The sequence below is a fragment of the Diadema antillarum genome, unplaced genomic scaffold (assembly GCF_040938485.1).
Source record: "Diadema antillarum isolate AM-2024a unplaced genomic scaffold, OU_Dant_1.0 seq00000076_RagTag, whole genome shotgun sequence".
Taxonomy (NCBI): domain Eukaryota; kingdom Metazoa; phylum Echinodermata; class Echinoidea; order Diadematoida; family Diadematidae; genus Diadema; species Diadema antillarum.
The window spans coordinates 264,801-386,696 of NW_027271170.1; the positions used below are offsets into that span (position 1 = coordinate 264,801).

General features: G+C 37.5%; 4 protein-coding genes across 5 annotated transcripts; 2 read left to right on the plus strand and 2 right to left on the minus strand.

Moving 5' to 3' along the window:
• The first annotated feature begins 13,442 nt into the window (after positions 1 to 13,442).
• LOC139726062 (uncharacterized) lies at positions 13,443 to 44,969 on the plus strand. Its single transcript, XM_071637145.1, has 10 exons — positions 13,443 to 13,578; positions 24,228 to 24,463; positions 30,315 to 30,501; positions 32,160 to 32,396; positions 33,363 to 33,676; positions 38,254 to 38,392; positions 39,371 to 39,693; positions 40,659 to 40,800; positions 42,385 to 42,524; positions 44,842 to 44,969. The coding sequence occupies exons 1-10, from the start codon at positions 13,506 to 13,508 to the stop codon at positions 44,929 to 44,931; spliced, it is 1,881 nt and encodes a 626-aa protein (XP_071493246.1). The 5' UTR covers positions 13,443 to 13,505; the 3' UTR covers positions 44,932 to 44,969.
• Positions 44,970 to 57,585: 12,616 nt separating this feature from the next.
• Positions 57,586 to 91,887, minus strand: LOC139726027 (uncharacterized). The gene is made up of 26 exons (XM_071637108.1): positions 91,758 to 91,887; positions 90,802 to 90,904; positions 90,011 to 90,074; positions 89,553 to 89,663; positions 88,672 to 88,788; positions 85,782 to 85,922; positions 85,122 to 85,331; positions 84,332 to 84,421; positions 83,163 to 83,289; positions 81,231 to 81,310; positions 79,542 to 79,782; positions 79,018 to 79,094; positions 78,440 to 78,489; positions 77,239 to 77,434; positions 76,529 to 76,639; positions 76,059 to 76,112; positions 74,945 to 74,968; positions 73,509 to 73,608; positions 72,802 to 72,922; positions 71,848 to 72,001; positions 70,416 to 70,535; positions 69,089 to 69,390; positions 67,742 to 67,819; positions 60,264 to 60,427; positions 59,093 to 59,209; positions 57,586 to 57,851 (listed from the first exon to the last, which is right to left on the minus strand). Exons 1-26 carry the CDS (start codon positions 91,885 to 91,887, stop codon positions 57,586 to 57,588), a joined length of 3,348 nt encoding a protein of 1,115 aa, XP_071493209.1.
• Positions 91,888 to 94,354: 2,467 nt separating this feature from the next.
• Positions 94,355 to 98,954, plus strand: LOC139726028 (uncharacterized). The gene is made up of 6 exons (XM_071637110.1): positions 94,355 to 94,496; positions 95,020 to 95,186; positions 95,851 to 95,925; positions 96,584 to 96,809; positions 97,706 to 97,896; positions 98,844 to 98,954. Exons 1-6 carry the CDS (start codon positions 94,355 to 94,357, stop codon positions 98,952 to 98,954), a joined length of 912 nt encoding a protein of 303 aa, XP_071493211.1.
• Positions 98,955 to 112,772: 13,818 nt separating this feature from the next.
• Positions 112,773 to 119,805, minus strand: LOC139726048 (uncharacterized). 2 transcript variants are annotated; one of them, XM_071637131.1, is made up of 4 exons: positions 119,700 to 119,805; positions 116,366 to 116,538; positions 116,001 to 116,143; positions 112,773 to 113,620 (listed from the first exon to the last, which is right to left on the minus strand). In XM_071637131.1, the coding sequence occupies exons 1-4, from the start codon at positions 119,787 to 119,789 to the stop codon at positions 113,598 to 113,600; spliced, it is 429 nt and encodes a 142-aa protein (XP_071493232.1). In that variant the 5' UTR covers positions 119,790 to 119,805; the 3' UTR covers positions 112,773 to 113,597. The 2 variants fall into 2 exon arrangements, with proteins under 2 accessions (XP_071493232.1, XP_071493231.1); XM_071637130.1 differs by lacking the exon at positions 112,773 to 113,620 and having other exon boundaries at positions 115,730 to 116,143.
• Positions 119,806 to 121,896: the final 2,091 nt, after the last annotated feature.

Below are 121,896 nucleotides of genomic sequence, written 5' to 3' on the forward strand. Positions count from 1 at the left end.
TGCAGAAATAATCATACTTTGCTCATTAAATTGGCAACACCAAATTTAACTGCGCATCATACAATGTATTTTGAGAAAATATTTCATATAGCTCATTGAATCTGGACAAGAAATAGATCGGCAATATGAGACGGAAACATTTTACTTCGATCTCCTGAAATGAGTTGCCAATTTGATCTTCGGTGGTAGATTTAGTGATTTAGATGCTTTTATAATTCTGCAACAGTACTGTGGCTATTGACTGCAATTAGGCTCAAGTGGTGTACGAGCAAGAAGGAGCACTCTCTTCTGATTGGCTAGTCAGTATTTCCCCGCCCACTCAGCAAGTATTGCTTCGACTTTCATGAATGCCAAAGTGTAATCCCTGTGACGTCCATGTTTTATATCTTAGCATTGCTATAGTCAATATGCATATAAGACCAAATATCAGAAAGTTTGCCTGTATGTAGAATGTGAAACATGTATATTGTTCCCATAGTGGATGCAGGCCATATTCAGTAGATTTCTGCATGTATTGTATGACTTGTGTATGCATGCATTTGATTTGCAAATATTTATCTAAGTTTTCAAATGTTTGTCTAGTTTGCAATGAATACAGCACTCAGTTTGTTTCTGATTCAAGGAGTGCACAAAAAGAAGCTCAAATCATTTTACCACGTGTAGCTGCTCTGTGAAATGGTCTATTAAAAGCTTTTCCCAGTTTGACCTCTTGGTGTACTGCTACCAGCAGGCATTAGCCTTATGAAACTTTAACACCTTACACATCACATCTATAATCAATCCATGGAGCAATTCAAGTACTTATACGCTGTACCAGTATACAAATGATTCACAGGTTTTTAATAGTTCCTGCAGTTCATGGAAGTGGGTCGGTAAAGAATTATAGACACACAGTTTTAACCCACTAGGCATGGATGAGTGGGATTGCATATTGTGCGAGGTACTGCATATATGCAATTATTCTGACAGACAAAAGAGAAAAAAATGTGAGTCATCTGTTTTATAAAACGGGTCAAAAATTCCCCCAAAATATGGCTAAAATGTGTGCTGACTTGTGAATTGGATGCAGGGAAAAACCTTGCATGTGGTAGTTACTGAATGTATTGTGACAAAATGACTGGAAGAAAAATGTGCATGCAGTGAGTGAGAAATCATTGCACAGATAATTGACCAATGAGATTGCAAGTATGACATTGCTTGTTCCATGCACATTTATCTTTGCCCGCTTCTGATGCCACATATACTTCACTTTGGTTACTATGGCATCATATTCCATTGGCTGAGAAGCAGAAAAGTGCTAACGGGTTCTAAGATTTCACCGTAAACAAAAATAAAAAGATCCATTTTCATAAAATATGTTTGTTTAATCAAAAGTGGGTAAATCTATAAGCATTGTTCTTAATATCTGATATCTGATATCTGATATCTGATAAAATAGGATAAAAACCCTTATGGTTTTGATTTTTAATGTGGTACTGAAAATAGTAATAGAATTTGACACCACAATGTAGAGGAGATTGAACTCTACAATGTCATACCAATAATTTAATACTCACCAAAATTTACAAGAACTGCCTTCTGATTCTCAGCTGAAGGCCATCTGATTTATAGGAAGGTTTCTTTTAAAATGTGGGGAAAAGGTTAGGGGTGGGGTTGATGATGGGAATTACAAAATTGAATGATGCACATACTTTCAAAGAACTGAATACCAAAATGAGCAAGTTCTGATAAAAAAGCAGGCAAAAGCTAGAAGAACAAAGTTTCTTTTTCAAAAAGGATGTTATAGCATCTTCAATGCAAATATATACCCTTCAGACATCTCATTAAAAAAATGGATGTTTGTCCACCAGCAAAAATGCTGCTTTAAAACCCATTTCCTTTTATTAACAGGCTTCGTGTTTATTGGTCAGATTTATTACCTGTGCAGAATGACTGTGCATGTGTGACTGCATATTATTGTACCTCTCTTTCTCTCCCTCTCTGTCCATTTCTCTCTATATTTATCTCTATCTTCATCTCTCTGTATATCTTATCTTTCTTCTGTCTGTTTGTCTGTCTCTCTACCTGTATCTCTGTATATATATTTCTCTCTATATATACATATATCTCCCTGCATATATCTCTGTATGTCTCTCTGTCTCTCTATATGTATCTCTGTATATATCTCTATATTATATCTCTCTCCATCTCTCTCTATATCCATCTCAATCTGTCTCACTCTTTATATCTCTCCCTATATATCTCTCTGTATATCTCTCTGTATATCTCTCTATACCTCTCTCTCTTTATATCTCCTTCTATCTATCTATATCTCTCTCTTCTCTCTCTTTCTCTCTTTTTTCTTCATATCACATGATGAATATCTCCAGGTCATTGCTACCACTCTCCCTGCCTGACAGAGAAAGTCTGCATACAGTGTTTCTATCAACAGCCTTGACTAGCAATGCTTCAGTCTGCCCAAGTTTATCTACACCCTGGAATACCTATACTGTAACCCACCCAGGTCTATCCACAGCCTTGAGTAGCAATGCTTCAGTCCACTTAAGTCACCATTGGACACCCAGGTATCGGTCACTTTAACCTAGGTTTCACACCTACCGAGATCGCTTAATTTGAAACATGATCATAATGAAGCATTACTAGAATCGTGTTTCAAGTGAAGCATTCTTGCTGTGCGAGTGCAAACTGGAATCGCGGAGGGTAAGTTAAGATGTAATTCCAGTCATGTTTCAAATGACAGTCTGGAGGTGTTTCCCAATTACATTTCACCAGAATTAAGCAACAAAATGATTGTGTGAACATTACTGATCTCCCATTGTGTTCTGAGGGCAGAGACTATGGTGATCTTCCAACCACTCTGGCAGAAAGTCGGCTCAAGAGTGATTGATGGGAACTTGTAAGAAGCCAAACCTCTCCTCCTTGCTCTGAAATTCAAAATCACAGAATCCGTAAAGCCTTCCTCGGTTGTGTGAACAAACGATGATTTGAATCATAAGTGCAATTGTGTTTGTAATTCAGCATTCAAATTTAGCACTCTCAGTACGTGTAAAAGCATGGTGAGACTCTCTATCACTCTCATTACTGCAATATGCATCTTGTTCTAGTGTGCTCATTGTTAGTTGCAGTGGAAAATAAGAAAAAGTTCTTTCGCTGACAAGTACACACTGCCACATGGCCAGAGTGCGAAAGAAGGTTGTGAGGATAATAAGCTTAAACAGCTTGGTTGTACTTACGATGTAGAACTTTGTTCAACTAAACTCTGACTGTCCATCTTCAATGTGATGTTTCAGCATCTTTGAAAGTTCTTTTTTGTGTGTGAATTATTGAAAGAATACAAACACACAAACAAACTTGCATGAGGGTATGAAAAAGGATGATGTGTAAATTCAGTGTTCTTCAACAGGTTGTAATAAGTGCAATGATCCTCAAATTTGTCAAATGATCAAACCTCCATCCTAAAGTGCATACATGTAGTGTTACCATAATCAGAATGAGATACAAGAGACATATAGTCTGTGTTCATCTTTATTGGTACATTTGTATATTTTGTGAGTTAAATGATTCTATAGTGTTATCAGTACTTACGTATTAGTCATGTCTTCAGTTATTTTTTTTTCACCCACTTAACACCATCCGAAAATGTTGCCATGTGTATATACTAGCAATTTTATCAATTTGATTACCAAGTATGTCAAGGGCTTTGCATCATTCAACATTGTATACTTGTCTAGTACATTAAGACAATAATGTCTCAAACGGATAGTAGTACGATGCCCTAATTTGGGGGCATCTTATGTTTCTTTTGCATATTTTAATGATGATGTCTTATGCAATATGTTTCAGAGCATTGATTCAAAAAGTGTGCTGACCGAGATAGATTAAGAAGGTGATGTTATGTTACAAATTTCTTTTCGGCAAAGATACATGGCATTATTTTTATGTATTTCTAACTATCTTATAGTGGATGAAAAGATAACAGTAACAATAAGAAATCTATTATATCTTATTTTCTTAAGCTGTACAAAGATTGAATCATAATATTACTCAAACATAGTTATATTATATAGTTCTATTTCTCTCAGAGACAAATATTCAAGATATTTTTATATAGGAAATAGATTGCGCATCAATTTGACTGTAACCTGGGTATGTCGAATGTATTTCAAAGTATTCATCAATATTTGTGTATAACTGTGTTCATGAAGTATTGTTTGTAAGTACTGTAATGGCATTGATAATGTATGCAATAATGCCTGTAAATTCCAGTTTCGTGGTTGACCTACTTACAAAACAAGTTCAGTGTACTGCACTAGAAAGTGTTGGTTGCAAGGAGTTGCGGCAAAGCACATTTATTGCAAAGTTATGCAAAACTTAATTAACAAATATTGCCTTCTAAAGTGTGCGTTTACTAGGCAGGGGTGAAAGTGGAAGAATATTTGAAGGTGTCAAGAGACACTCTTGTGCAAGAATTCTCAAATTATTCACCCTTTTTTGTTGTTTTTTTTGTGTTTTTTTTTTTGTTTTGCAAGATCAATATAGTCCACTCCTGTTATAACCAATATGGTCAAATTTCTTGGGGACAAATTATATTCATGTCCGAAATTTATTATCTACATATTTTTTTATACTTTTTTTGTTCAGCTATAATAATAATAATAATAATAATAATACATACAATTTCTATAGCGCCGTTCTCCACTTTGATTAAATGCTCAAGGCGCTTTACAATTGTACATCAAAGCAAACAGACTGAAGATACAAGTACATCACCGTAATAGAAGAAGATGAAGAAGCAGAAAAAAAAAATATATATATAAACAAGTTTAGATATAAAGAAAGTAAACTGTTGGTCCCAAGGACTTCATCTTAACTGGTTCCTAATGAAGGTGAGCTTTATGAGACCACCATAAGCTTTTCATTATAATATGAAAGAATATACGTTAGACTCTTGATTTACAAATAAGTGATTATTATAAGTAAGTGCTTTAATCAAATAAGAGCACAAACAGAACAATTCAGAAACTCATTCTTCCCGTCTACCGTCATCGAGTGGGACCACCTGAGTGACGCCACCATCAACTCGCCATCAATCGCCTCATTCAAAAAGGCCATCGATAGAACCTTCTAATTACCCCTGCGCCCTCTCTCATCCGATGCGTTATGCCCAGTAGGGCCCTGCATCGTAAACATCCAGATCCAGAGCCAGAAGTGATTAAACAGACTCCCATTATCACAGAGGATTTTTTATCACCCCAAAGTTTAAATTGTCTACTTAATAAGCATTGCAAACCATGATATAGCAAAAATCAAATACAACAGACAACTAACTAACCTCATAGATTTTGTAGTAATGAGAGATGACTGCACCATGTAAAGAGTGTGCCAAGTAGATTTATATACATATGAATAGTTGTCTTTTGATTGCTGAGAAAAATTCATTCAAAAAACAAAAATGAGTACCTTGCATATCCTCAAAAATTCTTGTAACAGTTCCATGTGTTTATGGTTGTGTGGGCAAAGTGTTCCACAGAGACTTAAAGGCTCAAATTCACGAAGGTGGTACAATCTTTGTCTATGGTTTAAACCAACCATGGACAAAGGCCGTAGTTGTGTATGGGGCTCCAAGTGTCGCATGGCCTATTTCCTTACAAAATTACTAGTAATCACTTCATCGAGTCCGACGAAATGTTCATTTCATTACAAAATATTGTCATTTCATTACAAAATAATCATTTCGTCAACGAAATGACTGATTTTGTAATGAAATATTCCATGTGACACTTGGCACCCCATGATTTTGTCCATGGTTTAAACCATGGTAAAAGATTGTACCACCTTCATGAATTTGGGCCATAGTGTCGTTCACCAGATCTACGATGAAACATCCTACCATTTTATGGCCAAGAAATAACACTGTCTGTGGTGCACTTTTGTCAAAATAAACATGGTTTCAATGAAAGTGTGTGACAATATACATAGTGAATATTCAGATCCCAAATTTGATGTCTATATACAGTATTATGGCTATAGTGAAATTTTGATAAAAGAAAACTGCTGGTCCAAGGACTTTACTCTCAAGTGGAAATCGCCTGTTGTGAGGTTTTGTCACTTAACCCGTTCCATACTGAATTCTGAAATGTCCATAGACTTAATACGCAGGTCACCAGGTTCCTGTACGGAAGATGTCAATGATTTTTTTTTCTGCCTGCTAAAATGTCTTCTAATGAGAGACCACGGTGTGAGAGTTCCAGATCGGAAAAAAAAAGTATGTGATGGAATATACATGTAGTATTGAAACGCCCAAAATTTTTATCTGAAGTAGCCTTGTAGATTGTGACCATGCTCCCTGTGCCTATCCCTGCATGCTACCCAATGTGTCTTTATTTTGTTTAGTTGTTGTTGTTGTTTTTTTTCTTTGCCACCATTTTGTGCCATTTAAATCAGTGCTTTTAACTGTTTTCAGTGATGTAATTTTACTTAATGCTTTCAGTAGGATTTCACGTTGTTCAGTACATGTACATTGTTTAGCATTGAGACATGAAATCTGTGTGTGATCATGAATGAATGGGGACCTTTAGATTTGCGCGACGGGGACGTTCAGGGGGAAAAAAAAAACTGGTCTGAGCGTGCGCAGAATCGCGTATCAAGGTTGATGTATCTATAGCTCGCGTCGCCTGAGTTTTCACTACGCGTGGCTGTGCTATTTTTACGTCCGCTCAATTTACGACGTAGAGAGCTACTTCATGCACCCATTATCTGGGGGCGCCATTTTGTTTTTTATAGGTTGCGTCTCCACGTAATCTAAAGCTACTTTTCAACACGACGCAGGGAGTTACGTCCAACACGCTCGTCGTCTCAAACGTCCGCGCCGCAAATTTAAAGCTCCCTAATATATTATATATTTTTTGGCCAACAGCTAGATTTCGTACAGCTGTAATATGTCGGAGGTGTGATACTTTGAAGTCCGTCTTTATGTGCTCTGGTTTGCCCAATGTGGCTATATCAATAGTTAGGAAAGAGTATCAACCAGGCACATTGTGCCATAGGCTCAAATGAATAAATGAAGCTGATACTAGATGCTACATTCCACAGAAATTGCTTTGCTAGACTCTCACATATTGTAGTGTAGTTGTAAGTGGAATCATATCCAAATATTTAGTTTTTCACTCTGTTCATGGTGTGCAAATCACAAGCAACTCGACAGAAAATTGTCATAGGTGATAAGAGATTGAAAACTGTTGTATGCTGTAAAAACATCGGTGTTAGATTTAACACGACGGGTGTTAAATCTAACACCGATCAAACTTCAATAGAGGACCACACCCACAGGTGTAGAAAATGCACTGTGATTGTGTTGAAAAGTGTTCACCTGACACTTCGTGGTGTTAATTTGACACTGTACTGGTGTTAATTCAAAAATGACACCACATGGTGTTGATTTGATATTTGTTGGTGTTAATATCAATGGTTTAACACCCATCCAGCTTCAATAAGTGACCACACCAGCTGGTGTTACTGTGGTGTAAATTTATTTTCACATTTTTTCAAAAATCTAGTATTTTAATGTAAAATTCTTGATCGTCTTGTTTAAATTAAAAATCAACAAATAGTGCAGTCACTAAGAAACTCTTCAAAAAACAGTTTAAAATTTGGAAATGACACCCGGAGGTGTTAATTTAACACCATAAATGAGCACCAAAAATTTAACACCAGCTCAGTGTTCATTATTTAACACCGGACTTTTTGCAGTGTACATTATACATGAATAGCAACAAGATATTGTGCAATATCACCGGTCACTGCCAATGCTACCTTATGTATCTGCCTAAATTCTAGCTTTTTTCACTGGAGTTAGATATCAGTGATGTACTCCTGATTATAGCAATTTGTTGTATTTATGAAGAATATGTGTTCTATTGAAGTTACAACATTTCAGTACATTTTTCTTTTCAGTGTGCGTGAAATCATATTCCATCCCACCATGGACATAATTATGTAGTATAAGTAGAGAGAAAGTAAAAGCCTTAACTTGAAATGTTTCAAAATAATTCTGTCTCTTGCAATTTCGTTGAGTACATAGTCTGTTAAAATCTTTCAAAGTTTTATTTTTCGTGGAGCAGAAGGCTTAGCTAACAGCAAATGTTGTTAGAACATGATGTACTTAGTAATGGTATTTTGTTAAGAGATCTTAAGGATTAGTAGCCAGTACATTCTTTAAAAAAGGATAAAAAGGAAAACTACCTTTTAAATGACAAAATAAACTGACAGTGATTATAAGATGTTTAACTTTCTAGTAGATTGCCTTCGTAGCAAAGGATAGATACATCCCAAAGCCTTTTGTATCAATGTATGTGTTTAAATGTATTAGTGTTCCTTGATAGGCTAATTGGCGATGATTGAGCAGTTGATCTGTTTTTCTTCCTTACTCATACAATATTTTGTGAAAGACAGTTTTAATTCTCAAAGAATCATAAAAAAGTAGTTGTTTTGCATTACGATGTACTACTTTCTGATTGTTGAATTGATCTTCGATGTTATGTAATATTCTAACGAAAAATGCTTATTTCCGTATAACAAATAGCCCATTATGCACCGTATTAGAAGATATTCTATTTTCATAGCATTGCAATTAAATTGGAACATCCAAAGTACACAAATCTATGTGTGAAATGTGCCACTCATTTGTGTGTAGATTCAATTCAATTCATTTACAAGTATTTTCATTCTCATTTTTCTTCCAACAAAACATAACACAGATTCGTCTCCAATAGAAAGAAAAACTCTCTCTCTCTCTCCCTCTCTCTCATTATTTCATATTGTTGCTTTAGTTTGATAGGTTTTCTTTCATTACAAATGGGAAATTTAAATGTAGGTTTCCCTGATGGACCGATATTTTGGGGGGTGTTTTGCAACTTTTTTCTCAAAGTTACATTTTACATGACAATCTCTGTTATTTCTGTATACTGAGGCGAGAAAATGAACTGCATGTACATGTAAATACAAGTGTATCTCAATCCAAATGTCCATTGTTGCTTTCTCTCAATCCATAATCTCAACCTCCCTCTCTTTCTTTCTCTCCCTCTGTCTCTTCCCCCCCTTACACACACACACACACACACATACACACACACACACACACACACATACACACACGCAACACACACACACACGCACACACACACACGCAACACACACACGCACACACACGCACACACACGCACACATACACACACGCAACGCACACACACACACGCACGCACACACACACACACGCACACATACACACACGTACACACACATACACACACGCGCACACACACACACACGCACACACACACACTGTGACACACGATAGAATGATAAACAGAAATGTAATTACCAACATGGCACAAATAAAAGTTCTTCAGTTCTCTCAGATTTGTTTCCAAAATATCTATTTAAAAAAAAAACAGAATTCCATATCAATACAGTCACTGATTGTCCACAACAAACAATCAATGCCGATTATGCCCATTTGCACTGTTTTCCGTGCTGATTGACAGAAAACGCCAAAGCATTGCACAAACTCTCTTGTAAGCCCCACTGGCACAGAAAGCGTATCCGGGCAATTACCCCCAGAGGGCAATTACCCCCCGGCTAAATACTGGTTAGGGGTAAGGTTAGAGTTAAGATTAGGGTTAGGTTTAGGGTTAGGAGTTTGGGTTAGGGTTAGGATTAGGTTCAGGATTAGGACTAGGATTAGGCTCAGGGGAAGGGTCCGGGGTAATTGCCCAGGGGGGTAATTGCCCTATAGACACTACAGAAAGATATGACGGTTAAAGGAGACCTCAGGATGATTTTGAGTACAGAGTTTCAGAATTTATAGTGATTGGGATGAGGGATAAGAATGTTTTCAAAATCTATGACAAATTGCAATGAACAAGAATGATGACTAGGACCCCGTTTACAGTGCTAGGCTCGGCCGCGGCCGAGCCCGCCTTCATTTCAATGTAAACGCGCAAAAGGCCAAATGCGGGGCCAAAATTGGCCGCGCATTTGGCCACGTTCTGGAGGTGGTCTCGGCCGCGGCCTGGCCTTTTCTCAGTGTAAACGCAAACTGGGCCAAATGCGCGGCCAATTTTAGTCTGGCTGCCAAACCCTCTGCCGTACTATTTCGTTATTCAGGATATTAACTCCCTCAACGTCAAAAACTAGTATAGTTTAAGGTGCATGGTTTTGTCCTGCAAAGGATTTTTCCTTCGGCAAAGGCCTTTGCCCGAACGGCGACTTCGTCGCCACGGAATCCAGTTGGCAAAGCTATTGTCTGAAAACCATACTATACCAAATTGCGTTTGTTTACAAGCAGAGCGCCATTACGACAAAATATTGAAAGGTTTGAATTAAAAGCGCGGCCGAGCCCGGCAGTGTAAACGGGGTCAGCAGCCTCACCATAAGAATGCATGAGTTGGGGCTCAAGGAAGCAGAACAAAAGAAGAAGGCATGCACAGACTCCACACTTGAACTTGTTAAGCAAGCAGTATTGTAATGAATTACAACGTTACATTTCTGAAATAGGTGAGGCTACAATGTCATCAACACTGTTCAGTGTAATTTGTTTAAGATTAGAGTATTGGTTTCGCTGCTCAAAGACCACAATATAAGTACACAAATCTATACATGGATCTGTCGATTTATGTACTACAAGATGTCACAGTATGAAAATCGTCTGGAATGCCCCTTTGTGCCGCTACAACATTACACCTTGATCAGAACTTAAGCAAATAGGGATTATCCCTTTTAAAGGTACTGTTTGCCATTGGAGCAGTGATTGAAAGAAAAATGTTCCAGCTATCACATGCATATGTGTAGGTCGGTTGTATCGCAAAAAAAGAATAAAACAAAACAAAACAAACAAACCTACGACCATATAAACATTTCGCAATAAAGCCTGAAATAAAGGGAGATATTATTGTTTTTCTCAGTAACCATGCATAACTGTAGACGATTTATTCCAGAAATGATTTCATTACAACTATTGTTCACATTTTGTATAAATCAAGAATGGATGATCCTATTTTCACCAAACTCGTAGGATGTGTTTGCAATGAAGTAGGAACTAATTTTTATTCGGGGGTCAGGACATGAGGTAAAAGGTCACAGGGATCACAAAGTACAAAATAAGTGTAATCTCCCAATAACTTAACAATGAATGATCAGATTTTCATCAAATGTATTGTGTATACATGTTTCTATTACCTCTGTTTGTTTTGAAGATTTATACTGTCTATGAAATGACGATAGCATAATCATAGCTGCTTTGCGGAGGTTTGTTCTCTCAGAGTGTTCCTCTAGTAATGTATTATTTTGGTGATTTATGCTTGCAAATGTGTATATATTTCGAACTCGACATACTACTTAGATGATAATGTTTAGAACAAATCAATTGGTCTAAAAACGTTTTCATTGAACTCACGGTTTGGTGATTTTCATATGCATTTTAATTTTTCCTTTTACATTTTATGTCCTCTTAAACCCCTGTGCAAGCCCTTTGTTATTTACCCTCAGTGCCTTCAGATTCAATCGTTCCTTTCTAGCTTCATTATAATCATACCCTGCAAGTTTGGTGAAAATCCGATTATCTGTTCTTGAGTCATAGAAGATTAAGCTCATTTTATACCCTGCGCATGACCCCATGACCTTTGACCTATGACCTCCTGACCCTGAAATTTAAATGTTTCAATGTTGCCTCATTAGAACACTGCATTTGTTTTAAATTCGTTCATTGGTCCTCAAGTTATCTTGTATACAAACAGACGGACAGACAGACAGACATATGTAACCAAAAACATAATGAAAAGCAGATGAAAATAGTGGACTGTGAGCCATCACGGTACCAGTTTGTTTGTTTGTTTGTTTGTTTGTTTTAAGTACACTTTGATCATAACTCAGTTCCATCCAGCATAAACAGAAAACAGCTAGCATACAAAGCATGCATTCACTATTCACAATTGTTTAAACCGTTAAAAAAAATAGTGTCTGAGCATAAGTGAATCATATGGAAGATACGGTATGTGCAAATGCGTTGTATGATAAAGAGGAAATACATACTTTTCACGGTTGACCTTAAAGTAAATATGATGGAAAATAGTTATCGACTGAAAGGTACAGTGCTCGCAAATCTTGAATCGCTCAATGAATAATGGGCAAATATTGTTAGCCTCAAAAACCTATTTATACACGAGTATAGAGTATATAGAGAGTATACCCTCGCAAAAGTAGAATTTGAAACGCTGTTATGTTTTAAATACCTGCCCTGTTCTGTGCATTTAAACGTGTTCCCATGACACGCACCTGCCCTAGGAAGGGGTGCTTATAGAGAGGGATATAGAAAAGAAAAGCATTTTTCTGTTTGTTTTTCCAGGGAGGTGAGACGAACTTTTAGTCTCACCTCCCTGGGTTTTCTATATAGCATAAAGAAATTGTGTGTAGTCATATATTGCATGAAGTTTCGTACAAATTTTTTGCTTTGTTTTGATATACACTTGAACAAAACTAAACTGACTCGAACTGAATGTAGCATGGTTATAATTACACGGGCACCTAGGGGGATTTGTCATAAAATTCGATAATGTTTGTTTGTTTGTTGTTGTTGTTGTTGTTGCTGCTACTGCTGCTGTTTTCTTGACGCATCCCACTGCAGGTGACGGATTAGATACACAATCAGAAATCGTGCTATTGCAACGTACTCCCGTTATAACGAACACGGTTATAACGAAATTCCGGTTTCAACGAACTAAAAATTCGGGCCGCAATTTTATCCACTCTGTGCTTTTTTGCTGTTTATTTATTCGGTTATAGCGAAATTTCGATATAACGAAAGAAAACTGCCGGTCCCGAGGATTTCATTACGGGAATCCACTGTATTGTCCACAATCCGTGCCGTTCGAGGTAAAAGCCTTACCAATATTGTTTTAGAGGATTACGTGTCAATTATTGCATCATTTAACTTTAATAAGAAACACGACAGGTCACGTGATTTATACAGTAACTTGCTTTACTCTAACACACACGTAGAGATAAGAACACGAATATCTCTATGAACACACATAATAAACGGACACGCATCAGAAGTGCCTGTCTATACATGTTTACGTATGTCCTCAGGTCCGCAACATATAGTGGGAAAGTATAAAGTTTAATCGTATTGACTTTTTATGCTCTCCTTTGCTGCAGACGACACTCACATTTTTAGCGGTAAGCTTCTTTTTTTATGCAGGTATCGGGCGAAGTTTGGACCTTCCCTGTTTTCAGGTTAAATAGATCAAGACTGTTTCTTCTGTAGTCAGAACAGTGTCCATCGCCGCGTCGGAATTGTCCGTTTCGTCTGGTTATGATTGACACACTGTCTGATAGGAATCGAAGAGCACGTCTGTCTAGAGTTAAACTTTGTGAAAAAGCAATAATTTACCTCACAAAAAGAAAGGACAGATTAAGCGTGCAAGCAGTCCTAGGCCTGGAGAATCAAGATGAATCTCGTGAATATGCGCAGATTTGTGATAGTCTGCCTTATGCTGCACGTTTACACGGACTTGTCAGAGGGTGAGTACACTGTTCATGAAGATCATTTATTTTCTTTTAAGGGTAAAAGAGTGCAAAAAATATGTTTGACCCTATCAGCCGATTCCTTTGCCTTAGCGAGATTATAACAGATTTGTATTAAGACAGCCGTGCCCTAAGTGGAGCAAAAGTTCGTTTACCTTAGACAGAACTTATGAAATGCAGTTGCTTATTGTATCAGACTGTCAGAGATTGAGTTCTTTGTCAATAGCACCACGCTATCAAAGGTAATCTTAAAGGCATAATTTACCATTTTTAGATGGAACAAAAACCCAGCATTAGTGGTTTGAGATAGTTCTAAAATGTGAGTTAGGGATAGAAACAACCACTGTAAAGTTTGAATCCGTGTAATCGATGTTAAGTATTGTTAAATACACAAAATGTGAACAATAGTTATAATGAAAAAATATTTCCAGATTAAACCATCTACAGTTATGGTGTATTGAGAAAAATACTGATTTCTCCTTATATTTTAGGCTTTATTGCCAAAATTCAATATGGTAAGATGTTTTGTGGTATACAACAGACCGATATACACATATGCATCAAATGTGATATCTTGAACATTATTTTTAAATCACTGTTCCCAAAGGTAAACAGAACCTTTAAAACTACGATTGCTCTGTAATTATCAATGTTCATGTATCTTTCTTTGATAATCCCTCACAGAGAGTTTTTTTTTTTTCAAATAAAGTGTCGGGTGATTAATTGAAGTCATTTATCGCAAAACGAACTGACCGTATAGCGATTATCGCTGAAGGTTTTTTTTTTTTTTTTTTTACCCTCTGTCTCATGGCAGACCTAATTAAAAATGTTTAAAAAATAGCAGTTGGCCTGCATGTTTTGCGATGAAAGTCTTCAATTAATCTGATGATTATCATAAAAAAGAAACACAATACGTTTGACTGAATAAAGGTTCTGATATGCTACTGCAAGTAAATACTGCCATCGTACCGAGAGAGACAGCCGAATATACGGGATGATCTCCGATGGATTCAATGATTAAAATAATTGCATACTTTGGTTAAAGGGATTGTATAGTTCTGGTTGAGGTCTTACATCAGGTTTCTAACATTTTTGGTGAGATAATGAGAAACCTCTTATGAAATATGAAAGGGCATGTAATTCCATAAAGAATTCAACATCTATTTGATGAAAATTGGTTTTGAAACGGCTGAGATATCCAAAACAGAGCGATTCTAATAAAAAGGTGGGACTCGCCTTTTATTACGATCGCTTTGTTTTACTTTGTTTTTGGATGTTTCAGCCATTCCAAAACTGATTTTCATCAAATAAACTTTGAATTCCTCTTACAATGGTATGCTCTGTATACTATTTCATAAGTGTTTTCTTGGTATCTCGCAAAAAGCTAAAAGCCTAATTCTCATCTCCACCACTACTGTACCATCCCTTTAGCATCATGATGTAGACGGAATATTCCTTTTGAATGGTAGAACTCGCTTAAAGGACAAGTTCACCTTCATAAACATAAGGATTGAGAGAATGTAGCAATATTAGTGAAACACATCATTGAAATTTTGAGGAAAATCAGACAATCCGTTCAAAAGTTATGAATTTTTGAAGTTTTTGTGCAGTACCCGCTGGATGAGAAGACTACTGCAGTGTATGAATAGCTTAGATGTCACATGCGTACAACAATATAAGGAAAATATAAAGAGAATTTCACAAAATTCCATCTTTTGAAAAAAGTACACATTCCCATGCCTCGTTACCGACAAATGTTATGGGTAATATTATCCCCCCTGCCTTTTGAAAGAGGCAAGTCAAGTGCTCTTTTATTATGCGAAAAAAAGTGAAAATATGTTGAATTTTCTTTTACATTTTCTTTATACTGTTGTACGCATATGACTCACAAGCTGTAGTAGTCTCCTCATCCAGCGGTTCCAACACAAAAATTTAAAAAATTCATAACTTTTGCATCGATTGTCCAATTTTCCTCAAACTTTCACTGATGTGCTCTACTAATATTGTTGCATTTTCTCAATCCTTATGTTTATGACGGTGAACTTGTCCTTTAAGGTCATTTCATTCACGGTTAGCTTGAAGCCTTTCCAGTTTCCGTGGAACAGTCTACGCCAAGCGCAGATACCAGCTGCCACCATTTCGGCAATTCCTCGAGGTTCAGGTCGCAGTACTTAACTGCTGGGTTTAGAAATGAAATCAAAACGCCAGATGTTTTCCAGTATACACTTCCGTTCAGTAACCGAGAGTGTCCTTTGGTCAGTTGAACGGGAAATATTGCTCGATGTTTGTTTGTTTGTGGACAACAATGGTCGTTCGTTTATCCTTGTAAATGCGGTTGTAGAGTCAGCAATGACACTCTTTCCCAGTCAAATAAACTTTCAAACTTTTTCCTGTGGTCATATTGGCCACCGTTAGGTAAAGTTCGTTATCTCAAAGGTTTTGCAATAAAAAAAAAACTGAAATAGGGTTCATTATTAAAACCATTTTGTTATTTCGATACACTTGAATTTTCGGTGTCTGTACATGTCCGTTAACTCTAAAATGAAGGGGGGTTGTTAACTGAATATTTGTGGTGTTTGGGTGGTTCGTTAGTCCGAAATTGCTGAAATATAGGGTTCGTTAATCCTCAAGTTCCAAGCTATGAGATCGTTAGTACCAAAATTAGATAAGGTTCGTTATCTTTATATTTCGTTATTTATATAATAGTTCATTCATACGAAATAAAAAGGTTCGCCGTACTGAAAATTTGTTAATCTGAATTTTCCGAAAGACACAAATTCCCTTCACCTACATCAGGGCTCGACACTATCATTTTCTCTGGTTGTCCGCGTGGGCAAGTAAAATCTTTGGGGTTTTTTAATCTATTTTGGTTCCCCGAAAAGAAATGCAATGGCCCCAAATAAAAGGTAATATAATATAGCATTTCATTTTCAAATCTTAGCTGCCCGATTGGACTACCGATCAGGCAGCTGAAAGAAAAAAAAAACTTTATGATTATCATTATTATGATTATGTTACTGCAACAGCCGAGACAGTGCTTGTCAATTTTAGATTTACTTTGTTCATTAGAGACAGTAAATTCTGGATTCTCTCTCCTGATTCAAGAGACCCGGGTTCGATTCCCAAGTCGGCGCGCTCTTTTTTTCTCTCTTGTGCAATCTTAGCTGCCCGATTGGACTACCGATCAGGCAGCTGAAAGAAAAAAAAAAAAACTTTATGATTATCATTATTATGATTATGTTACTGCAACAGCCGAAACAGTGCTTGTCAAGTTTAGATTTACTTTGTTCACTAGAGACAGTAAATTCTGGATTCTCTCTCTAGATTCAAGAGACCCGGGTTCGATTCCCAAGTCGGCGCGCTCCTTTTTTCTCTCTTGTGCAATCTTAGCTGCCCGATTGGACTACCGATCAGGCAGCTGAAAGAAAAAAAAATCTTTATGATTATTATAACGATTATGTTACTGCAACAGCCGAGACAGTGCTTGTCAAGTTTAGATTTACTTTGTTCACTAGAGACAGTAAATTCTGGATTCTCTCTCCTGATTCAAGAGACCCGGGTTCGATTCCCAAGTCGGCGCGCTCTTTTTTTCTCTCTTGTGCAATCTTAGCTGCCCGATTGGACTACCGATCAGGCAGCTGAAAGAAAAAAAAAACTTTATGATTATCATTATTATGATTATGTTACTGCAACAGCCGAAACAGTGCTTGTCAAGTTTAGATTTACTTTGTTCACTAGAGACAGTAAATTCTGGATTCTCTCTCTAGATTCAAGAGACCCGGGTTCGATTCCCAAGTCGTCGCGCTCCTTTTTCTCTCTTGCGCACGTGCACTATATAATGATCTAAACTTCTCGATCCAAAGATCGAGAATTTGGCTGTTAGTGTGAACGGAAGAACAAAGACAGCGAAGATTTCGCGATGTTAACCCGTTCGATACTGCATTCTGAAATCTCCATAGACTTAATACACAGGCAACTGGGTTCCCGTATGGAACGGGTTAAACTTCTCGATCATTTTTTCGCCAGTATGCCCGCGGCTACAGACATATTTTCAATCATACCGGATACTGACACATGCGACTTTTTGGTGGTTTTGTAATGCAAGGTGACAATAAGCCAGTTCGTAATAAGCTTTATGCACTTTTTTTTTATTGGTTAGTCACTTCATCCAAAGCGACCTGAGACATATAACCTTTCTGTGATTGTGGAATTCAAAGATAGAATGGTCTTGCCGAGATCAGATGACTAGAATGGCCTCTCAATTGCCATCTTTGCATTCCCTTCCTATCTCAATTTGCCTCATCTACTCCCTCCACTTTCCCTTCATTAAAAAAAAATGATACCAGTCAGCTGTCAGTTTTACAGTTTTATGGTTGTTACGTTGTTTACTGTACGGGCAGGTCACATATTCCCATTTCATCGATTAATACATTTTTGTTAAACAGCCACTGTGTGAATGAGAACATGTTTGTTATCTCTTTCCCCGAGGTATTTTTACTACCAAGCCCACAACTGGCCCGTCACTGTGGATAGAAATCCTATAGTTGATGTGATATTCCCCTGTCCTTAAAGGGACATCAGACGATTTGTATAATTTCACGTTAGTCTATTTGTTCGTTCATTTTCCATCTGAGAAGATGGCTGGATAGCCCATATTCAGCTAATAAGCTGGTCTTCCATGGGGTCCAGTTGGATTTGAGGTGAGACCACTTCACCGGGTTAAACATTCTGCTCTTTACGATGAATGAATGAAGCGGGATCTTTTACGTGCATGAGTTGTGACTCTCTCACACACGGGACCTCCATTTTATGTCCTATCCGAGGGACAGAGTGTTTTGCCTCTTGTTAGAGGGAGCGGTATGCTTACACACAACATTGCTCAGTCCAGACTCGGGTTCGAACCCGGGCCGCGTGATCGTGAGGCAGACGCGCTACCGACTGAGTCAACCCACCGCCCTAGTTCATAAATAGTTCCATGCACAGATTTGCGGAATTTATCATAGTGTTATATATTATTATATATCTTAGATAAATAAATGCGCTGATGATACAGGAGGCTCACATATTGCAGAAATGTAGCGCTTTGTTTTCAATACAACACAACTTGCTTTAATAGCAAGTTTCCCTATGTGGATCTGTGCATGCCTTTCATGCCGGCGGAACCGGGGAGGGGGGGGGGGGGGGGGGGGGGGGAGGGCAGGGGTGCTCGGGCCCCTTTTCCCCCACTTTTTGTGCACCATACAAAGGAATACATATTATAAAGTGTCATCACTTTGGGCTCCCCCCCCCCCCCCACACACCTTTTTTTGAACTCGGAAGTACGTAAGTGGCACTAAAACGAAATGGATGGAGATCTTAAAGTGTGAGCGCGGTAAGGTTATGTTTTTCCGGTGACGACTCTTTTTGTTTTTGTTTTTTTTTGTTTTTCTTGTCAGCTGAAGAAACCCGGAAATGGAAGGGGAGAGATGAGCTGAGGACCTTTTTTTTTTCTTTTCTTTTCTTTCTTTCTTTTTTTTTTTGGGGGGGGGGGGGGGCTTGTTAACTCATGAAACCCGGAAGTCCCTCCCCCCCCCCCCGCCCCCACTTTTGAAAACGCTCCACCGGCCCTGCCTTTTTTCTCGTCTGCTGCCCTGAGCACCTTATCGTGCATATTCATGTAAAGTTCCTAAGTCATGATCCTTGTTCAATTTGATTTGTTATGAATTTCATAAGTATTCTTATTGATCATCATAATCACCATAAATTCTGAAACTCTGTACCCAGTATAACCAATTTATAGGTGTACAATTCAAAAGTCTGAAAATTATCTGAAGGTCTTCTTTTATAGATAATGTTTTCTACTTATAGCTGGTCACGTCAGCTTGGTTTATGATCTAGCAATATTTGCTAAAGCAAAATGTGCGACAATGAATCATAACTGAATAGTTCAAACAACTTTTAAATAGAGTCATAATACCTTCCAACGTCATATTGACTCTTTTCAACATGTGATCGACCTTTTCTAAAAGGGCCTTATCAGTTTTGGTGAAGGAAACGTACTCAGAAAATTAAGTCAAGATATGAGCATAAATGCCACTAAAGTGATAACGTTTACATGTTAAATTTATTGTTAGATGTTAAATTTTACACTTAAAATGATTAATTGTGATTTCGGAAATGGTAAATCCAACATTTTGATTGTTGAATTTGACATTGACCTAAAGGTTGGACGAGTGACTGCATTTAAAATGTTGATTTACCATTTCAGAGAATGTGTATTCCATGTGGCCTTTGATCAGCATCAGTCAAGCTTTAAAGGAATTGTATAGTGTTGGTGGAGATGAGAATTGGGCTTTTAACTTGTTATGAGATACCAAGAATCACTTGTCAAATAGTACAGAGCATGCCATTTTAAAAGGATCTCCAAGTTTTTATTAGATGAAAACCGGTTTTTCGAATTGCTGAGACATCCAAGAACAAGGTAAAACAAAGCGATCCTAGTGAAAGGTGGGTCCGCTCTTTATTAGGAATACTCTCCTTTTTTTTAATATCTCAGCCATTTCAATACCGCTTTTCATCAAATAATCGTTGAATCCCTCTTGGAATTACACGCTCTTTCACAATCATTTCGTGAGAGGTTTCTCATTATCTCACCAAAAAAATATTAGAAACCTGAAGTTTGGTCTCAACCAAAAATATACACTCCCTTTAATACGTTATTGAACCAACCAGCAACCAACAAGCTGGTCATACTGTCAATAAGAAGTGTTTAACATTAATATGTAAGGTTCATCAACAGAGGTCCTTGAGTTGTCATTGAGGTATTAAGATTGTGTTGATGTTTTGAAGAAAGACATTGCATTGCATATATCATTCGTATAGAGATCAAAGTTTCACATACCTAGTATCAGCCATGTGATGAGAGATAAAAGAATAATTGACTAGTAAGCATTACACCAGGGTGGTGGAAGAAACATCGCCCTGATTACACCATGATTATTTGACCGCAATTTCCTCCTAGATTTGTAGAGGTTAAGCACGTCCCTGCGCAATGACACGTTAGCTGGATGGTGTAAATATCCAAGCAGTGTGCGGCATACTATAAAATCATTGATATACATACATAATTTATATATATATATATATATATATATATATATATATATATATATATATATGTGTGTATATATATGTATATTGAATCATGTATGTATATCAATGATTATATATATATATATATACATATATATACATATGTATATAAGTGTGTGTGTATGTGATTGTGTGTGTGTGATTATGTAATACACTGTATGAATATAATTATTATCTTGCAATGCTTGAAAAATTGCGCTCAAAATCAACATTCATGTATGGCGGAAGCACAAAAACCAGATTATTCTTGTGGCGACCAACAGGTGTGTATAAAGGGACTGCTGTTTGAGACACGTTTTCATCTCTTTTTTTAAACAACTGAATATGAATCAAGTAATTTGAAATTTCATTCTTATTTTAGTTGAACGTTTTTACGCAATAAATGAAGAGGATTTTTTTCTGTATAGATTATATAGGACTTTCTACCTCCTGTTTGATTGGGGTTTTTTACGTCCATGTTATTTGAATTAACACAGTAAATTGTCATAAATTGTTGTATACCTTATACGTTATGGTATAAAGTCCTTGACCATTTTTTTCAACTGTCAATGTTCAAATAATGTAAGTTCATGTTTTGATCCCTTTTGTAGTAATTCGGAGATGTGTTCATGTGTATGTATGTGCGTGTATGCGTATTATATATGTATTTTTGCTCGGCAGTATGTGAACAAATTTAAAGAGTAGTTTAGGACTGATTGATATTTTGCTCTCTTTTTTTGTTCAGTAACTCCTTCTGTTTAGATTCAGTATATTATTCTAATTTTACTTTTCTTCCTGAGTCAAAGTTTGCATTTATGGTGGCCTAGGATTTCTATTCAGTCCGTGTCATTATTAAGATTAAATCATTGAAGTGTTGTGAACACATATGATACGCACATACTGCGGATAATGACAAGCGTGACAAGTAGCAATAAAGTGGGGATCAACAAGCTCTGAGCAGTTTTCAAAAGTTCTCAAAATTGGGGGGGGGGGGGACACTTTCGGGTTCAGCGCAAAAACATAACCCTTACCGCGCTCACACATCAAGGTCTCTATCTATTTCTTTCTAGTGCCACTTACGCACTAAAATAGTGGGGGCCCACAGTGGTGACACCTTATGTATTCCTTCGTATGGTGCAAAAAAAGGGGGTGCCCGAGCCCCTACCCACCCCCCCCCCCCCCCCCCCGTTCCGCCGGCCATGCTGGGTTACATCTAGACTTTGAGTATAGCATGACGTGTGTGCGCACGTGCGTGCGTACACGCCCTGCATTCATCCCCGTTTCCTGTTTAAAGGCCTCCGTTACACCGGAGCCGAATCAGCTGCGAATCCACCCGAATACACGTATTCGGGTGGATTCGGGAGCATTCTGTTCTCCTTCCCCAAATGGTCGAAAATTCGGGAGGGATTCTGGAACATTCGTGAAGGGATTCGGCCCGTTTTGAAATGTTCAAAACCAGCCGAATACCCTCCAAAATACTCCCGAATGTAAAGTGGTCCCGACAAATTTCACTCGGGCCACATTCGGGGTGTATTCGGATGGAATTCGGTTGGATTCGGGGAGGCATTTGGGGCAATTAGGGCAGATTCGGGCCTATTCGTATCATTAGGGGAGTAACGGCGTGAATCATCAAGCCGAATTGACCCGAATATCACGAATAGAGCCGAATCTGCCCAGAATGTCCGAATATCTCCCCGAATCCACCCGAATTGTTATCCGAATACAGAACAGAATACAGGCGAGTGAGTCGCCAGAATACGGCCGAATAGCAGCCGAATAGGTCGATTGAGCGGCCAAAATGGCCCGAATAGCCTCGCGAATATAGCCAGATCGGCGATTCTGCTCTGATTCGGGACCTATTCGGATCCTATTCGTCTCTGATTCTGGGATCTCCTCGAATCAGACACGAATAGATTCCTAATCCACCGAATCCGTCCGATTCAGGCCATATTCGGGCAGAATCGGTCCAAATTCATTCGGGAGAACTCGGCTTTGGTGTAACCCTGGCTTAAGTGAAGGTATGCCTGTGTTATCAGCTTGAAGTATGGTTCGCCCGGCAGGACGTGCTGCATGTGCCAAATGTGTTTACTGAGTGTATGTGTCTGTGTATTTATTTGTCTGTGTTGGGGGCAAGTGCACGCGTGTTTTGCACGTGTGAAAGGCCTACGTGACTATGTGTTGTGCAAACTTTTCGGTGATGAATTTCAGTTGCATGTAATCACACGCCCATGCGTCATACCTGTTGTAGATAAGATCCATTCATATCCAAAAGCTTTTCTATTATTTCAGTCCAGCTCAATGACATTTATTTTCATCAAATATATCAAAATGTATAAAGACACAGAACATGCGATCAAATTGAAAATGCTGATGGTGCATATCTCGAGAAGAAGAATATCTAGAATTCATCATATCTTGTGTAATGCTGAAGATCTTATACTTAATGAATTGTAAACACTTTTTACAGATCCAAATTTAAAAGTCAATGTGAAATAGTGAAGAATTTACCAATAATTCAAGCCCACTTCTATTCAATATCTATTTGTTCATAACGTTTGATGAATATTGTTGTATATATTCAGTTATTTTGCAATGCAAATTATCCAATCACAAAAGTGCTGGTTATGTCATCATCAAAGGTGTCTGTCACATTTTGTAATTGAAATAAAATCCTGTAATTTTTATGATATATATATATATATTACGTTATATGAAATATATTTTTCAATTCAATTCAATTCCATTCAATTTTATTGTCCGTTTCTCGAAATTTGTTTTGTTTGCATGCATATCCGGTTACATCGATACATTTTACATATACAAAGCACACGTATACATTGTAACATAGATACATAGACATGATAGACATACAAAATACATATTTATATGAAATGATATATATGTATATATATATATATATATATATATATCATATATCATATATCATAATTATACATCATATATCATAATGAAAACAGTAAAAATAGTACAGCATCACACTACACACACACACACACACACACACACACACACACACACACACACACAAAAGCGGACGGGCGATTTCGGACGGTTCAGTTGCTAATGGGATAACGATAAGTCATATTGTCACTTCTCCGAGACTCTGGTATTTGTGGTGATCCTAAAGAATAGGCCCCTTTTTATTAGCAATACGTATAAATTCTTCGATTTTATATTTAGTACAAATATTGAGAGAGAAAAAAACCTTTACCTTTCATTGGTATTTATGTTTGGGCGACAACGTCTATTAAGCACGATGGCACTTTGTTCCTTTAAACATTCCACCAATACGCCATTACTATATATCACAGTTCAATATCAATGTGAGGTGATTGTCACGTGTGCTTTAACATCGGAGTCCGGAGGACTTCATGAAATTTTATGAATGTTTGTCTAAGCCCGAAAACTACATTTTACAACACTTTTCTTCCATGTTTTTCTTCACCTAATCTGCTCTAATCGTAAATGTATAAATTCAAACATGTAAACTTGACTATTAATTGCGATCACTTTAGGTCACTGGCTGATAAATGACCTGGACCACCCCTGTGTGCGGGACTGTGATACCAGCCCTGGACCGATGACCTGCCGGTACGACTGGACCATCGAGAGTTACTTCTCCGTGTCTCGCGCCTGCTACCAGTGCCCGTTTAACACGTACGACTGCCACCGAACGGACTGCGTGCCACTGGCAGGCTACGCCCGACCAGTACTATCGGTCAATAGGAAAGTGCCCGGGCCTACAATCCAGGTACATATAGGACCTATTATTGGTGTGGAACATTAACTTATCGCAGTTCATGTCTCTATACGATGAAAACAGACAGAAAAGATCTCGATATTATGACACGATGACTATGACCACAAGAAGACCTTCGCAAAACGCGTGAAGCGCAATTTTTACGCATTTTAAAATAAGTCCATCATCAGATTAAGTGCAATTAAATGAAGGTTTTCCAGTGATACCTTACTTGTAACGAATATTCTTTCATTTTCGATTAAAAGTATCCCTTATTTGCTTATCATTTTCTCTTTTTTTTCAGCAGGTTAAATGGCAAATATCTCAAATTATTAACAAGACTTGAGTTGACACGTTATGTGATCATAGTCTTCATAATTATGGAAAGGAGGTGGAGTCAGGCTGTTGAGTCGGAGGGAGGGGGGCAGGGGGTGGTTGGAGAGGGGATGGAATTACTCAAAATGTTTATCTCGCAGAAAATGCCACTTTTTCAAAGTAAAGTATATGAGCTGTTTTTATTGTTCGTTCACACAAAAAAAACCCCAGCAAAACAAAAACAAAGGCCCACAATGCCGACATTATCACGGGGCTTCATGTATAATAATAATATGTCGGCCTCGTGGAACTTTTATGCCTAGTGTCGGACTCATGGGTCTTATCTGCCTATTGTCGAGCTCACGGGCTGCGTATGACTCGTGGACCTTTCCTTTTATGACTTGTGGATGTCGCGCTGATTGAAATAGCCACAGTTTACCAGTGATTGAATCTTTGTGAAACATGCAAAGGAGCTTGTTACCTACGAAATCATCTGAACATGACCTCGAATGCACTTTTGATGTACAAATATTGATATAACCCCTCTCTGACCTAATCATTTCAAAAGCACTCGTTCTTAAAACACAGTCATCCTAGTCTTAGCAATCTTTGCAGAAACAAATTGTGCGAGTTCTCTTGGTCATCTATATAGTCTTGTCACAATATAACTCATATGTTATACATCCATTCATAATCTTATCTGTTTTATATGCTTTTTTCTAGTTTTTTTTTTTTCATAGTGTTGAGTTTCTCCATCGCACTCTTATCTATCAATTTATTTATAACTATATAGATTGTTGTTCCTTTTCTTTTAACCAATGATTCGTGATATAAACTAGTCATGCATCACGTGGTTTTGTTGTTGTGGGTGTGGTTTGTTTTCTGGCTTACCAATAATTCACATTTACGTTGCATTTTGCAAGCTCTTTTTGTGAGCTTTGATTTTTTGCTGATCCCATCACATCCGTCCATTGTGTCATGTGATCGCATGATTTTCGGTTTGATGTGTTGTTTTCCTTATAGTCGCTGTTTGTGACTTTCTCTTTGTTGGTGGATATGAAAGTAGATTATATCGAATATAAAATGTCAAAAAATAAGTAGTGCCACCAAGCGAGTGGAAGCCTATAGTGCGTCTCAGAAACACTGGTGCATCCGTGTAGTTCGTGACATGATATCAATCACTATATGATATCATTTACAATGGATATGTATATAGAGAGACTTTGACACTAAGCTACCCCCACCACCCCATCTCCCATCCCCCATCCCCCCCTCTCCTAAGCTCGGATGTTTTTGTTTGTCGAAATGACTTTCGACACATTCCTCTCATGAAATACCACAAATGACAAAGAGTTGTATAGAAACGTAACACATAAAACATTTCACACATCTGCGTTAATACATGCATGATCTTACAGACGATGCTGTTTCATAACAACTCTTCAACAACAATATTATGTTTCATCGTTCATGTAAAACACGCATAAATTTTGTTCATCATGCTTCATAATGATCTTCTTTTAAACGTTTTGAATTATACGACACTTAAAACAACATTTTACACTCAATATACCATCATTTTTCTTAGTATTTTGACTTATTGCACTTGCTTGTTATTTATCTCCTTTAATCCGTGCTTTATTTATTCATTTATTAGGGCCTATGTGTTCTCTATACAGGGTAGTTTCTCCGGTAGACCCTAAATGAGAACTGTTTTACTTTTACAAGATAGAATTGATTTCTAGCTGGCAATAATTAATGTTTTGAGAAATGAATAAAAGATATGCCGCCTAGATCACTGTATTAGACCGGTGTATAGCAAACCATATCGCGCAGTTGCATCGTGACGAATGAAAGCCATGCAGTAGTGGACGCAGGCTTAAAGAAAACAGGTCACATCCTTTAAGGAAACACACATGCCTCCACGCGTTATTTGATCTGCCCAACTAGACTACAAAAACTAAGAGAGGTCAACAGGAATGGCCTCTTATTTAACACAGACAAGAATTCGTTTAGCTTCAATGCATCATGACTGTATATATGAGGTACAATAAAGACCTTCGCTCATTTCCCCTTTCCAGTTTCACCCTCATTTATGATCTAAAAAAAAGAAAAAAAAATAGTCAGATTAAGATCATTTCAGTTTTCAAGATAACGAACATTATATCTCATTCTGGTATTAACGAACCTTGGGGGAAATGAGCCTTATTTCGTTTTCGAATCAACGAACCTTCTGAATAACGAATCTTTGGAACAACGAACCTTATTTCATTTTGGGTTTAAAGAAACTGCGGAATAACGAATCCATTTTCGTTTTCGGATTAACGAACCTTCCATGTCATTTTCGGATTAACAAACCGTATCAGAATAACAAATCCTCGGGATAATGATCCTAATTACATTTTTGAATTTAGGAACATTCGGAATAACGGACATCGCGCCAATATTCCAGCAAATGATTAAGACATTTTGTTCCCTTGAACATTGTTTGCCGGTACCTTCCATTCTACAACTACTTTTTGGACGATAAAGTGCTGATGTCAATTGCTTTCCTTTTGACTTTCAGTCAGCAGGCGCGATTGGGGAGAGTTTGTGTTCAGACTTTAAACATTAAAGGAAAACAAATGGCAACAGTTTAAATGATAAACCATAAGGCAATGTAAAGGAAAGTAAAGGAAGGGACATCGACTCTTTTCAGTCTGTTGGTTTGGAGATCAGTCTTGACGTCACAAAGCGTTTGAGATTAGTAAAAACTGAACGACATCGTCCGTGTTACCTGTACTGTCCAATAGGAAGGCCATGATGACAGAGTTAGCTTAGGGTATATTCTGTTGCTGCGAAGTAACTTGCTTTGTTAACCTTCCATGAAGGAAATGCTTTTATTTGTCCTGTGAAGTTAAAGTTGCATTGGTACGGTCAGTCGTGGCCAATCCGATATTTTACGTCATCGATACCGACAAAGGCATATTAACCACTGACTTATTTTTATTTGTTTATTTCATTTCCGGCCAAAGCATATAATATGACATTGCATATACACAAAGTCAGTACAAAGTAACTTTTACATGTCCAAATGAAATTTAAATACACGTCATTTGTTTACATGAAACAAAAAACATATTTTGGTAGAAGAAGTACAAGTACAAAATGTGACTGAATCAAAGCAAAGAAAAGGTCGGAAATGGAGGGGACTGCTAAAAAGCCAAGCTTGTAGAATGCAGTCCGCTCGGAGTCGCAATGTAATAGCAATACACGAGACATTTTAACATAATCCACGGGAACCAGAACACAAAACGAGTACACACTCAAACGCACACACATACAGTAACAAAGCAGCTCTCTTACATACACGTGGAAAGGATAAAAAGAAGATAGAAAGGGACAGAGAGACAGAGGGAAGGGCAAAGGAGGAGAGTATTGGGGGTCGATGCCAGGACACATGAGACCTTGGTACGTTGGTCTTACCGAGAAGTTGTCTTCATATGAATGATATAACATAATGGTTATGAAATAAAGTAAACAAAATAAAGGCGTTAGCAACAAGAAAAATCAGTTAGGAGCTTTGAAAATGCAAATCCCCAGTAATATAAGAATTAATAAGCATTTTCTTTAATTTCAAAGTAAAAGTGTTGAAACTTAGAGATTCTTTTATACTGCTGTCAAGGGAATTCCAGAGTTTAGGTCCAGCGAAGGAGAATATAGACTTTGCAAAAATTGTGCTAAACAGTGGTAAATGGAATTCATTGGTTTGTCTAGTGGGGTATGAATGTACAGTTTTATTTTTGATAAACATAGAGTCAAACACCAAAGGAAGGGAGTGATTTATTAATTTGTACATAAACTGACCTAAATTCAAACTTATCTTAAGAGTGGAACTTCTGTTTGTTTGTTTTTAAGGGGGTCGTTTTGGTTGTTTGTTTTGTTTGTATGTTTGTGTGTGTGTGTGTGTATGTTTGTTTATTTGTTCCTTCGTTTTTGTTTGTTTGTTTGTTTGTTTCGGTGTCGCAAGAAGGTTAAGAAGTCTATTCAAATGTTATGCACTGCCTGGTAACATAACATTTTCCTCAGCAAAATAGCGTACCTGTGCAAAAGCTTATCCACCCAATCAGCATTTATCCTAAACGCCAATTGGATCAGACTTATGATTAAACAAAGAAAGATTCATGACCCCGGAAGCAAACATGATGCAGGTTAAGAGACTAAAAATTTATCCGTGTCCCTAAGAAAAGTACCTTGCAAAAAGTACCTTTACAAAATGCCCATACATTCAAGTTTTATTACCTCAATAAGAAAAATCTGTTCCTACAAGCAGAAAGCTTGCTGAAGCGTGTCCGACATAGCCTAGTCAAAAAATCAATAAATGAAATAATACTGAGAAATTTCATTTCAACTTTTGAAGTGCACCGGCTATGCTCAGGTGATAAGAACTGCTTTTTGCTGTAGTGGTACTGCGTCGGAGTAAAAAAAAAAAGAAAAAAAATCCCTCTTAATATGAATACATTATAGCAACCTGAATCGCTGTGATTAAGGACTACGAAATAACAGAAGAAGTGTTGAGAAATGCAATATCATATGACCTAGATATGAGCTCAAAGACGCCAGGGAGGTGATCGAGTGTCTCACACCTCCATGGTGAAATCAAAGTCCTTCATTATTGACGTACATGTAATCAAATTCTTCAATGCATGTTGACTACGTGATATTTGTCCCATAGTAGAATTTAATCTTCAGCCGATTGGAAAACATGATAAGCATTCAAAGAAACCGAAATATGAATGGAACACCAGTCTGAGCCTTTGGATGCTTCTTAAACAGATATAAAGTGTATGGCGCTTTACAAGTGCCGTGAATCATCATCGTCATGTCACATTAATAATGTTGCACCTGCGGCTGTTTGGAAGTGTTTCGCAATGCCCATAAAAATAACATCTTTCCACACCTACGTGCGAAGAGGATGTGATCTAGGCGCCTGTCGAGGGTAAGATGGCAACAAGATGCCTAGGAAAGATTAAGTGATTTGTCTACTACCCTTCTCGTCTCGAAAAGACATTTTGGAAAGCAAAGTTCGTTATTCCAAAGGTTCGTTGATCCGTTGATTCTAAACTAGTAACGGTTGTTTATACCAGGGGTTTCTGTATCTAAAAAATGGAGGAAAAGATTCGTTAAACCGAAAGTTTGTTAATCCGAATATGATTCGGAATCACATCAGTTATGTTAAACCATATCTCGCAGAGGCCACGCTAGTATAGTGTGCGTGTGTGTGTGTGTATTTCTGTGGAACGTGTGTGTGTGTGTGTGTCTGTGGTTATTGGTGTGTGCGTGTGTTTGTTTGTGTGTGTGTGTGTGTGTGTGTGTGTGTGCGTGTGTGTGTATGTGTGTGTGTGCGCGTGCGAGCCACCTCCCTGGTTTATCAAAACTGTTTCAAATTGAATTCAGATAACTAAACGAGTAATATGCCCAATATCGAGTTTCAATAATGTCCTATGATCAGTAACACTGTTATTATCAAAATCTCGATATCACTCTTTTTATTACGTAATACTTCAAGGTTTGCGAAAATGACATCATCGAAGTGCGCGTGCGCAATGCCATGCAGAACGAAGAAGGGACGTCTATACATTGGCACGGGTTTCACCAGCGAGACACGCCCTACATGGACGGGGTGGCAAAGGTCACTCAGTGTTCAATTCCGGCTGGTCAAGAGTTCACTTATCGTTATCCCGCCGTCAATGCAGGTAAGCGACCTTTTATTATGCATAATCTAATCAACCTTGGTATACCATTTCCAAACTAAACTCTCTGAATTTTGTTATCGACATGTAGAGCAAAATCAATTTGGGCTTAAAAACTTACTTTTCCATTAAAAAAAAAAAAGTTTTATTTTTTGGGGGTGTGACTCGCGTGACAGGCTACGTAGGTTTTATTTGTTTGTTTGTTTGTTTGTTTGTTGTTGTTGTTGTTTTTAACTTGTAGGATGCACTTTGTTCGATCTGGTGGAATTGTATTGGGCTCTATTAGGGTTTTTTTCTGTTGGTCCCAACATTGCCAACGGAAAGCAATAGATTACCAATAGAAACCAACAGAAATGCTGTCTAAGCTTTTCTCTTATTTTTGTTGGATTTTCGACCCGGGTCAGAGCTGGGATCGAGGCATGCCATATATAGCTAATGCAACACAATCTTGAGACTTGAAGGTATAACCAAGGAGCTATTACTCCTTGGTATAACCCCGATAGCAGGTTGTCCATGAGGTTAATCCGTGATGATATTCGTGACAGTACCCTGGCAGTATACCAGCATCTCTCTACTCCCTTAGGAGTCATACAGATGGAATGGTGCCTGAGAAGCACCCATGTAAACGTCCCATCCTTTATTTTCAACATTACAGTTTGACATGTCGTGTGGTTATGGTTTTGCAGGGTTTTTTTTTATTCATTTATGTAACAGATATCATTACCTCTTTTTGTGGGGTCAAGCTCTTCAATATTTGTGTATTTGTTCATTGTTGTTATTTTATTATTTTTGGACAATTACTCTTGTTTTATGCGGTTTTATTTGTTTATGATTTTTTACTTGGAGCTATCAGTTTGTTCTTTCTGTTTCTGATTCTTCATTGACTTTGTAAAAACACTACAAATCAACGTATACATGTATTCACTGCGAAGGGTTCTCATTGAAATATGAAATATATCCCTGGAATACAGTCATAATTATAGACATTGGAATAAAAGTATTATCTAAATGACCATAGTTTCAACCTGGCATAAAATGGATGCTGTTTTTATTTGATGCATCGCTCGAAAGTGAATGTGTGACTCGCGTGAGATTGTTATAACCAGATGACCTTCAAAGCAAATAAACATCAATATTTCTTTGTGACGTGGAGCACCACTCCTTCGTAAACAATCATGTATCGTTAATTTTGTTGAATAATTGTTCACTTTAATGTTTACAGACGATTCAATTTGCGTGCGTGTGTGCATGTGTTTGTTTGTGTGTGTGTGTGTGTGTGTGTGTGTGTGTGTGTTGTGTGACATGCGTTACATCAACGATACCTGTTTTCAGAATGATAAATCGGAAAATCGGTTTAAAAATGATATGCATTGATAAATTAGATAACCTCAAGGGACATAAATGGCAGATAGTTTCCATCATAAAGCCTGTATTCGTTTACCCTAAAACTTAATGCAAAGTCATGGGGCTGCACCTTTTCAGAAAAACTGGAGTAAATGTGATTTGAGCCATTTTAATATCACTTTAAGAAAAGCACCGTTTTTTTCGGTTTGCTGTCGACCCTCACTTGTAATGACTGAGATAATCTGTATGTATGTGATAGTGAATGTGCTTTTTAGGATCATTATTTCCCTGTGGTAATCAATGAATGTCTCCCAAAGGTACCCACTGGTGGCATTCTCATAGCGGCCTTCAGCGGGCAGACGGTATCTACGGCTCCGTCATCGTCCGACAGACTTCGTCCGCCGAGCCTCATCGAGATCTCTACGACGTCGATGATCCTCATCATGTCCTCGTGATCGCTGAATGGTCGAAGGAGACAGCTCTAAAGATTGCCACGGCAAAGCTTCATGGCGTGGAAACGGCCGACGTCGACGGCCTTCTCATCAACGGCCGTGGTCAGTTAAAACTCGTCTTACACATTTCGTCATATATACGTCATTCTAACATTGTCTTTGATTGAAAGTTTAAGACCCGGCCTGCTCGGGTGTGAGATTTGAGATATTATCGGTTGCCAAAGGGTCAAGCTTATAGCTTATTATTAGCGACCGTTCCGTATACAATTCATAACACATGTACTGTAATTATGTCACAGATGTATATGAAATGAAAATTGCTGAAATTTTAGAAACTAGCTATGAGTATCATATTTGCATATATTATGTTGATTATATTACTTAAAAAAAGAATTGTAAGTGATGCCGTACATATAAATAAATAAATCAAATCAAATCAAATAAAATCAAAACAAATATAACGATTTGTATACAGCTGTATCACTTATCGGTAATTAAAGTCCACACACAGCGGAAGAATCTACACCGGATTCTGCCGTTAGTGACTGATGAGAATACGCTTCGATGTATCACATTCGCTGACCGAAGCTATTTGTGATTTCCAACTGTACCCCTGTGGGAAGCGAATGACTCGGGCCACACACCAATCCCCCACGCTACCGAATATCTAAAATTCGGAATTCAACCTCTTTAAAGCTAGGACTGTGAGATGAGGTGTTATTTGTTTTCATTTGTCTGTTTGTGTTGAGGCGGGGGGGGGGGGGGAGTGAAAAGAAACATCATGCAGACGTGTGCATATTATAGTGTAAACACTCTTTACGTTTAATTTGAATTTTATGAATTTGTCAAGACAACCAAAATAATATCAATATCAGATAGATCCTTTTCCTGTATTTGACTGGTGATGAAACGAGCAAATCAAGCTTCATTGAAACCAGATTTCGTTAATATTGTTGATGAAGAGCAGGGCAGTTTTCAGTAAGGACGACAAATTGGATATTGTTGGAAAAATACTCAGATATTGTGATATTATGAAGAGAGAAATCACTTATAGGTTCATTTCTACAGGGACGAACCAGGTGTTTCACAGCGAAGACCAAGGGAACGTGACGGTAGATCATCACGTAGTGTACGTCAAATCCGGTCTTCGACATCGCTTCAGGGTCATCGGCGCGATGGGTGACGTTTGCGCCGTGACCATCTCGGTGGACCACCACAAACTGACCATCATCGCCGCTGATGGTGCACCGATCGACCCCGTGGTCGTTGACCGCTTCACCATCTTCTCTGGAGAACGTTACGACTTTGTGCTTCACGCGAACCAAGAGAAGGATAGTTATTGGATTCGCGCAGCGGGGGAAATAACATGTGGCCTATTTCAGGTTCGTCCATCGGTTCAGACTAATGCTTTCTACTCTCAGGTTCACGCGCTGTAAACCTATTCGGTTTGGGTGTTGTATAGGACTGCAGTGATAACAATAACAACAATCATGATGATGATAATGATTATAATAGTAATAGTAATAATAATAATAATAATAATAATAATAATAATAATAATAATAATAATAATGATAATAATAATAATAATCATAATAATAATAATCATAACAATAACTGAAAGAGTAGGGAAGGAAGGGTCAAGGGTAATACATCATAGGGATAGTACAGTATTGGTGGAGATGAGAATTGGGCTTTTAACTTTTTGCGAGATAACAAGAAAACACTTATGATATAGTACAGAGCACACCATTTTAGGAGGAATTCAAAGTTTGTTTGATGAAAATCGGGTTTGGAATGACTGAAACATCCAAAAACAAAGTAAAACTAGAGAGGGGCCGTCAAAGGCGGCAGACCCACGCCTAAGTACAAAGTCGGGGTAAACATAATGTGCATTCGGTCATCTACCAGAATTCGGCCACTTAATTGCCAGTGTGCTTTATCACCAGCCAGTGAGTTCTACCAAAGATCGTACGCTGAAGTGTACGATCTTTGGTTCTACAGTCACATCACACGCAAATCACATCATTACACATACGGTATTAACACTCATTCACGTACAGGAAAGTCCTTAAGTCTCCTCCAAAAATCCATCGAAAATCCCAAATTCCACCGTCAAAAGTGCAGAATCGGAACTTTTCCAAGCGCGCGCGAATTAAGTCCAGTTTTAAGAGTATTGTCTGCGACGGGTCGCGGAAAAAAGCGCTAAAAATCGAGAAATACGCCGTTTTCTTGCGGGATATTTTGATTACCGGTATAGCAAGCCGAGAGTGTGATGATATCAAAGGTCATATGAGTGTACGATCTTTGATGGTATCCACAAAAGCGCAAAAGAAAAACAAAATTTACGTACCCCCTAGGCAATTACCCTTATATAATTAGTGTCTACGGGAATTATTCAATGCAAGGGTTGAATGCAAATGTCTACTGCACCAGTATTCGGCCACCAACGAGCGCCGCAACGTCCCCGGTGCAATTTTTGTACCAACAGTGTAGAGCGCGATGCATTTTCAGCGGCCTTGCACACGCATTGACATTGAGCACGCATATCGTGCAGTGTGACTGCGACCGAGCAAAATGCTCCTCCAACGAAAAAAACAATCAATGTTAATTTGAAAAATCATCAAAATACGGGCCAGTTTGTGATGACGGAGAACGAACTTTCATAAATCTAGAAGGACATAGTCCCTCAAATAGGCCTAAACGTAAATTTCGGAATTCTTACGAACATTTGAGCAGCGAAGTCGGATCGTTGGGGAGTTTATGTTTTCGTATGGTAGCGGAAAATCGCAAAGTGAGAAACGGGAAATTTTCGGAATGGTCACTATACCATGGGGTCAAAACTTCAAGGTCACACAGAATTTGCAAGGGTCAACCGATTATCACCAAAATCTAATCGATTCTTTCCTGCCATTATCCAAACATCCCCATAACATTTCGTGCAAATCCGTTTACCCGTTCTCTTGTTATCTTGTAAACAAACAAACAAACAAACAAACAAACAAACAAACAAACAAACAAACTAGCCACTGCACTGGGCAGCCCTGCGTAACTTATCACCAGCCTGTGAGTTCTACCAAAGATCGTACACTTTTAGTGTACGATCTTTTGTTCTAAAGTCACATCACACGCAAATCACATCATTTCACATACCGTACTAGAACACTCATTCACAACACGAAAGTCCTTTAGTCTATTCCAAAAATCCATCGAAAACCCCAAATTCCACTGTCAAAAGTGCAGAATCGGAACTTTTCCAAGCGCGCGTTTTAAGAGTAACATGTTAGGGTCTACGGGACGCTGAAATAACGCTAAAAATCGAGAAATACGCCGTTTTCTTGCGGGTTATATAGCAAGCCGAGAGTGTGATGGTATCAAACGTCGTATGAGTGTACGATCTTTGATGGCATCCACAAAAGCGAAAAAGAAAAACAAAATTTACGTACCCCCTGGGCAATTACCCCCTTACGGCAATTATTCAATGCAAGGGTTGAATGCAAATATCTACTGCACCAGTATTCGGTCACCAACGAGCGCCGCAACGTCCGCGATGCAATTTTGCGCCAACAGGGTAGAGCGCGATGCATTTTCACCGGCCTTGAACACGCATTGACAATGAGTGCGCATATCGTGCAGTGTGACTGGGACCGAGCAAAATTATTTCATGATTGAGGAATGCTCCTCCAACAAACAAACAAAAAAAGAATCAATGTTAATTTGAAAAATCACCAAATACGGGACAGTTTGTGACGACGGAGAGCGAACCCCGAACTTTCATAAATCAAGAAGGACATAGTTCCTCAAATAAACGTAAATTTCGAAATTCTTACGAATGGTGTTGAGCAGCGAAGTTGGATCGTCTTACGAACAGAGTTGCATGCAGCGAAGTCGGATCGTTTGGGAGATACGCTTTTGTATATTTATATTTTTTTGTTTTAAAGAATATTTTATTCTTCATCAATGGAAACATGATATACAAATAAATTGATACAGAAATCTCCGGACCAATTTTATAGTCCTTTTCATCAATGGATGCAAAACTGATATCAAAACTTAACATTGATTTAGCATGTTTTGATACACTCTGGTACATTTTTTTCACAATCCATATACACAATCCATATATAAACATCTCTTCTTTTCTAATTTTACATTATTAATTCCTCAATCTCTTAACAATTTTTTTCTTTCATTACATAATAAATTCTATTAACTGAATCACTTACCCCAAAAATAATTTCTTTTCAGCTTTCATACAATCCAACCTAAAATATCAATATCCATTGATTGAAGTTTTTTGTTAAAAAAACAAAACAAAACAACCCCCTCGCCATCCCCCCCCCACTACTCAATACCCCCGTCCATTCTCCCTCTTACTACCCCACCCCATCCCCCCTCCCCCTTCCAAAACCCCCATCACAACAAAACCTCAAAAGCAACTGAAACCTGTGTGTCCTGACTTACATTATAACACTTAATACGAGTGCGTGGAAAAGGCATTTCCTGGTGGATGTACGGCAGACCATACTCTGTTAAATAAACGCAAAGCAAATTCTCAATTCTTTTTCCAGTTTTCCCGCGCCGATCGACCAACAACACTGTTTATCGGCGATAAACACTGTTTATCGAGCGATAAACACTGTTTATCGAGCGATAAACTCTGTTTATCAAGATGAAGCTCTGTTTATCACACTTTTATCAACTGATAAACAGAATTTTTCTCGATAAACACCGTTTATCGGCGGTCGATAAACAGTGTTTATCACAAAAAAACTCTGTTTATCGGTCGATCGATAAACATAGTTTTTCGTCGATAAACACTGTTTATCACTTGGTCGATAAACATAGTTTTTCTCGATAAACACTTTATCACTTGGTCGATAAACATAGTTTTTCTCTGTTGATAAACAGTGTTTTTCGTTCGATAAACACTGTTTATCGCCTATAAACAGTGTTTTTTCAGTGTTTATCGCCGATAAACAGTGTTTTTCGGCGATGAACAGTTAATCGGCATTATTGATCAAATGGCGCGCCATATTTGTATGGTAGCGGAAAATCGCAAAGAAACGGAAAATGTTCGGAGTGGTCACTATACCATGGGGTCAAAACTTCAAGGTCACACAGAATTTGCAAGGGTCAACCGATTATCACCAAAATCTAATCGATTCTTTCCTGTCATTATCCAAACATTCCCTGAACATTTCGTGCAAATCCGTTTACCCGATCTCTTGTTATCTTGTACACAAACAAACAAACAAACAAACAAACAAACATACAAACAAACAAACAAACAAAAAACAAACAAACAAACAAACAAACATACGGAACCCTTTACATAACCCCCTGCCGATTACATCGGCGTGGGTAACAAAGCGATCGTAATAAAGTGTGGGTCCCACACTTTATTAGAATCGCTCTTTTTTGTGTGTGGATATCTCAGCCATTTCAAAACCAATTTTCATCAAATAAACGTTAAATTCCTCATAGAATTATGTGCTCTTTCATATTTCATAAGAGGTTTCTTATTATCTCACCAAAAATGTTAGAAACCTGAAATTAGGTCTCAACCAAAACTGTACGACCCCTTTAAATTATGCTCATATTTGCTAGTGTCTCTCAAATAATGCGTTTCCATTGCTTCGATTTACTATGAAGGTTGATATACAAAACAAAAAAGGCATTAAAGTCTTTTTACAACGAATCAAAAAGAACTGAATCCTAGTGAAACATCTTAGTTCTATTTGATCATGCGAAAAGTGCATGCTTTTGTTTTATCACTTTTCCTTGACAAACTGGAATTTGTCTCCCCAGCCAATAAGAAATGACACCCTTCCACTATATACCATCTTCCAGAGTACACGTATAGCAATGATGTGTTAGGAAGAGCATCCATGACATCGGCAGCGGAATGTGATTACAATGATTTGAATGAGTTTTTTATGATTATAAATTCCTGAAGGAGTTTGCGATCCTCCGGTATGACATGACTCCACGTGGTGTTGATCCTGACGAAGACAAATCCTTCAGACGAGGAGGTGTGACGTTAAACCCCCTTTCAGGCACTGACGGTATACTCATCTCAGACTTGAGAGATAAAGGTATAGTATGATATAGATTAGCCATCACCTCAGCCACTACTGGAAAGAAAATAATATACATGGATTTACATCTTAAAATGTTGGTATTGTCTTATTCGATTTAGTTACTGTGCTTGCCTCCCTTACAAATACCTCGGAAGACACTAGATGTTATTCTGCAGTTGCTAACAAATTTTGAAATAGAACATATCTGTTTAACCATTCGGTATAATTATATCAAGTTGTTTAGGAAAATTCAACTAGACAGTGATCTGTCCTTCTTGTTTATTAAATGTAGTGTAAATACTAAATGTGATAAATTTTCTCCTTCACTCAAAACGGTCATTAAAAATGACTTTAAGTTGTCTTAAATTATATGCGTTTGGCGGAAATCAGTGATTCTTGCCATTCAAGTAGTTTTTGACTGCATTTTCATAATCTGATTTATACGATGGCTGCCCTCTGACGCTTCCGAAAACAATCATTTCTGAAAACATCATCCAGTGCATTGTTCCATAGTTAATCATTCTTGTCATACCAAACGATGTATAAAAGATGATGATGAAGGATCAGCGGACAACAATGTTTCTGTAATATCAGCTGCAATATCTGTCAGATCAATTTCTGGGTATGTGTACATGGGTTACAGTTTGTTATTCCGAAGATTCATTATTCCGAACATTGCCGAAGGTTCATTAATGCGAAAATGAAGGTTCGTTATTCCCAAGGTTCGTTAATCCGAAAGTGAAATAAAGTTCGTCATTTCGAAGATTCGTTATTACGCATCGTCTTTACCTTCTCGGATTAACGAACCTTCGGAATAACGAACCTATTTTCATTTTCTGATAAACGACTCTTGGGAATAACAAACCTTATTTGATTTTCTACTAAACGAGCCTTCGGAATAACGAACATCACTCTTTGTAGATGTTATCTATTTGCAAAAATTCGCCTTCAGCAGCCTTCAGCCTTTTCCTACTTGTGTCTTTTGGCTCCCAGAAGAGACTAAGGATGACCTGAGCCAAGTTGACGTCACCCGCTACCTGGAGATCGATGTTGTAGGGCGCAACAAGGCCAAGGCGGTTCACGATCCCATCTTTTACCCGGTCGAGAATGCCGGTAGGGATGACACGTACATAGCAACCAATCTGAATGTGTTAAACAACATCACCCTGACATTACCCGGTATTCCGCTCCTGACACACGCACAACATCTGGATAACTCGCTCTTCTGCAACCGCGAAACTTTCCTGGATGATGGGCGAGACTGTTCGACACAAGACTGCGAGTGCATACATACCCTGAGTTTTAACCAGAATCAGGTGGGATTTCCTCCTTTGTTTGTTTGTCTGTCTGTCTGTCTGTATGTCTGTTTTTTGTTTTGTTTTGTTTTGTTTTTGATGGCCGAATTAGAGGTAGACTAGACATATTTTATATCAGTGGTGAAATATGAATGATAGTAAGAGTTTGATGTTTGATTTAAAGAATATTAAAGCAAGTTTAGAAATGAAGGAATTTCGGGTTTTAAATGTGAAGGATCATGAGCGTCTGTATTCAGTCATCAACAGAAACAGTCAGAAACAGTCGATCATGAGGTGTGGTATGTCTGCGGCTTCCCTGGACATCCGGGATTTTCTTATTAAACGGAAAGCATCTGGTCAGGAAGAGGAATAAGAGATAATAAAGCCGAAGAGAAATTACATCGTAGGATAAGAGAAAGAAGTGCATTGAGAGTCGGGAAAATGAGCGAACAAAAGATCAAGAGATCTCGTATTAAAAAATATATATATAATAATAATTAAAATATATGAGACTGTGGTGCTTGACGTTTCGGACAAATTTACTGTCCTTCGTCAGAAGTGTCAACCCCCGGTGTCCAACAGTGTCGGAACTTCCAAGCAATAAAAAAGTCAATTCAATTCAATTCAAATGAACTTATTGGGAATTTTATACTGTCATTTATTTTTTATTTTCACGATAATAAAACATAACCACAGTGTGTACATCCGAACAAAGCTGAGAAATACGTGTACAGACTGAAGAAAAGAATAAGAGAACACGTCAATTGGGAACCACTCGGGATAAAGCGAATCAAATGATCTGACTGAATTATGGCGCATGTACCGTATTGGGAATGTGAATGCTGAAGACTGTCGTCAAATAAGCACATAGCTTGAAGATCCGACAGCCTTAAAGTCTCAGTATTATTTTGGCAATTATGTTTTGGGTCTTCGTCGTTGTTTATCCTCGTTTTCTGTTGTTCTCGCATCTCTTTGTTTTGATCAAGGTTGTTGAGTTAGTGTTTATCAACAAAGGAACAGGTGTGGCACATCCTCTTCATCTCCATGGATATTACTTCAGCGTTCTAGGGATGCACTCATTCTCCCTACCATTCACCACGGAAGACTTTCAGAATCTTGACCAAGAAGGTTGGATTATCATTTACTCTTTTGTTTCTGCTCTGAAATCTATCAATTCTATCAGTCTATAAGTCTTTGATCGCGTTGGGTATATTGTTCTTCTGTTGATTTGGTGCTTTCCTTCCGTGCAAAGTATCTTTGAATATATTTGTAATCCTCATTACTATTAAATGCATATATATATATATATATATATATATATATATATATTATGTATATATATATATATATATATAGATTATATATATATATATATATATAGATTATATATATATAGATTATATATATATATTTCATTCATTTCATTTTATTTCATTCTCCTTTTTCCAACAAAACACAACACAGTATGAATTAGGTTATTATCACAATCGTATACACACAACTTACAAAATGATATCAAATGATACAATAATAAAGTAACATTTTATGTATACGCAAAATAATACGAGTCTTTGTTTCAGTTGAAAAAAAAGGAGAACTGAGAGGTCCACTAAAAAGCAAGCTTGTAGATTGTGAACCACTCAAAAAACTCTAACTAAATACTTATTTGTATATGCTGGACACAAGTATGATTTACACAAGACGGAAACAAACGGGAGACACACAATAACATGACACGACTAGACAGAAAGGTGGAAAATGAAATAAAGGAAGGAAGAAAGAAAGACAATGCCTACACGCTGATCAAAGAAACGAAAGAGGGAATTGAAGAAATTCTTTAAACAGCCGGTGGTTGCATACAGCTGTGTAGAAATTATAATGGCTATTTCATGAATTAATGAATTCAGAAATCAATTGATTGATTATATATATATATATATATATATATATATATATATATATAAATTATATATATATATATATATATATATATAGTGTGAAAAGAAGAGCCAGGTGGACGTCCACCTGGCTCTTCTTTTCACACTGAATGCAAATAATGAAGGCCATACACTGGTACTGTAAAAGGTCGATACCCCTTCTCACAGTCTATATATATATATAATCTATATAATCTTATAAAACTATTTGTACCACAATCCTCTCACTGACGTCACTGGATGCCGTTGGGGAACACGACGTTCAGTTGCAGTTACACAGACGTAATGATGTGATACAACAACCGTTTTTGCAAGTTATATTGCTTGCATAAGTGAGATAACCAAGTGAGGAAGTTTACCATATAGCGTTAAAATACAGTGCATAAGATACAAATCGATGAAGGAATATTTAGCCGAGTTAATGCTTGAGACGGTTAACTCATGAAAACACGCAAACACACGCCGCCTGAATCTCTGTTACATGAATTGAACGCATATATCTTATATACATTGTTAGGGAAAACGTGAAAATGGCCATGATACTTCGACAATATACTGTTTTTAACTGATTTGAAAATATCAAAAACATTACTTCTGAGAAATTTTGGATGCCAATTGGATTTTCCTTCATCAAGACACTTCCAAATTAAGTACCATAGGCCTGTACAGAGTGCTTAATATCAAACGAACTATTGTTACGTAGGGCAAACAATTCACTTTGTCGGCGGGCATTCCTTTACACGTGTCTGACTCAATCGGTCCATGAATACTGCAGGAAATATACGTCGCAACTTTAACAATCCACCGCGGAAGGATACGGTGATGATACCTCCAGGGGGCTATGCGGTGATGAGGTTTCGCGCCAATAATCCAGGATGGTGGCTCATGCATTGTCACTTCGACACACATTTATTGGTGAGAGTAATTTACACTTCCTTTACCCATTATTAGCATTTGAACTATACATTTACAACACTGATAAATTCTGGTGTCAATGCATTTCGATTTGCTCTTCTAGAGGGCTTTTTACACTTGTAAATTTTTGCTTAGCCCCGGACCAACGGTGGGGCTAAGGGGGGGGGGGGGGGGGGGGGGCCTTAGCCCCACCGTTGGTACGGGACTATCCTTAGCCCACTTTCTGTTTACACTCGTTTTTGCCAAAGTGGGCTAGCCCCACCGATAGTACGGTACTATCTGGCCCTGCAAAATAGCAGGGGTTAGCACCGCAATTGCGGTGCCAAGCAAGTGAGTGTAAACAGAACGAAAAAATAATCCTGGGCTAAGCGACGGAGACGAAGTCCGACCCTCACTGACCAATCAGAAACGAGGTAATCAAGTGCTGCCGGTGCGTGCGTGTACGTGTACAGTACACAGCGTAATTATGAATATTCATGTGGTTTGGAAAGTCCGGGGCTAAGAAATACGAGTGTAAAAAGGTCAGTTTTCTCCTTAGCTCCGGACAAGAGATAGTACGGGACTAATTGGCGAGTGTAAAAAGCTGAAAAAATTGGTACGGGACTAACGATAGTCCTGGGTCAGAGAAAGTCTGGGGTTAAGAAACACAAGTGTAAAAAGCCCTTAGGATAGTCTCATGGAGAAAGGTTATAGTTCGATATTCCGAACATTTGTTGTTCTGAAAATGAAGTGAGGTTCATAATTCCGAAGGTTCGTTCACCCTGAAAGAAAAGGAGAAAGGTAATAATAAAAGGGTAACATTTTGAATGTTGTCATCCTTCAAACTTTTGTTGAGTGCAACTGTTAAATTTAACCTTCAAAATATTGAACAACCGTTTCAGAAAGAGTAAATCTAACCTTTTTGCGAACCTTCGGAATAACAGACCTTATTTCTTTTTTGAATTAGCGAACTCCCGGAATAACGAACATCATACAGAGAAAATTGTTGTAGGTATTTTCTTTTGAAAGGTTTTCAGCCTTTGTCTTCATTGATACCGTATGATAAAAGTCGAGTCAATATAATAGATTGATTTTTCTGATTCCAATTTAGAATATTCGCATTTTCAAGTGTGCATTTTTTCTCTCTTATAATCCAACTCATAAATATATCTTTCATGGAATTTATGATGGCTTTAACAGAAAAGACCTTACTACTGTGGATACTGTGACACAGTATCACACTCCCCTCTGTGATTTGATGAAAAACGCTGAGGAATTTTGCCTTTTTAGATTATTAGTAGAATTTAATACCTAAATATGTTTAATCATGGGCGACAACTAGATGTGTTATAGAGATTTGGACCAGTAAGACGAATGGACATTTTATGTGCCCCTCGTTGGTTGGTCAATAGCACCACTGTTATTTCAACATTTCAATTTCAATTTCAATTTCTATTCTATTTTCGTAATTCTCGATGGAAAATACATGATATATAACACAATATAATAATACAGAATGTCTAGCTTGGATATATCTATACATAAAGAAATATATAGGAATACAAACATAATACATAGCGGTCGATATGTCATTTTCAATCAAAGTAAAGGATGCAAAGAGAAATACAATGGAACCTACTAAAAAGCAAAGCTTGTTGAGTGTGGGGAACAGGATGAGAATCACGGGTACAATTAAAGACCAAAAGTAAGGATAAACACAAGATAATGACTATTAATACTCGGGGATACAGAAAATTCTTCTGACATAATGAGTGTGATAAAATGAGAACAAGTAACCACATGCTGCACACTATATATCAGTTGCTCTATAAATAGCCATTTTGACATGGGAGTGATAATATTATGAATACGACAAAATTTTAGGGTTTAAACATTCCGGCTTCCACAGACACGGGGAAAGATTCGAAAAATGGAAAACATGAATCAATTGCAATTCCTTTATGTGATATACCAGCCAGCTGCAATGCCGCATTAAAAAAAAAGGAAAGAAAGAAAGAAGGGGAAACTATGACGCTATGCGACACGACCGAATGTCTTACTAGAAGTGGAAGGAAAAACACCAATGAGCACACCAATGAGCAGGAATTTGAGAGAGCATGCAAATAAATGTATATTTATATGCATTAAGTCTGTTCACATGCCAACACCCGTGTAGTATAACAGAACAATCATTAGCATGATAAAAGGAATGTTAGTGCACTTGTGTGTTGTAGCTGTTCAACATTTATTGATTTATTCCTCAGAATATCGTAGTCATATCTTGTATCATAACTATCATGACTATAATATATTCATACTGTCGTTAATTTGTTAACAGCTTGGTATGGGACTGGTAGTTCACGTCGACGGTCCACTGTCTTCGCCACCCGATGATTTACCCATATGCACTAACCGGCCTCCGCTCTGAGAAGGACGGGGAAAAAACCAAAGGACTCTTCTTTAAAGAACAAAATCACTGAAATGTACTGGTTAATTATTGAGTGAATGCAGCAATAACAAGTATATATACACATCAGTGAAAGTTTGAGGAAAATTGGACAATTTTGTTCAAAAGGTATGCATTTTTACACTTTAGTGCCGCCAATGCTGTGTGAGAAGACTTCAGCAGTTTGTGACGTCACTGCAGGAAAGCGAATATAACGAAGATATAAAAAATCAACATATTTTCATATCTATCTATTATATGTGAGATAAATGAGATCACGACAGTGCTTTGCACTGTCATCCCTGATGAAGAGGAAGGATCGTCGAAAATTCGGATTTTTCATCAAAATCAAGATTGGCATTCAATGCATTCCTCTGTTGTGACATTATTATTGATATACACACACACACACACACACACACACACATATATATATATATATATATATATATATACATATATATATATATATATATATATATACATATATATATCAATACATATATATATATATATATCAAAATAAAAGGGGCAATAAACTTACTTCTTTCAGGAAGCAGAGGGAACAATATTACCCATAACATATGTCAGTAACAAGTCGAGGGAATGTGTAATTTTCGTGAGAAAACGAGATTTGTGGAATTTCCTTTGTATCTACTTTATATAATCTGTCTTAGAGTGATATCACATACTGTTGAAGTCTTCTCATCCAGTGATGGTGCCATTGAAACTGTAAAAATTCATAACTTTTGATTGGATTGTTTCATTTTCCCCAAACTTCACTGATGTGTTCTATAGTATCATTGCTGCATTCATTTAATCCGCACGTGTATTGTGTGGTGAACTTGCTCTTCAATATCTAAGGATTTGTGAAAATGATGTGATACACTTTCGAGTGTAGAAAATGACAATTTTCTTTAGAAGCGTTTATCAACCATCAGTCACTGTGATGGCACAATTTCATATATTGTCAGATTTTGCTGACAGATAATGTTTATATACGGTCATATGATGTTCATAAGCGTTTAAAAAATCGACTTTAGAAGAGCTTGCTGTCATTGTGAAGAGCTCTAGATTTAGATTGATGTGCTTCATTATTTCAAAAAGGACTTTATTTCTGCGCTGTTAATAGATAAGTACAGTAATTGATATTTCACAACATAGAGTTCATTATACTGCTGAAAGAGATTGATAAATTGAGTTACAGAAGTAATAAACTGTAACTTGAAATAAAGATATATAAGTAGACTTAAGCTAATATTGCAGTTTGAGGGAACACAGGTATCGGTAACAACAGCTATAGAATTGCAGTATATAGCTTAAAGGAGTGTCGGTCTTAGCTCTTTGAACAATTCATCACAATGCTGATGAACCGATTGACTAAATTTTCTACGGTAGCAATGCTATGCTGTATTATACTGTGTAGACCTGATAGCTTTAAGATTTCCACTTTTTTAGGCTTTCACGTTTTATTTTCCACTCCGATATACAGTAAATAGCCTCATGTTACAGTGGTATTACACAGTACATCGTGCCGGAGAGTCTGGTAACATTTACTACCACACAGGTCGCATCTTTAAACTGGAAACGCTGTTAAACAGTGCATTAAAGACATTGCATTTTTAACCATTTCAGAGTCGAATCGATCCTGGAAGAGGCGCCTTCACGTGAAGTTGTTTGTAAAATGATCTCATTTATCGGTTACAAGTCTTTATTCCGAAGGTTCGTTATTCCGAAAATTAGATCTGGTTTGTTAATATAAAGGTTAATTCATACGAAAATGAATTAAGTTCAGATATTCAAAGGTTCGCTGATCGAAAAAAAAAACGAGGTGAAGTTTGTAATTCAGAATATTGTCTTCATTTTTAGATTAACCACCTTGATTTCGTTTTCGATTTACAAACTTTCGGAGGAACATTTTGTCTTGTTTGTTTATTTGTTTTTGTTTTGTTTTGTTTTGTTTTCAATTTCAGATTAACTAATCTTCGGAATAATGAATTATTCATTTCGTTTTCCAAATTACGAGCCTTTGATTACGAACTCTTCGGAATGAAGAATATCACCCTTGGTATTATATCACGAGATTCCTGGATTTCAACTCAAATACATGTGTGAGAAACACGTAAATTTAGAATCCTGTCGCGACAGGGAGATGAAAAAAAAAAACATCAACAACAACAACAAAAACATGTTCACAGAAAACGATGCGTATCTGTACTCCAGCCCACTACGGTGTAAATAAATCACTTTATCTCCATAGATGTGCAATATTTATGGAGATAAGATGTTATGTTCAGACTACAATGTCATTTATTATTCAAAGGAAACACATAAAACACGTGTACACAGATAAACAGTACTCCTCCAATGTTTGCTCATGTCGACTCTATAATCCTGATACTATGGGAATTCCATCTGCGATTTTTGAATTGACTGGTTTGAAATAATTTCTATACACTAAACGGATAATCGTATATTGTCCTCCTCGGTTCCGTTAAGATTATTATACTTCTTCTTCAACAAAATTACGAGGCATTGCCGGATATTATTTCAACAGTTACTATACCAAGGCGGTGTTGACTTGCTAATCTCAATAATTGTGTAACATTCTCCTGGGAATTAGCCATGCGATTACACATCTTTAATCTTTGAAGAATATGGGCAAGATTAAACGTTTCTGTTTGTGTGTTCTGAACAGATTTTATGTACTTTTCGTAAGACATGTAAGACATGTTGATCATGAGATTTGTATATTTGGTAAGCTGTGGCATATAGCTTGAAGCGTTATTAAAGCTTAAATGCACGTTTTATAGTTTGCAGAGCTCTATTGCAGGAACATGCTGACGTGTGATTTGTTTTTTTTTTTCTGTTGTAATATGGTTTTATGACATGACACAGTGCATATGGCTGAAAGTGCGAGATACACACATCATGTCCGATGAGAAATATGACACCTATACAGTTGGGGGATAAAATGGTGCTAAAACTCTGTCTAGAAGCAATTGATTAGCAAAACTAACAACAACAACACCAACAACAACAACAACAACAACAACAGCAAGAAAATAAACAGAAACGATCACCCGGAACACTAAGAGAGCAATTTATAATAAGAGCTTCTATTTATCATAAAGATTAAGAATTCACTGAGGTATTTTTCCAAGACGAATTCTGATGTACCTTCAGGGTTTTAACAACACAATCAACAGGTGATCCAAGGATTCACTGTATCCTTGCGTATTTATCTCAAGGCTTGCCAACGACATTATGACATAGATACATTTCCCTCGCGTCATGTGTGATGTGATATTTCACGCAATTTCACAATGTTTAAATATTATGCTTTATCATATTTTGACACAACCGGAATGAACAAACTCCTATAATTGAGTATATGAATATAAGAACGACCCAAGTCCAATTTTTGGCCAAATTTAGTTTGACATGGGAAATTGTAGCTTTTGCATGGACTCATCTTGTGTGTAAATGATAAATCCTAATTACCCCCGGAAGTGCCTGAAATGAATGAGTTAAATCTTATATTAATGTAAGAATGAAGGACTTGGGTCATTCTTACATTCATATAATAGCGCCCTCTCTCATCCTTCTCCCATCTCTATAGCAGAATATCATGTATATGAATCAAAGAACGACCCAAGTCCATATGAATTAAAGAACGTCCCAAGTCCACCACACAAAATGGCCTCTCCACAATTAATGTAAATGTTAATATAATTGTCATAATAATATATGTTCTAATTTGTATGTACAATGTTGCCTTCCCATCACAGTTAAATAGAATATTATTGGACAAATAAAAAAGATATGAAGTTTTTTTTTAGTTTACTCGAAATGATCTTCAATGGACTTGGGTCGTTCTTATATTCATATACTCAATTGTTGTGTGTGGTACAACAACGCTTGGACATGCCATTGATTGAAGTTGATTAGTTTCCATATAACAATTATTACTTCAGGGTCCCGTTTCATCAAAAGATGTTATCGATTATAAACTTCCGTAACACTCAGGCTGCCATAGACTTGTGATAGAAATCAACTATCAATTATAACTCTTCATAAAACAGGGCCCGGGACGACTAAAATCTTCTGCCAATTAGCATAATAGCTGCTTAATATGATGCACTGTAAATCAGGGTGACAAGACCTCGTGAAATTGCTGTTGATTATTCGGGTCACTGGAATAAACTTCCTGAGAAGGCGGAGTGATTGTTGTGTCCCCGGGTTGTGTCAAGGATTTAGTTGATCAATTTAAAGTGACGTATAACAATGCATTGATAAGACAAATTATATTGGTAGTATGGGAGGGAACAGTCGTCAAAACAACGGAGGATGTTCGTTTTCCTAATACTGTGTATTCGTTAATCCGATCATTACATTCGGGTCCAAAATTAAATAAAGTTACTTAATGCGGACGTGCATTAATCCAAAAGTGAGAAGAAGCTTCACCCTAACGAACATTCTGAATTACTAACCTTATGACGTACTAACCTTCGGAATTACGAACCAGTTTTCTTTTTCTCATTTTCGAATTAACGAACCGTCCGCCAAAATAACAAACCTATCTTTTCTGATTAAAAATAACGAACCTTCGAATCAACCAACCTCTTTTTATTTTCGGATTAATAAACTTTTGGAACATATTTTCGGATTATCGAACCTTCAAAATAACGAACTATAATCAGAATTAATCAAGACAACTTACCAGATGCAAAGAATGCTTAGGAAGGTGTTGTTACCCCAGTGTCATGCCATGAATACATTATAATGCATGACCTATGTGACGAAATATTTGTAGCTCATACGTCATGTGCGTGTGCATGCGCGAATGTGTTAACGCTTTATCATCATTGCTGTTATTTTCATTAAAGAAGAGTTGTAAGGTGGTGGCATCAGCACAACTAAACTTCATTTGTGGTTGCTGTCGATATCACTGTCTGTGAAAACAGAAGAAACTAATTCACACTTCTATAAATGAATTATTTTAACAGTAAGTTTGTTTAAGGCTGTTTGATTGATTTTACCCTTTTCATAAAAATCGATACTTTTCTTCTCTCTCTAAAGGGTGAGGTGGGATATGTGCTCAATATGACTTGTGCATGGACGTATAGTGTAGTCAACTTTCTCTCGTGGAAATTGCCGGATGGTGATTGATCATAGGTTTTTATGTTCACTTTAACGTTTAGGGGACCAAAGGAAATGAATACAACTTTTCTCACGTGTAACAAAAACATTCAAGTCACGCGCTCATAAACACCACTTCTTTGGAAAAACTCAATCATTATTCATTGTCATCAAATGAGAGCTTTTTAGTGCTTTCCCTTGGAGATAATGAAAACAACATCTGCAGGAACTTTTTTATCACTCACGCACTTCTCAAATTTGTGTTTGAAATGACCCAGTGTGAGGTCACACCGGAAGAGATCTCATCACCTAACGGACTTCCCAGACAGCTGATTTGTCACGAACATCATGGATTGACAATCAGACCTTCAACTCTCGACACGCTAACGTGATGGAGAAAAACCCGCCGCACAAGACATGACCCGACCGGTCGTACGACTTTACAGGCCTCACACCTGTAAATATAACGGAATATCCCTGACCGCTTCACAAGATCGATACCAAAGATGCTGAAATAAATGAAGAAAATATTAGTTAAAAATCTGAAATGCAGTTTGGCAAAAAACTGAATAGCTGCAGATATTGAGTATGAATTCCTCTATATACAAGCTGCATTTTGGTTGGAAGATGAAAGCTTTTCTCATGGAATTTGAAGGGACTGTATAGATTGGGTGCATGTACAGAAATTATGTGATGTTTTAAGTAAACAGAAATCGTAGACTGGCTTTGCAAACCCTTGGACAGAGTTTGAGCTGAAGAACCCCCCTTGGAAATTTGATGGATGAAAGGGTGTACAATGTATCTCTCTTTTTTTTTCAGGTTTATAGTGAAAATGAAACACCTCATTTCTCCCAGCTATTTTACAATTTTTTTTTCTTTTAATTTTGAATTTTAACACACGTCTCTATGGGGAAATATTTACCCGTGTGAGCCCTATAATGGCGAGCCTCGTCGCACGACCAGTCGCGCCACTCGACACCGAACACATGGGTTCAGCTGACCACTCAGCTATTTGTACGACTGCACTGGCATCGGTAGGCCTACATACTGCAGCGTGATTGGCTGAAAGTCCACGGGACCGGTCGTGAAAATCCGACATGTCAGATCTTCTCGACTGGCATTTCCGACCTTCTCGCACAAGCGGAAACTGGCGAGGCTGGTGATGTCGAATTTCCGGTCGCTAGGTCGTACGACTGGTTAATCGTGACAAAGTCGTGTAGTGTGAGGTGGAGTTACGTGCACGCATTAAATGGCGGAAGTAAGCACTATAGGTCAATGCTATGTTACACTCTTCCACAATCGTGTTTTTAAGTTTATACCGCAACACACCACATACCGGAATCGAGCGACGGTCGTTTTGGAAAGCACCTTCAGACTTAAGACACATTCGCTCGACAAAATGAACAGAAAAGGAAAAGTTTTTATCAATATATATTTCATTAGTAAAGTTAAAATTATCGCCCTATCATGAGGCTACATTAGTGGAACTGGATTAATGTTCGCAGGGAGCAGAACGATCGGGTGGGTGTACAGTGCACTTGCTCTCATCCCCCCCCCCCCCCCATCCTAACACATGGCGCACCCTATCAAAACTGCGTCTACTTTCAGAACCCCCCTCCCCCATCCTAGCACATGGCGCACCCTATCAAACTTGCGTCTACTTTCAGAACAAGACCACTTTTCATAGAAGTCATCTTTTGAATCACTTTTATCAATTTTCACATTTTCTTTCAGTGTGCTTGGCGTCATACGACTACAGCATGAGCGATCAGAAGAGACAGGTGTAATTACAATGAATGTTGGTTGCTAGAGCAAGCTGCACAGTGTTAGAAACCAATACTGTAACGTACGAATTCATTGTACTTGCGACCTTCCAAAAGAAGAGTTTGTTCGCAAGAACCGATAAGTCCATATTTGCCAAATGGAGATATTTGCGATTAAAGGTCAAGAAAAATAAAGAGAATAATAAGAAAATATTTGCTTCTTTTGACCATAACTTCAAAAATGTACCTTTATATGTAGGGACCAATATGTCATTTAAAAGATATTATTTTGTACTTTCTGACCAAGACCGTACAACCAAGACCAAGACCGTACAAAAATGGACTTATCGGTTTTTGCGAACAAACTCTTCATATATAATTTAAAGAACATTAACTGCAATGATGTATTTGCTAATGAGAACAACAGCTGTAAGATTTTATGTCGTTGTGTAGCTGTTGTCAGGAATTGAATCTGAAAAAGAAAGTAATATGGCTATGACAGTATTAATGACAGAAAGAAACATCGAAATGAAGCTATATAGTCTGAGTGGCAGAGGCTGGATCTTGCTGTACCGTCCACGTTTTTTTTTTTTCAGGGTTTGATCCCTATTTCGAGGAGTGGTGAATCCGAATCTGAATGGACGATGCAACTCTTGTATCCCCGAGGGTTGTATGATATTCAAAAGATATTTCCCTATAAACGATGAAAATTCATAAAAACAATATTGATGCTTTGACCCTATTCCTCGTGTGATGAATCGGAATCTGGTCGACGATGCAGCTCTTTTATCCGTGAGAGTTTTGAGATAGGCCTATCTAAAATGGCCAAAATAGCAAAGTCATAACTCCTGAGTCGTGGTGCTGGTAGTGATAAGCGAGGCCTACATTTGAGTTTTATTAATCAAAAATAATAACTGTTACGAGTCGTGGTCGTGGTATAACGATAAGTGGGTTTTATTAGTGAGTTGGATCGAGAAGAGTTGGAGTCTGCTGTCCTTGGGTTGGCCTTCAGATATGACCTATTCTATGGTTTTGAGGGATGGTGGTGGTGAAGGTTGCTGGGCGTGGATGGGTTGTGGCAGTGGTGGTGATTGTTGTGGTGGTGCACTCATATTCGCTGCATCGTAATTTTGGTTTTGTTCGGGATCCCAGTGGTAGTGGTGGGGCATGTGTGGTTGCTGGGCGCGTTGTGGTGGTGCACTAGCTCATATGGGCTTCTGCAGTTTCGCTGCATCGTCATTTTTTTTTTTAATCCCAGTGGTGGTGGTGGGGGGCATGTGTGGTTGTTGGGCGCGATCCGGAGTGTATGGGTGGTGATGGGGCATGTGTGTGGGGGCGGGGCATGTGTGGTTGTCGGGCGCGAGTGTATGGGTGGTGATGGGGAATGTGTGGTTGTTGGGCGTGAGTGTGGATGGTGGTCGTGGTGTGTGCGTGTGGTGGTGGGGGTTGCTGGGCGTGGATGGGTTTGCCGCGGTCACGTGGGGGGCTTGTGCTACGCGTCCGTTCATGTCGGCTGTCAGGGAAAATTCCACCCGACCATCTATTCTATTCTATTGTTTTATTTAAATGGGGATCTATCCATGGACAATTTTCCCCACAATGTACATGTTCTTTATATAAAGTTATGCGTTGTTAATGAGGATGGGTGGATTGCAACCCCCATCCGGGGGTTGCATCTCTTTTATTGACTCTTGGCGTTCTGCATGAATGATTCCCGAGTAGCCTAGTCTTCTCCTGCCAGACGCTTTATCTAAAATCTAAAAAAATCTAAAAAAACAAACAAAACAAAAAACAACAAAAAAACAGTGTCCAACAGCCTCAGTAGCCTAGTCTTAATTACCAGCAGCTTTCTCTAAAATCTTAAGAGGACAGTGTCCAACAGCACAATGACATTCTGTGATGTCAAAAAGACTTGCGTGTGAAGACTATGAGCCCTTATTGTCCTGATCAAGTGCTAATGCTGTATACCTACAAAATAAGGAATAAACCCCTCGAAACCAGAATCCATTGTTCCAGTGATCAGTATAGAAATTGTGAATAGTGAGGGCAGTTTTAACCCATTTAATACTGAATTCTGAAATCCCCATGGACTTAATACACAGCGTGGCCACCAAGTTCACGCACGGAACAGGTTAATACACCTCTTTGCAGACCTATAAGTACGCGTCTTTGAAAAAAAAAAGGGGGGAACTTTGGACGCCAAGTATTAAGGCTCTATTCCTTAACCCTTTATGTGCGGATGAGTGAAATACAAACAAAGTTCAAACACAAACCAATGGACAGGAAATAGATACAGCACACAAAGAGTTAGGCATAGTTGAAGACTTCCGTCAGTAGACTGGAGAGAACAAGGGATAATGCAAGCTGGGTATTGTATACTGATTACGTCACAATACCATGGTTTATAGCCCAGTCTTTAATCTGCCGGTATTCATCAACGCAAAATGCAAGAATACAAGATTCACGCCCCATAAAACATACAAAGGAAGGCTCAAAATTGCGCCTCTCTTAAATTCAGTAGATGTACTGGAAATTTGGTATCTAAATGTACACCTCACACAAACACTGTTGACACGATAGGCACACATTTGCTCATTATCATACCGTTCATGCCTGAATATCAGCTTTGAGACAATTTTCCTTTTTCTATAGCATTGGCTCGCCTCATTCTCCCATGTATTCTTTGTAACATTTTTGCTCAAAAATCACATTACTAATAAAAGAATACAGACAATTAGAAGAATGTAACTTAGTTCAGTCAATTCAAGCATTTATTTACAACTACGTAGGCTATGGAAATGCCCTTGTAGATTCCACCGCAGCTGTGAAAAGAGTTTTTATTTTTTGTTTTATTCGGAATCCCATTGTCATTGCCCATTTTTCCACTATTTCATATTTGAGTGATTTGGGCATGTATTACTTTAGGAATGTTTTACCATCACAGCTGGAGGAGAATGTGTAACGATATAAATATGCGGAACATTATTATTTTCTTGTCATCCTGCATTGGTTTTTGTCAAGGAAAATGGAGGTCGTGGTAGTGATAGATATGGTGTACATGTATAGGCATGCTTTACTATTGCAGCTGGCTGTGCAGAGTGAACTCCAGTTCTAACCTGAATCTTAACTTTGCTGTAATGAAATTTTGTTTTTACCATGTTCGTTGTAACAGGAGTGCACTGTACATGTACTCACAGTGGGTGTTAGTAGTAGTTCTTGCGAATAAAATTTAGCAGGTTCCGAACTTTATTACAGAGAGGTAAAGTGCAACTAAGTAACAAAAATGTTAGTATGTGCAAATATACACACATACACACACACACACACACAAACGACAAAACAACAAACAAACAAAACGATAAGAACTTCAGTTGCTGAAAATTTAATCTCTATACAATGGGGTGAAATATAAAATCTCTTCAACATCAACCCATGATATTTGTTACAATGAAAGAAACAGCCAAGCAAGATTCTGTGTGATACAGCAACATTTGCTACTGGGAGCAGAGAAAGTTTAACTCAGACAGTACCATGATCTGGACAGAGAAATTTAACAACCTCAACAATCTGATGTCCTGAAAGACAGTATGGTAATCATTACACATTCCTTTTTACATTGAAAACCACAACCACAATTGATTTAGTGAATACACAGCCTCATAGCCAACATCCTCATTCATAAACCTACCAGTAGAGAAGAGAAAACTGTTAATGTATCTAGCAGATATCTAGCTGTTACAGCAATGTCAATTTGTGACCATTATGCATACTTCAAAACTGCAATTTCTTTCTTTCACTTGTTGTGTTTACATAAGAAAGTTAATGTAAATCATGATTTAGTCGACCTCAATTTGGTCAAATACATATTTTAAAACTACTGGGATTGTATGCAACTTTCATAGTTTGCCTGGGAAATTTTTCATGTCATTTCATTTGCAGACTGTTTCCCTCCGTCTGAAGCCATCCAAAATATGTTAAGATAGTTTATTTCAAGCCGATAGGTGGCATTTATCTGATTATGATGGTATGATATGGGGAAAAAAGGAAAAGAAAAAGAGGCTTAAGCCAATTTACTTGAAGTTAAGAAGCTGCATTTGAATGAGTTTGAAGGCACAATAATTGTAAAATTAATGAGAAACTGATTACTGTAAAAATGGATATTTTCGCGCGACTAATTTTTCACGCTTGGCCGGATGAGAAGAGTTTTGCGTGTTTTTAATTCCGCAAAATCAAGACATCATGCAAAGGAACATATGACAAGCAAAAATATTTGCATGTTTTTATTTTTGCGATATTTCTGATTGCGCGAAATGCACGAAAATTTCAACACCGCGAAAATTTCCACTTTTACAGTAGCTTTCAAGATAATGTGGCAACAATTGACATGTCATATTTTAAAAACATACAGGGTAATATATGCAATGACATTGTGGTCACATGATCAAGAGAATTGATTTGTGAATTTTACCAAAGGCCATTTTAACTGACACTGTTTGATTCCATTGGCTGTTACTGTTCTTATGATTTCAAAATACAACTCAAGTTTCTCTGATTTACTTTTTGTATTCTTGTTGAAAAAAAAAAATATAAGTATTTACTTGTCTGATGATATGCAATGACAAGGCAATAAGACTTGATATTCTTTGATTTAATATGATCTCCGGCTCAGATGAGTACAGAGAACTCAAAAGTGGGTAGAATGTTTCTTTATGATGATTATTGTGAGACCAGCACTTATGTCCTAGAACAAAGGGTATTTCATGGAGCAAACTGTAATATGGTTGAAACTCCTGGGTGAAAAGCATACATTCTACAATGTAGATTTGTTCTTGAATATACAATTTGTACGTAGGCAGCATTAAACATTATCTTACAAGTTATCACAACTCTGAATGGTCACCAAGAAATTTGACAAATATGTAGCCTCCAGTCAGTGGAATAAAATCTATTGCACACAGAAGTGAAAAACACTGAAAGGTTCTTTTGACATATCACTAGGTAGTCAAACCTGTCTACAGCAGCCACCATAGGGAGATAAAAAAAGTGCCATTATAAGACAGGTTTCTGCTATAGAGAGGGTCTGTAACATCATATCTTCTCTCGGGGAATTGTTTTTAGCGGCCATATATGGCAGGTGGCTGCTACAGACAGGTGGCTGCTATAGACAGGTAGCCTCTAAGGCAGGTGTGACTATACGTTGGTATCATATGTCACTCATATAAAAAATGGAATGCATTTTCAGATAACAAAGGTTAAGAAGACAAGACAACTTCAATCAGCATCTTACCAAGCTTTTTCCCCTAAGAAATAAAATTCATAAAGTGTGTGTAGATAATTGACAACATTAATGATAGGACACAACTTTAACAAACTTTCTGGGTTTTTGAATGTCACAAGTCACACAAGTTTATCATATCTTACAAATTGCAAGACTGCTTTCTAAAAGCCTCTTATTTGTTACCATGGTAACATCAGCTTAATGCTTGTCTTCCTTTTATAAATACACTGTAACAACGGTGATAAATTATATTTATATAACACTTAATACATAGGTTCCTTTTTCTTTAATGAGAGCAGAAAAAACACACTTCTTGTTATTTAGTCATCAAATCTTGCTTGTACATCTTGTTTCTATTTCCTACAATCCAGCTGAGCACATCCTATCAAAGAAGCAATATGAGTCCAGAGATGTTACTGATCTTGTCATCTCCAAGATGCTGTACTTACAGCCTTATTGCATCAAGAAGTTTCTAGGCTTGAGGGGAGGGAGAGGGACCCTGCCCTGCCCCAGTCTGGGGTGGCTGTTATTCAAATTCCCACCCCCTGCCAGGGATCGCTGGTTGGGCAGGGAGGCAGAGAGGGGAGGGTGCTGGGCGACCGCCCCTTTCTCTCGGTTGGCCCTGAGGGCAGCCTGGGCAAAGAGCCCCTTACGATGGGTGCCTCGTACCTTCTGGGTGATGGCTCGCACCAAGTCTCTAGCATGTTTCAAGCTGTGAGCTGCAAGGTGTATCCAAAGACAGAAAGACATTCAACAAAGTTTAAAGGGATGGTACAGTATTGGTGGAGATATGAGGATTTGGGCTTGTAACTTTTTTGAGAGATACCAAGAAACCACTCAGAAATAATACAGAGCATACCATTCTAAGAGGAATTCAAAATTCATCAGATGAAAAATCAGTTTTGGAATGGTTGAGACATTCAAAAACAAAGTAAAACAAAGCGATCCTAATAATAGGTGGGTCCCACCTTTTATTACGATTGGTCTGTTTTGGCTATCTCAGCCATTTCAAATGCAATTTTCATCAAATAAACATTGAATCCCTCTTGAAATGACACGTTCTTTCATATCTCACTTGAGGTTTCTCATGATCTCATTAAAAAAATGTTAGAAACCCTACGTTAGGTCTCAACCAAAACTATTCGATCCCTTAACTCCAATCCTTCCCTTTTATATCATCCTCATCCACCCAAAGTACACTGCACAAACATACATGAGTGAAGCAGGTGTATTAACCCATAAAAGACGAGTCCTGAGAATACTCAGGCAGGTGTCTATGTGAAATGTGTGTTGTAGCAAAATCAGTCCATCCTCAACAGGTTAAATTAAAGCTTTCTTTTATGTATCTATGAAAGAGGTTAACAGCCATACACTTCAGCCTGATTCTGAGTCTACTTATATTCAAAACACTGCTTCATTTGTCATGTAACCTTGTCTGATGCAAGCCTGAGGATGCTAAGATCTTGTTAGAGTCAAAGCCTTCGGGAGATTATACCAACACATCACAGAGAGGTTAAATTTTTCAAGAATCAATCAATCAATCAATCAATCAACTAATCAATGCAAAGTCCTCATTCTCATGCATTCAATTAGGTTTGGGTTGATTTATTTCAAATAATCAACAGTTTGATAAAATTCATATCAATCTTTAAATATTAGCTTTGATGAGATGAATACAGAATTCCTAAATAAGATAATGATTCTGGTCTTTTATCTAACTTCTGGTAATTAATTTATTTTCATTCTTTCTATTCGACATCATCTTTTTTTACTCTCAAGGTGCTAGTACAAAGCAGAACTTCTTACACCCAAATCATTCAAATACAATGAGAAAACACTAAGCAAAGTATTCTAAACACATAATAAAATGATAACTTTATACATGGGGGAAATGTGAAGTCATTACTTCTGACTGGCTCCAGCATCACCATAGCAACACATTGTTTCCATGGTAACATACCTTTTAATCTGGCCTTCACCTCATCAGTAAAGAAGCCACATTCCAGCCACTCATCAAAGTCAATGATACAGTCAAAGGCAGTCAGACCCTGGATGTTCTTGTGACGGACGTTGGCACCTGTAGGATGACGGTAGGAGAATCAATGATCCATAAATAAGATGTGGTCTTATGTACCCAGGATAGCCTCTTCAGTTCTGGTATTGTTCTACCAGAAAGCCCTGCCGTTATCATTACCCCAGCATTGCCAAGAATCCCAATACCTGTGGTGAAAGGGACTTCTTGTGTAAAAAATCTTGTCTATAAGGATGCAATCTGTCTTCTCTAAGTGAGTTTAAGAGCTCACTTAAAACCTGGTTATTTAGACAAGCTTTTTTGTAACATTTCCTCTATTCTTTTTCTCATACATTTTTTCACTGGTATTTTCTCTCTGCCTCTCTTTCTTGCCCCATGAGCATCTATTCATGATGGATACCGGCGCATTACAAGTGTTCATATTATTATTATTATTATCATTAAGCACTTAATAGGACATGGACTCAGGACCTCTGTTCCAAAGACAAAAGTCTCATCTACTATTACAGTGCACCATCCCAATTTTGCAATCCTTCAACACATTTCCAATTCAGTTACTTGAAAAAAAAAAAAAACATATTGTCACCACTCTAAGTGTTTTAATAGTCTGTTGCAAAATTATCAGCATTCATAAAACCATTTAAATTATCACAGATGTTATTCTCTTTCATATCTATAGTAAAGATTCTCATGTGATCGGATATTATCATGTCTATTACCAACATCAGACACATCAGTGGATCACAGGAAAGGTACATGTGGGATCTTTGCACTATTACAGTATGTTTTGGATATGAAAATAAAAATATGGTAAAGGATTGATGCTATACATTTTACAAAATGGGACAATTTTGCAAGTGGTTTATTTCATGATCGAAAACGAAATGATGTACTGAAAAATAGGTATCATCCCTTTTCAGGTGAAAATTTGGTGATATTCAACCAGGAAGATAATACACAGAGCATTTGTATTATGGGAAGGAGGGGGGGGGGGGGGGGGAGGCAATATGTTCACGAGATATTAATTTCACAAATGTCAGTTAACTCACTAAATTTGTGAAATGCATGGAGTATCAAGAAAGGGAATCATTTTAAAGACCTGCATTGAGGAGGACACTGGCAGCGTAGTAGTTGTTGGACTGTGTGGAAAAGAAGAGGGGTGTGCAGTTATCTTCGTTGGTTGAGTCAATGTCAGCACCGTATTCCAAAAGGAGCTCCAAGATATCTGTTGGTCCTGTCATCCCCGCTGCATAATGGACTGGTCTGAGGGGTCAAAGGTCACAGTGCTGCAAGTTATAATAGGCACTACATGCATGAAACAATGCAAAGTGATCTCATTTAAGCCTTTGCATGATTTCAACATTGATCACACAAGGACATTTACTTGGAAATTCAACTTTGGTTCAAGATTTTCCCTTTACAAAGACGATGTCTAGAGGAAAGTTTGGATGATGATGAAAACTCTTCTACATCACTTGAAATTCTTACAACCATATAAGCACCTCTCAGGATGAGGAAGACTCTCATTCTTGGATCTTAAGATTCTTCATTCATTCAATGTGGCTGCAAGACTTTTGACTGGATAACAAAAGTAACATTTTGCTATTTTTTTTGTGGCTGTAATAACCTCCCCATTAAAAACACATTACAATCAGATCATAACTATATTTGATATATATCATTTCAGTATATATGTGGTACTTTAAATTAAAAAAAAAAAAACTTTTACTGATAAAGCCACCTTCAATTCATTAACCTCACCACCAAGAAATTCTGTGTCTTTCCATACCATAAAATCATACATGAACAATCAACCCACACCTGCAAGCCACCACCATACCCAAACCCTACCAAACACGCACCATAACACAGTACTCACCATCCGTCCCAGTAAACTTGATTTACATGATTCCCCCTCATCCCACCACAGAGAACAACACAACACAACCCAAGCAACAAACACATCTGCCAAGCAGGTAACTATACTCAATTGTAGGCCTATTACAATCATCTTCATTTCTGCTTACCAATACTTAATTCTTCAACTGTGTGATATATTAAATATTATACACATATCATATTCGTGTCTATACTTCACTGTCTTATGCTTTCAAATCCCTATATACATTCTAAAATTGTTATATTGAAATCATATCCAGTCCATTGTGTTCATTCTGTCAAATTATTCCATAGCTTATCATTTCATTTCATGCTCAATGTTTCTACAGTATCTGATGCATGCACCTCAGTTTATTGCATTCTTTTTTTTTTATCACATCATGTTTGTGTACAGACTATAAAGCTAAAGAAGACCAAATATCACAAGCCTCAACTAATGCAGCTTACATACTGCTCCATTCCTTGTCATGATAGTGAAATTATATTAAACAAAGTCCATACACATATGGACTAAATCATGGGTATGCAATTGTACCAAAGTATTAAATATTCAGATGAGTCCTCACACCTACAATCTGTCTCACTATCAAAGTTATTTTCATTTTGACTGTTAATGATTTCACACCAGGTGGATTAGAATGGATGACGGGAAAACCAGTTAATAGCCAAGGTCATACCATGAAATTTCTTTTTTGTTATCATACACACTTAGAACAACAGAAGTCTGTCAAAAATTTGGTTCAGATGAGTTAAAATGGGGGTGGGGGTGGGGAAGAAGGGTAGTTATGGGAGTTAAATGGAAGATTGCAGAGCCTAGAACTAACAAAACATCTACTTTTCAAGAGTTAAAAATTCACAAGCCAAGGCAAATATTAATGTTGTTGGAAGTTATAACCCAATGGGAGGTTAGATGGGGTTTAGATGGGGTTTAGACGGTGAGTACATTAGATTATCATTCGGATTTCATGGAAATTATTCACCAGTTAGAGTCTAGTTATGAATGTATGACATATGGTTAAAGACCCAGCAGCATGGGGACAGAAGGCAGGCCCAATTAAATATTGATCTTCATCCCAAACCCACCGGGGAACGGTACATGAAAAAACAACTCCTAACAAAGGCCTGCTAAAACAGAATTGCCTGTCAGCCAATATTTGCATAGAAGCATGTATTATGTTTATGTGAAAGGTTCAACTTCAGTGTCAAGTCTTTGGCTGTGTGCATACTTGCACAGTGAGCAGTGATAAAGCTGTACATACTTTGTTACAGGGATTGAATCGGGCCAGCCTTCCCCCCTATGGTATCCCCACGTTATCAGGGGGGCATTTCATGAAGGAACTTGTCGGATAAAACGTCCAACAAGTCAATTATATCCGACAAGTTCAGAGAAATCAGCCAATCAGACTAAAGAATTTCTCAAAACTTGTCGGATATAATCGACTTGTCGGATAAAATGTCCAACAAGTCAATTATATCCGACAAGTTCAGAGAAATCAGCCAATCAGACTGAAGAATTTCTCAAAACTTGTCGGATATAATTGACTCGTCGGACATTTCATCCGACAAGTTCCTTCATGAAATGCCCCCCAGGTCTTTGAGCAAATCTGACACCACCATGATACCGAAACATGACAAGATGAGACAAACTTTGGGAGAAAACACAAAAATGTGATGATGATGATGAGAAAAATCATGCAAATTCAAGAGGAAGAGGACGGAAACCAGTCCATGCCAAGTGCCTGCAAAAGACCGTAACTTCATTTAATGGGTTTTTTTAAAGTATTTTTTTTTTCTTGAAAGAGATCAGAAGTAGAGAAGGAGGAGCCAAGATTTATCCGCATGCAAGCAAGTCTTACGCATTCATCCTGACTACTTGAGTCATCATTCCAGCTGCATAATGCAAAGGGCTTTAAAATGAAGAGATATCAGACAGGGAGACATCAAACGCACTGATTATCACATAAAGCAGGAGAGGATAAAAAGTGCGATGAACTTGGTTTATGACTACCAGGAAGGATCAATGAGTTTGCATCCATTCACAAAGGGAATTGAGTCTAAATGTTTGTAAGTTTCAGTGCAATGTATTGATATGATATGAAAGGTTCAGTAACTTGATTTAAAACAATAACAAAACAAATTTAATCTTAAGAGGAGTAATATAAAACCCCTGGGCCCTGACAAGATGTTAATATCAATATGAAGTTTATGACCCCAAAACCAAGATATTACAAATGGAAATAAATCATTGCCATTGTTGGTAAAAACAAAGCCTTCCACATTGGCAAAACTGTACAAGATTTACAAATAAAATGAGTATGGAGAAAATTGAAATCTTGGAGTCTCCTCTTCTTCATGAAAACTTTGTCAACATTCTTGTTACATACAGAGCCTTTCAGTATGTTGCACTGAGGTAAGATACTAGGAAGCGTTCACAGTGGCGACATGGACATTAGATTGTACGCGTCATTCGCAATTTTCTATTCATTTAACTCTGATCTATAAAGTGGGGGATGTAGATTTGTAAATGTGATCAATTTGATTTGCACTGAAAACTAATCAGCAAAAATTCTGCAAAACTTCAGAAAAACTGCCACCATCACATACAGCTTAAGCACAGCTGGAAAAGGAAACAATACACAATATATCTATGCAGTATGACAATAAGACGGGAGAACAAAAGAAAACATATGCATGTACAGACAAAATAAAATTGTTAAGTGGACAGAAACAGATATATAAGCAGGGCATATCACAAAGCAAACTAATACATTCCAATAAGTTGATTGCACAGACATCAATAAACACTTCAAGAATTAAATAACTGTTTCGGGGGGGGGGGGGGGGGGCATGGAAATTAACAATTTAAATACAATTCAGTAACACTGACAGCACAAAGATCTGCAAACACTCATACATTATAAACAAAAGTTTAATGCTTTGGGGAAATTGTAAAGAAAGCATAAAATTGCTGTTTTTATAAATGTTCCACTAAAGATGTCATACAGGGTTTACCATGGGCAGTCTCTAGGTGTTTAAATGGCAGGGATTAAAAGAAAATATTGTTTCTATAAAAACTTAGGTGAGCATATGCAGGCAAGCTTGTGAATACCAGATGCAGTGCTTAGCCGTAGGAGTGCTGTTACTGTACACTAGACAGCAACTTACTGATCCAGAAAGACAAAAGAAGATATCTTACGATTAAGTTCGAATCTACTACAGCATCGATATCCCTTGTGACAGCTAGGGTTAGGGAACAAAACTTCTACAAGATATTACTACGGATTAATACTGGTATGTTTTAACTAAAAAATTTGGCAACTAAACGAAAAAACTATTTTAAGATTTTTAATTAATCGATCCATACAAGACTAGAAATGTCGCTATGGCGACTGGTATGCCTCCGCCATAATGCACGATTCTCCTAATAGGTCTATAGTACATGTGGACAATGTGTGATTACATTTTCACAAAATTGGCAAAATATTAAAATGACATGTTTGTCACAAATGCATCGAATGTTTACCTTCCTTGACCTATGTTTAATTGGATGAATAGGAGAGCATGTACTTTAACTTCGACTTTGACCCTTTCATAAGTTTACGCACTTGAGTAATTTTCAAGGTATGGAGAAAAAGTGCAATTTCTGTATTGAACAGTAAATTGTTATCATTTTCATCTGGCCTTTGATTCCTAAGAGAATCACTGTCAGGCAGAACATACATAAATATGTACTAAGTTTAAAGATTACTTGAGCCGCTTCCGAGATATGGAAAAAGTAGTAAGTCCAGCACTTTCACTTGATCTTTGACCTTTTGACCTTTGACCTTCTTGGCAAAAAAAAAAAATCCCAGAGAATCTCTAGTGGGTAATATACATGCATACATTAAGTTTTAAAAAAATAATCCTGCTGGCATTGCATAAATATAAGGAAAATAGTAAAATTTCGAAGTATTGCCCTTGACCTTTGACCCCTGACCTTTGACCCCATGAACCTCAAATTCCCTAGCTAACTACTGACAGTCAGTACATGCATGTATGGCTTGTTCCATAAAGATACTTTGAACAATTTCCAAGATACAGAGAAAAAAGTGAAATTTTAACATTTTACTTGACCTTTTGACCTTTGACCTTTTGACCTCATGACCCCAAACTTTCACCAAAGAATCTTAATTGGGTAATACATGTATACACTAATTTTCAAGAAAATATCTTCAGGCATTGCATAGATATGGGGGAAATAGTGCAATTTCAAGCATTTGACCTTGACCTTTTGACCTTTGACCTTGAGCATGTGCACCCAAAAGTTGATAGGCACAACTTCACCCCCTAATACACATACATGCCAAGTTTCATTAGTCTACCTCAAAAGGTTTTGATAGTTACCCTGTCCACAAAATTCATTACGGACGGACGGAAGGACGGACGGACGGACGGACGGACAACCCGAAAACATAATGCCTCCGGCACCACTTCGTGGCGGAGGCATAAAAATATCAGGTAAAGTAAATGGAGGTAATGCGGATTTACAAAAATAGCTTGAAGACCGAAAGTTTGAGAATCAAATTACACAAAAAGTTACATTTAAAACAATGATTTCTACCAGTCCCACAGATTTGTTTCATGGTCTTCATTAGCAGACTGTTGTAAAAGATAGTTAATATATTACTTAATAATACTTGCCACTATCTAGACTTTAGAGGATTTCTTTCTCATTGTCTATTTACAGCAAACATTCTGTCAGCTTCTTTTAACACATTTTAAACAAAATTCTGAAATTCCCACAGACTTTATACAACGCTGGAGGTTTCTTTATACAATGGGCTATGAAACATCAGTTTATTTATCAAAAGTACACTCTCGATTCAATTCACTTTTCTTCCATGTTTTCACATTCTTCCTGCACTCTAGGGTGAGAGAGTTAGATCGTTGCTGTTGTGCTTATATAAAAAAGTGGGATCCTATTTAAAAAAAAAGAATAAAAATGCCCCAGACAAATCAAATCAGACCATAATAAATTTTAATCAAATCAAACACTGTTATAAAATATTCAGTGTTATGCTAATATAATGTCTCCACGAGGGAGCTCATAATGGATGTCTCCACAAGGGAGCTAATAAAAATGTTGATTATTACCATAACAATCAGTAATTACAATAATAATCAGAGTTAGATTGACTATCATTCATTAGTTTCACTCTTCAGCCTTTGGATGTCAAATATAAATCATGTAAAGCTGATTAAATAGTTTTAAATTAGTGATTTTCCTCTGCTGCACTGCACTTTGCCAATGATATAGCATGAAGTTACAATACTCTGTTGATTAGAAATGAATATACTTCATATAAATACACACACAAACACACCAATATTATGCAATATGGATTTTCATCACTATTTCCAAAATTGCATGAAATGTTTCAAACAAGCTTTTACACAGCAAATACTACAAAGTTGTTGGTCATTATACTACAGCTTCTTCAATGGGCAAAATAATGTAATATTTCATAGTAAAACATTTCACATCATTCTCAGCACTAGCTACACCTACATGTAATCTAATCATTATCACAAATTGTGCCCATAATACAAGTTGGTAAACCGTGAAAGGGATATGTGGACATTAGTCAGAGCAAAGGGTGGGGTAAGGTTGATTTAGGAGTAAATCTGATGCCATACAATTACTTTGATTTCTTTTGAATTTGTGTCAGTTTCTATTAACAGTAACATAATTGATATATTAACCCTAACTAGGCCAGGCTATTTTGGTAGATGATAGAGCTAGAAAGAAAAAAGTCATGAAACGTCGCGGCAATAGCTTTTCGCTATAGCAATATATCGCGCAGAACGTTGGGGAGAGGGGCGGCCTCGGCCTAGTTAGGATTAAATTGTAATTTTATCGGGACCATTTTGTTTTTGGAATGTCAAGTTGAATCTTGTCTTAGAAGTACTTTCCATGCATTTCTCATAAATGGATGAATAAAAGAATCTAATTTAATCTTAAATGAATCAAAACTGAACTCTAACTCCATTGGTAAATTAAGATTCATCTACATGAGAAGATACTGATTAATCACCACTCATTAAGTATGCATCTATACAAAATAGTTATGTTATAGGAATTTATCAATATGTTGCTAAAAGCATCACAATCAAATGACCTGCTTACATTACAAAAAGTCATCAGTGAGTGGAAATAGATACATAACCAAGAACATACTAACCACTAACCTCTCTTATCTTCTTGGTCCAACAAATATGCAACTATGTGGGTCTAAGGAGTAATTTCCTGGCACGCAGAGGTGACAGCATTAGTTCTTGGAACTAATATTTGTGTGAAATGTATTACTTGTATCAGGTTTTTCTATATCCTAAATTCATGTCTTCATAAACCATGGTATGCATTTATAAAATATCAAGTTATGTGAGTTGATGATGAACGCGTGCTAAGTACCACTTGAGCAATACACCAATGAATCACAATTTTCTGTGAAGATTTTTGAATACATAAATACCAGTATACCGGTAAATGTCAGCAATGTATATGGACACTCATGATTGGGTATGGATATAAATTCTATGAGGGTATTAAGGTGGGATATATCTGTCTTGTTAAAGGGTGAAGAAACCTGGGGTATATGAGGAGTAATGTAAGGTGAGATGTAAAGAAGGCCGACTTACGTATTTCCTCCTGCGTATCGCTGGTCCAGGTCTGCTCCATGTTTGAACAGGAAGCGCATGATGTCCAGTCTCTGTTTGCTACATGATAATACACACAAATACAAGGAATAAGACTTAACCCTTTATGTGCTTGGAGTGCTGATTGGCTCAGAAAACCCCATGACATTGTATGGTTGGGGCACCACCGATCGGCAGGGCACCTTCCCATCGGCACCCTGCGTATCATGGCTGTTTGCGTATAGAACGAAAAGGTACGCGCGGGATTAAGTGTCATTAGCTATAAAGACAATAAAAACGAAGAAACGAAAATCAAACTCAAACAAACCAAGCTAAAAATTACACATCTGCTCAGTAACGACGCATGGATGTGAAATTCACGTGTATTACCTATGGCCTGTGAAATTCATGTGTATTACCTATGCTGTGAAATTCATGTGTATACCTATGGAGGGGAGGGGGTGCCGATCGCAAGGTTCCCTTTTTAGCTGCGCGAAGAAAACAAAACGCACGCACTAAAATTGCGCTATTTTAAAACGGAGATTCATAATCAACGAGACGGTCACGACATTCAAAACTAAAGTATTTATGGCATATTTGAGGTAAGAATTAGGCAGATTTGTGTTATATTTTTAAAATAAACAAGCTACAGATCCTTAGGGCGACGATACGTGGTACCCCCAACCCTACACATTGTCTACAGTCTCTTAGGGTGACGACACGTGGTACCCCCAACCCTACACATTGTCTACAGTCTCTGGCACAGATAGTGTTAACCCATTGAGGATGGACTGATTTTACTACAACACGCATTTCCAATAGACACCTGCCCGAGTACATGTATACTCAGGACTCATCTTCAACAGGTTAACCTGACCTTGCTCAACTGGTTGATCCATAATTGCCAAATTTATGAATGACATGCTTATTTTTTCCACTTGTAGCGATTTATAAGACAAGAAAGATAAAGATAGATTACAATAGATATAATAAGTAGACACATTTTTTGGGAATTCAACCACATGCCACATGCACCAAAGTGTTTCCCTGCCACAAAAAAAAAATGCTTTGTGGATTGAGATCACTACAGGCTGTCATTCACACATTCTGAATGATTTACATTCTGTAAGAGCAAAAAAGTGTGTTGACCTACACAAAAGTGCACTGACCTGTGACCTTTTCACCTTGCACTATGCTCCATAAGTACCTTTGGTACCAAGATGTCCTGCTAATGTGTCCTGCTAATATGTCCCATTACGGTGATATCTTTGCTCTGTTAGTGACAGGATATATTCGTTGACGAGTTCAACCTTTGACCTCTAAAAGTGCAGTGACCTTTCAATTTCTCACCTCTTGATCTGTTCTGTGAGTAGCCGATGTACCAGGATGTCCTGTTCATGTTCCTTGAATGTGAATCCCTGCTCTATCAGCCATTCTCCACACTCCAGAAAGTCATTGGCCAGGGCCAGATGGGGCAGGGAGGGGGGCGACTTGGGGTCCTCTTTCTCCAGGCTGGTACGAATGGCGCCCTCTTTGGCCGTATCCAGCTCCAACAGGACCTGGATGGCGTCGATGCGGCCCTGCATGGCACAGCAGTGGATGGCCATCAGCTCCTTGTGGTTCCGATGTGTGAGCTTGATGTTCTCTGACAGCTGCCAGGATAGAAAACATCATAAATCATAAATTGATGGTTCATTTTTTTTTTCTTGATGTGCCTATGTACCCTGTTGTAAGTTGCCAATCTATTTCTAGAGCATTCAGTTCATTCCCACAAAACTTGTCTGTAAATTTCACTAGAAAATCCACTTACTGACAGCGGCTTACTTTTGTCACTAAGACTATCCCCTGACTTGGTGGGCAAAAAGTCACCATTGCTTTCCCTCGCATCAGCTATGACCTCATCACAGAATCATTAATTGACTACAATGTCAAACTTTGGCCTTTGAACCATGACTCATAACTACAATGTACTTCACTATAAATCTCCAGTCATTCTCATTTTAGCATGGTTGCAAGATGAAAGTGATCACAGCCATCTTTAGAGCTAATGAGTAATGATGACTGCAAGTGGATGTGGCAAAAAACATCCTAAAATCTTGCTGCCTATTGCTACTAAACAGTAGTATTGCAATCACAAGTCCATGTTTGTGGCCTGAATGGATTGATGACTAAGATTTTAAGCAGGTACTTAAAACTCCACCTCTTCACAATGCCACCTCATCACAATACCACCTCACCACATACCGCACTACCACACTTCCACAACAAATAATTACCACCATACCTCAGAGTCACCACACCACCTCACCATCACACTACCACATACCACCATGATCACCACACACCCCATTACATCACCTCATTGTCAACACCACACAACCACATTACCACCACACCAGCCTACCACACCACCACACCTCACCACATCATCTCATCACTTCACCACTACACTGCCATACCACCCCACCATTTCAACAACACACCACCACAACATCATCTCACCAGCAAAAACAAAACACTGTCTTGCCACCACAGTACACCACCATACTATCTCACAACCACATCACCACCACAATACAACACCATCAAATCACCACAACACCAGGTCACCTCACCACACCACCTCACCACACCACCTCACAACCGCCACACCCTTACACACCACCCCACCACTCACAAGTTCTTGTATGCATTCCATCTGAGTGGGTCTGCCTGCCTCCCCGAAGCACTTGACATGTAGCGGTGTGTTTCCCTCGGAGTCTATGGCATTCAGCATGGCTCCATTCTCAAGCAGCAGCTGTCATTTAAAATGAGGAAGAAAATTAGACAGGGGTTAAACCTGTACATAAAATCACTACATGGAACAGATAAAACATTGACAATCTTCATGCCAAACCAGTCCGTTTACACAGGTCTACCATTAAGCAAAGTGCTTGAAAGAGAATGAACCTTTAAGGACAAATGGTCTTTGTGGACAAGTTGCCCCTGTGGGCAGGTGGTTTATCTTGATACATAGTAGCTGTCCCTTGTGGACAATTAGTCCTTATAACTCTTTGTGTGCCGTGGTACAAATCCCATCTGCCACATATCCATTCTGAGACAACAAGCGTTTTGTGAGAACAGTTTTTTTTTCGAAACCATAGTAACTTTTTAGATGGGAAGTGGTCATGCTAGAAATGCAGTGCATCAGAGTTGTACAGAAGATTGCAAACTTTGCTGTGATGTGAATTTTTATGTGGCTATGTTGCTCTGAATGTACAGATACAGTGCACTCCCGTTATAACGAAATGCTCGGGACCGGCAGTTTTCTTTCATTATGACGAAATTTCGTTATAACTTGAACAAATACAATATATAACGAAAACAAGGAAACCAAGTATATTTGTATATCGTATTCTGTTTACTGAATACTCATCATACACTGGAAAGCTATGTGAAATGTGATGGGATAACTGTATCACAATAATAAACGCAAGTTCCCCTCAAAAACTGTGTGTGACACAAGGAGCGAACACACAGTGGTGTGACGCGTTCACCCATGCACAGATGCTATAAATGCTTGTTCCGCTAGGTATTTTCGAAAGCAATTCGCATTTCGTTATAACGGAGCACATTTCTTTTGTTTTTCTCTGTCTGTGGCACTCGGAAAAGACTTCGTTATAACGGAAATTTCACTATAACCGTGTTCGTTATAAGCGAATTTTTTACCACAGACTTTAATGCTGATAATCTTGGGACCAGAAGATTTACTTCGTTATAACGAAATTTCGTTATAACCGTGTTCGTTATAACGGGAGTGCACTGTATTGCTATTCATTTGTTAGTTTGTGTGCAGCTGTGCACCGTAATAAAACATGTGTAGTTGGCTAGCCATAGACTGAGTCGGTCGCGTAAACGTGGCTCACAAAGTTGATAACATACGGTGTCCCTTGTAAACAGGTGGTCATTCCGGCAAGTCCAGTTTAAATCACCTTACAGACAAGAGAATCAACTCTGGAAATCTTCATCAACTAATTGTTGCCATGAAAGGATGGAATGGACTTCTAGGTGAAAGAGAGATATTTCTGGTATAGCAACTGAGTTTGATTGGACGTTTGCTTGGCACTGACCCGTATGGTGGGCTTGTCCTTGGCTCTGTGTAGTGGAGTGGCCCCTTTGTAGTCACGCAGGTTGACATCCACACGCTCCTTGAGGAGAACCTTCAGTACTGGAATTACTCCAAAGTAAGCTGCCGTGTGGATCAGTGTACTGCCATTGATACATCTAACAAGTAAAACAATTTTTTTCAGAGATAATTTCTCAACATACAGCTGTATAAGCCACATTTTACTTCCCTGTCAACAAATACAAAATGGAAGTCAAAATCTATTGCATAGCAGGGAATATCTCATTTACAGAGTAGGCAACATTTCAGTTGAATACTAGGTTTCCTTAAGCAACATTATTCAACATTCAATACTATTATGTTACTTGTCACAATTTCTCATAAAGACATTGTAAATGTACGGGTGGGGCTTTTTTTAATCAGTTAATCTTGATACAGACTTTTATATGCAAACAGAATCATTACGAAAAGGAATGAAAGGGAGCAAAATAACAATTTCATAATCATAATAATCAAGTAACAAATTCCACCAATAACATAGTACTACAGAAAGGATATTAAATCCCGCAATGATATACTGTATATGCCGAATATTTTGCGAGGGTTTTATTTTCGCGAATTTCGCGAGTCAGGTGCTATTTGCGAAATTAAAGACACGGGAAAATACATGTATTAACTCTGATCCCGATGTGAATGTGATGTACGCGTGTACACTTCTCCCTTCAATACAGGCCTCCACGATCGCCAAATTTAACTACTCGCGAAATTGTTGGGAAGTCCCGATTCGCAAAAATTTAGACTCGCGAAAAATATGGCGTATACAGTATTACAATTTGTACTGTAGCATCATATTGATAATCTTTTCTGGTGATTCCAGTAGCATTCAGCAGAAGAATCAAAACATGTAAGAATAGCATCGCAGAATTACTCCATATTGTAGAAAGCTAGATACACAAACCTGCTACGAAGACTGGCAAACTTTTTGATGCCAGCAAAGTGATCTTCCACCATCCGCCTCAAGAGGGCGATATCACCCCTCATCAACCTGGGAATAGCAGCCTGTAGATGTTCATAGTAACCTGATTGGAGAAAATGGAAGGAACATATAAGATACCATCAGATCAAATGTAGGATATGACTGAAAAGTATTGCATTGATTAGGTTTTGGTCATCCAAGTCCAGATTCAGACCATCACACGTAACTCTCATAAAAGTATAGGCCTACATAGTTTTTTTAGTGTAAAAAAAAAAAATTGCAAGAGGAACAATCTGCCATATCTTAACCAATTGAAGACGAGTCCTGAGTATACTCGCGCTAGTGTCTATGGGAAATGCATATTATAGCAAATTCAGCTCATCTTAAACAGGTAATCAAACTCCAACAACATGCTTATAATACAGTTCCCATTCTTAAAAATTTAGATCAGTTAACATAATCCATTACTTCACACATCAAATATTGACTGTCAACATTATCCTCATCTCATGATTTTTATTACAATCTCTTGATATATACTATTCTACCTCATGACTACCTTTACCTTTAGTATTATACGTTACATAATAGTATTATATTTTGCTACGATCCTTCAGATTATGGAAACTTTGCAGCTTGTGTACATCACAAAAAGAAGTAAATGGACAAATAAAGCACTAAATACTCACCTATGAGTTCTGTCCTTTGCTCATCATTCTTTGCCACATCAAAAGCTGACTTGCCCAGTTTATTCTTGGCCCAAATGTTAGCACTCCATTCCACAAGAAGCTGAAATCAAAGAATGCACCATCAAGCAACCTTTATTCTATTAGTTGTATTAATTCTACATCTATTTCCAATCTAAATAAGTTTCATATTCTTAACTTTCATACAGATTTTCACAGTATACATATTAGATATTCCCTACTTTTAATGGCTTCAACTACTAGCAGTATGTACCATGTCTATTTTTAAATCTTAGGTCATCATGAATACAAGAACACTTTCCTTCTAATATTTTTTCACCTTCTTATGAGTCATCCATATTCCTTGATGAGAAGCTAGAAACAAAAAGGCAGGTATATTAGGAATTCATCATTTGCTACACATTTTGTGTGTTTGCAAATACATCATTTCTTTGCAACGTCCACTACAATCTACACATTTCATACATCCTATCCATCACTACATCGGTATTGATATTAATGGTGTGTACATTGTACTTCATATTACTCTTGATAACAGGGGGTTATTATGAGATCTCTGTCAACATAAGATGTTTTCTGAATATTCATGAATACATTGTTACACTGCAGATCTAAACATTTAGTAGGTATAACTTTATCATTTAAGTATAATATTGCAGAAGAGATTATAATAAATACAAGATGAATTCTAAATGTAATGTCAAGAAAGAAGAGCAAAATCTGCATTGTATGTACAGAACCCGAGCTGGGTCTTACACTATTGCAGGACTGCACAGTAACCCAAATTTTTTTCTACTGGTCCGACTTGTCAGTCAGACCAGAAGGTACCCAGTTATTCCATGTTTTACTGGTTCATTCCTGAAAAAGTTACTGGTTGGACAGTGATTTTTACTGGACAGGGACCATTGGACCAGTGCCAGTGTGCAGTGTTGACTATTGTACCTGAGCAAAGCGCACATGGTGATAAGCCTACTAAAGAATGCTTTGTTGTTGTTTTTGTTTGTGTGTGTGCGTGTGTGTGTGTGTGTGTGTGTGTGTGTGTGTGTGTGTGTGCGTATTTCTTATCTATTTATTTATTTTTTTTTTTGCTGATCCATACTAATATCCTGCAGGTTACAGTCAATGAGGGAGAGTTACTTGAACCCCTGTCTCTTCTGTAGAAATCAGTGATATTGTTACACCTGAGACTTGTTTTGTTTGTTTGTTTATTTTTACCAATTGCCTTCTCCTTTTCAACACTCTCCCCAGTATCATGCATGGTATACCAGACACTATTCATAATATGAGTCGGGTTTGTTGTGTTGCATTCATATTGTCTATGTAATGCCTTGTTTGTATTTTCAGAAATAATCATCAGGACCAAGGATATGTTGTAACTTGTGATGATATAAACTCTAATAGGTATTAATAATGATTACCTGAGCGCAGTTGCCATGAAGACCCTATAAGATGAATAAGGAAAAGAAATTTGCATTTGGAAGCAGTATAAAAGTTTGTTAACACATACCAGAGTTTAGAGCCTAAATATCAATATTTGCTGGGGTTTCTTGTACAACTGAACAAGTCACATAAATTTAGGTGCATATAAAGACATATAACATGCATAAATGAGCGTTTTTATGGGAATAATTATCCATTCTGTGATTGAAAAATGTGGAGAATATATGATGATCATTTACCATGGATGTCTTAGTTCTCCTCACATGAAACAAAAGTGATTGCTAGTATAAATTCATTATGAGGTTGGTAGAATAATTAAAAATAAATACAAACGAAATTACTAAAACAAATTCTTCGTAACTAAAAAAGTCTACTCTGTCCATTGTAAATTAGCTATAGTCTTTGAATTGATATATTGTAAAGCAAGATATTTTCGTAGCATGAAATTTTCACGAAATGGAGCCGACAGCCTTTTTCGCTGCATGAAATTTTTGTGAATTGCCACTGGCATTCAGTGCATAGAGTGTAGATATTAAGAACTTTTGTGTGCCTTTTTAATTTTGCAAATCTTGGCTCTCGAAAATTTTGTGGAATCAAAATGCACGCAAACATTTCTGGTTTTACAGTACATGGGTGTCACATGCTTTGTGGCTTCAAACATAATCTGAGCTGGTTTAAAGGGTGTGTACATTTCTGGTCGAGGTGAGGATTTAGCTTTTAGCGTTTTGCGAGATATTCAGAAACCACTCTATGAGATGTCAAAGAGCATGCAGTTCTAAGGGGTATCAAAAGTTCATTCGATGAAAATCGGTTTTGAAATGGCTGAGATATCCAAAAACAAGATGAAACAAAGAGATCCTAATAAAGTTGTGTCATGTCGCTTTTTATTATTATCACTTTTTTTGGATATCTCAGCCATTTGAAAACCAATTCTCATCAAATAAACGTTGAATCCGTCTTAAAATTACATGTTCTTTCATATTTCATAAGAGGCTTTTCATTATCTCACTTAGGAATGTTTAAAACATGAATCTCCACTTCAACCAGTACTGTACAGTCCCTTTAAGTCTAGATCACTAGTCAGAGTCTCACCTTGTTATCCTTGGCAAATGAACTGGTTCCAGAAACATCACTGATACGGAACATCTGCAGGTATGAAAAAAAGAATGTGGGAAATTCTGTAAGTACTTCATGACAACAAAGTAAAATATCTGTCATAAAACACGGAATTGCTCATTTAAGGAAACGTAATCCCAAACAATCACAAGAAGCCACAGAAATCAACAAAGAGCAGTTACATCTCTACAATATACATGTACACTAACAAACCTTGAATCAAAGATATAAAATGTTATTACATCTAACAAGTAGAAAATTCACACAATTTCATTTTTGCACCAACTTCATTTTATGTGATATGTCCAGAAAATTTCCACCTTTACAGTATTGGTTTATCACTTTAAAAAAACACCAAAACAAAACAAAACAAAACAAAACAAAACAAACAGTTAGCCAGCTGGACGGTTGATCAAAGTGTCTCCAGACCCCAGTAAGTGACCCACCTGACTGATCCCCTTGTGGAGACCTTCTACCGCACTGAAGAAAGGCGTGGCACCTGAAACATTCTTGGCATCCATCTTGGCTCCATTCTCCAGCAAGAAGAGGGCAATGTGCTGGAGAAGGAAAGGATGATGACATGAAGACACAGACACAGTATTACTTTCAGAAGCTGGAAACTGTTGGAGCATAGCAAAAATGTTTGCTAAATAATGCAGAACTCCATAACAAGACCTCATATCTCATGTGTCATACATTACAAAACCTCCTCACTCAAATTTGAACATCTCAAATATGAATTACAGCTTTAAAACAGAAAAATATCAGTAAATATTAAAACTGATAATAATTGTTATACTTTACAGAACAACCGTTATCTCTTGACTTTTGAATTCTTAAAATGAACATTTCCATAGGCAAGAGAGCAAAAAATCTTGTAAAGAAATCTCACATCAGATTCACAAGTATCAACTTGAAATGGTTTATTTTGGCCTACTCCAAACAAAATGAAGTTAAGTCTTTTTCAGCAACTTTGTGAATAATGTATGGTACAGTGTGAGAGCCAGCCATGTCTTAATACTGTTTACAGACAAATGGCACTTCATAAATGCTGTTTGTCATTGCCATAAAGTGTGTAGATCTATCATTTCCCTACTGTAGACATGACAACAGTAAAGAACAAAGTGTTAGTGATATGTCAAGGGTAGATACTCACATAGTGGCCGTTCCTAACAGCCATGTGGAGACCGATATTCCCCGTTTTCTTCTCCTTGGCGTTAATGAAGCCAGGTTTCTTGTCCTGGAAGAAGACCACCAGTTTCTGGACAGTGTCCATCTCACCCACCTTACAGGCCTTAAAGAAGAGGGCCTCCCACTGGAGAGAGTTACCAGGGAAGACTTGGTAGAGGAAGCTGGTGGAACAGGGGAAGAGATTTGAAGATTACTGTAAAAGTGAACATTTTTGTGGTGTGAAATTTTTAAGCATTTCGCGCAATTAGAAGCTAGTGCGAAAATAAAAGCATGCTAATATTTATGCTTGCCATACATCACAGTGGTTGATGTATTGATTCTGCAGAACTTAAAACTCATCTTACATGGCTGAGCGCAAAAATATCCACTTTTACATTATTGTTAGAAGTTCATACAAGCCGTGGCCACACTGCCACATCATCTCAAAGTTTGATGTTGAGAACTCTTTCTGAAGTTTGCTCGTCTGGTCACGATAGCAGCCAAATTTATCGAAGTTTCAGTTCTCAAAGTTTGAGTCACTGGTACTTAATATGTACAATACATTTAATGATTGTGACATTAAACAATGCACACTTATACATCCCAAATGAGCATGCGCTTCAGAGGCACTGCAGACAAGAAGTGGACTGGTCATGTGAAAAACTTTGCAAGTTTTAGTTGTGTGTGTTCAGACTGCACAAACTTTAAGAAAATTTCCTTAGATTTAGTGGGAAGCTATGGAGAAATTTGAGGCCACACTGGCAAAACTTGCAGAACTTTGTGAAGTTTTGCCAGTGTGACTGCAGCTAATGAACTGGTATTACATGAGACATTGTACAACAACCTCACCACAAGGCCCCTACACAAAAGTTACAGGTCCTAAAACACAACATAGAAATTTAGTACTGCTCAGGAAGTATCTCAAGCCTGGACACATTATGCTTCAGTAATATTGACAGGTTTTGGCGAAATTACAAAATATAATGATTGGAACTAGAGCAATTAAAATCTTCCGACATAGAAAAGTAAAAAATCCTCCAATTATTATGAGTGCTATTACAGATTGTCTGAAAGTTACGATCATCTGCTATTGTCCTGCACCCAATTAATAATTATTCCATATAAAATTAGATATTGGGACATATTGCTGTCATGATGAACATGACATCACACCACTGCATACTTACATACTACCCGACTTCAACAACTTGTTCTTGGATGGACTCTCAACAAAAATCTAGAGGAGAAAATTGAAGAATAAGAACATAGTCAGACATTCCAGAAAGGAATGCATTTATAGGTTCAAAGAAAGAATGCATTCATAGATACAAGAATGTATTTATAGATTCCACAATACAATGCATTCATAGATTCCAGAACACAATGCATTCATTAATTCCAGATTCTAAGAATCATTTTTTTTTTTTAATACAATAACTCACATATAATTGAGCACACCAATACTTACAATCCCTGGGAAGTAAAATTCAAAAATCAAGTTACATGACGGGTAGTATCGTTAAATATCAATAACATTCAAAGGAAACACTGAGATACATCTACATGTATAAGCATTCAATATGCCTGTATTTCAAAATTTGCTAACATTTCCATTAACTTTAATTTTACCTAAATCTACAAGTGTTAATAGCATGACTGTTCTGATATGAATATCCAAACCTGACCAAAGTTTCAAAGCATGTGAGTGAATGATGAGTCTGACAAAACATTTCAAACTGTGATAACACCTGTGTTTGATACTAACCTGATACTGAGGATAATTGGATGGATTCAGCTCAAAAGTTTCATAAAGTGAGACTCCTAGGATCCTCCTCACATTCACTGAGTAAAAACAAAATAAAGTTGATACAAACAAATTACACACATTTCATGTAATAAGCATCATCCTTGCGATTTCTTACACCTCACGATACACTGACAACATGCCTCAAAAATGAAACAGATTTGTTGATTTCATAGCAATTTAGAGAAGAAATACAACCCAACATCAGATAAGATTTAATGGGTTTAGTTGCAATTCAAAGTCATGTTCTAATCTGTATCAATATTACTATCATCATCAAAACAGTTTTTGTTTACAATACCTTTGACATAGTCTCTCCATATTTCAAGGAAAAACAAGCAATTGAGAAATGCAGCTCAAATTTTAACTTCCTTTTGTATTACTATTTCTTTACTGGCTTGTTCTGGGTTTATGATGACATTCTGACTCTCTGCCATGAATACGAAAGAAGATAGAGAGTCCAAAAGCCTGGAAAGGAGGCTAACCTTTGCTAGGCCCCTTGCCATGTGTGAAGTCATCAATAAACTCTCCTGTCTCCGCATCCTTGAGGACAATCCTACGGTCAATGGTCACACCCTCTCGAGCCTTGCACAGGTAGAAGCCTGAGCCGTTGGTCAGGTTGAGATTGATGGCCAGAGAGTGGCAAAGGTCATTGAGGCTGACCGAGCGAGGAACGGTCAGCATGTCAAACCGGTCCTTCATTTTCTTTGAGATGACTTCTCGGGTCTGTGTGAGAGAAGAGAAACCATGACTTGCCAAGGACTTCATATTGCTCACTTCTCCTCGGAATTAAGAACGCTTCTTTCTTCAATTCAAACTTGCAAAGACTTAGGTCTTTTCATCTAACCAAAGAATAGCTACAGAACAAATTGACAAAACACTGAAGACAAGAGTACAAAATGTTGTATATCAGCAGGAAAATGTTATTGTTAGTATTTTTCTTCCCTCTCCCTACCAACCTCTTTATCTCATCGCCTTACTCTTACCCTGTCTACAGTTGTACATAATGTTTCTACCCCTGAAACTTGATCTCTCTATTTAAATATACACTTATTTCGATATATTTATGAATATATATCATCTATAGTTTCTTCCTATCTCTCTCTATACATGCATATACTTATATCTACCAATCTCTGTCTCTGTATGCCTGTCTGTCTGTCTCATTCTATAGTCCCCACACACCTCCTCCTGTAGTGTTGATGTGTTTCCACCACAATCTGTTCATCTCTCTCTTTATCTATCCATCTATCTATCTATCTATCCATCTATCTATCTATCTATCTATCTATCTATCTATCTATCTATCTATCTACCTATCTATCTATCTATCTATCTATCTATATCTTCTCCACTCACCTCCTACTGTACAGTGTTGATATGTTTCCACCAAAATCTGTCAATCTATCTATCCATTTATTTATCATCAATCTCTCTATCCATCTACACCTTTCTGTATACCAGTCTATTGTATCTATTTAAACAATCAATCTATCTGTCTACCTATCCATCTATCTATCTATCTATCTATCTATCTCATCTATCTATCTTATCTATCTATCTATCTATCCATCTATCTATCTATCTATCTGTCTACCTATCTATCTATCTATCCATCTATCTATCTCTCTGTCTATCTATCTCTCTGTCTATCTATCTATCTATCTTTCTATCTATCTATCTATCTATCCATCCATCCATCTATCTATCTATATCTTCTCTACTCACCTCCTACTGTACAGTGTTGATATGTTTCCACCAAAATCTGTCAATCTATCTATCCATTTATTTATCATCAATCTCTCTATCCATCTACACCTTTCTGTATACCAGTCTATTGTATCTATTCAAACAATCAATCGATCTGTCTACCTATCCATCTATCTATCTATCTATCTATCTATCTATCTCATCTATCTATCTTATCTATCTATCTATCTATCCATCTATCTATCTATCTATCTACCTATCTATCTATCTATCTATCTATCTATCCATCTATCTATCTATCTATCTATCTCTCTGTCTATCTATCTATCTATCTACATTGTATCTATCCATCCATCCATCCATCCATCCATCCATCCATCCATCCATCCATCCATCCATCTATCTATCTATCTATCTATCTATCTATCTATCTATCTATCTATCTATCTATCATCTCCACTCACCTCCTCCTGTACAGTGTCGATATGTTTCCACCACAGCCTGCAGGATTCCACATCAAACTTGGTCTCAATCAGTACCCTCTCTGTAAGCCACAGTATTAAAGACTGGTAATATCCATAGCAATAATGACAAATAAAACTTTTTAGGATTGGCTAATTAAAGACCAGTGATATCCTTGCAACAATGACAACAAATTCTTTGCATGATTGACTAAACAAGGAGATAGATCTCTCTTGAGTATGGTCATTTATCCATCCTCATCATCTTTACATACTCTAAAGCTTGACAATTTTTTTTATTTTCAAAAACCCACATACTGCCCATCAAGAACTTATCAGTGGTATATTCTGAAGTACTTGGTGCAATAAAAACCTGCAACTCCAAAGGAAATATAAAATGTAATTAGAATTCCAAGTACAGGTGAAAAGATGGAATTATACAGGTGACTAATATCACAAGCTTTAAACAAAATGAATACATGAATGAATAAGTGATTCTTATCATGCAAGAGTTTTAGAAATAAAATGACAATAGATAGACAGAAAAGTGTGAGAAGGTCACGTGGTTTGATATTTGCATTATTCGCACACTTTATGAAGGTAAAGAATTCAATCTTTACAAAGTATTACACTATGAATCAATGATTTAGTCCATATGCCAATGATACCTACGAGCTTTAATATGAAACATCCAAATATCTTTGTGTCCTAACAAGGAGACGGTGGGGGCATTTAAGAAGTGTTTTGTCAGATATGTTTTCTGACAAACTGTGAAAAGCTACTGAAATCCTTGCATCTGATTGGCTGAGAGCAAATTTGTCGGAAAAAACAAAAAGAGACCCGGGGGTCTCGCGCTCACCTGAGTAACGCAAGTTCACCTTCCATGCACTCTTGCAGACTCTTACCTGAGAACATTGGAAACTTGTGGTGGGGGGTAGCTACAGTGTATGAGGTCAAGTTTGGTGGATATTCATCAAGGGGTTTCCAATGATTATGAGCATGTACAATTTACAGATGTATATCACCATTTGGACCCAACCCACCCCACATCCTTGGGTCTTGGGTCCCAAGGGGGTGGGGAGGGGGGGGGGGAGTGCCCATTTGATGGAATTGAGATTCTATCCCCCAAGGGATGCTACCTGCCAAGTTTGGTGAAAATTCATCATGGGGTTCTCAAGGAAAAGATGAAAATTCACAATTTTGGGCCCAATTTAGGCCCCTGGGGCCCCCAGGTGCAGCATGGTGCCCATTTGATGGGAATGAGATTCTATCCCCTAGGGATGATACCTGCCAAGTTTGGTGAAAATTCATCATGGCATTTTCAAGAAAAAGATGAAAATGTACAATTTGGGCCTCATTAGGACCCCTCACCACCCCCTCCCCTGGGTCCAAAGGGGGGCACCCCTGATTCCGCCATGAACAAACTTGAAACTACAGTCATCAATGCACTAATTCATAGTTACAGTATTAACTTAGCTCTATCACTTCTGGTTCTAGAGAAGAAGATTTCTTAAGATTCCTTAATTTGGGGGGGGGGGGGGTTGGGCCCCTCTGGGGGCTCCCAAGGTGGGGTATGGTGCTCACTTGAAAATAAAAATTGAGATCCTATCCCCCTAGGGATACTACCTGCCAAGTTTGGTGAAAATAGGTCAAGGGGTTCTCAAGAAGAAGATGAAAATGTAAAAAGTTTACGCACGACGCACGACCGACGCCGGACGAAGAGCGATCGCAATAGCTCACTTGAGCCTTCGGCTAAGGTGAGCTAAAAATATATATATAATATCTGATCAAACCCTTCGTAAAATGTCCCCCAGATGAAAGTGTGAAGATGGTGAGTGCCTTAGCACAAAAACTCTAAAATACATTGTACAGATTGAACTATGAAATGATGTGAAAATGGGTAGAGGAGAGAGAGCTCATAGAATGAGAAATCACCTTGGGTACACTCCTCCACAGTCTCTCTCAGCTCTTTCCGTCTCTTGATCAGCTCCACGTCCTCTAAGATCTCTGGCAGCTGGTCCAGGTCATGTGATGCAGCCCGTAATAAATGCTCCAGCTCTTTCTACAAACCCCAAGGGGAGAGAACACAGTGGGAGAGATAGACTTTGTGAGTTCAGAGCTGTGATATGATGCAATATTTGGTACCTTGGGGTACCAAATGAAAATTTGCCATTTAGTTGAATTAATTATTATTTTCTAGCCCTGTACCCTGGGTTACCCAAAATGTGTAAAGATAATTCTTGGTATTACTATGCACAAATTAATGGACGCAGATAATTACTTTTTTTCTCATTCACATGCTCTATTGTATTCTTCGCTGTTTAAAAGTTGACATGGAAAGAAAATCGGCATTGCGATTGTTATCGCCACGCTGATTTATGTCGGCGCTGATGATGAGAAAATAGCCGCCATAACAACATTGTACAACTGTATGATAATGGACATGAGATGGCGCTACATAACACCGTACCCTGGGTTACGACAGTACCCTGGTGAATCATATACCAATTATAAAAGTAATAAATCTGTCATAACACATGCAAGAAGCCATGTTAGATCAAGATGGCAGATCTGCATCATGGACTACATTAATAAATGTGTCATATGAAATCTGCAGACACAGACAAGTATAAGTAGTAAATGTACATGGTAGGTGGATATTGCTTATAAAATGGCAAAGTAGTATGATGTTATAAAACATGCAGCAAAATGCATTGTACTGTGTACACACACGAGACTGGAAAATGATATATGAACAAGCTAAGCTATACTAACTATTTTGGAGATTGACTCTTCAATGGAATGATTTTCATCATTTCATTGTCTACTTGTCATGACCCTACAAGCATACAAAGCCTTCAATGTGCTGCAATTCATTTCAAACAGGCATCATTTGGGGTTGTAGCAATCATGTATCAAAGGGTTGGATAGAGTTACTTGCTGTATATTCACCTAGTGAGAGTTTTGTGATGTCATGATTTCTGGTGACTACACTCTAGAATATCTAGGAGTCTATTGGTTCACATTCCAGTCATTGTAATTCAGACTTTCAGTGACATAAAGACATAGCAGGAAAAAGAAGGAATTGATTTATCTGGACTCACCAGCCTATTTAGGACACCTTTTGCCTGGCGGAGTTTGAAGCCACACATAAAATACACACACATTGCACAGCACACAGACTCAGGGTCAGCCTAGAGTGAACAATAAAATGAAAGAGAAGACGATATATAATATACATCAGTATTCATGACAAAGGATAGAAGTATGCCATTATCTGTCGTCCGTAACTCTAGTAACCATTTTCTTCTCTATTTAATCTATTAAAAGCTTAACAATCTTTTACCAGTGACAATGTATAGCACAGTCTATGACACTTTTTATTATGATCTTGTACCAATGGACAACCAGATGGAAAGATGAGCAAATGGACATACATGTAATGATGAATAAATTGACATTTGCTTTAAAGTTTAATCAAAAATTTATCTCGTGATGGCTTAGGAAGGTAAATAAAGCAAAAGTCTGAATGATAGCACTACATAGAGAATGATGTAAGTTTAAATTGTCCTGAAGGAAAAAACGACTGCCAAGGAGAAACATGGATTGTACACATTACTACATCTTTAGGTGATCACCCATGAGAGGTCATTATTTATCTGATACCTCATCTCTTCATCATAATCATTCAGAGGGAATAATTTTTCTGGCATCGCATTCCAATTTCCTATGCATTTCTACACCACAGCTACACAAACTATCTGTTGTGTTACAGTTTTCTTCCATATAAGTGTACAGGATATCATATAAAATGTTGTTCATCAGCTGAAATTCCTAATCAAATCTGAGTTACAAAATTATCCCCTGAATTTAGGAGGACTTTTCATCGCTCACCTCAAGTAGGTCTGAGGAATCGACTGGGGTGCCCAGGCGGATCATCTTCTCAAAAGTCTTGAGGGCAAGGTTGGTGGTCCAGCGGTCATTGAGGAGGACTTCGGTGGTGAAGGTCCCGGGACAGAAAGCGTTGACCAGCTCACAGAGCACCCTGGAGTCTACCAGGTCATCCAGTACCTCCACATTCAGCTTTTGACCTTCTCTGGTGCTCTGAGGAAGAGGAGAAGAGGAAACAGAACATTAAAAAGATGGATAGAGAGGAAGAGAAAGAAAGGAGGAGCAGCAAATTAAAAAGAGATTGTGGAAAAAAGAGGAAAACAAAGAAGGAAGAAAAAAGACAAAAGGGAAAGGGAAAAGGAGCACAAAAAAAAGTATGAAATGCAAGCAATTGTACAGAATAGCAATTTGAAACCCTCCCCCACAAAAGAAAAAATGTTTCTGGTTTTTTGTTTTTGTTTTTGTTTTTGTTTGTTTGTTTTTTTTTTTGGGGGGGGGATACAAAATTTCTCATTATTTCAAGACCATGATTAACATTTACAAGACTATGGCGGCACACAATCAACTTTCTTCATATCGTAAAAAGATGCATTAAAGAACCTCTGTTGGTTAAACCAAAGTTTGGCATGCATATGTAGGTTTGAGAAAAGGGGAGGGACTCACATTCAGCATGACTGAAACCATTTCCAGGATGCAGTCTTCAGGGCGTGGCCGGTGGTGAGGTTTCTTCTTGAACTTCTTGCAGAAGTCTTCGCCTGGGTAACGGATGTGCTTAGGCTCCGGTGGCTCGGGGCTTTCTGATTCCTGGAAGAGGGTAAGGTCAAAGTGATGTGAATGATTTCAATCAGGAGACAAGTCTGTGTTAGTTATCAAGCGGAAATATGGATTCCTGAAATAATGCAACAAACATCATATACAGGGAAAAATATATACAACAACATATATTTATTCATATATATTATTATCTATATATATTATTTTATCATATTTATTATATAATTCAAAATATATTCCTGACTTTGAAATACAAACCAATAAAGAAGACAAGATCTGTGATCAGTAAGATATCAAAATACATCATATGCCTACAGAGAAAATAGAAGTGTACTACACTCTTGTACAGTTGTAGTCAAGATTTGTCTAACTATCAATCCACAGCTACAAGTAGGGATTGTAAGTAAAAAATGAAGAACATAAATATCACACACAATGAAATAATTGGTGCACACATCACAAAACATCTCAAATCAAATTGGTTTCACTTCAAAATCAAACAAATAAGGACAAATCAAGAAAAAACCTGCATTTTGCAATTCTGTCATGTGGCTAACACGAAGTTTAGCATTTATGTCTGAAGATAAAGATTAACAAATCACTAAAATGACACAGATTTAGATGGCCCACAACACTACAGTTTAAATAAACTTTCTTTGCATATTCATCATCTCACTTTTTGCTTTGTTATACAGAACAAAGTTCTGTACTTTCTAGCAGAGTTCTGTATGGCTATGTGATAAAATAATACTTAAATAACTTAGTCCATGATATTCATTGTATAGTTACATGTTTTATTGGACTAAAAACAGTTTTTGCGGCCATCAATTTATGATGTAACTTTATCAAAACATCAAGCACATATTTGATTTTTCATGAGTAGCTTATACTGCATTTACAATATAGGTAACTTATATAGTGACAGCATTTGTAATGCAGGGCTACATTATAGTGAATTACAGTTGTAACACTATGCAGATTACTACACATGCATTGCTTTAAACACTACACAGGTAGCAAATAACATGTTCAGCGTTTGCAAAAAAAAAAAGAAGAGAAAAAAAAGAGTATGGACATGCCCTGTACACTGAACGTTACTGCATCACACCTGAAACAACTTGCCTGCAACTCGCTGCGTGAGCTGGCGGAGAAAGACGCCAGACGGGTGGAAGATGAAGGGGTGACGGGGGACATGGGGTCAAGGTTAGAGGTCAAATCAAATTCAGGGGACTCTGGGATTGGTTCCTGCTCGTAGTGGTGGGTGAGTGTGGTGTAAGACAAACATAACAGCAAGCGTGACACACAGACTTATGCTCAACAATGACAAAAAAGGCAAATGTGCATTTCAAGCTATGTGATGTTTGTCTGCTAAAAACAAGAAGCAAAATTAGTAGGTGTGAATATCATACATGTATCATACTCTACGCGGCTACAATGCAATAGCATTTGATGAATTTCAGTCCATCAAACAGCATGATTTTACAAGGAATCACATTTCTATGTGCATTAAACACTTCAGAAATATTTCCATGCATCATTGTGGCAGCTAGAAAATACATGATGTGCTCAAGCAGATTGTGATAGGGAAGCAGATGGACAAAATATAATCCAAGGCTCATGACATCATGCGTGCCCTCTACATTGTAGAAAGAAAAAGAAAAAAAAAATCAAAATTGTTCATCTCTTGATTATAACTCTCTACACAGAGTTGCTCCTTGTTATTAAGTGGGCTCTTTGTCACACAAAACTTTAGAATCAAACCTTTCAAGTCCTCAATGATAGGTTAAATATTGTAAAATCTTTTTTGATAGATGTTTATCTCATATTTTACTCATTTTAGGAGCCTGTTCTTCGAGGGACAAGTTGGGTTTTTTTTTCACACTGATCTCTGGAGCTTCTGAATGGCTGATGGTACAACATGTCATTCACAACACAGCAAGTCAAGCAAAGTGCAAGCTGAAAAAAACACATTTTATGGTATAAATCAAAATTTCTTAAAACTGCATATACACTTAAAATGTAAATGTTTGATCATTTCTTTACGAAAGAAGCACACAGTACATAAACTAGGAACACAGGGAACATCACTTCAGATTAAAAAGTGCAATAATCAAGGTGCAAGACTCAAGGCATGTACAACTTTCTTCTTCTTAGCAGAAATAAGATATGGAAGCTGCTGCATGTGATATGCAAGTGAAAAATTTGAGCTGAATACAATGTAACTACTGGTAAGAAATTTCTATTCATGCCAGGATGTACGTGGTTTGATTAACATGCTGGTAAAATTTGATGGGATCAGGTGTGGGTTTATGAGGTTATCGAATTCAAAACTTCAGCTCTAATTAATAATAGTCTATACAAATGATGAGAAATGCTGCATGAAGCAATGTTCACTAACCCAAAGAATGATATTTTTTCAAAGGCATTCAAAGATCTCTGCACAAAAAGAAAAAAAAAAAACATTTTGTTTCCTTTGAATCCAGGCATTTACAAATAACAAACTCTACTTTGTTATTTCCTCTTTGGTATTACCTGGTATCTCTTTTTTTTTTTAAGCTTTAAGCTCATCTATATATGCATCTAGCACAAAAATATGGTATTACTTCTTATCAGAGTAGAATACATTGTATGTGCTGTCTGAGTACACTGATGATGCACAAAGCCATGCAAAAATCAGCAGATTATTTTGGAAGGCTGTTTGCAACTGGGTTATGGTAGTGTCACACATCAAAAAAACTAAGCAAAAAGCAGAACAGCAAAGAATTGTTGGCTGACTTACCGGGCTTGATGGGATAGCTTCAGCAATCAAGGATCCTCCTCCAAAACCAGAGAGTAGAGATTTGTTGTATTTCACCTTCTTCTTTTTCTTCTTCTCAGGAGGCGGCTTTGGAGTCCACTACACAACAGATATATAGGATACAAAGAGTTCAAACCCTAACAAATTCACCAAGAGCGTACAGGTACATGACTGTATGAAGACTTCCAATGGTCGATATAAACTTGAAATGATATATATCAACATTCATGCAAACTTCATCTTGCCTTAACTAAACTGGTTAAAACTATTCCACAGTAGAAAATTCTTAATGAACATAGAGATTTTACTTGTCCTGTACAGTGTGATCAAGTGCCTAGAGTGATGAATGCTCAAAGAAGGACAAATTTCTTGCTGCAGCACAACTTGCATTCATGGCTATCTTGTCAAGGATATGTTTTAACTAGGAAAATCATTTGGTGTCTGAAAAGATTTTGCAAGCATAAAAGCTTTTCTTTGGCTTCACTTTACAATTCTACACAATTGATATGCAGATGGTAAGGGAATGTAATGAGGGCCATCACTGATAGTGGATGAAATTACCTCACTGTGAAGTGTTTTATCAATCTTTACACAAGACTCTTTGGTGAAAACAGGGGCAGACTTCCACAGACACAATATTCAGTTTACATTATTAGAATACCAAAGTTTGAACTTACCACAGAGCTGAGCATAAGACTGAAAAGGGAGGTCATCATACTCCAGGTCAATATGATGTGATATAATTGGAGTGTTTTACTTGACTGCTATCAGCTTATCTCTAACAATCGGCAAGAGGGCTATCTGACATCAGATATTTGAAGAGTGAGGAATTCTAAGACTCAGTTTGGTACAGCAAAACTCACCTCAAAGGGCACTTCACATAGGATCTTATCATCACTGTGTGTGAGGTACTCCAGTCTGTCCCAAGTGAACCAGATATCATGGCTGACTAACCTCCACAGCAAATCAAACACCTAGAAATACAAAGGAGACAATTAAAAAAAAAACACACAAAGGTTTACTTTATAAACTAAGTTTTTACTAAGATAGGAATATGAGGTAGTATCTCTTGCTACCCCAGAAGTTAAACTGGGAAGAACTATTAAGGAGGTACAAAGCCTAGTACGTCTTTGGATAAACTACAAAGTAAAGTGCAAATAGCATGATAGAGGATACTTGATTCAAAAATATGAAATACATAATGACAGCAGCAGAAAGAAGGAAAACAACTTGAGATAAATAAAAAAAGGGGGAAAAAAAAGCTTGAAGAGACCAGAAAACTATTCTCCCTTGACCATGCATATTACACAGTGATACTCACATGATCAGCGTGGCGCATTGCAAACAGCCGGAAGTCAACAAATATATCCCCAGGTATCACTTCACTGTAAATGAAATCAAAATAGAATAATTAAGTATTTGGCGGACTGGTTATTACTAAAATATTCACCTGCTCACTCAATAAAGAAATTCTGCATCTGGCCAGCTGAAGGTAAAGATACCTCTTGGTAAGAAATCAGTCCGCAAACAGAGATAAGAATACACAAGCAGGGAGTGATAACGATTCATATACAAGTGTGCTGTGTCAGTGGTGTTTCCTAATATACATCAGAGAAGACTATTCTCCATAATGTGCTTATATCAAAATTTAGACAGAAAAATTAGTCTGTCTGGAGGAGTCTTTTATGTTTTTTGACTTTATCAGCTCTCCTCCGTAGACATTCCTTGAAGACAGATGCAGTCTCCGCTGAACATATCCACGACGAGAAGATACAGACCGATCTTTCAGTCAAAAGTTTGTTATGTTGATTCATTCACTTAAACTTAAAGCTTGATATCAAAATAAAATCATCTATGGTGTATAGAGAACAAATTCTTCTGGCAAACTAATTACAATATGTATTTGGAAGTCATCTGCCTGCAAATGTGAATCTGGCTACAGATACACAGTTTTGAGTTGTTTTTGTCATGATTTCATTACCCGAGTTCCTTCTCAAAACAAGAAACACCAGTCTTTGTCACATGCTGCATATCCAACATTTTAAAGATTTTTTTTTTAAATTAGCAGTTCCAAACTAAGAAGAAGATGACTGCATGCTCTATAGTCCATACTTTTCCTTCAGTTCCTTGACGATCCATTCAAGTCTGGTGGCCTTCTGCTGCTGGGTCAGTCCATCAAAACTCTGCAGCTTTTTGTTGTCAATTCCAGTCATACCTGAATGCAGTCAAATGAAGAGGAACAGTGAAAATGATATAATGATTACTGTACAATGAGGAATATTCGTGTGCATTTTAATTTCACGACTTTCGCGAGTGCAAAAATTTGCAAAATTAAAATGCATGTGACTGTTATTATTATTACTATAATTATGACTAAATATTTGCTTCTCACTTTATACTTACCGGTAGTTTTACTACCACTTTGCAAAGTGTTTATAGCATCACAATATTGAGACTGAGATTTTCATCTAAATTTACCTATACCTGGAGCCACAATGCAAATTCTGTGCTACAATATATATGGTTTTGAGGTCATTTTTATTTAGAGTTCTATTGTCTTTTAAAATGGAACAGATCTTCTACCTCTAGACTAGACCTAGTTCTACTTCTAGATCACATAAAAAGAGAAAGAGCTTTTTGTTTTTACTTTTGCCTGTGTCCACTTGACTTTTGAGCCTCAGATATGAACTACAAGTTGTACACTGGCTACATTCAACAACAAATAAATACGGGTTATTATTTGACAAATTCGATAGACAATAATAAATCAATATTCCAAGACCAAGTTATCACTTCTTTGAAGTGTTAGACCTTGATAAGGTTGAGATTACAATCGGCAGGCAGGGCTTTCTATGGTGAACAGATTTAAGTAGTATTCACGCTAAACAATGCAAAAGAGTTTTTAGCTCCTTGGTAGCTAATAATCTACTTCACAAAGACCCGTCAACAATCACTCAACACTGCATTGGCGCGCGCTGCCACACATCAAACACAGTGTTTAGTCAACAGACAACACATTTGACAAAGACTTGCACGAATCATCATCAAAATAAAACACAAAATCTTACTTTGTAACAGCATTTTCAGATTGGTTCCCTGTAGCAAATCCATGAGCACATTATTGAGAAGCATGTCGTATTTGTTGAGACGAAGATTCGTCCAACCCGTAAAGCCATTCATTCGCGTTCGAAGAGACATGATGAAATTACGTTGTCACGTCCTTCATACGAAGACAAGCTTGACCGTCCGCCCGCTCCTGCTGGCCTGGGCAAACGTCAGGCCAAGGGTACAAGAGTTAGAATCACTGCGTGCGAATAGACTCTAAAAACATATCCTTCCCCTGACAATTTAGGGAGAATGATCACAAATCCGCTGTTGCAAAAGCATTGCTATGAGAGAGGTGCATCTACAGTAAATGGACATGTTCGACTAAAACAGTGTTTAACCGTTCCTGGAGTCTTTTCGTATGTGAGACTGTTTCGGATCACTAGCTTTCTGCATAAACGTATAGGCTGCCTAAACGTAATAACACCGGCGCTCAGCTCTCGGTACATTATGTACAGGGACGTAACCAGTGCAGGGAAAGGTGCATAGTTCAGTACAGTGGTATGCCTATGCGGATCCTGTCCTATCCTAATCCTATGCGGAGCAGCAAGAGCGTCTTCGGGTGTCATGGAAAATAGCAACAAATTGAACTGGGCATGCGCATTGCATATTACTGTCGATCAAAGTCATTTTTAATTATAAATTTTCATATATATTTCCATTTTTATACATTTTTTCTCAATTAAAAAATATTTTTAGATATTTATAATATTTAACTGTCTACTTAATGCATATCAATTTAACAATAAACTCTAAAAATTCATATATTTAAAAAGTATTTGAACAAGACAGAAATACTGCAGGCAGGAGACTAGACGAACGTTCAGGCTCCACACAAGAGTACGGCAGGATACACACGGAGAAGGCCTTGGCTGATCGGGCTTCGCCGCCGCGCCCGCGCCGCCCGTTGTACCGTACCGGTCGCTACCCTGGCTGCCACCGCATCGATCGGCGACCCCATCATCCAATCAACCCAATAACCTTTTCAGTAAATTGTACTGGTTGCAGTGCCTTGAGGTTACCTTGGCTGGTGAGGTCAGAGGCCTAACGTTAGTCATAGAGCTGCAGGTACAGTAGTCTTACTCTTCTTGGTGGTACCAAGACTAAGTAAGAGTAACCGTTAGCTTAGTTACTAGAGGTCTAACGTTAACGGTCTAGAGCCCTAGAGAGTGTTAGCTTATTTTTTTACACATTTATTATTTTTTTTATGGTAACTAAGAGCGATGCATCTCGCATTGTCAACTTCAAATAAATTTATTCAAGCTTCACACGTGAGAATCAACACTGACTGTTACTTGTAGAACACCTTATCTCTTCACTAGTTCTGGGCTCGGTGGAAGATCTTCTTCTTCCTAATCTCATGATCTTGACTGTCCAACTCCCCTTTTAGTATGGCCATGGTCGGCATGGATGGGCCAGCTGGACAGGACCGCACATGCACAAAATGATTCATCATTCAGCAGAGTAAAAGAAAATTCAATATCATTAAATGCATTACACATGTGTTTTCAGGAAAAAATAATTTCACTCATTTAGACTTAACTGTTAGAATACAAACTCACTCGCGCTCGCAGGGCTGCCAACTCTCACGCATTGAGCGTGAGACTCACTCATTTTGGTCCTTTCTCACTCTAAAACTTTATTTCATTTGCATGCATTTCTACTGATCTCGCTCATTTTGACTCCTAAATTATAGCAGTGGCCTATGGGAGTCTCACTCTCAACTAGTTTCCAGTGTTGGCAGCCCTGCACTCGGCATTGCCACCAAAGTCAGCAATGCAATGCCATTGGAAGTATCTACTACCAGTAGACAGAATCTAAATAGAAGTATAAAGTTGGAGCTAGTGCTAGTGTAGAGATGCTAGAGTCTATGTTACCATGGTTACATCAGATTTTGAATGACATGGCAGTAGAATCTAGTCAGTATCGTACATACCATAAACGGAATGATCCGTCTGTCTGGAGGAATCTTTTATTTTTTATTTTTTGTTATCGCTCTCCTCTGGAGACAGCTAGGGATCTGTGAAGCCAGACGCAGTCTCCGCGGAACATATCCCCGACGACCAGATACAGACCGATCTTTCAGTCAGTATCGTACACTGCAAAAGAAGTCAAAGACATTCAACTTTATAAAGTGTGACATACCATTGGTATGTATAGTCTGTAGAGTGGAAATTAACTGAAAAGGGGAGGGCATTAATTTAACCATTATCTTTCCAGAGCCTGACAATGCCAACAAAGATGCAGTTGAATACAGGTGAATAAGTTTGCATGGCTTGTGTCTCTGGCCAAGGCAAGCATAAATTAAAGAGAAATGGTCTACCAATGAACATTAAACAGAATATTGCACTGTTGCATGGAAATTGATTTAATGTAAAAAATATTTAAAAAATAGTAGATTTAGTATGAAATGAAAGCAGCTGTTCTTATTGTCCAGCTGTCAGGAGGAAAAAAAAAGGTTATTTTCATAGCTTTTGAAATGTCACTGTTTGACTGTTGTTTCTTCTTGATTGCAGCTTTGTGAATGTTGTACGTGACACAGTGATGTTATTGCAGCAGGATGGACAACATGCAACAACAGAGGGACAACCATACAAACCGTCTCTCAGAAGAACATGTCCAGTCCGCCATCGAAGCAGTCCTAGCGAACAGAATCCAGTCCTATGATGAGTTCATGGAGTCTTTCTTGGTCCTGAGTCCAGGTGAGATAAATGACTCTTCCCTCTAACAATGCTTTTTTTGAACTAGACATCCAAGCAATTGCAAGAGAGGGGACATTTTTTCAAGAAATGTAATGTTTTTGTTTTCTTTTGTTATTGTTTGGTGCTGTGAAATAAAAATTGATGCTTTTTAATCAAACAAATCATTTGTAAATATTGTGATTCTGTATGAGCTCATTCTAATAAAACATAAAAAAGAAAATTGATGTTCACTATCATCTCATTATTTGTCTGCTTTTGGCAGGAGCTTCACTACAATATTTTTCTCTTTTTTTTTTGGATAATTGCTCTTCTAGTTGATTAGACAGAGCAATATTTAATTTCGAGTGAATCATAATTCAACTCTTAATCCTAAATTTGTATCATCGTAATGCCTTTATTCATCTTTTAGGTGCATTATTTCTTTGGAAGAAATTCTCAGAAAGAGAAGAAACATTTACCTTTTGAATACCTTAATACCATTTGTAGATTGACAAAGAGTTTCTCATAAATGTTGTATTTTCAGATGATGTGAACGAGTTTGCTTCGAGAAGACAAGCCTCTTCATCCAGCCAGGCAGCACAACTGGAGCTGTCAACTGGGTCTGGAACACAGCCTAGCAACACACATGATATCTCTGATGCTGCTAATCTCCATGGTAACAAGAACCAGGAGGATGAACTAGAAGTTGAGGTTGGTCCTACTTCAATTGCTACTCAAGATGATTCTGCTTCAGATGATGTACCATTGGTAGTGTCATGACAAATGTTTTTTACCCCCAGTTATGTTTATACATCAGAAGAGATGTTGCAATATCAAAGTCACCATATCTTTGTAACTACTAAATTACAGCTGTAGTTGTAATCTTGCTTGTGATTCCAGAGCAGAGAAAGGAGGGAAAAAATCACATCAGCCTTAATTGGTGACAAAGAATGCAATTGATTATGCTTGTTTTACTGTAGACAAGATGAATGTATTCCAAAAAGAGAGAGAAAATGTCTCCATCATTTGAAAAGATGGCAATGATAATTTTTACCTATAAATGTCCTACTTGTTTATAGCACGACTCTTCCCCCACACCCAAATATGTAGTAAATGTGTAATTTTCCATCATTTCAGAAGATTATTTTTTTACAATCTTCATACGAATATTACACATTTCATTTATGTGTACCGGTATTTGAAATTCATCTTATGCCAACATTGCTGCAATCTATTCATGTGTTGGGATACACCTCAAACGAAAGTCATTCTTGTTTCGTTATTAAGAGCTGCAAACATATTTTCTTCTTTTAAACTTGATGGTAGTACTTATGTATTTTTTATCATTGATTTCTTTTCTTATTTTGTTTGCAAGGAACTTGATCAGGATATCAAAATGGACAGAAAAGGTGATGTGATTTCATCAGGAAGGACAAAAAAGTTTGTACAGGTACAAATTATTAAGAGAACTATAATGAAGTTTGTCATTATGAGTAGTGTAGGCCTGTATTGTGGTGCTGCTGCTGTGCATAAATCGGTTATTTTGATATTTGGTTTTTAATTGTGACTACAAAAATAAAAAGTGATTGATCCCATCATCACAATAAATCAACAAAGACTCAATGGGCATTTTGATAGGAGCTGAGAGAAATATAGGCAATGTAAACATCAAACAAGGATACAATGATTTATAGTGGTTAAGAAAATAAACTATTGGCTTCTGTGAAGAAGGGTCCTGGCATGTGATTGTTCAATCCTTGTAATCCAAATCAGTGTTTGTAGTTTTGGGGAACCACACTTAATGCACTGCTTGTCACCACTGAAATTTCCTCATTAGATATGGTTTCTTGGTATATCAGAGATAAAAATGAATGGATATGAAATGAATGGGACCTGGAAAAATTACCTCATGACAATGAATGTCAGGTAGGCCTGTCTCCCTACATCTGACCTCGATTTGACAAGGTTTCACTGAATCAACCAAATAGTTTGCCAAAGAAACGGATGCATGTGTTTTGATGACTTCATTTGGAAATACATTGGCCCAGTTTGGATTACTGTTTGTATTGAAGTTAGTTTTGAATCCGTTGTTTTGATTTATTGTCCAGGTTGATAATTATCTTGAAGATGAGCCTGATGATGAGAGTGAGTTCCTGAGTGACGACGCCGAGGAAGAGTTGAATTTTGATGACTCCAGCAGCAATTATGTGGCATCATTTGACAGTGAGCCAAACACAGAGGGAGGAGCAGCGAAATCTCACACACCGGTCACTGTCACCCCAGAGATGGTAGAAAAGATATCAGAACCCACAGAGATGGGTGAGGTGGAAGAAGGTATGAGAGAATCTCAAAGTGATTTGAAAATACTAAGGTCGCCTATCACTTTTGCACCCATTAGAGAATCTTACATGACAGAAGAATAATGTCCCCCAGCATCATGTATGAAATCTTATACAGTGGACTCCCATTAGAACGAAGTCCTCCGGACCGGCAGTTTTCTTTCGTTTTATCAAAATTTGTTATCACCTAACAAATAAACAATAAAAACAAAACAAAAACATAGAGCCGACAATTTTGCAACCTGGATTTCTATTTCGTTGTAACCATAATTTCATTATAACTCTGTTTAAGGGAAGTGCACTGTATATCGCTTTTTCAAACATCACAAAATATTGCATGGTGACAGAATGCTGTCCTCCAATATTATGTCTGATATCTTACAGTAATACACCTCAGAGTTTTTAAAAAGAAATGATAAACTTGCCCCATGTCACTTGAAAATATGCTCCCCTTTCATATTGAGAATTACGGGTTGGAATTCTGGGGGAGTCCAATGAATTCACCGGAAACCAGTAGTATTTGTTCTCCCTCCATCATGAAGAAGTTTTCAGTCTTGATATTCTGAGGAAAGGTCTGAATTACCTATTGCTATGATATACCAGTTTATGAAATGAGTTGGATATGCAGCATTGCGAAAGGGACACACAAACTTTAATGGCATGGCAGTAAATAGACTATCCTAGTTCATCCTTGAAGTGAAAATTTTTGCCAAGTTTTGCCATTTTAGTACATGCCATTATAAAAGAGCAACCCTTCAGCTACATAAAATGTACTCATACCCTCAGATGCCTATGTCCTTCATCCACATAGCATAGACATTTGAAAAGGTTTCTTTTTGTACTCATTTGTTTTGTTTTGTTTTTGTATTTTCTTTGCTTCATTTTGTTCAGATGCAGTAGAGGCAGCATCACAGGACGTGCAATTCGTTGGTCCGTTCCCCGGAGAAGCTGATGAGGAAGAGGCAATATCTCCATCTCCTCGCCCCTCTCTGGAGTGTGTGCATGTCACACAGCTGCCCCACTGTACCCGCATCCCATCGCCTGTTGAGGTTGCCATGGCAACTGAAGAGATGCAGGAGATGGTGAGTGCTCACTCATTAGGAATATGTTGTTTAACATGATATTGTATGCATTGTAGTAGATCACCAATAGTGATCAGGGTGGTCCACGAAGGGTCTCACAACATGTCGCTGCAGCATGCTCAAATTCTTGGGCAACATCCTTAACAGCTAGCGACATACTGTGCAACATCTTCATGAATTTGCACAAGCTTAAACTAAAATGTATTCAAACATATGAAAAACATGTGCAAAACATCAGAAGCATCCAACTACCCCGTACTGAGATATTTGTGTGCAAAATATGAGACAGAACATTGAATTTGAGCAGCACAAAGAGAGATAAGCTGCAAAATATTGCGTACCGTGTGCTCATGATGTGGCTACGCGCGCATACAATTTCTGCAATATTTTAAGATTTTGAGCTTGCAACATGCTCAAATTTCAAGTTGTGGACCACCCTAAGTGATAAGATAAGAGAGATAAACCTCACGGGTGTGGTATCACTTCCAAAGAGTTATTCCCAGTCTGCACGATTGTGCGATATGCTGAAAAGGAGAATGTCTGTTGCTCTGGGGATGGGGGGGGGGGGGGGGGGTGTGCAGGAAAATAGTTAATATGATAATATGACTGTAGCATGCCCTTTTACATCAAACATTTGCATAAATGTCCATTCTTTTCCTTTGTCACTAATCATAACTCTTGTCAGTAAATCTTGTCAGAAACCCCTCAATGTATTGTGTTTATCAACCTCACCGTTACAGCCATTCCCTGTGTTGTGACCTATAGCGGTGCAGAAGTGACACATTGATGGAATGTGTTACTCCAGCCTCAAAATAATAATTTTTATCCAAGTGATGGAAAATTTGTAAAAGTAAAGTAAAATGCAAAAGTTGATTCTCTTGCTGAAATATCATAAATTTCTGTCATTTAATAAAACTGCATCATTCTACTTCTATTTTTTTTTCCAGGAATCTTCTACAGATGTAGAACCATTCAGCATAGACCCAGACTTTGACTATGATAATGTCATCTTGACCCCAAAGTGGCAGCCTGGTGATATGGTGCCTCCAGGGAGCTAGCCATTCAGGCTTGAACAGAGACTACATGCTGATCAGTGAATACATCAGAGGCTGTTTGTCTGAAGGAGAACATCTTCCAGTGTTTCAAATCTGACCTCATGCTGTGGACATGGTCTGACAGAACCTTGCGGATTTACCAGATACTGTACGAGCTGAAATTTTCGTGTACAGATATTTTCGTGAATTGCTTCTTGGAGGACATCTTGGCTTGTTGTTAATTTCCAATTGCGAGGGTCTAACTGCACTTACTTATTCGTGCGTTGTTATTTTCGCGTGTTGTTATTTTCACAGTTGAAAGGCGATTCGCGAAATTCACGAAAATAAAACCACCTCGAAAATTTCAGCTCGTACAGTAATTGCCTAATGGTTCAAAGTTGAATATGTGTTTGGGTGAGGTCCTCTTTAATGTGGCAACGTGCAACTACAGGCATCTTCCATTATAACAGATGTCTTCGGAACCAGCAATTTTCTGTCGTTACATCAAAATTATAATAAAACCTAGGGAATTTTGTACCATAGACTTAAATGATGATAATTTTTGGACCAGAATTGTTGCTTCGTTGTTAAAAAATGATGTTATAACCTTGTTTGTTGTAACGAGAGCAGCCTGTTTTAAAGATGGATTACTACAAATCCAGAAATGTTTGCGTGCATTTTAATTTCACCAATTTTGCGAGAGCTAAGATTTACAAAATTAGAATGCACACGACAGTTCTTGTCTACACTGCAGATGTATGTGCATTGACTGCTATAGGCAGTTTGCGAAATTTGATGCCGTGAAGGTCGTTGGCCCCATTCATGAAAATTTCATGCCACAAAAAGAGCGTTTTACAGTAATGTCACTGGTCCCTCCTGCATCTTTCCTGCCATCCCATGTCCTGTAGAAACAAAAACAGGATAAACTAGAAAAGCACTCTGAGAGCGCAGACCTCTGCCAAGTATGCAGGTATGCAGCTCATTTCCACCATTGATCTTGTTCTTCCATAGAGATAATCAGTGATTTCCACCCACACGTACTTATAGCATTGTATGCTGAAAGTCGCCCGATTTCCCAATGTAGAAGCCATCGTTACGTCATAAACCCTCAGCTGCACGGCGCGCCTCGCCCTAGCAGAAACTAGAGCACGCACTTTAGTGCGCGCATGCAAACCTCAAATACGCCAGCCTGAACTCCCAAGTTCATTGACCCTACCTGCCAAAATGTCAAAAATCCTTCATAAATTCCCCAAAAATTCTTGGATCACTACCAAAAGTTAATTGTTTGTTACTTGTGTCATTCCCAACCTTTCCTGCAAGGTTCATCCCAATCTGTTTACTACTTTTTGAGTTATTTTGCACACAGACAAACGAACAAACCAACAAACCAACAAACCAACGGTAACGAAAACATAACCTCCTCCCTTGGCGGAGGTAATAATCATGATTTGTTGGGTTTTTTTTTCTTTAGTGATTCTTCCAAATAGGCATCGAACAATGATTTTGATTGCCGAGGTTGTGTAATCCAAGTTTTCACAACTGTTTTTCCTCATAGCAGATGCCATCTTTGAAAGTCAAGTTTGCAGTTTACTTTACAGCTGTCACTGCTGGAGTAGTATGAGTTTGCTGTCTGAGTAACTTTCCGCTCCTCGGTTTCCCATGACAAGGTGCATTCCTGTCTTACTGAAAATAAATACAAAAATAAATAGATTAAACCAAAATTACAAGCTAAGGAATTGTCATAGAAAAAACAAAAACAAATAATTGTAAAACTCATTGATAGATCCAGGTTTGACAGCTAGCATAAGGAAGTAGATTTCTCTTTAATTTGAATAGATTGTTCAGGGAGGAAAAACAGGTATTTCAGGTACTGTGGAGATGTCGTGGCTGAGTGGATAAGAGCGCTCGTCTGTGAACGACACGAGCGTGGTATGGTTCGTGGGTTCGAGCCCATGCCAAGCCCGACACGTTTGCCCTTCAGCAAGGCACTTTATCCACATTGCTGCTCTCCACCCAGGAGTATAAATGGGTACCCGGTAGGATGAGAAAGCTTATGTTGGTTGATCAGCATGTGTGCGCCTGTAAAATGGCTGGGACTGGCTGGAATGCTCCCCAGGGAGTGGAGAATGAGCACTGTTGGTGCTGGTTGGAAATAATGTATCCAGTGACCGGGGTAATAATAGTCTGTAAAGCGCATTGAAACCCTGAAGTGTGTGAAATGCAGAGACTCCAACTCTCCCGTTTTTGACGGGAGATCTCCCACCGAAAACCCAATTTTGCAAAATCTCCTGTTCTCCCGCTTGAGATTTGATTTCTCCCGCCCTGGCTCTGTGTCTCCCGTTGGAAAGGATTTCTTAGTTATTGCTATTGTATGTTGAAAAAATAAGCCTTAGATAGCACCAGAGAGCATCTAGAATCCTGGGAACTTCGCGCTTCGCACACATCAACTTGGCGTCTCCCGTTTGCTAGGGGTTTCAGGCAGGAGAATCTCCAGATCAGAAGGTGCTTTGGGTTGGAGTCTCTGGAAATGCGCTATATAAAAACCAGCTATTATTATTATTATTATTACTGATGTGCTCTGTGTGGTGAATATTTGCATCATAGGCAGCAGTGTGTTGTTGGATGAAGAATTAGGGTTTACAACGTGAGAAAGGGCCCTGTTTCATAAAGCTGTTCGTAAAGTTACGAACAGCTTACGAGCGACTGGTAATCAGTTCTGATGTGCTATACACTATTGTACATATCAGAATTTCCATAAATCAGCACAAGAACTGATCACCAGTCGCTCGTAAGTTGTTCGTAACTTTACGAGCGGCTTTATGAAACACCCCCGTCTCCTTTGACTGTAAGAGGCTTAGTTAAAACTATAGAAAAAAAAGGGGGAAATGGTTCTGATAAGGATTTGTAGCAGTCAAATTATGTTGTATTGCATTTACTTTTGATCTAAAAATTGGGAAAGTAACATATTGGGATCTCGCCAGGACCTCGAATTTCACAGTATGTTGTAGGAATAGTCATCGAGATGTTTTTGATTGTGTGAAGTGAAGCATAATGCACAGAGCATAATTGGTGTGAAGCATCTGGAATGCTGTGATGAAATCATGTGTCTACAAGTACACAGTGTGAAGGGTTTAAAGTTATCTGTGAACTTTGTGTGAGAGTGTGGCTGCTACTTGATTTGTACTCATTCTCAAAGGTAATATTTATGGGAATTGTGGACCATTTAAATAGTCTGATTGAAAAGGGTAAAATTTGATCAAGTGTTTTTAATAATTTAGGAAGTTGATATTGTGAAATAGTGCGCCATGAACAGGTAAAATGAATATGCAAATGAGTGAACATTATTACATCAAAGCTTACCAACTACAAGTGTAATTTAGTTTGTACACACAATCTTATTTGTTTGTTTGTTTGTTTGTTTGTTTTTGGTTTTTTTTTCCAAATGAAATTATGCCCTAATCTTATATCATCATATATCTGACTGATCCATTATTTTGGACTTATTCAGCGAGGAATATCATCATGTTTTACCCTTTTATAGCAGAAAAATGTAATTTGTGTCATTTTTTATTTACACAACAAAATGGAAACTTAACAGGTGATTACATCATCAGCTCACTCATTTGCATGTTAAAATCAAAGATCAGGGGCCCGTTGCATAAAAGTTACAATTATGGTAACTTTGCCATCCAATGGTAACTTCCATGGAATTCTTGATTTTGATTGGCTGTTGAGCATTGTTACCATGGTGGTTACCATTGGATGACAAAGTTACCATAATTGTAACTTTTATGCAACGGGCTCCAGGTGTTTTGCAGACATAAGCATAACTTCACAATTTCATAAACTTTGCTAATTTTTATTTGATATAAATCAAGTTTTCACTGTTGAGCTTTGAAAATTTAGACCAGCCTTTGACTGATCCAGAATTCCCAAAAGCAATTACATTTAAATTTGTGAGAGCTTTTAAATATACAAAACCTGAAATGTAAAAAATGATGTAAAAGTTAGAAAATTTTGTTGCAATAGCTGACATATTTATGACTTGTGATCAATGCAATTGGCAAGGTTTTTGATAAATTTCAACTCTGTTGATGTGTATGTACATGTACCAGACTGTATATATTTGTAAATACAATCTTGTGCACCATTCCCTCTGTATTTCTTTTTTTGAAGGGAAGTAAAAAATATATTTGTGTAAACTATCTCATACAGTTTGGTTGTTTTTCATTGAATATAGTCAAACCCCGCTAAACAAGGTCATCCTGTCCGCAATTTTATTTACTTAGTCCAGATACCCTGTAAACATACTTTCATAGAGTTGGTTGAGATGAGGATTCAGCTTTTAACTTTTTGCCAGGTACTTAGAAACCTTTTTATGGAATGTTAAAGAGCATACAATTCAAATGGAATTCAGAGATTTGATGAAAATAGAGTTTGAAATGGCTGAGATATTGAAAAACGAAGTAAAACAAAGCAATCGTAATAAAAGGTGGGTCCCACCTCTTATTAGGATTACTTTGTTTTGAATTTCTCAGCCATTTCAAAACCAATTTTCATCAAATAAACTTTAATTCCTCTTAAAAAGAATTATTTGCTCATTCATATTTCATTAGAGGTTTCTTATTATCTCAAAAAAATAATTTTCAAAAAAAAACATTGGAAACCTGAAGCCACATCTCATATTAAATTGTATACAGTGTATCTCGTATTAAAAGGATGGTACAGAAACTGTAGCATCCCTTTAATACTTTATTTACATCTTGGGCAACTTATCCCAATGCAGCTAGCAACATTTGATCAGAATATGTAATTATTTGAAGATTTTCATTAGTGAATATTTGATATGCAATATCTAAAGCGAACTTTCAGAGCAGTTCGAACTCTGTGCCCCTGTCTCTGACCGATACTTATACCAGTACACGTATGTATATCTCTGCTAACCACACTTTCATTAAAAAAACAACAAACAAACAAAAACCAGACATGTACGTTATACACATACTTATACCACACATGCATACATACATACATACATACATTGTACTTACATACATATATACACACTCAAACACATGAAGAGTTTGTTCGCAAAAACTGATAAGTCCATTTTTGAAGATTTTGAAGTACGGTCTCTGTCATAAAGTACAAAATAATACCTTTTAAATGATATATTGGTCACTACATACGTGTATAAAGGTACATTTTTGAAGTTACGGTGAAAAGAAGCAAAAAATGTCTTATTATTCTCTATATTTTTCTTGACCTTTAATCGCAAATATCTCTATTTGACAAATATGGACTTATTGGTTTTTTGCGAACAAACTCTTCACTTATACACAGGCATACATATACAGACACAATTAATGTATGTGTGATTAAATCACATTTGAAGACATGTCCAGCTAATCAATGATTGGAAGATGAACATACATATACAAGTTGTACTTGTATGTCTCTCTGACATAACAGATACACTTTGTACATGTATGTTGTGATGGCATTATGATATACAATGTACCCCTCTCGGGACCGTCTTAGAATAGTGTAGACCGATTCAGTACTTGTCATGCATTTGAATTCAAGTTCTACGCATGTTTTGTTCACCAAAGTTGCCAGAAAGCTTGTCAGAGGCTTGCCCTAGCTAGCAACAACTATGTGAAATCATAAGTAGAGAACTAATGTGGAGGGAAGAGGTGAATGAAATGCTTCGTTACTAGGCAGTAGGAAGAGAGACATTCATGAGTTGTAATACATTCATTACAGAAACAGCCCATTCCTGAATGTTCCTACACAAGTTTTACCCTTGGCTATGTTGTAAAGGTTGAGTCTGTTTTATCGGAAATTATACGTGACACTCAAACAGAAGATACAGAGATGGGTGCTTTCAATGCAATCACATTTTATTCACCCTGGTCACAAAATGATTTCTGGTGTGCATTTCAATCCAAAACTCTCCGATCAAACGAGCTAAGAAATCTTGAGAAGAGGGAAGGCATAGAGCAACAAAATTCTACTGAATACAGTCTTCAAATGATTGAAACAAAAGTATAATGCAGTCATAAATCTTACATCATTTATGATTTCATACCACTACCAAAGCATACACAAATACACATGATATTGAAGCGAAGTTCTTGAAGACACAAAGGCTGATAAAAGATATAATAATAGCTGATAGATTTGAAATATGTTTGTCTTCTAAACATTGAAAAAAGTAATCATAGCATCAAAGTTCAGATTAGAAGAGGCAAAGGAAGGCACATGATCGAAACTATTATCTGTTAACCTCGGTTCCCAACACACTAAATGTGAATCCCATGTGAGGCTGCAAATCAAACAATGTGCAATGACCAACACCAAAAAATAAAAAATAAAAAAAAAAAATAGAAAAGTCATGGAGCAAGGCTAGTGATTGTTATGCTCTGATTATCTGGCTGTGCCATGAACAACATGGCAAATCACTTTGGTCTCCTAAAATGCATTACTGTTGTTACATATGTAAGTTTTTCCCTCATTATCACAATATAAATGATTCTCTTGCAAACTAGACTTATTTGAAATTCTGCAGATTGAAATGGGTCCATTTCACTATAATTCCAATCTTCATTCAGTTCATATAAACTTCAGTAAAAATGCAATAGAAAACTTTTGTATATCTCTCTTTTTCCTATAAAAGCATCTGATATCTCATCTATCGCCATATTTCTGTTTCCTGTATGCATTTCTTGTCAGTCTTAGCCTACAACAAACCTGAAAACATCCAATGCCATTCCCATGCATGACACTCATTCCAGAATGAATTGTTCAACAGCAATCCATCTTTGCATTCCAGTAGTCTTTTTTTTTTCTATACTCCTGATAAACCTTGAGCTATACTGAATACAGATTGTAAATATATTTCTGCAGCAAAAATAGAAAAACACAACCCTGCATTTCATGCACACTACAACATTTCTCTTCATTTTTCATTGATGGTCTTTTCAAGTCACAGATGTCATAGGCAAAGCTGTATTCACAAGCATTTCAAAAGTCAGTTTTGCTGGTTATGTAAGATGAAAACAAGTTTTCCACTATTTGTTACTGTGAGTACACTAAAACATTTAATGATCTGGTAGATTTACATAAAAGGGCATGATAACTAACTGTAATCATAAGATCTGTCCAACAAAATAAAACTGGCAAATTGACCGATCAGAATCGAGTCAGATATGAACATTTAATTGCTAAGACAATAAGTTACTGCTAGTCTTTATGCTACAAGTTTCTGCAAAATCTTGAACTTTAAGCCACACACAATGATTGAGTATTCAGTAATCAAAAGTCTTTGATGAATTATTTTCTTTGCAAAATGAGCTAACTCTTCCTTTCTGAATACAAGTATATTGATTTATTTCACAAATAATGAATGCCCGAAAATAATTCAATCACAACTTATTTTACAACCACATCACTTTGAAGGCAATGGATACATAGACTCTACTTGTACTCATATACTCCTTGATGGATATCCAATTCAAACTCTAAATACAATGGTACAATTTGCAATGTAAAATTAATTTTGATCTGGAGATTCCTCAACTGCAGCTAAATTTCATAATATTCTCATATTTCTATCTTTTAAAAAATCCACAGTTATTCTTACTATCAATATCTTGCATATAATTTACACAGTCATTTCATTCACATTACATCAGGAAAAAAAGGCACTTGTAACATGTTTGTTCATTTTATATCTTCACAGAGTCTTGAGCTACATGCACAGATCAACCCTCAAACATGTCTCCTAAATGTAATCAGAGTCTCAGCATTCAGTCACCTGCATCAAAGAGCAACTTACTGTATACGCTATAATTTTCACGTACATAAATTTTCGCGAATTGCCGCTGTCACACATTTTCGTGAGTGGTTAAATTTGCGATTAGGGGACCTGAGAAAATATGAAGTGGCAAAGAAAGTGTGAATTTTCAACTTACAAGCAAATAAGAATGATACTAGTTATACACTGCATGAACAAAACTTACCGAATTCTGCGAACTAGTTAGAATTCAACATTTTTGAAGTGGTTAAGTCCATCGCGCTAGATTTCTGATGAGTGGTCCCCTTGCGATAATGGATTGGCTCTCTGCAGTATTCGTAAGTAGACGGGGACGTGCTATATGTACGTACACACGCTTAGCCAGTATGGTCTGTTCGGTAAGCCGTGACATGGTATACTAGTACTGAAATGTTCGTATCATCAAGGCAAGGGATTCATTTTGGAAGGTAATATTTTCGCGTGTCGTTAATTTCGCGAATAGCTCCCGACTCGCGAAATTCGCGAAAATAAAACCCCCCGCGAAATATATAGTGTATACAGTACATTTTCTGCCATCAGTGTAGAATAGGAGAAACAAAAATTAATATTCTAGAGTCATGAAACTCTTTGAAATATTGTCAAACACTTTCCTGTGACATTAGAAAACCAACACACTGGTGGAGGGTTAGTGGTTTTGATGCATGCTCTTACTGTTCTGAAGACGATGTGTGTGCAAAACCAAGCATTTTAATGTGAAATCACCCAAAGTTCACAGCAAATTCAATCTCGTACAGAAAAAAAGAAAAATCAATCACATAATGAAATAAGTCAAGAAGAAATATGACATGGGTGGGTAAAAAAACTATACAGAATGCATTGTGATTTGTTTGAATGTTTTCACTGAAACTCGTTCTAGCCCACATTCAATGAATAAGATTCTTCAAATGTATAGAAGAGTCAACAGTGCCAACAGCTTTCTGAATATGTTCTGCATAATGACATAAGCAGGATTACCTCCACTTATTTCTGTTTGCTGGCCAGACTGTCATGTGTTTTAATTTTACTTCGTAAATATCTTGGTTGCATTAACCATACGTGTACATCGTACTGACAAAAAAAACAAAAACAAACTTGATTAATTGCATAAGAGATCGTACAACTCAGCATGAAACATAACCCAGGAAATATGTTCTGGCATATTTCCCACAGCCAATAGGTCGTATAGATGTTGCCATGGTAACCAGTATTTTGGGGGTATTTGTCTGACACATAACAAGACTACCCATTGACGTACATGATCCTGTTATGTACAGTATTTAACTTGGTAATTACTAACCCCCCCCCCCCCCCAAAAAAAAAAGGAAAAGAAATAATGAATACATTAAATATGATAAATAAATATACTTAAAAAAAAAGGTCATACAAAAATCACACGTATAAAAAAAATGTAGAAATGTCCTTCATGTTTCAAGTACTGTTAACATTTTGTTTGAACACTGATGGCTACAGTTATTTGTCCACTTTCCTAGTACTCGATATCAAGTACGTCCATTAATCATGTCATATTGTGAATACATTTACCTGAATGATTTAGAATACATGTACTTCCTATTAACTTGAGAAGCAGCTTTACCTCTTACAGGCAGTGGATATATACTGGCTGACTGGACCAAAGAGACTAAAGTTAAGTTTCTATTAATCTACACTTTTGTACAAAATAAATACAAATAGTACCATTACACTTTAGTACCTTGCAAACTTTTCAGAATATACTGCTGCAGACTTCTTCAAAATACTTTTAAATCTACAGTTATTTCATATCAAGTACCAAAATACTCTGGTTTTCTGAATACAACTATGAATGGTGATACGAATACAATGGATGACAGTCATGACTATAAAATCATATTTACAATGTAGAGCGCATAATCGGGGCAAAATGTGCATGAATAAAAACAACTTCTCTATACTTTACAAAACTTACTTCAACTCTTGAGATGAACAAATTCACATGAATTCATCTCTTTCGAAGAAAAAAAAAATGATGCTGCATAAAGTCAATGGGTATTTCCTCCTTACCAACAGAATAAATCAGTACTTACAGTATGCATACTGCACTATACATCTTGTGGACAACAGTTAAAACATCTGAATTTGAACAAATCATGCCACTGTTATGTACAACACACGGTTGGGAAATCTCAGCCCCCACACTCAAACACATACACACACTTACAAACACGCATGGTTCTTATGATCAATGTGTGTGTGTTCTTCAAATGATCTCTTGATTATGTAGCCAAAAAAGCCATGCCACTAACAGGGATCACTTGAGCTTTTATACTGAGCTTAAACTCTGCAGCCAATCATGGAAATACACAGATTTCAGAATACATCGGCACTTCACACATTTTCGAGGTTATTTTAGGTTTTTGTGACATTTCATCTCCATGTTCTTGAACACTCTTGATTACATTAGCCACTTTCCTTTCACTTCTAGTCTCCTAGATTCTATACATTATGGTCATTTTTCATCATTTCTACATCAGTCAATATTCTTGTTTATTTTTTTATTTTTGCATCGATGCAGATAATTGGGAGAAATGAGATGAGACTATACTGACATGACATACAAGATGAGAAAACAAGGCACTTACTTCTGACATGTCAGTCTCATATTCTGTATATTGCCTCGTCAGTCAATATTCTGTATATTGCCTGGCCAGTCAATATACATGTAGACCAGGTCACTATCTGCCCAATGTGGATCACTCTATCCCTCCATCATTTCTTATTACAACAACCCAGCCACGGCTGCATCTTTTATATTTCATTTAGTACCAGGTTTTTAGACATATCATTGGCAAAAATTATACTGTATGCACCAATAACCAAAGGTACAAATTCCATTGCATATACTTGTAATTTCATTCATTTTGAACATTTTATATGCTGTGAGGAACAATGACAATATTGAGTCTGTAAACTCTTTAGGTTGTGGTCAGTGATGAAGAACTAATTGGAAAAATGAGAGAAAGAACAAACAAACAGTGCTTTTATTACATCAGCTGGGATATCAGACTAACTACACTCTGACTCTTAACCTGTCGAGGTTGAGCTGATTTTGCTATAACACACATTTCTCATAGACACTCGTCTGAGTATAATCTGGCGTAGTCCTCGACCGATTAAACCCAGTGTGGTTTGTGCTCAACACTTCAGAGATGCCGCAGAATACAAGTGACACTCCACAGAGTAATCACTCTATGATGCTGTAAGGTTATGGCAATACAGAACACTGTGATACTGAAAGTTATGGCCCCATAGAACATTGTGATACTACCTGCACTGTTTAGTCACCGCATCAAATCAGCACCTGACTACCACTAAACCCAATGAAAAGCAAGCTGCATAAAAGAAGCATCCATGATATTTATTTCCCTTTCCTGCTAAGCGTGTACAATGTATGATCCCTGCTTGCTGTTGTTTTTAGCACATTCCATATTTGAATGCAAATATCCTCCTCAAGTACTTTACAACTTTCATCAATAGAGCACAGAAGTGCAATGTCATGGCCATTCATCGCCTTGTAAACTGGTTCTAAACAATCTCATGTAGTTCACATATCTGCGACAACAATCGTTGCTAACACTGCTCATACTTGATTCAAACCCACTGCCCAAACCTGTTTGCAAGGATGTCTTTTTTGGAACCAGTACTGGGCTGAAACAAAAGACTGTGACATCATTACTTTGATGCTCTATACCAGTATAATGCTGATGAGTAGGAAAGCATTAACAAGTTTGCTCATCATGTAAAACAGCACAAGGCATTTCCCAATTAAATCTCACAATCCAAAATGTCGGAGTATGAGGGTTAGTGCATGATATCCAAGCTTTTCAAAAATTAATGATAACTGTGTGTGCACTATGACAAACTTGTGCAGATTGAATACACCAGTACAACATTTGTGTATGTGGCTGTTAAGACTATGGTACCTCTATGAGGTAAATACAATGTAGATCTGAGTTTTTATTAATATTCAAGTCATCAATGGCTTGTTACATGAAGTGGAAAATGATGGTAAACAAGTCATTATCCAGTAAACTTGGTAACTGTGTTACTTGTGCAGTTGGCTTGATCTCGATTATTAGAAGTGCAAAAGTGAATACACAAAGCCTGTGTACTAGACTCGGATACAGACATGAACAAGTGATTACTGTGAACAGCAGAATTGATGCATACACAATTTTCCAAACCTCAAGGATCACTGCCGAATGTTGTCGGCAAACCGGAAGGGAATGTCTTAAGGCCATGACTAGAGGAAGAACCCAAAAGTCTGCTTCTTACTGGTGCATTCCGCTATATCCTCCATCATACTATAATTTATTTGGAAAGAAGTTTGGGTTATCTCAGCCTTCTCAAGGGAAACCTCCTTGTATTGAGTAAAAATCTTTCCTCCAACAACTTATTGCAAAGGCTTCATTTGAACTGGAATTTGAAATTTACAAGCTGACTACCGTTCAACTCACATAGTCTGAAGTAGCCACTTTGAGAAAATAAGGATTAAATAAGCATGACTGCCGATTTCTCTGTTTGGGGTTGAGTTTTATAGTGAAGCATATGGCACAATTATATATTTTAAAAAAAATCAAATGTGAGTAACTCCCCTGGAGTTATTTCATCAAAGAGGACAGCTAATATCTATTGAATTGCTGCAGAGCATAAGGATTTTTTTTTTTCAAGTACGGAGAGCCATATTGGAGGCTGGCGAACTAGCAGTGAACGTCACGACAGAGATCAAATTGGCAAAGTTTGAGAGAAAAGCCCGACTCACAGCAGGCAGAAAACTTGGTAATGTGAATCAGCAGCAAGGGTTTAAGTCTCTTTGAAAGGATTTGTGCAGCAAACTGAGGTTTGTTTTTTTTTTTGGGGGGGGGAGGTAAAAATTGCAAGGTGGTGGTGGTTGTTTTTTTAGGGTAGCAGAAATGAAGAACGTTTGATCATAAAATAAAAGAAATTGTCAAGAGAAAATCTTTTAACATGAGTGAGAGATAAAGAGAAACAGCTAAGGACATTGTCATAAACTTCTAGAAGAAAAATTACACACACACAAGTATTTGTGAGTAGAGATACATATCTTCTAAGGCGTAACAAAACTAATGCCTACAAAAAGGGGAAAAAAATCTTGCAATACCTCTTTCATATGTGAAACTGTGTATACCTTATGAGCTTTGCAAACATTCTGTCATGATTTGATTTACACAGAACACTTTTCCATGAGAACAAAATCTATGAGTACTAACTTTATAGAAATCTTTAAATGATACAACCCAGTACGACTTTTGATCAATCAAAAACAATAATTGTCAAACTTCTAAATCTGAAATTCTAAAGCATTTGTTGCGAATGAGAATTTCTAGCTAGTTTTTGTCCGATTTTGCAGTAATAAACTTTCTTTTTGGCAGTTTTAAAGTAAAGATCTAAGGAGTTGAGCAGCACAGAAAAAAAAGGCAAGAGAGATATCAAAAACAGCTGGTAACTTTCCACTTTTTTTTTTCTTTTCTTTTTCCTAGCACATACAGATCTAGAGGAAAGTTACAAAGTATGAATTTGAGCAAACTTTCAAAAAAAGATTTGCAATCCCTGTATGCTGCAAAACTTCTACAGGGCCTCAAGGAACAGGGTGCAACAAAGACAGGGCAAGATAGGTGGAACAGGGCTGCACACTAACCCATTTTTCCCACTGGTCCAACCTGTCTGTCGGATCATTAGGTATCCAATTTTTCCACCTTTTACTGGTCTATTCCTGAAAAAGTTACTGGTCTGACGGTGATTTTTACCAGTCAGGGGCCGTCGGACCAGTGCCAGTGTGCAGTCCTGGTGGAAGATTGGACAAGGCTTTGGTGAAGCATTCTCTGTACAGCAAATGGAAGCACATAAGCACCACTCACTACCATCTACATTGTATCTTTACTTTGCAAACCTTTGAACAAATCATTGCACATAGTGCAAAACTTTGTTTTTTCACAACAAATTGTTCAAGGACAAAAGACAAAAAAATCATTCATGAATTCTTTGAACACCTCATATATTTCTTATGAAGTGGCCAAGTCTTTTCAACAGTAAGAGGTATACAAAAGAACTGCAAAGATTAACACAACAAATGAATCAAATGAGGGTGCAGACACTTTTAAAAATGAATCATGAACAAATACATTGAAGAGTAAGACAGCATCAAAATCAATCTACAATGATTTGAATATACTTTTTTTAGAAAAATGTGCCACAGTCCAATGGTGAAAATTCTGCCCAAAACTCTAATATACCAGTACACATAATTTAATTGACAACGTTGATAACAAGTCAAATTGTAGTGGCCATAGTTATTCTCAGAGAAAGAATGCATTACTACAACTTACTGTGGTGGCATTTTTAACTCCGTAAAGATTGATTCAGTGGAATAAATACATTGAGCAAACAATCAAATGATCTCGGTTAATTTCAAATCAGCCACATGATTATTGTAACTGAAAAATAGGTATGAATTATCACTTTAGCATAATTCTAATGGAAATTCGTTCATGGGGCAAAGTGACGGACAGGATTTTCACCATGGATGTTGAGCTTAGAAGACAGAAAAACGCACACACAGCAAACGATTACACAAGACTGTAGACTTGATTGAAACACACAATTTGTTAGTGGTAGTCACTGCTTCAAATTAGACAGCGTATTTTGTTTATTTTGCTTTAATAATATTCGGTTTGTGGTTGGTTTCTTGAGATGAGGGGGGTTAGATTCCGACACCGATGATATTGATGAGGAGGACGAGCCTTTGGGCCTTTCGACTCTCGGCTTGGCATGGGTTAGGCTACGGCATTCAATTGCGCTGCAGAATACAGGAGCAGTGATGAAAACAAATGACAGATGAAAAGCAGTTAAACAAAATTCAAGCTGCTCATAGAAAAAGAACTGCAGGTGATATAGCATCAGTGAATAACATTGTTAAAATAAAATAACAAATATATATGGGTTAAGTTTCTCAAAATCAAACAAAATTAAATATTGCATGAGGAAAATTCTTGACATTTCTCCATTATTACTTCAGTAAAATGTGGCTCAGACAGAAGAAAATGAAGCAGAAACTGCAAAACACATTGGAAACAGACAACATGAACATCTTTAAAACAAGTTCTGCATTTTGATGACGCAAATAATGGATGCTCACATTGACAAGGGCATAAACTCAGTCGGGTTTTAGGATGAATTAATCTAATAATGCAATAGGATTGCTTTTCACCCCCCCCCCCCCCCCCCCAAACTCAACTTGTCTTTCCTCAGCTTGTACTAAAGGGTGGGAAAGAAAAAGGGTGTACACATTTCAAATTTGTATTTGAAAGTCTTCATGGATTAATCTTTAAATTCTAGAGTACTGTGACATTTGTTGTTTATTTTTAAAACTGATGTTGAGATCAATGAATAATCAAACACACTGGGGGACAATGTAAAATGACTGTGCAGTCTATGTATACATAAAATCTACATGAAGCATGGTTCTAGGGAATACTACAGCTAACTTTGGTGGGCGTGACATTTGAATGGGATGCCTGCATTTTGATCTGTGCAGCAATCATTAATGAAGTTTGTACAGCATCTCTTCATTTGCTGGAGAAAATGGCTACTGCTTACAATTATCATTCTTAATTGCATTCCATATGCTCATTTAATAATATGTGATTAATATTTCTTGCTGAATACCATGCATTCTCAAGTGAAAATCATTGGTCTACCCATCACTTTTGATGACAGAATGCTGAACTTTTAATGAAAGTTTGTAACGTAATTGAATCTACAAAAAATGTTGCAGTATTTTTCTTGCTTGCTATTGCATTCAAGAGAAAATAGCAGTTGCTAAAATAAGGATGTTTGTTTGAACAGCTTATGGATAGAGGTATCTTGTTATACATAAAGATCTCTTGTCAATACTGAACATGCTTCAGGGGAAATTGAATATCAGAGAAGAGAGAGAAAAATAATCAAGTGGCATGCATTCACATCAAGAGAATAATTGCTGCTAGCACATCTAGCAAACACTAGGTGATGAAATATGGCTGACTGTCTTGGGGATTCAGAGCAACAGAAGCTTGCTTACAGCAAAGAAATATTACTAAGAGACAACATGCATGCTTTGTGCCATTTGCCTCGCTCACATCTCAGCCAGTATTTGTGGGTGTGTCATCTTTTGGTGATGATTTTTCTAGGAATATACTTCTCTGACGTGGTGTTTGATTCTCCTGAGATAGCGTCAGGCATCAGAAATCCCGCCTTGATTGAAACTTGAAGGTTTACATGCTAATAAAATTGTTATTCACAGAATTGTAACATCTTATGAGAATTCTGTTTGGTATTTTTCTTTTACTGCTCATTACCAACTCTCCACAGCAGGTTCTTTTATCAAAATCTCACTTCGTTACCTTTTTTTTTTCTTTTTTTCTTTTCTGTGTTAAGGTTTGAACCTTCTGCGCTTGTCTTCAAAGAGTAAACAGAAGGGGAATTTTCACACAGAGAAGAAGAATAGCACTTACATAATAGCTACTACTTAAAAACAAAAGTTCCGCAAAAATTCAACATTAACATCAGAGTCATACATTGTATAATAAAGAAGGCTACATCCAGGCACCCACTGGAATGGTGAAGAATTATCACTGAGCAGCATCATATTTACACTTTGTTATGATTTGTCTCACACGACTCAATTTTTTAATGAGCCCATTATTCAAATCTCACTAAATTTCCTACAAAGTCTCTGGTACTAATCATAGCCTCTGGCTCTACAGCAAATTGGTAGGTCTGGGTCAAGCTTCAGACCAGTCAAAAGTCCTGGAACAAAGGGGAAAACTCGAAACTAGCAACAGACCTAGAGTAGCAGGAAGCCTAAGATACACAGATAAAAGCAACACCCCTGACCAGCCCTGATGAACGGGGTGATACACTTGTCTTAAAGACAGCTCTTAGGATGCGGGGGAAGTCTTAGCACTTTAATCTAGGTCACCATAAAGGGCCCAAGTCTTAGGCATAAAAAGGAAAGAATTCCAATAACTGGGCCTAGTCCTAGCAAGTGTCCCATTGACTAGATCTAGACCTAGAGGCAAGGTCCAGTCCCTAGACCTAGACCGGTGCTTCATCAGAGCTGAAATGACGACCATACTTGGTCTGGCCCAGCCTGAATTCATCCCCACTGGGCCCTTCGTCTGAAAACTCTGGCGTACCTGCCAGAATCTTGGTCTGTTCGGACACCTCCTGGGCCAGGGCCCGCCTCTTGACCAGGACCTCTTGACGAAGCTCCTTCTCACGCTCCAACCTCTGCTTCATGTCGTTGACCGGGGGACCACTTCCATTCCACTCTGGAAGGCTGTATGGAAGAAGAGAACAACAATTAAAGATTATGGAGGCCGGAGGAGGAGGAGGAGGAGGAGGAGGAGGAGGAAGAAGAGGAAGAAGAGGAAGAAGAGGAGGAGGAGGTGAAGGGAGGAGAAGGAGAAGAAGGAGGAGGAGGAGGAGGAGGAGGAGGAGGAAGTAAAGGAGGAGGATGAGAAGAAAGGAGGAGGGGGAGGAGTAGTAGGACTCTTCTTACATCTCCCTGGGATGCCACTCCTGTAGGCTCTGGGAGGTGATAATCTTGGCCATCTTCTGTACCTTGGCCTCCCTCCTGGCTCGCTGCTCCTCCGTCTCAAACTCCAGCTCACTGTCTTCATCTTGGGCGGGGTTATACCTCTCGGGTATGTGGACTTTGGCTGGGATACCAAGCTGTGGGGTAGGATGGAAAGTTAATCACATCACTAAAACAAATCGCACTACCATTCATTTCTTGTAGCTTACTGTCTTTTTTACTTCATATATTTCTTTTTGAGAAAAATATTATCAAAGGATTGCACTGTAGCAGAGGTGTAAGGGCCCTGAATAGGACTTTCAATCTATTTTGGCTAGAACTGCATTATTTTCATTTTCAAATATACAATACTAAAGTTTTTGTGGAACAGCACAGACAATGAAGTCTGCAAATTGAAAGAATGAATACATGTAATGTATTCTTGTTGGCCAAGAAATATAGTAAACAAACTCACCATTACTATAGATACTGTGACTAGTAGAACTTAGCCCAAACACAATATTTCTCAATTATGATTAGCTATCACTCATATCATAAAATACATATTGAGGGTAATATGATTAGAACACCATGCAATATTTTTGTCTGATGATCTCCAAATCTTAACATGGGCAAAAAGAATACATATCTAACAGTCAAAACTAGAGACACATGCTGGAATGTTAACAGAAGATTTCACAATCTCTTTCACTTCAACTGTATTATGTCTTCCATGCTGGCAACACTTTGTATCATACAGAGTTCTGAATCAGTGATGAACAACTGATTATGAGACCCAGATAGCAGAGAAGTTTCAAAACAAAAAAATGCATACGTACTTGAGTGTACAATGGTGCATATAATCAAAAGCATATCAAGGGCAATAACAACATTCTTCGTTGGGACATGAAGAAATTGTGTCACTTTCCTCAAAGCCTTGGAAGATCTGAGTTATCACGATTCCATTCATCACATCCCAAGAGAAATAAACGATATCAGTTTGGGGGCTAAACATGCCCTGTCTAGCACCATTACTTGCATACCAGAAATAAAGAATTTTGATCAATAAAGAAAAGATTTCTCTTCTTTTCAGAGAGACATGACCACACACAGATACAGAAACGTGCCACATGATTTTCAATTAGACTTACAGCACAAATTGTTAAAATGCCAATTTTGATTTTTCAGCAAATTTGTTCTCCTTGTTTCTTCATTTGTTTACTCTTTAACCCTAATCAGGCTGGGGGGGGCGGAATCCGCCCCCCCTCGACGTTTCACGCAATATCTTCGCAGCGCGATAAGCTCCCGCCGCGATGTTTCATGACTTTTTTCTTTCAAGTATCGCGCAACTTTTGAGACCAAAATTGTTGCGCCCGCGCGTACCGTTTTGACGCGACGCCCGTTTGAAAAAAAATTGTCAACCCCAAAATTGCTCCAAAACGTGATTTTGTGTACAAATCCAATGCAAATTGTGTTTTTTCAATTAATTCACATAAAAATTCATATCTTGACTTAGAATGGACGAAATTAATTTATTTTAGCATAATAAAGCTTCGAAAAATGTATGTAGCAAATTTTGGCCAAAAAACAAACAAAAACAAAAGGTCGAAAAACAAAGAAATACATAAGAAATTCAAAAAACAATCAATTACATAAGAAATCAATTTCGATACAGATTTTTTTTTATCCTATGTCTCAGGAGAATGATACAAGAAACATTTTAAAAAAGAAATTAGCTTAATTAGAGCATTAATGAGTGATTTAGAGCCCCAAACTGATTTTATGCATAAATTACAATAATTAATTAATATAAAATATGAGAAAAAATTTCGGAGAAAGCAACCATACATTTTGATAGTATACGTCGCGGGCGTCGCCTGTACCGATTTTCGGCGCGATCACGCGTTCCATAGGCGAGATCTGAAGGGGGGGCGGAATCCGCCCCCCCAGATATAGCATAGCCAAAAAAGCCCAGCCTGATTAGGGTTAATCCTTGTCTATGACAATGGTATTACAGAACAACTGTGGGTCATGCAGATTTTGTGGGACACCACATATTCAGCAGGTTGAATAGTGTTACGAAAATCTTCACTCACAAATTACTTTTGACCTTAAAGAAGTTACTCCTGCATTCAGAGTGCATACAATCAAAGATTAAATTACGTGTATATTGTTCGCCCGTGCAAAGGAATTAGTCATCCATACAATTTCTATAAATAATGATCATTCTCTTGAAATGGTTACACATGGCATGCTGTATGAATTTTTCCCTGGTAACTAAAAATTACCATGTATCATATCATGAGGATCTCTGCACTGCAGAAATGAGTTTCCACTATTTTCAGTTTGATGAACAAACATTCCATACATTACTGTGTAAATAATTAAACTAGAGAAGCACTCTGAGAGTGCAGACCTCCGCCAAGCATGCAGCCCATTTCCACCCACACTGATCTTGTTCTTCCACAGAGATCAGTGATTTCAACCCATACGTACTGCATTGTGTGCTGAAAGCCGCCTGATTTCCCAATATAGAAACCTTTGTTACGTCATAAACCATCAGCTGCACCGCGCGCCTCGCCCTGGCAGAAAGGCAGAAACTAGAGCACGCACTTCAGTGCGCGCATGCAAACCTCAAATACGCGCAGCCTGAACTCCCAAGTTCATTGACCCTACCTGCCAAAATATCAAAAATCCTTCATAAATTCCCCAAAAATTCTCGGATCACTGCCAAAAGTTAATCGTTTGTTACTTGTGTCATTCTAAACCTTTCCTGCAAGTTTCATCTCAATCCGTTAACTACTTTTGAGTTATTTTGCACACGGACAAACGAACGAACGAACAAACCAACTAACTAACAAACAAATCAACGGTAACTAAAACATAACCTCCCCCCTTGGCGAAGGTAATAATGCCATAAATTGTACATTTTGATCTCATGACTTTTGACCTTCATCATATTTGACCTCAGTGCTCATCACTGCACCGCTCCACCAAATAAACTCTGATGATAGCTGGTGATCAACTCTTCACAAACATGTCTTAAGCTAGTGCACCAAGAATTGACCTGTAATTCACAGCCTCTCCTGGACTCTTTAATCTCACTTCATCAGTATAGTGACTTCTCATGCCATGACATCATCAAATGTTCACACTTCAATAAATATTTCCATGCCTGGTTAGATTGATTTGAATGAAGTTGATACACATTGCAAGTATACATCAACTGTACATGTGCCCAAGTGTAAGTATCAACACACATAAAAGTCAAGGGGCGTGCATCCACAATACACTCCAAGCTACTCCAGGCATTAAATACCGTGAAGAGATGAGCTGGAAGGTGTAACTCATCGGCTGAAACCATGAAACAGCCTCGCCTGAAACGGCTTTTGGCTCTACGATACGCCATGGGCAGCGAATAGTAGATCAACTTCCAAGAGAGAAACAAAGATTACCGGAGACCTTATAAATCTTACACATGAATGCTTTCTGTAAGACATCTTTTTTTTCTTGCACTTCTTCATCTGTATGATGTATTCACATATGCATTAATTTCCTCATTTACACATAAATGTATGTACTGACATATCATCTACTATGAATTTCTATTAAATTACGTTTTCCAGAACCTATTCTGATTGAAGAAACATATCTCAATGGACCACAGCCTTCAAAGATTAATATGCAACAGCTGAACACTGTAAAATGTAAAATTACACAATTAGTATAAAAACAGCACAAAATAGTCAAGAAAGTAGTATGGAAAAGTGAAGCCAACTGTTGCCTCACTTTTTTCCATATACTTGATAAATCAAATTACAAAGAAGAATCCTGTTTTTACAAATAATTTGCTTTAAAGAAGATGACTTTGCCAAGAAAGAAATATTACACACACGAAGACAAAGCTGAGTCAAAATTTTCCAGGAAACTTAAAGGAAAGAAGATGAAAGAGATCACTCACCAGTCCTCCACCTGTCGACTCGTCAAACTCTACGTTCTTGAGGTCACTCTTGTAGACAAAGCTAGATCTCTGTCTCTGCTTTTCAGCATCCTCCTCCTCCTCCTCTTCCTTAGTCTGCAGCGCCCTCTGTAGTTCACTCATGGGAAGGTCATTGGCAAGAGCCTACCAAAATAAAAAGGCAAAATATTAATCTATGTGTTTACACACAACTTAAAAAGTCATCCACTCTTTGCTATTCAAATCATATACTGAATATCTGACACAGAAGAAATTCTCCCACTATTTCACTACCAGAATTTGGTTATCTTCAAGCATGTAATGTTTATCACATGATCACAGACCACAAAAACATAGTACACATATTACAGAGTGTTGCTCAATACAATGGCAGCAAATAAAAAGTCAGTCTGACTTCTGTGTAAAGAGCTCAGATCTTGTCAAAATTCTGGGTAACGACCAGCTAAGACAGACAGATACAGCAGTCTTCATGACCTTTACAGACAGGTTCATGTAAAATGATCTGTTAACTGAAAAATCTAGAGCTCTTAACAGGCAGGTGACCTTTATAGACAGGTGGGTCTGTACAGCAGGTTTGGAGTGTAGCAAGTTTGGAGTGTTGCAAGTTAGATATCCATTTATCACTGCTATAACACAGTAATGTGAAAAAAATCCAACACATTCTGTTTTCTCTATACTTACGATCAAGTTAGAAGACGCATTATAGAAAAAAAGAGTACATTGCCCTTTCTTATAGACAAAAAAAAAAAAAAAATACAACGAAGTCACTGCATAATGCATAAAAGTACAGAAAGAAATCACACGCAGAAGTATTGCCAGTAACTTGTCTTGAGATTTGATGACGTAGTCATATTGTATGACAGGAGAAGAGTCACAACCTCATTGCGACAAAGTTGTTATATTCACAAGGAATGGCAAAAAAAAAATTAAAATAAAATAAACAAATCACAGCAAGCAAATCAGGGCATGAGACATATACCATGCTCGAGACAAGAAAATTAATTTTACATGCAAAGATGTGTTTAATAAACACCATAAAGAGCCAGCCAACGGATTGACATGTATGGGGCATAAGGTGCGCAGTGTAATTTGATTTTTGCAATGATAGTAAGAGCATGATTATCTGGAGTTTTTTGCCAGCATTTGTGATTCTGTCTTTCAATGTTAAGCATGCAGTCAGAGGGCAGCATTTGTAAATCAACAAATTTGTCCACATCTGGAAGCTTGGTGTAAATGACGCATGTTTAGCTGCAGCATGAAATTCCAACACAAAGTCAACAGCTTAAAAAAAAGAAAAGTTGAGATAAGTATGTAACTTGTTTTATAGCAACTCTCTTTTGGAAGAATGTATCTTGACTTGAATTATCTCTTCAAATTCATGAAATTCTTCCATCGAGATGTTTTCATTGCAACTGATTGACAAATTGCCCTACATTGACGTAAATTTGATGTAAATTTATTTACGTCGATGTAGGGCAATTTGTCAATCAGTTGCAATTGAATTATCTCATTACCTATATTCCTATCTTTTTAAATG

Excerpts from the sequence above, each read along its gene's own strand:
- LOC139726027 (XM_071637108.1), bottom strand. The coding sequence starts at position 91,887 with ATGTCTCTTCGAACGCGAATGAATGGCTTTACGGGTTGGACGAATCTT. Across the intron at positions 69,391-70,415 it reads TGGAATGCATACAAGAACTT|CTGTCAGAGAACATCAAGCT; the intron begins GTGAGTGGTGGG and ends CTATCCTGGCAG. Across the intron at positions 67,820-69,088 it reads CTCACAGAACAGATCAAGAG|CAAACAGAGACTGGACATCA; the intron begins GTGAGAAATTGA and ends ATTATCATGTAG.
- LOC139726048 (XM_071637130.1), bottom strand. The coding sequence starts at position 119,789 with ATGGCGTATCGTAGAGCCAAAAGCCGTTTCAGGCGAGGCTGTTTCATG. Across the intron at positions 116,539-119,699 it reads TTCCAGCTCATCTCTTCACG|CTTGGTATCCCAGCCAAAGT; the intron begins GTATTTAATGCC and ends CCTACCCCACAG. Across the intron at positions 116,144-116,365 it reads GAGTGGCATCCCAGGGAGAT|CCTTCCAGAGTGGAATGGAA; the intron begins GTAAGAAGAGTC and ends TCTTCCATACAG.
- LOC139726062 (XM_071637145.1), top strand. The coding sequence starts at position 13,506 with ATGAATCTCGTGAATATGCGCAGATTTGTGATAGTCTGCCTTATGCTG. Across the intron at positions 30,502-32,159 it reads TTATCCCGCCGTCAATGCAG|GTACCCACTGGTGGCATTCT; the intron begins GTAAGCGACCTT and ends TGTCTCCCAAAG. Across the intron at positions 39,694-40,658 it reads TGAGTTTTAACCAGAATCAG|GTTGTTGAGTTAGTGTTTAT; the intron begins GTGGGATTTCCT and ends GTTTTGATCAAG.
- LOC139726028 (XM_071637110.1), top strand. The coding sequence starts at position 94,355 with ATGGACAACATGCAACAACAGAGGGACAACCATACAAACCGTCTCTCA. Across the intron at positions 95,926-96,583 it reads GGACAAAAAAGTTTGTACAG|GTTGATAATTATCTTGAAGA; the intron begins GTACAAATTATT and ends TTTATTGTCCAG. Across the intron at positions 97,897-98,843 it reads CTGAAGAGATGCAGGAGATG|GAATCTTCTACAGATGTAGA; the intron begins GTGAGTGCTCAC and ends TTTTTTTTCCAG.